General features: G+C 32.6%; 2 protein-coding genes, 1 long non-coding RNA gene and 1 pseudogene across 7 annotated transcripts; 1 reads left to right on the top strand and 3 right to left on the bottom strand.

Moving 5' to 3' along the window:
• The first annotated feature begins 38,152 nt into the window (after nt 1-38,152).
• LOC139899083 (trans-cinnamate 4-monooxygenase-like) lies at nt 38,153-42,255 on the top strand (annotated as a pseudogene).
• Nucleotides 42,256-47,696: 5,441 nt separating this feature from the next.
• On the bottom strand, nt 47,697-91,407 carry LOC139899082 (two-component response regulator ARR17-like). Of its 2 annotated transcripts, none has more exons than XM_071881899.1 (5): nt 91,023-91,407; nt 48,681-48,760; nt 48,274-48,351; nt 48,085-48,155; nt 47,697-47,988 (listed from the first exon to the last, which is right to left on the bottom strand). In XM_071881899.1, exons 1-5 carry the CDS (start codon nt 91,153-91,155, stop codon nt 47,865-47,867), a joined length of 486 nt encoding a protein of 161 aa, XP_071738000.1. In that variant the 5' UTR covers nt 91,156-91,407; the 3' UTR covers nt 47,697-47,864. The 2 variants fall into 2 exon arrangements, with proteins under 2 accessions (XP_071738000.1, XP_071738001.1); XM_071881900.1 differs by having other exon boundaries at nt 91,029-91,407.
• Nucleotides 91,408-94,243: 2,836 nt separating this feature from the next.
• On the bottom strand, nt 94,244-100,156 carry LOC139902973 (uncharacterized). 4 transcript variants are annotated; one of them, XR_011777825.1, is made up of 7 exons: nt 99,914-100,156; nt 97,507-98,884; nt 96,151-96,227; nt 95,832-95,940; nt 95,010-95,098; nt 94,864-94,925; nt 94,250-94,573 (listed from the first exon to the last, which is right to left on the bottom strand). It is a non-coding gene; the product is annotated as an uncharacterized lncRNA (long non-coding RNA). The 4 variants fall into 4 exon arrangements; XR_011777826.1 differs by having other exon boundaries at nt 94,244-94,573; nt 94,764-94,925; nt 97,507-100,156; XR_011777827.1 differs by having other exon boundaries at nt 94,244-94,573; nt 95,026-95,098; nt 97,507-100,156.
• Nucleotides 100,157-102,001: 1,845 nt separating this feature from the next.
• LOC139902394 (uncharacterized) lies at nt 102,002-104,200 on the bottom strand. The gene is made up of 4 exons (XM_071885028.1): nt 104,134-104,200; nt 102,624-102,672; nt 102,319-102,445; nt 102,002-102,076 (listed from the first exon to the last, which is right to left on the bottom strand). The coding sequence occupies exons 1-4, from the start codon at nt 104,198-104,200 to the stop codon at nt 102,002-102,004; spliced, it is 318 nt and encodes a 105-aa protein (XP_071741129.1).
• Between the last annotated feature and the right edge of the window lie 39,979 nt (nt 104,201-144,179).

The raw sequence follows: 144,179 nt of genomic DNA, 5'->3' as shown, positions 1-144,179 counted from the left end.
ATTATTATTAGTGTTACTAATAATAATATTATTATCGAATTATCATTATTGTTATTATTAATAACATTATATTGCTATTATATTTAAGTGGACTTTGGCAGGTGTAGGTAATCTGTAGCGATGGAGTATCCCTTTACCTTTCTCTTGGTTTTTTCATCTTTTTATTATAAGTACTTCTATTATAATTATTAGTGTTAGTATTTCTATTTCTATTTCTATAATCAATAATAAGTGTTATTAATATAAATTTTATTAATTAGAATTATTATTATTACATATGTATATATATATATATATATATATATATATAATTAGTATTAATATTGATTATATTATATACTTTATAAATACAGATATAAATATATAACAGATAAATAGATAAATACGGTTATAAAAAAAAGAAAAAAAAAGAAAATCATACAGATATATATTTATGATATTGATACAATACGTAATACTCACGATCAATCTAAATTAGTTGCTGCTCATGATTGGTACTTCATTCACTGTATATCGAATTCTATATCAAGTAGCAAACAAAGTCTGTTATCAATCTACCTCACCTTTTTTTAATTTTTTCTAATTAACTTGGTCTGCTGAGAATATTGTCAAACGATTAAAAGAATCAATCAATTCAGGTAGATTTTCATGCATTCCAATTTTCCTTTCAGTGTCCATATCAATTACCATAATCAGATTCTATTAAATCAGTTAAAGTTATCAAAAAAAAAAAAATTAACAGACCACGATACCAGTTCTTCAACTTTTTGGTCAAGTCACGATCTTTTATTGAATTTTAAAATCCATTAACTCAGAGTTGTTAAGAATCTGGTGTTCAAACTATATGTAAAATCTCAGGGTCCAATTTGATTTATCGAGTAAGAATTTGAAGTCAAAGTTTGATTTCAAAAAGTCAACTAAAGTGTTCATCGCGAAATTCGATTGAGTTTTGATGTTTCAAGTTCGATTGATAATTCAGTAAGTTTCTATGAGAGTTTTTAAACCTGTTTCAAGTTATAACTTTCGTCTAAAACACTCTAGAATTTAAAAAGTGATTTGATGTTCTTCGTTTTTACTCGAACAGCAGTTACAGAATTTTTATTTATCAAATTCCTTTCTGTAAATGCAAAACATCACAGCAGGTTACAACTAGTTAAATTTCAAGTTTTAAATAAATTAACAAAATCACTTTTATGATTTTAGAAAGATCACTGCTCGAGTTTTATTTATGAAGATGAAGAGGAAAAAAGAAAATAAGATAGATATATATTTGGAGTACGTTTTAAATCAGAAAAACAGTCAAGGCTGGATGGTTTAGGATGGTGTCGGGTTTCAAGAGGTCTCAGGTTCAATCCTTGCTTGGTGCAATTTTTTTTACAAATGGGCTTCTAAGGTAGCTTTGCATATTAAAAATTATTATTATTATTATTATTATTATTATTATTATTATTATTATTATTATTATTATTATTATTATTATTATTATTATTATTATTATTATTATTATTATCATTATTATTATTATTATTATCATTGTTATTATAAATTGTTATTGTTATTGTTATTGTTATTGTTATTGTTATTGTTATTATTATTATTATTATTATTATTATTAGTATTATAATTACTATTATTATTATTATTAGTATTACTATGATCATGATTATGTTATGAGTAATTAAAAATAGTTATTAGTTAATGGTTATATACATATACAGATTATAAATACAAATATGATTATACTTACAATTGAAAAATGATTTAAAATGAAATATTATTATTATTAATATCATTATATTATTATTATTATCATTATTATTATTAGTGTTATTATTGATATTAAAGATTTTGGATGATATAATGAACATGAGTACTATAAGTAAGATATAAATAGAGATAAAATCATTAGTAATGACAATAAATAATATTATGAATACGTAAGAAAACTAAATAAATTTAAGGGTTGTATAGTTAAGTATAACACATCTTTTATATTTGAAACTTTATTATAATTAATACTAAATTTACGATTTTTACTATAATTATGTTAATATTATTACTATTATTAATATTATAATTATTATCATTTTTACCACTATTAATATTATTTTGGTAATATTATAACTACTATAACTAATATACAAATGATATATATATATATATATATATATATATATATATATATATATATATATATATATATATATATATATATATATATATATTTATTTAATACATATAACATAAAAAAATTAATATTTTTATATATAACAAAATGAATATATGAGACATATATATATTATTAATATAAAAATGATATATTTAATAAATTATATATATATATAAATTTGTTCGATTACCATTACATGTATTAATATACATAATTGAATAATAGGTTCGTGAATCCGAGGCCAACCCTGCATTGTTCAATATAGTTATATGTATTTTTACTACAAAATACATTATGTGAGTTTCATTTGCTCCCTTTTTAAATGCTTTTGCAATATATATTTTTGGGACTGAGAATACATGCGCTGCTTTTATAAATGTTTTACAAAATAGACACAAGTAATCGAAACTACATTCTATGGTTGGATTTTCGAATCGAATATCACCCCTTTTAGCTTGGTAGCCTAAGAATTAGGGAACAGACACCCTAATTGACGCGAATCCTAAAGGTAGATCTACGGGCACTAACTCCCCCCATACTGGAAAATGGTATGCTTTAGTACTTCGAGTTTTTATATCATGTCCGATGGATATCCCGGAATGATGAGGATATTCTTATATGCATCTTGTTAATGTCGGTTACCAGATGTTCACCATATGAATGATTATTTTTGTCTCTATGCATGGGACGTATATTTATGAGAACTAGAAATGAAATTCTTGTGGTCTATTAAAATGATGAAAATGAATGATTATGATAAACTAATGAACTCACCAACCTTTTGGTTGACACTTTAAAGCATGTTTATTCTCAGGTATGAAAGAAATCTTCCGCTGTGCATTTGCTCATTAGAGATATTACTTGGAGTCACTCATGACATATTTTAAAAGACGTTGCATTCGAGTCGTGAAGTTCATCAAGATTATTATTAAGTCGTTTATAGTTGGATATATTAGAAAATGGTAAGCATGCCATCGACTTTCAATGTAATGAAAGTTTGTCTTTTAAAAACGAATGCAATGTTTGTAAAATGTATCATATAGAGGTCAAGTACCTCGCGATGTAACCAAATGTAATGTATTCGTCCGGATGGATTAGGACGGGTCTTGACAGTTGGTATCAGAGCGGTGGTCTTAGCGAACCAGGTCTTGCATTAGTGTGTCTAACTGATAGTCGTTAGGATGCATTAGTGAGTCTGGACTTCGACCGTGTCTGCATGTCAAAAGTTTTGCTTATCATTTAGTGTCGAAAATTATTTTCTTATCATCCATAAAGTCTAGACAAGTCTTACTGCCTCTATTGCATAGACAGTGTATAGATAAATTCATATCTTAGCGTATCTATTATTGTTAACTTTGCCTGACAGCTTCCGTAGATTCCTCTGTAACTTATGGGATTTTAGTATTATATATGCATATGTAAATTATGTATTGCGGGGTACTAATCTACATCCTATAATCTATTTCTTATCGAAAATCCTTCATCTGATCGTACGAGATGAATCCCTCAACCAGTTCGAGTCCCTCAGATTTCGATAGCTATTTCGATAGTTATTCCGACAGCTATTCCGACATGAATATTCACCTAAGCTCTGAAGCGGTGTCACCATAATGAATCAACCAATCATCCATCCCTAATTCATCTGATAGGTTCGGATTCGACTTAATCAATGGAGATGCGAAGAAGGTGATCCCTTCCACCAACCGAATTCACCTCTTGGTGAAGAACCTGAAGCATTTACAGGAGAACCTATCCGAAACACCATTTTCAGCCTCATTTCCAGAGTAGCTTGACACGATTATATTCTATCTAAAATTCTAAACCTTATTCATTCGCTCGTTCCAACCGACAATCAACCCGGAATAATAGAAGAAGTCAACAAACTTCGCGCTCGAAAAATAAATTTGGAGAATATGGTGCAAAATTTACCAGCTTCAGCAACATCACCGGCACCAATAGTACCATCAGTAACAGCACCAGTACCATCAACAATCCATGCCTCAACATCTCATTCTGTACCTCGAGTATAATCATCGTTCTACGTATCGTTTTACATCAATTATCTTCGTTCTTCATGGCGATTAAGTAATCTCTAAATGTTTTAGAGATTATGTATTCTAGTTCTAATGGTAAACCAAATGAATTTAATATCATATTAACTCAATGAATCCATGATTACATCTGAAGAAAATATATATGTATATATGTTTTCATAAAGATTGTAATTAAAAAAAATTCTTTCGTAAAAAGTGTTAATTGTGAAAATATTTTAACGGGTAGGTAATACCCGAGGAATATTCAGATTTCACATTAATAAGTTACACTGTACATTCTTCGAAGCTGATTCAACAGTCGTTTACTATCCTACTTACATCCACCGATATACAAATCCGTTCACCACAGAATAACCATATTCATCCAATTTCATATTGGGATTTTGATTTATCAGAATCCAACAAGTGGCATAATGAAGAAAACATTTGACAAAATAAAATTTGTTAGAAACAAACAAATTAACAATGAGAAATTTTGTTGAGAATCCACGCTAACTGTTCCTAGCTAATTTTTCCTAGCTAACTGATTACATTTTATTTATCGCAATTTAATTATCTCAAATTACATTCTCGCAATTTTATTTATCGTCATTTAATTTCTGTTATTTACTTTACGCACTTTATTTATCGTCATTTAATTTCTGTTATTTATTTTTACACACTTTAAATATCGGGATACGTATACAATGTTTTGACATATCATATCGACGCATCTATATATATTATTTGGAATAACCATAGACACTCTATATGCTGTAATGATCGAGTTCGCTATACAGGGTTGAGGTTAATTCTATAATAATATATATACTTTGAGTTGTGATCGAGTCTGAGACATGTACACGGGTCACGATACATATTAATCAATTCGAATATTATATATTAAACTATATATGAATTATTGGACTGTTAACTATGGACTATCGACTGTGGACGAATAATATTGGACAATTAAAATGAATTAAAATACTGATTATAACATATGAAACTAAATAATTCTTCAAGTTTTCCACTTGATTTCATCTTAAACCTCAATTGTATCTTGACGATTACAATCTGCGTTCAAATTTTTCATGATTCTTAAAAACACCTCAATCGAAAGGATCAACCAATCGCACTTCATCTACGGAAGAAAAGATTGATGCATATAGTTATGCACCTAAAACCACTCGAAACCTGAGTAAACGTTTAACACGTAGCTGTGCTAATTCCTTCATTACCCAAAATAACTTGGTAATCCCTTTCAAAATAGCAGATTCTGTCACAGCTTCAGCAAATCACCATCGACTTTTCGTTCGAAACAATCTTATTATAACTTTGATATATATGCGTGTTGTTTATTGTTACCGGGGAACCTTTCATATTCCACTATATTACCATCAGCGTCTAATCATCTAAAAACACAATTCTCCTGAAACCACCTCGGATTAATAACCGATGATTCAGATATCGTAGCATTAAATGTAGAGGAAAGGGAAAAATGGTAGATGGTCTAGATGGCCAAAAGTTTGATGATAAAGAAAGGAGTGTTAGGAATGCTCGATAGAAAATTTGGTACTGAAAAACAGATTGAGCTACCCATGAAGGAGACCAAGGACAAATACAAGGACCAAACCCTATATTCAAAGGATCCAGGTAATTCTGGATCCGATGAAATCTTTAGAGAATATCTTGCTCCGAGGTCATGTTAAAATCTTGCGGAAAATCTTTCTTCATCAACCATCGAACTTAGAAATTCCAAAATATCATCATAAATATCTTCGATATTTCTGAAAATATTTTCATAAATATTCTCGTCCAAAATTATATACCTCTTCGTGCTATCTGTAATATATTATATTGAAAATTTCTGTAAAAGCTAAGTATAAACTATGAATGAATTCTGAAGTAGTGTTGGGAACTGAAGCATGAGTTAGTATAATATAATGACACTTGATCAACGTGATTATATTACAGTAAGTCATGCTGAGTTTCTAATGGGATGTGATGATTAACGTCATCACGTGCCATGTTACATAACTCTTTTATTCTACTTAACTTCTGAACATATCAAGAAAATATATTCTTGATAGTTCTATCCTCAGTAATTCTGGTAATTTGATAAATCAAATCGTGCTACTACCTTTCCTTTCTACCTTGTATATTATGATAATTCGAAACTTCATACTTACGAATTCTGGACCATTACTCGCTTTACTAATGGTCGAGAAGAAAATAAAAAGGCAAAGAGCTCCGAAACATAAGGGAATATATAAAACTCGACAACAACACTGAAATCACAAACCGTGTACACTAATACGAATAGCAATATAGAGACACGGGAGTATGATAAACACAATTACCCCAAGAGCGAAGTATAAGTAAACGGATTTTTCCGGTGAAAGTTGGAAAAGAAGAACGATCATTACGATAGCCAGAATAGAAACAAGGATTTGAACCGGATTAAGCATTACTATAATCTTTTGGGTATATGAACTGAGAAAGAAGGTGTAGGACTGGTGGAAACTAATTGAACGGAAAAGTTTAATTTATAATGGAAATATCAGACAGAGTAATCGAGGCAGATCACCGTATTTAATTATAGAGATCTTAATCTCCTTATTCGCCGAAGAATCAAATCTCTTAGATTTTGAAGATTTTCTTTAAATCCCTTGAATTCCGGAATTCAATCGCCACTACGTCAAAAGTTATGGAAAATCTCCATTTCTTCATCTCGATCTTTTGTGATAGCTTCATTCATACGCTTCGATTAATCGAATAATTTTATTCATATTACTCAATGATGATAAAACTTTACTTATCAACTCATATTCATCACGAAAACATTTTTATTGTTAACCATGACCACCTCACTCAAATTTCGGGACGAAATTTCTTTAACGGGTAGGTACTGTGACGACTCGGGAATTTCCGACCAAATTTAAACTTAATCTTTACTTGATTTCGACACGATAAGCAAGATCTGTAATGTTGAATCTCGAAAGTTTTGAAACTATATTCATGTAAACAATTAACCTTTGACCATCCTCGATGATTCACGAACAGTTGTTGTAAATAAATGTGTGTGTGTGTGTGTGTGTATATATATATATATTAATATAATTATAAAGGTATGTATTAATTTAAATTAATATAATACAAATAAATCTTTTAAATTGAATTGAAATTTAAAGTAATATATAAAATAATTAAGTTACTAATAAAATGAATATATTATATAATTAGAAAATATTATGTAAATACTAACGTATAATATTAGGTATAAGTTAAAAAAATAAAAAAAATAGTTATTATAATATTATTACTTTCTGTATTATTATTGATATTAATATCAGTATTAATAATAGTACGATATAAATATGAAATCAGACATGTATAAATTATTAGATTTTTATATTTATATTATTAATATTAGTATTATTAGTGTTACTAATAATATTATTATTATTGAAATTATCATTATTGTTATTATTAATAACATTATATTGCTATTATATTTAGTTTTATTATAAGTACTTCTATTATTATTATTAGTGTTAGTATTTCTATTTCTATTTCTATAATCAATAATAAGTGTTATTAATATAAATTTTATTAATTAGAATTATTATTATTACATATGTATGTATGTATGTATATATATATATATATATATATATATATATATATATATATATATATATATATATATATATATATATATATATATATATATATATAATTAGTATTAATATTGATTATTTTATATACTTTATAAATACAGATATAAATATATAACAGATAAATAAATAAATAGGGTTATAAAAAAAGAAAAAAAAAGAAAATCATACAGATATATATTTATGATATTGATACAATACGTAATACTCATCTATCACGATCAATCTAATTTAGTTTCTGCTCATGATTGGTACTTCATTCACTATATATCGAATTCTATATCAAGTAGCAAACAAAGTCTGTTATCAATCTAGCTCACCTTTTTTAATTTTTTCTAATTAACTTGGTCTGCTGAGAATATTGTTAAACGATTATAAGAATCAATCAATTCAGGTAGATTTTCATGCATTCGAATTTTCCTTTCAGTGTCCATATCAATTACCACAATCAGATTCTATAAAATCAGTTAAAGTTATCAAAAAAAATTTAACAGACCACGATACCCAGTTCTTCAACTTTTTAGTCAAGTCATGATCTTGTATCGAATTTTAAAATCCATTAACGCAGAGTTGTTAGGAATCTGGTGTTCAAACTATATGTAAAATCTCAGGGTCCAATTTGATTTATCGAGTAAGAATTTTCAAGTCAAAGTTTGATTTCAAAAAATGAACTAAAGTGTTCATCGCAAAATTCGATTGAGTTTTGATGTTTCAAGTTCGATTGATAATTCAGTAAGTTTCTATGAGAGTTTTTAAACCTGTTTCATGTTATAACTTTCGTCTAAAACACTCTAGAATTTAAAAAGTGATTTGATGTTCTTCGTTTTTACTCGAACAGCAGTTACAGCATTTTTATTTATCAAATTCCTTTCTGTAAATGCAAAACTAGGGGTGTTCACAAAACCGTCAAACCGCGAAAATCGGCCGGATTGGACCGATTTATTGGTTCGGTCCAGTTTTAGATATTAGCGGTCCGGTCGCCGGTTTTAAGATCTCCAAACCGCGAAACTCGGTCCGGTTTGCGGTTTCATTAGGCCACCGGCCGGTTAAACCGGACCGGACCGGATTGTATATACGTCACTGATATTAATGTTATGTAACTATATACTTCACTGAATAAACATATTTATACGTACATAGCAGATGCGAACATGTTTAGCTTTGTTCGTGAGTGAAGTAAATAGATGCATTTGTATTTGATATGCAGGATGTATATGTAATATGTAATTATATATAAAGGAGGAATATAATTATATAATATGCATGACACATTCACTTAAAAAGGATGTATACTGATATAATTTGGAGACGTAAAGACTTAATAAAGATGTATCTACAAAGAATGTTACTTAATAATAATAACTTATGAATCAGTTACGAAGGATTCACATTGTTTGTTTTGCCTTTTTTGGTACAAAAGGAGAAAAATGTACACAAACTTAATAATAATAACTTATGGAACTTGAAACCGTTAAACCGGTTAAACCGGACCGGCCAAAACCGGACCAAACCGTCCAGTTTGACGACTTTCTTGGTCTAGTCTGGTTTGATATATGTTTAAACCGTAGATGCCGGTTTGGTTTGAGATTTAATCAAAACCGGACCAAACCGGACCGTGAACACCCCTATGCAAAACATCACAGCAGGTTACAACTAGTTAAATTTCAAGTTTTAAATAAATTAACAAAATCACTTTTATGATTTTACAAAGATCACTGGTCGAGTTTTATTTATGAAGATGAAGAGGAAAACAGAAAATAAGATAGATATATATTTGGAGTACGTTTTAAATCAGAAAAACAGTCAAGGCTGGATGGTTTAGGATGGTGTCGGGTTTCAAGAGGTCTCGGGTTCAATCCTTGCTTGGTGCAATTTTTTTTACAAATGGGCTTCTAAGGTAGCTTTGCATAATAAAAAATTATTATTATTATTATTATTATTATTATTATTATTATTATTATTATTATTATTATTATTATTATTATTATTATTATTATTATTATTATTATTATCATTATTATTATCATTGTTATTATAAATTGTTATTGTTATTATTATTGTTATTGTTATTGTTATTATTATTATTATTATTATTATTATTATTATTATTATTATTATTAGTATTATAATTACTATTATTATTATTAGTATTACTATGATCATGATTATGTTATGAGTAATTAAAAATAGTTATTAGTTAATGGTTATATACATATACAGATTATAAATACAAATATGATTATAACGATGATTATACTTATAATTGAAAATGATTTAAAATGAAATATTATTATTATTAATATCATTATATTATTATTATTATCATTATTATTATTAGTGTTATTATTGATATTAAAGATTTTGGATGGTATAATGAACATGAGTACTATAAGTATGATATAAATAGAGATAAAATCATTAGTAATGACAATAAATAATATTAAGAATACGTAAGAAAACTAAATAAATTTAAGGGTTATATAGTTAAGTATAACACATCTTTTATATTTGAAACTTTATTATAATTAATACTAAATTTACTATTTTTACTATAATTATGTTAATATTATTACTATTATTAATATTATAATTATTATCATTTTTACCACTATTAATATTATTTTGGTAATATTATAACTACTATAACTAATATACAAATGATATATATATATATATATATATATATATATATATATATATATATATATATATCAAAAATATATTTTGTATATCAAAAATATACAAATGATATACAAATGTATATATATTTAATATACAAATGATATATATATATATATATATATATATATATATATATATATATATATATATATATATATATATATATCAAAAATATATTTAATACATATAACATAAAAAAATTTAATATTTTTATATATAACAAAATGAAAATATGAGACATATATATATTATTAATATAAAAATGATATATTTAATAAATTATATATATATATAAATTTGTTCGATTATCATTACATGTATTAATATACATGATTGAATAATAGGTTCGTGAATTCGAGGCCAACCCTGCATTGTTCAATATAGTTATATGCATTTTTACCACAAAATACATTAGGTGAGTTTCATTTGCTCCCTTTTTAAATGCTTTTGCAATATATATTTTTGGGACTGAGAATACATGCGCTGCTTTTATAAATGTTTTGCGAAATAGACACAAGTAATCAAAACTACATTCTATGATTGGATTATTGAATCGAATATCACCCCTTTTAGCTTGGTAGCCTAAGAATTAGGGAACAGACACCCTAATTGACGCGAATCCTAAAGGTAGATCTACGGGCACTAACTCCCCCATACTGGAAAATGGTATGCATTAGTACTTCGAGTTTTTATATCATGTTCAATGGATGTCCCGGAATGATGGGGATATTCTTATATGCATCTTGTTAATGTCGGTTACCAGGTGTTCACCATATGAATAATTATTTTTGTCTCTATACATGGGACGTATATTTATGAGAACTGGAAATGAAATTCTTGTGGTCTATTAAAATGATGAAAATGAATGATTATGATAAACTAATGAACTCACCAACCTTTTGGTTGACACTTTAAAGCATGTTTATTCTCAGGTATGAAAGAAATCTTCCGCTGTGCATTTGCTCATTAGAGATATTACTTGGAGTCACTCATGACATATTTCAAAAGACGTTGCATTCGAGTCATCGAGATCATCAAGATTATTATTAAGTCATTTATAGTTGGATATATTAGAAAATGGTATGCATGCCGTCGACTTTAAATGTAATTAAATTTTGTCTTTTAAAAACGAATGCAATGTTTGTAAAATGTATCATATAGAGGTCAAGTACCTCGCGATGTAACCAAATATAATGTATTCGTCCAGATGGATTAGGACGGGTCTTGACAGCAGTGACCCGAACTTTTCCATGATTATATATTAAATGAAAAATATATTTACATGATTAAATGTTTCCAACATGTTAAGCAATCAAACTTGTTAAGACTTGATTATTAGAAATGAGTTTCATGTAGACAATTGACCACTCAAGTTGACCGGCGATTCACGAACGTTAAAACTTATAAAAACGACATGATAATATATACAGATATATATATATATATTTAACATGATATTATGATGAGTAAGTATCTCACAAAGTATATTAACAAGGAGTTATATACATAAAATGAGACTATTGAATTAAGAAACTCGAAATGATATATATAACGACTATCGTTATATCAACGTCTTACTAAATACATATGACACGTATTAAGATATTGATATACTATGTTTAACATGATAAAATGATAATTAAATATATCATTAAGTGTATCAACAATGAACTACACAAGTAAGATGAGACTACTAACTTAAGGATTTCGAAACAATATATATATGTAACGATTATCGTTGTAATAGTATTTTAACATATATATATATATATATATATATATATATATATATATGATATTAAGATATATTCATACACCATGTTATCATGTTAACATAACAATTTAACATCTCATTTAAGTATAATAACAATGGATTAATTACATTTAATGAGATCGTTAACTTAAAAGTTTCAAAACAACACTTACATGTAACGACTAACGATGACTTAACGACTCAGTTAAAATGTATTTACATGTAGTGTATTAAGATGTATTAATACACTTTTGGAAGACTTCAAGACACATATCAAAACACTCATACTTATCAAAATTGGTCATAATTACATTCTCATTCGTTTCATCAACAATTCTACTCGTATTCATCCGTATTCGTACTCGTACAATACCCAGCTTCTAGATGTATTTACTATTGGTATATACACTTCAATGATCAGCTCTTAGCAGCCTTAATGAGTCACTAAATATGTGGGAACCATCATTTAACATCTAGCATGAAATATCTCACAAAATTACAAACTAATGGAGCCTATATGGAGAACCAAAAATCACGTCCACTTTTATTCACCATAACACTTTCAATTTCAATTTTTATGCATCAAATTACTCTCTCTCAAGTTTCCTCTCATTGTTCTAACTGTTCTTCATCATTTTCTTCATAATCTAGCTCAATCTAGCTCAACCTAGTTAACCTAGATCAACATACAAAATAACTACTCAAGAAAACTTCAAGAACACTTTCAAGTTTGCAAGTCCACTTCCAAGCTTTCTAATTCATTCCAAGTAATCATCTAAGATCAAGAAATCTTTGTTATTTACAGTAGGTTATCTCTCTAATTCAAGGTAATACTCATATTCAAACTTTGATTCAATTTCTATAACTATAACAATCTTAATTCGAGTAGTAATCATACTTGAATTTATTTTCGTGTCATGATTCTACTTCAAGAACTTTCAAGCCATCTAAGAATCCTTTGAAGCTAGATTATTTATTGTCACTTCCAGTAGGTTTACCTACTATACTTGTAGAGACCCGTCCTAATCCATCTGGACGAAGTCCATATCGATTACAAACGATTCACAATAGTTGATTTCATCGCGAGGTACTTGACCTCTATATGATACATTTTACAAACATTGCATTTGTTTTTAAAGACAAACTTGCTTTACATCGAAAATTGACAACATGCATACCATCTCATAATATATTTAACTATAATTTACTTAATAATAATCTTGATGAACTCAACGACTCGAATGCAACGTCTTTTGAAATATGTCATGAATGACTCCAAGTAATATCTTTAAAATGAGCAAATGCACAACGGAAGATTTCTTTCATACCTGAGAATAAACATGCTTTAAAGTATCAACCAAAAGGTTGGTGAGTTCATAAGTTTATCATAAAATAATAAAATTTCATCATTTTGATAGACCACAAGATTTAAATCCTCCATGGTACAAATGGGCCCGAATCCTATACCCACCTGTAATGTACATGCGATATCTTTTAAATACAGTACACCTTTCTCGTGTACGAAATCATCTTTCATAAATCTTAGTAACCGTACACATATCTCGTGCACAAAAATAACATACACATAATCTGTGTATAAAATCATTCTCTCGATACATAATATTCAATGGTGGCAATTATCATGTCCACATAATTCAACGGTGGCAATTATCATGTCCATATAATTCAATGGTGGCAATTATCATGTCCACATAATTCAATGGTGGCAATTATCATGTCCACATAATTCAACAATAATCCGCAGAACTTCTGTCTGCATAATAATTCATTCGAGGAATGTTTTGCTTGTGTCTATCTCGTCAAATATTTATAAAAGCATTTTATATATTCGCAGTTCAAAATATATTTCAAAAGCAGTTGAAAAAACAGCGCATGTATTCTCAGTCCCAAAAATATAAAGAGTAAAAGGGAGCAAATGAAACTCACCTAATGTATTTTGTAGTAAAAATACATGTGACAACATTAGACAAACTGAACAATGCAGGGTTGGCCTCGGATTCACGAACCTATATCATTTGTATATATATTAAAATGTATAATCGTATTCGAACAAGTTTATATATTATAACTTGAATTATATATTATACTTATTTAGTTTGTGTATATATTTTAAATGTTTAATATTTATATATTTCGTTATATTAATATATATATATATATATATATATATATATATATATATATATATATATATATATATATATATATATATATATATATATATATATATATATATATATATATGGTTAGTATTATATGAAAATATTCTTAATTCGTTATATATAATTATTTATATAAATAATGTTATTATAATTGGTAAGTGATATATAAACTATTAATATGATTATAATATATGTTTTAAGTATATTTTAGGTACAAAATATTTATTTGTAACGAAAATGATAGTTTTGATAATAATGATTTACTAATAATAATAACTTTCTTAATATTGATAATACTAATATAAATAACGATGTTGTTAAAATTGATACACATGTTAATAATAATAATAATAATAATAATAGTAAAACTAATAATTACGAAAATGATATTTATACTAATATTAGTGAGAGTAATAATAACTTGTATTGTTTTATAACAATAATAATAATCCTAAACATATTCATAATAATAATAATAATAGTACTAAAAATGGTACAATTACTAATATTTACAAAAATAATAATAAGTTGCATTATTTTATCACTAATTATAATGTTTATAATGAAAGTTTTATTATGTTCCTAATAATGATAATAATAATAATAATCCTAATACTTAATAATAATAATAATACTACTACTAAGTAATTATAATAACTTTAGTAATAATAACAATTATAACAATAATAATTAGTACTAATAATAACAATAACAAAAATAATAATAACAATAACAATAATTATTATAGGAAATATAATCATATTTATGATAATAATAATAGTAAAAATAATTAACATTAATGAGTAATAAGAATAATAATAATAATTAAATAAATATAGACTACCTCAAAATAAAAAGAATTCCAAACAGAAAAACAGCCCTTGCGTGGCTCGAACCCACGACCTCACGAATAACGCAAACACTCATAACCCTCCATCCATTTCAGTTTTTCTGATATGATTCTAAACTGAAAATTTTATAAACCGTAACTCCTCTGCTTTCTTTTCCTCCTTCTTCTTCCAAACCTCACATCGACCAGGAGTAGTCAAAAGAACATAAAAATGAGTTTTAGAACTGATGTGGGTGTGATATATAATCTATTAAGTTAATTGTTGGGAATTAATGGAAAACGAAAACGAAAAAAAAATAGATTACACAGCTCCTGCTGTTGTCGCTGCCTTGTTTTAAAAAAAAATATGATTTCAATTTCTAAAACGTTTTGGACATTTGTTTAAACATGAAATACTTGTTAAATACTTACAATAAACTTCCTAATCCATCAATTATACTTAAAACCCAACAGAAATTTCGAATTTTCTTGAAGAACAATTGTTGACTTTTTGAATCATAAACTTTGACTCAAAAATTTGTGCTCGATATAAAGAATTGAGATATGAGATTTTCCAGATAGTTTGAGTGCAAGATTTCTGATGAAACTGCATTAATAGATTTTCAAATTTCGTTCTCATTCGTGATTTGGTTTAAAAGTAGAAGATACAGAGTTATCAAGTTTTTTTCTTCAGAATTTCAATTTGAGTTTTATGTTTTTAATTCAAATTGCATAAGCAGAGGTTTATGTAAAGATTGTGTGATATCCTTACAGCTAATATCGTACGATTATCATTTGTTTTGTAGTCCAACCAAATTGATAATGGAATAAAGCAGGAACAGAACATAAAATAAAAAAAAATAAAGAATATATCTGATATAGATGGATAACAGATTTTCTTTGGATATATCTGATTGATTTCAACTATTATTATAAAGTTATAGACAGAAAATAAAGAGTGATTGTAATGTGCATAAGATTTGGATTCCCATATCTCATAATACGCATTTATCTTAATATAAATCTATGTAGTTATTTGTATTTATATATACTATATTTTATATATATATATATATATATATATATATATATATATATATATATATATATATATATATATATATATATATATATATATATATATATATATATATACTTATTTATATATCTGAATGTATATATCTGGTTATCGGATTTAATTTGTATCCTGCAATTTAAAGAATCTTAATATTATTAATAATACAAATTTTATTACTTAACATTAATATTAATCTTAATAATGAATCTAATATTAATCAATATAATATAAATAATATTATTCATGATAATGATAATAATAACTTTAAATAATATGGATAGTCTTGTAGTTAAGTTAATAATATATTTAGTAATCATAATAATAACTAAAATAAATGATACTATTAATGATAATAATAATGTTAATAATACTAATAATAATATACAAATTACATGTATCCATGTTCATGTTTATGTATTTTAATTAGTAATACTAATAATACTGATTTTATTGCTAGTATTAATATTTATTTTAACGATAGTAATAAAATTAATATTTTTAACTTAAGATTACTTTTAATATATATATTACAATTTGTTTATTATGTAATGTTTAATAATTATGTACTATGTATAATCGAGTTTTTATACATTTCAATATACATATAATCATGTTCATATATAAAAATTATATACACTTATGTACAGATTTGTTACAGCAATTATTTGTATGCTATTTTATATTTTTAATTCTAATATTTAAGATATATATATATATATACACACACATATTTATTTACAAACAATTGTTCGTGAATCGTCGGGAATAGTCAGAGGTATAAATGATTTCATGAACCCGTTCAAAAATTTTGAGACTCAATATTACAGACTTTGCTTATCGTGTCAGAAATATATAAAGATTAAGTTTAAATTTGATCGGAAATTTCTGGTTCATCACAATACTTGAGGTAGTAATGATGTTCATAATATCATCAATTCATATATATATAACTATCTTATTCGAAGATTTAAACTTGTAATCACTATAACATAGTTTAGTTAATTCTAAACTTGTTCACAAACAAAGTTAATCCTTCTAAATTAACTTTTAAAATCAACTAAACACATGTTCTATATATATATTATATGCTAACTTAGTGATTTAAAACCTGGAAACACGAAGAACACCGTAAAACCGGATATACGTCGTCGTAGTAACAATGGGGGCTGTTTTGGGTTGGATAATTAAAAACTATGATAAACTTTGATTTAAACATTATTCTTCATAGAAAATGATATTTCTTATGAACATAAAACTATATCCAAAAATCATGGTTAAACTCAAAGTGGAAGTATGTTTTTCAAAATGGTCATCTAGACGTCGTTCTTTCGACTGAAATGACTACCTCTTACAAAAATGACTTGTAACTTATATTTCTGACTATAAACCTATACTTTTTCTGTTTAGATTATTAATCTTTAGTTCTATATGAAACCATAGCAATTGAATTCACTCAAAACGGATTTAAAACGAAGAAATTATGGGTAAAACAAAATCGGATAATTTTGCTTGTTTTAGCTACGTGAAACTTTGTAACAAATCTATACTAACCATAAGTTAATTAACTTATATTGTATTATACATGTATTCTAACATATATTATGTAATCTTGATAGACCATAGACACGTATACAATGTTTTGACATATCATATCGACGTCATCTATATATATTATTTGGAACAACCGTAGACACTCTATATGCGGTAATGATTGAGTTAGCTATACAGGGTTGAGATTGGTTCCAAAATAATATATATATACTTTGAGTTGTGAGCGAGTCTGAGACTTGTATACACTGGGTCGTGGATTGATTCGAGAAATTATATTGATTTATTTATGTACTACTAACTGTGGACTACTAATTGTGGACTACTAACGTTGGACTGCTAATTCAACAACTTAAATCATCAACACATAATAAATATGTTATGAATATATTTCGATCATACATTGATATATATGTATATATTTGTTATAGGTTCGTGAATCTACCCGTGTCCAAGTCTTATTTCCAACGAAGTGAAAATCTGTAAAAGTGAGTTATAGTCCCACTTTTAAAATCTAATATTTTTGGGATGAGAATACATGCAGTTTTATAAATATTTTACAAAATAGACACAAGTACGTGAAACTACATTCTATGGTTGAATGATCGAAGTCGAATATGCCCCTTTTAGCTTGGTAGCCTAAGAATTAGTGTGATGACCAGTCCAAATCCATTTGGAAGAATACATCATTCATCGATTTCACAATGAGGTACTGACCTCTACATGATACGTTTTGTAAACATTGCATTCTTTTGAAAAGGCACACCATAATTGAATATCAAATTCCAAGGTTTTTGACGATTGATGATTTCTACATATAGACAATCACCGTAATTAATAGTTTACAATAGTACATCCGTTGATAATGCAGTCAAAATAAGATACATGGTGATAGTTTTGTGAATGCGACGTTTTCTCGAATAAAGCATGTATGACTCCATGCACATAGCTTGTATCACATATAAGCAAACAGCGGAAGACTTCTAGGAACCTGAGAATAAACATGCTTAAAAGTGTCAACACAAAGGTTGGTGAGTTCATAGTTTTAACGTTGTGCATAATCTATATATAAAGGTGGATCACATGATTTCAGTTGTTTCATCCAGAAACGTTTATCAAAATATTCTACAAGATTGAGCACCCTGGTAACTAAGCTTTAACGTTATAATAAGTACCCCTGTTTTAACATACATGCAACCAACATGTACAATACACGCAATCCAATGTGTACTAAACTCAAATAGTATACATCTGTTTTATAGTTCAAGCTAGGGTTTCTATACCTGGAACAGATGGGGATGTCAAGCCCTATGGATCCATATATAACTACTCGCGCCCACCGGTTCTTATAACTGTCAGTTACTAGTTACCAAAGCTAAGGAATTTTCGGTTCAAACTCGGTGAAGAATTTAGTATGTACTTGTATCCATTGCGTTTAAAATAAAGTGTATGTATTCTCAGTCCAAAAATATATAATGCAAAAGCATTTAAAAATGGAGCAAATAAAACTCACCTTAGCAGCACATAAGGTCATTCACCGAAATGTGACCGAAACTCAAAATGCAAAATAACCGTAGATCTCAACCTAGAGAACATATGTTGTTCAATACATGTCTAACAAGCTAGGTCTGGTCATAGTGTATCACAATCCTAATGCTCGAGACCGTCATACAAAAGTTAACAAAAGTCATCTCAAAAAGTCATCCTGACCCAATATGATCATTAAATCTATACATGTTTATTATATTAACATAGTATAAGTCTTGATAATTGAACGAATTATAGTTTATCAAACTTAAAACATTATTTTTTCAGGAGTTATATTATATTTGAATGATCATGGTAATTGAATATATTTTAACATTTCATATAGTTTCCCAATACTTGTAAAATCAGATTATAGTATTTATAAAGCTTTAAAACATGATAAGACAGTCAACTTTGACAATTGATCAATAAAACAAAACGTGCTTTATATAGAAATTCATTTACTCGATTAGTAATATCTAAAAATCTAAATTATCAATTTCATAGACAAGTTGTTTAAATATTAATTTACAGTTTCAAGCACAATTTCAATTAACGTTAACCATAATTCAGTTGACCATATCTTTTAATCCGTTTATCGAAATCACGCGATTTCTAAATGAAAAGTTATTAATTTTTCGATAGCTTTCCAACGACATGCATATCATACACTTTATATCAGTAGCATATGTATCAAATTCTTGATTCATCATACACTATCTATCGACAAAATTAAAGCATACTAGCATGCATACATATATACTCGAGCACTAGACAGGGATACACTATTAATATGTAAAAGATAAGATATGAATGCTTATTTATCAATATTGCAGGAAAGTACGTAGATGCAACGGAGATGATAAACACTAGGTTTGACTTGCGAACAATACCCATGAACATTACCCATAACCTCCATAGCTATAACCCATAGTTTCCTTAGCTCTATCCCGCTCGAAAAGCTCGTTTGAAAATAATTCGCTCATGACCTCGTCATAGTATTTTATGTATAATAATACTAATAATAATACTCCTAACTATAATATTAATAATAATATTAATCTTAATAATAATAATAATATAAATAATAAATATAAAATATAATACGGAGTAATATAGATATTGATATGTGTGTGAGAACCAAACAGAATTCGATCGCGTTTTATAGAAATTTCCTGAATCTGATGCCCATGCGATATCATGGGCTTCCAGTGCAAATGCCATGCGATCGCTTGGCCTGCCTGGACAGCTCATTTTCGTTTGATTTCTTGCTTGTCGACATATTATATATATATATATATATATATATATATATATATATATATATATATATAATTTATATTAATTATATATATATTATATTATATTCATGTGCATAGTTGATTTTAGGTCCGATAACTTGTACGTTGACGTTCAACTTATGTCCCATTTCTGGTTGTTTCGAACGTCCTTTCGTACGTTTAGAAAACTTGTACTTTACGTTTCGTGATTCGTACCTTTGTCAAAATATAGTCTTAAATTATCAATAAACTATATTACTTAAAGTGTATCTTGAACTTTCGAGTGTTTTGGTCATTTGCTTCTTTAAATTATTTTCTCGTTATTTATCAAAGTATATTTAATAATATTGTTTTAAATCAAAACGTTTTATGACCAAGTTAATATTATATTTTATCACTTTGTAAAATATATATTCAAATTACATCAAAAACATTTTAATAATCAATTCCTATTATAAAAACGTTTTCGCACGTTTGAAATTAAATCAATAGAATATTATAAAATTTAGTTCTCCACTAACTTTTGTCTAAATCTCGTTATTTGACACTTTGTTCTCACTCGTAGATTACTTTACCATTTATTCCGTATGCCGTTAAAATGAAACGATTTCTTAAATCAATGTGGACCTCACAACAGAGGCTCGTAATCATATCACAGTGTATCTGATAATTCAATCATTTGATATAATCTTTTAATTCCTTCGATGAATATGTTAAACATATATTGAAACAAATACGTTCATGTAAAGTATTATACATCTAATATTTTGTTAACGTTTTCAATTATTATAACTATATATTGTATATACATATCTAAATGTACATAAATGTTCGTGAATCGTCGAGTATAGTCAAAAGGGTAATTGAATATATGAACATAGTTCCAAAATTTTCGAGACTCAACATTACAGACTTTGCTTATCTTGTCAAAATCATATAAAGATTAAGTTTAAATTTGGTCGAAAATTTTCGGGTCGTCACAGTACCTACCAGTTAAAGAAATTTTGTCCCGAAATTTGATTGGGATCGTCATGGCTGACAATAAGTATGTTTTCATGACTCATATGAGTTGAAAATTAGAGTTTTATTATCATTGAGTAATATGAATAAAACAATTCATTTATGTGAAGAGTACGAGTGAAATGAGTAAATACAGGTTCGTCTTACCGGTGACGTAGTCACGGTGGATTTTCGAATTTCAAGGAATTTAAAGATAATCCTTGAAATCTATAAAAGATTTGATTCTCCGGTAATCAAGGAAATTATGATCCTCTTTGATTAAATGCGGTAATCTGACTCGATTGCTATGTCTGATATTTTGCTATAAATTGACCTCTTCCGTTTCATTTATTTTCACCTCTCCTATAATCTTATTCCTTATTTCATACACCCCAATGGATTGTAAAAATGTTAAATCCAGTCCTGATTCTTGACATTTTCCTGGCTATAGTATCCTTCATTCTTCTTTTTCATCTGCCTCCAAAGGAAGTTATTTTCTTCTACTATTACCTTGGGGTTATAATGTTTTTAATTCTCCCTTGTATTTACGTTGCAATACGTATTGATATACACGGTCTGTAATTTATGTGTTGTTGTCAAGCTTTATATTTTCCCTTATATGTAGGAGCTCCATGCTTTTGTTTCTTCTTCCCGACTTCAAGTTAAGCGAATAATGGTCCAAAATTCGTAGGTATGGAGTTTCGAATGATCATAATATACAAAGTAGAATGGAATGGTAATAGCCCGATTTGATTTGTCAAATTACCAGAATATCCGAAAAAGACCGAATCATCAAGAAAAATATTTTCTTGATAGTTTAGAGGTTAAATAGAATGAAAGAGTTATGTAACATGGTTCATGATGAGGGTATGATATGTGAACCTTTATCATGTTCCATTAGAAACTCAGCATGACTTTCTATAATATAATCACGTTGATCAGGTGTCATTATATTATACTAACTCGTGCTTCAATTCCCAACACTACTTCAAAAACATTCATATTTTCAATTTCGAATTTTTTTCATATATTTAGAAACTAAAACAGTTCCCTTTATGACGTAACACAGATAGCGCGAAGAGATAAATGATTTCAGATAAGAATGGTTATGAAGATATCTTCAAAAATATCGAGAATCTTTATAATGAAAGATACGATGATATCATAGAATTTCTAATGTCGAAAGATGATAAAGAAGATTTTTCCGTAAAGATTTATAGTCAGGAGCAAGGTATTCGTTAATGACTTCAGCAGATACTGAATCATTTGGATTCTTTGAAGGCAGGTTTAGTCTTTGTGATTTGTCCACAGTCTCTTTCATGGTTTGCTCAATCTGTTTTCCAGTTCCAAACCTTCTATTTTTCTGAGCTTTGCCAACACATTATTCTTTACCATCAAACTTTTGACTGTTAAGGTCGTTTACAGTTTTTGCTGCTTCATCAGCATTTTTCCAAAATTCGGAGAACTAGTTCGCAGTTTAGGGTGTTTTTCAGAAACTTCACATTCGAAGTGTGTAAGTCTAGGAGATAGACGTTATATGTACATATATAACTGTTGGCGTAGAATTGCTGGGAAATTCGAGAATAATGATTGAACCTTTTTGGTATGACAATTACCGTTACAAGATGCAGATGAGTACATGATAGGATTTCAATGAATATAATGATTTTTTGGAAAGTTAAAGATCAATGATGTTGCTGGTATGTTTTCTGCTAATGTGGTGGAATATAAACGGTTCCCCGGTAACGATGACGAAAAGATGAAATGTATATATCACAGTTATAATAAGGCTTATTCGAATGAAAAGTCAAAGTTGATTTGCTGAATCGGAATTGAAGAATGAAACATATAAATTGTGAATTTATATATCTCTCGGGTATTACCTACCCGTTAAAAGTTTTACAAGTAATATTTTGTACCAGAGAATTTTATTACAGTCTTTATGAAAATATATGTATGTATATTTTCTTCGGATATAATGCAGATTTAATGAGTTAATATCATATTAAGCTCATTTGATTTTCAGCTAGATTAGAAATGAATAATCTCAAAAACATTAAAGATTTCATAATCTTCGCTGAGTATTTCACTAATGTAATCAATACTTCATTATTCAGTTTTATTGATATTTCCTCAGTAAATCATATTGGTGCTCATGGAACTCTTGCTAACTTCGCAAGGTACGAATGATGTTTTTAGAAAGTTTCGAGTACATCGAAGATGAAAGTGTAAAATCAAACATATAATTGAATAATACACTTGGTTTATTATGAAATGGAATTTATTGAATTGAAACCGATATTGTAGTTAACGATGGTTAAGTTGTTGAAGAAGGATGTACATTATAGCATATTAGTAATATGAATTTAACCGAGTAGTAACTACCCTTCTTCAATTCATACATAATAGCTTAGTACGAAAGATTTATTTTGATCTCAAAATTCATATATATATATATATATATATATATATATATATATATATATATATAATATACATATAATTTCTTTAGGGGGAATGATTTAATACTTCATAACTCGTTGATACCATATACGCGTTGTTGATTTGTGATGATGTTGGTGATTATGGAATTGGCAGAACTTGTAGTGCTACAGGTTTTTCCGGTGTTGGCGATACTGACGGTACTGTTGATACTGCTGGTAAAACAAGTCTAGCTTGTAAATTGTGCACCATTCCGGTCAGGGTTTCTACTCTTCCTTCTATCGTTTCGGTCTACTCATCTAATTTACGGTTATGGCTGGAATAAATAATCTCTAAGACTTTAGAGATTACATAATCGCCGCAGAATATTTCTCCAATGAAGTTGTGAATCAATACTTCATCGGTTATTGTTATTGATACTCCTTAATATCTATGGTGAGTATGACATTGATGCTCGAGGTACAGATTGTGATGTTGAGGTGTGGGATGCGGAGGTTGTTGTTGGTGGTGGTAATAGTACTGTTGGTGTTGATGATGTTGGTACTGTTGATGCCTGTGATGCTGCTGGTGCTTGTAACCTTTGCACCATATTCTCCAAAGCCACTACCCGAGCGCGAAGCTCGTTGACTTCTTCTATTACATCGGGGTGATTGTAGGTTCGGATGAGCGGACGGATAAGATCTAGAATTTGAGATAGTATATAATCATGACGAGATACTCTGGAAATGAGAGAGAAAATGGTATTACGAAGAGGTTCGCCGGTAAGTGCTTCAAGTTCCTCGCCAAGAGGGGAATGTGGTGGATGGAAGGGATTACCTTCTTCTTGTCTCCAATGATTAAGTAGACTACGAACCCATCCCCAATTCATCCAGAATAGATGATGGCTAATTGGTTGATCCATTCCGGTCACACTGCTTTCGGAGCTCGAGTGGAAATCCATATCGGAATAGCTGTCAGAATTTAAGGAATTTGAACTAGATACACGATTCATTTTGTGTAATCAAGGAAAAGATTTTTGGAATGAATTAGATTATAGAACTAATTTGGTATTCCTCAATACATAGTTTACATATGTATTTATAATGCCAGAATCCCATAAGTTACGGAGGATTTTACGGAAGATGTTAGGCAAAGTTTACTGTAATAGATATGCTAAGATATGAATTTTGTCTATACAATATTTATGCAATCAATGCAGTAAGACGCGTTTACACTTAAGATGATAGACAAATAATTTCTGACAAGAAATGATAAGCAAAAATCGGTAAAAACAAATACGATCATAGTCCAGACTCACTAATGCATCCTAATAATTACCAGTTAAATACACTAATGCAAATTCTGGTTCCCTATGACCTCAAGCTCTGATACCAACTGTGATGACCCGTCCAAATCCATTTGGACGAATACATCATTCATTGATTTCACAGTGAGGTACTGACCTCTACATGATACGTTTTGTAAACATTGCATTCTTTTGAAAAGGCACACCATAATTGAATATCAAATTCCAAGGTTTTTGACGATTGATGATTTCTACATATAGAAAATCACCGTAATTAATAGTTTACAATACTACATCTGTTGATAATGCAATCAAAATAAGATACATGGTGATAGTTTTGTGAATGTAACGTTTTCTCGAATAAAGCATGTATGACTCCATGCACATAGCTTGTATCACATATAAGCAAACAGCGGAAGACTTCTAGGAACCTGAGAATAAACATGCTTAAAAGTGTCAACACAAAGGTTGGTGAGTTCATAGTTTTAATGTTGCGCATAATCTGTATATAAAGGTGGATCACAAGATTTCAGTTGTTTCATCCAGAAACGTTTATCAAAATATTCTACAAGATTGAGCACCCTGATAACTAAGCTTTAACGTTATAATAAGTACCCCTGTTTTAACATACATGCAACCAACATGTACAATACACGTAATCCAACGTGTACTAAACTTAAATAGTATACATCTATTTTATAGTTCAGGCTAGGGTTTCTATACTGGGAACAGATGGGGATGTCAAGCCCTATGGATCCATATATAACTACTCGCGCCCACCGGTTCTTATAACCGGCAGTTGCTAGTTACCAAAGCTAAGGGATTTTCGGTTCAAACTCGGTGTAGAATTTAGTATGTACTTGTATCCATTGCGTTTAAAATAAAGTGCATGTATTCTCACCGAAAATATATAATGCAAAAGAATTTAAAAGGGGAGCAAATGAAACTCACCTTAGCAGCACATAAGGTCATTCACCGAAATGTGACCGAAACTCAAAATGCAAAATAACCGTAGATCTCAACCTAGAGAACATATGTTGGTCAATACATATCTAACAAGCTAGGTCTGGTCATAGTGTATCACAATCCTAATGCTTGAGACCGTCATACAAAAGTTAACAAAAGTCATCTCAAAAAGTCAACCTAACCCAATATGATCTTTAAATCTATACATGTTTATTATATTAACATAGTATAAGTCTTGATAGTTGAACGAATTGTAGTTTATCAAACTCAAAACATTATTTTTTCAGGAGTTATATTATATTTAAATGATCATGGCTATTGAATATATTTTAACATTTCATATAGTTTTCCAATACTTGTAAAATCAGATTATATTGTTTATAAAGCTTTAAAACATGATAAGACAGTCAACTTTGACAATTGATCAACAAAACAAAACGTGCTTTATATAGAAATTCGTTTACTCGATTAGTAATATCTAAAAATCCAATTTATCAATTTCATAGACAAGTTGTTTAAATATTAATTTACAGTTTCAAACACAATTTCAATTAACGTTAACCATAATTCAGTTGACCATATCTTTTAATCCGTTTATCGAAATCACGCAATTTCTAAATGAAAAGTTATTAATTTTTCGATAGCTTTCCAAAGACTTACATATCATATACTTTATATCAGTAGCATATGTATCAAATTTGTGATTCATCATACACTATCTATCGACAAAATTAAAGCATACTAGCATGCATAAACATATATACTCGAGCATTAGACAGGAATACCCTATTAATATATAAAAGATAAGATATGAATGCTCACTTATCAATATTGCAGGAAAGTACGTAGACGCAACGGAGATGATAAACACTAGGTTTGACTTGCGAACAATACCCATGAATATTACCCATAACCTCCATAGCTATAACCCATAGTTTCCTTAGCTCTATCCCGCTCGAAAAGCTCGTTTGAAAATAATTCGCACATGACCTCGTCGTAGTATTTTATGTATAATAATACTAATAATAATACTCCTAACTATAAGATTAATAATAATATTAATCTTAATAATAATAATATAAATAATAAATATAAAATATAATACGGAGTAATATAGATATTGATATGTGTGTGAGAACCAAACATAATTCGATCGCGTTTTATATACATTTCCTGAATCTGATGCCCATGTGATCGCATGGGCTTCCAGTGCAAATGCCATGCGATCGCATGGCCTGCCTGGACAGCTCATTTTCGTTTGTTTTCTTGCTTGTCGACATATTATTATATATATATAATATATATAATTTATATTAATTATATATATATTATATTATATTCATGTGCATAGTTGACTTGTAATTTTAGGTCCGATAACTTGTACGTTGACGTTCGACTTATGTCCCGTTTCCGGTTGTTTCGAACGTCCTTTTGTACGTTTAGAAAACTTGTACTTTACGTTTCGTGATTCGTACCTTTGTCAAAATATAGTCTTAAATTATCAATAAACTATATTACTTAAAGTGTATCTTGAACTTTCGAGTGTTTTGATCATTTGCTTCTTTAAATTATTTTCTCGTTATTTATCAAAGTATATTTAATAATATTGTTTTAAATCAAAACGTTTTATGACCAAGTTAATATTATATTTTATCACTTTGTAAAATATATATTCAAATTATGTCAAAAACATTTTAACAATCAATTCCTATTATAAAAACGTTTTCACACGTTTGAAATTAAATCAATAGAATATTATGAAATTTAATTCTCCACTAACTTTTGTCTAAATCTCGTTATTTGACACTTTGTTCTCACTCGTAGATTACTTTACCATTTATTCTGTATGCCGTTAAAATGAAACGATTTCTTAAATCAACGTGGACCTCTCAACAGAGGTTCGTAATCATATCACAATGTATCTGATAATACAATCATTTGATATAATCTTTTAATTCCTTCGATGAATATGTTAAACATATATTGAAACAAATACGTTCATGTAAAGTATTATACATCTAATACTTTGTTAACGTTTTCAACTATTATAACTATATATTGTATATACATATCTATATGTACATAAACGTTTGTGAATCGTCGAGTATAGTCAAAAGGGTAATTGAATATATGAACATAGTTCCAAAATTTTCGAGACTCAACATTACAGACTTTGCTTATCTTGTCGAAATCATATAAAGATTAAGTTTAAATTTGGTCAAAAATTTCCGGGTCGTCACAATTAGGGAACTGGCCCCTAATTGACGTGAATCCTAAAGATAGATCTATTGGGCCCAACAAGCCCCATCCAAAGTACCGAATGCTTTAGTACTTTGAAATTTATCATGTCCGAAAGGAGTCCCGAAATGATGGGGATATTCTATATGCATCTTGTTAATGTCGGTTACCAGGTGTTCACCATATGAATGATTTTTATACAGATTGCTATGTGCATGCATGTTGTTTATGAGAAATGGAAATATGAAATCTTGTGGTTTATTATTACGATTTGATAAATATATAGGTTAAACCTATAACTCACCAACATTTTTTGTTGACGTTTTAAGCATGTTTATTCTCAGGTGATTGTTAAGAGCTTTCGCTATTGCATACTAAATTAAGGACAAAATTTGGAGTCCATATTTGTATAATTTTGTTTAAAACTGCATTCGAGAATTTTCATTGTTGTAACATATTAATTATTGTAAACCATTATGTAATGGTCGTGTGTAAGTGTGATATTTTAGATTATCATTACTTGATAATCTAGGTTATGTCCTTTAAACCTTTGTCGATAAAATAAAGGTTATGGTTTGTTTTAAAAACGAACGCAGTCTTTGAAAAACCTCTCATATAGAGGTCAAAACCTCGCAACGAAACCAATTAATATGAAATGTTTATAATTGATATGAACGGGACATTTCAGATTAAAGCTCCAAGTTGAATTAGGGCTGTTGGTCACGACTTAGTGGATGTTCTTGGGGTGTTCTTGAGTGCACTAATGTGTCGGGTGGGTTGGTTAGGCGGAGATATATATAAGACTCGCCGAAAATCGATACCCGGGACTCAAGTTATGACCCGATGAACTTTTAATTAAAACTTATGGTTATAACATCTAACTTATGATATAAATGATGATTCTCATTATTAATAAATTACTTATGATATAAAAGTGATTAATTTAATTTAAGACTTATGATATACATATTTATTATATCATTTATTAATTACAGTTTGTTTGATGAAACTTTAATTAAACTTATGATTAATAATACTTTTATTATTAATGAAAAATACTTATGGTAAGTATTAAACTTATGTTATGAGATTATTATAATAAGACTTATAATAAAGATTAATTAATTATTTAATTATTATAAGGCTTAGTTATTATTTAATTATAATTCAATTATTAAATACTTATGATTTAATAATTTTAATTAAAACTTATGATATGATTAATAATTCATTATTAATTAATAATACTTATGATATGATTAAAAATTTATTATTAATTAATAATACTTATGTTATGATTAATATTTAATTAATTAATTAAATACTTATGTTATATTAATTATATCATTTAAACTTATGTTAACTTTAATAATTCAATTTAATTTAATTAAACTTATGTTATGACATGATTATACATATATGATTTTAAATAACATTATAACTTATATTATTAGTTATTAATATAATTTATACTTTAAAATTTAATGTTGACTATGTTTGACCAAGGTTGACTTTTGAGTTGACTTTCGATTGACTTTGACTTTCAGTTGACTTTTGTTGACTTTCTAATTAAGGAAACTTTCCTAACTTATGAACTTTCTAAAAATAGCAACTTTCTAAATATGGAAACTTTCCAAAAATAGAAACTTTCCAAAATAGAAACTTTCCTAAAATAGAAACTTTCTAAAAATATAAAGTACGTGTCCTTACGCTGTTCTGATCAAACCGAAGCATACTGAGTGTTGTTCTATGTTTACTTGCAACAAGTACTATAGCTATCATACTAAGACTTGACCTAAGTTAGTTATTTATATCAACCTGCTTTATTTTTATGTCGGCGTTGTGATCATTCTTGATCACTTTATCATTTGATGCTCACATTTCTATGTTATTACTTCATTTGCTTTAAGGTGAGTTATAGTCCCATATTTCTATTTTATATCTTTTGGAATGAGAATACATGCATTTTATTTTTCATATTGGACACAAGTGGAAGTTGGCTTTAGTTATTCATTGAGAGTTGAACGAAAATATTTCCTAGTCTGGTAACTGTAATCACTGGTTTCTACTGGTCAACGCGAATCCTATGGATAGATCTATCGAGTTTGGCAACCCCATTTCGAGCTAGTTGCACTAGCAATTTATAATCAGAATGTATTAGTACTTCATAATTATTTGAAGATACACCTGTTCAGTGTATATTGTGTTTGGTAAGGGTGAAATTGGTTAAGTGGTTACCAGGTGGCTCACGGGTTAATGAAATAATATTTTTATATGTTTTCGAGCATATAATTTTGTGGTCCAAAATGGGTCTTTATGTTTTCAAACATAAATTTTTATGGTTTAATTAAATATTGTTTGCAATAATTAAACCTATAATTCACTCAACATTTTTGTTGACAGTTACTAGCATGTTTTATTCTCAGGTTCATGATTGATTGCTTCCGCTGTGCTTAGAGAGTTTGCATATTTATGATGGCAGCTTTTGTTAAACATTAACTTGCATTCTATTTTGATACATTAAATTGTGGGTGTTTGTTGACTTTTTTTGGTCAACTTTGGTTAAGAAGTTATGTATGGTTTTTCTAAACTTACATATTTTGGTAGTTTTCCTTTATAGGAAATTATTTTTTTAATAAAGAATGCAAGGTTATTTATCAAATTCATATAGAGTTATGATCAAGCTGTGGGACCAAGATAACGATGGTCGTCAAGTGTACTTTGACGGGTCGTTAAACCATCCTTTACATTTCTATTCTACTTTTACACACTATCATTTTGGACCTAACATATAGTATTAGTAGGTGGTGGTGGGATAGAAGGGGTAAGGGCAAGAGATGTGTTATCGAAAACTTGAGGGGTATGAGTGGATGGTGTTGGAGGTGAAGTGGGATCAGAAGGTGGAGGTAGGGTTTGTATTTGAGGGTTACTTTCGGAGAGTATTGGTACATCAAGCGTGCACCAAGAATCCAAGGCAAGTTGTTTGAGTAGAGTGGTGATGTTAAAGAGTTTGGGATAAGGAAACTCATTCTCCACAAATTTAACATGTCTAGAATTGTAGATTCAATGAGTGGTGGGTTCAAGACAGTAGTAAGTTGTTTGAGTTGCTGAGTATCCCACAAAGATACATGGTTGTGACCGTGTATCTAGTTTGTTGGTGGTATAAGGGTGAAGCCATGGATAACACAAGCACCCAAAACTACGTAGCTTAAGATAGTTCGAGGAGGTGCCAAATAGAGATTGATAGGTGAGGTATTTCAAAGAGTAGAGGTGGGTAGTCGGTTGATTAAGTATGATGCAGTGGTGAATGCAAAGGACCAAAACTTAGTTGGCAATTTTGCGTGATACAACAAGGATAGCCCGGTCTCAACTATGTGTTGATGTTGATGTTCAGCAAAACCATTATGCTCTGGTGTGTGTTTGTGTGGCGTGGATGTGAGATGCGTAATGCCATTGTCTGAAAGACAGGATACCATGGCTATATATTTGCCACCATTATCAGAGTATAAGGTTTTAATGGGTTTTGCAAAGTGTTTTTCCACTAGAGCCTTGAACCGAATGAAAACATCTTTGGTGTCCGATTTTCGTTTGAGGGGATAAAGCCATATGTAATGTGTAAAGTGATAGACAAAGATAACATAGTACTTATAGCCATCTAAAGATACAACCGGTGATGTCCATGCATCCGAATAAATAAGTTCAAGAGATGAGTGCATAATCAAAGTATTATTATTGAAAGGAAGTTTGTGAATTTTATTACATTGACACGCATTGCAATTGAAAAATAAACTATTAGGAATACATAGATTCAACAAGTTGAGTAAAGACTTGAAAATAGCAAATGAAGGATGGCCCAAACGATGATGTCATTCTTGTGGTGAAGCACGAACAGTAGAATAAGCAATAATGTTTGAGACAAATGATGATAGTTGGTAGACTCCGTTGTTAGGTGGCTCCATGATAAGTATAGTTCATGTCAGCGAATCCTTGATAACAAAATAGTCAGAAGTAAACGCAATTAGCAAGTGATTTCCAAGGCATAGTTGAAAAACAGATAAAATATTTTGATGAATAGAAGGAACATATAAAACATTAGAAACAGATAATGGTTTAGAGTGTGTAGGTATTTTAGTCGAACTAGTGTGTGATATAGTGAGACCCTTACCATCCCCAATTATAACTTTATCAGTACCACTATAAGGATTGTGAAGTCTAGATTCGCTAGGTCCTGAGTGACATGATGTGAGGCACCAGAATCGAGTAACCATTGAGCCGAAAAAGATGAAGGTTTTAGTTGCGTATTATAAACCTGTGGCATGTTTGGTCTATACGCAAAAGGGTTAATCGAGCGGTGGCTTTCTACGAATACAAGACACTTTTGAAGGGAGTGCCCTTTAGCATGGCACCATTAACACTTGCCTAAAACGGACGGGATCCAGTGTAGGTAGCAGACTGCTTGGAGGGAGTATAGGTGTTGCTGCTAGTGCGTGTATTGTATGATGGAGTACGTGGTTAGGTGCGAGTAAAAGTGGGATTGGCAGTCACTGATAGGTTAGTGATGGAGGGTTGTGATTTGAGAATAAGTTCACGATAAATCAACTTCTCATGAAGTTCAGTGAAGCTGATTGCTTTTTCTCTAGCATTAACAACATATATGACTCCTTGATAATAGTCATCCAATCTTTCCAAAATACGATCTGTAATGTATTCAGGTTGGATCACAGTATCAAGTAGTGTCAAGTGGTCGGTGCAAGCTTTAATGGCTTGCATATATTCGGTTATAATTTAGTCGTGCCTTTAGTTGTTTTATATGACCACGATAGGAGCTTGCATATGTGCTTGCAAGAGTGTCCCAAAGTTATTACTTCATTCGAAAGTAATAGAAAGGATGTTATAGATTATGGTCCGAAACCAACTAAGATCTTTAATTGTTGGTTAAATATGGAAGGTGTAGATGTTATCATTTCTAATGCTTGGAACGTTCCGGTTGAGAGCCTAAGGCCAGATAATATCTTTGGTAAAAAACTAAAGAATGTCAAGGATGCCTTGAATTCATGGAGTAAAACATAATTTGGGAGTTTGGACCAGGAAATTGATGTGGCTAGACGAGAGGCTGATTAGTTGGAAAAGATATCCGAGTCAAGGACAATCGATGAGGATGAAAGGCTAAAATGGATGGAGGCAAGATATAAATGGCTTGAAAAAGATAAGATAAAATATATTATGATTAAGCACAGGACGAGACTGATATGGGTAGTTGAAGGTGAAGAGAATACTAAGTACTTCCATTCGTCCATTAAAAGAAGGCTTAACAAAAAATTTTATTCAGGGGTTACATATTAATGGGCGGTGGGAAGACGATCTAAATTTGGTAAAGGAGGAAGTTTTTAAACATTTCAATAATTTGTTCAAAGAAAGCAATCAACGCCGTCCCATTTTATCAGCTGGTTTGGTTCCGAACAGGATCTCATCAAAGGAAGCCGCAGCGCCGGAAGTTGTGTTCGACGAGCAGGAGGTTTGGAACGCTATTAAAAGTTGCGATAATTTTAAAGCGCCAGGTCCGGATGGTTTTAACTTCAAATTGTTTAAGAAAATTTGGAATGTAATTAAAGGGGATCTATTAAAGGCTATTTCATGGTTTTGGGACAAGGGTGATATATCACATGGGTGTAACGCGTCATTTATGACCTTGATACCAAATACCTGTGATTCGATTAATTTAGGTGATTATCAACCTATAAGTTTGATTGGTAGTTATTACAAGATCATATCAAAACTTCTTGCAAATAGAATTCGCATGGTAATACCTAAATTGATTAGTTGTGAGCAAAGCTCTTTCTTGAAGGATCGTTCAATTCTAGATAGAGTCCTTGTTCTAAATGAAAGTTTGACAGATGTTAAAAATCAAAGGAAGAAGTGTTTCATCTTCAAGGCGGATTTTGCAAAAGCATTTGATAGAGTAAATTGGATTTTTTTTTTTTTTTTTTTTTTATATTATGAGCCGAATGGGGTTTGGATCAAAGTGGAATGGGTGGATTAAATCATGTTTTAAGTCGGCATCCATTTCCGTACTTGTGAATGGTTCTCCAACCAAGGAGTTCAAACTTGAACACAGAATTAGGCAAGGTGATCCCTATCTCCTTTTTTATTCATCTTACCCGGGGAAGGCCTCAATCTTCTTTCACAAAGTGCGATTGATAATGGTCTCTTAAGAGGGATCGGGGTGGGGGAAAATAAAGTGATCTCATCTCATCTTCAATATGCGGACGATACAATCTAGCTTTATCGGTGAGTGGTCTAAAAAGAATGTAAGTAATACAATGAAACTCTTGAATTGTTTTGAGGATTTTCAGGCTTAAAGATCAATATATCTAAAAGTAGGCTTTATGGTGTTAATGTGCCGTTTGAGACTGTTACAAACATGTCACATGTATTCGGATGTAAAGTAGAACTCTTCCATTCACTTATTTGGGATTGCCGGTGGGTTCGAAGATGAATAAATCGGAAGGTTGGAGCCCCATTATTGAAAAATTCAAAAAATGATTCTCAGAATGGAAAGCAAAAACGTTGTCATTTGGGGGACGCCTAACCCTCATTAAATCTATCCTTAGTAGCTTGCCATTGTACTACTTTTCTATCTATCGAGCTTCTTCACATGTCATCAATTTACTCGAAAGTTTGCGACGTAAGTTCTTTTGGGGAGGGGCGGGTGAATGTGACAAAATGACTTGGGTCAAATGGGAAAATATTCTCTTATCATATGGGGACGGGGGGTTGAATATCGGGTCATTGAAAGTAAAAAAAAAAAATTGGGGCTTATTGGGCAAATGGTGGTGGATGTTTCTTACCGAAAGCGAAGCTTACTGGGTCAAAATTATTTCAAATATTTACGGGAGGGGGCGGATTTATGTGTTTCGGGCCAAATCTTAGCCTATAAAAATTCTTCTCCTTGGAGATGCATTGTTAATATAGGTAAAGATTTGGTAAAATATGGTATTAATTATAATCTTTCTTTCGAGAAATCGATTGGTGAAGGCAGGAAAACACTATTTTGGGAAGACCGTTGGATAGGCGACAAGTGCTTTAAAGATAGATTAGCGAGGTGTATCAATTGGAATATGTGAAGGACGTTTTGGTAGGCGATAGACTACACTGGAATGGTTCGGTACTGTGGTCTAGAACTCCTACGGGACGGGTACTTGATGAATTAGAAGAATTGCAGGCCATCATTAATACTTTTGTGTTCAACAATAGTAAGCGTGATCGGTGGAAGTGGAACTTTCATTGTAAAGGAATATACTGCACCAAGGTACTTTCACATTTGATTGATGAAAAACTATTTGGTAGTAATTCTAGTGGTGTAGAGACAGAAGTAAACAAGTTGGTTCCACAATCCCTTAATGTATTCGCGTGGAGAGTCAAACGTAGAAGAATTTCTGTGAGAGTAGAATTGGATAAACGGGGCATTGACCTTGATACGGGTCGTTGCCCAATGTGCGACGATTCAATAGAATCTATTGAGCATGCAATGATTTTATGCAAGTTCGCTTATGATGTATGGGATAGGGTCTATCATTGGTGGGGGTTTGGTAGTCCATCTAATCTTAGCATTGTCGAAATATTTAATGGTGATAGCAACTTCGTTCGGGATGATGGCGGGAAAAAGATTTTGCAAGCCGTGGAATGGATTACCGAGTACTTGATTTGGAAATACCGCAACCAAAAGGTTTTTCAAAACAAGAATACCGATGTCCCTAATATCGTCAACGAAATACAAGTTAAAAGTTTTGAGTGGATTTCAAAAAGGTCAAAGAAGTTATCCGTGAAATGGCAACAATGGCTCATCAATAATGGCTCATCAATCATTCATTCTATGTAATAGGGGAAGATAATCGTGTTGGTGTAGGTTAACGGAAGTTGGACAGCCTCAACTCGTGGACTCTCTAATCGTGATCCTAGTATTAGATGAGATAGTGAGATGTATATACTCATATAGTCATACATAGTGTATACTCCATAATGGTTACATTGAGCTTTAGATGCAGACATAGTTCTGTCAATTGTGATTGTATTGTTTATTCTTGTACAGGTTCTTTTCTAATATAATTTTTGGCTTTTTTAAAAAAAAAAAAAAAATACATTAATTTTGTCACACCTTATCTTTCTATATTTCTTAGTATAATCATTATTACGTATATCCTTAAATTGAAAACTTTAAAATATGTTAAGTTTCAAAAAAAAAAAAATTTGAAAAGTGTAAAAGTATTTTAAAAAAATGGATCACAATAAAGGGTTCGTGTTAGTATTTGACAACCAAAACGAAGAACAAACTTAAACCACTCTTGAACCAATGGGCGCAGTCTCACCTACCACTGATCCAACTCTCTTCCTTCACACCTACTTATTTACGGACTATTTCTTATTGTAGTTGTGTAAACATTGTTTTAATTTTAATTTTAATGTAAATTAATTAACGTAAAGACAAAATTGCCCATTTCGTCCATGTGTTTTTCATTTTTTGTTCGTTTCATCACTGTGTTTTATTTTCTGCATTTTTCATTCTTAAAAGAATTTTAAAGTCTCAATTTCATCCATCACCCTAACAAAGGTTAACTGAATCCGTTAAAACTATTCACAGGGACTATCCACGTAATCTTTAACTAATTAAATTACAAAAATCAATTATTTAGGACTATACATGATATGAATGGATTTTTTTAATTGTATTTTAATATATATGAATTTCATCAAGTATTATATAATACAAATAAAATTATTTAGAGTTAAAATTAAATAAAAAATACTCTGAAAAGTTATACTGAAAAGTTATACTGGAAGGAGTGATTATATAATTCTCATTTTTTCTATAAAAAACTAATAATTTCGTCAACCTTGATTGACACCGTGCAGTGTTGTAAAAAAACCCGATTACTCGCCGATTAATCCCCGATTAATCATTTTTAGGAGTAATCCGTTCCGATTTTCAAAAAACCGTTTAATTAAACGGTCAACGTCAATTGATGGATCAAAATCGAATTTGGTAATCAAATTCAGTCAAATTAAAAAATGTTTAACATTTTAACATGAATTTAAACTAGAATTTTATAGTTTTAAAGCAAAATGAACAATTTTAGACAATTATGTTAAAAATTATCTTTATATTTATGCTTTTTTTCTATAGTTACACATATAATTTTTAAAATTTAATATTTAAATGTATACAGTACAATCCGATTAATCTCCGATTAATCCCCAAATAGCCGATTAATCCTTCCAAAGTCCTGACCGATTAATCCCGAATAGCGAATTTTGTAACCTTGACACCGTGTATCCAATACCATTTTCACCTACCACTTTTTATTCAACCACCTCTATAAAAAATCAATTTCGCTTCATTCATTAATTCATTCACTCACATTCAAATAAACGTACATCCATCACAAACCACAGTAATCCACCATGGATCTCCTAATACTAGAAAAAAACACTCATCGCTTTATTCGCAACGATAATTGGTGCAATTTTAATCTCCAAACTTCGCGGCAAAAAATTCAAACTACCACCAGGCCCAATCCCGGTGCCCATTTTCGGTAACTGGTTACAAATTGGTGACGATTTAAACCACCGTAACTTATCCGATTACGCCAAAAAATTCGGTCAAATATTCCATTTACGAATGGGCCAGCGAAACTTAGTTGTAGTGTCTTCCCCTGATTTAGCAAAGGAAGTTTTACACACACAAGGAGTTGAGTTTGGGTTACGTACACGTAACGTTGTTTTCGACATTTTCACAGGTAAATGTTTGTATTATGTGCAACTATCAGTTTGTCTTGTATAGTATAACTTCGATTTAGTAGTGTCCGTACAAGTAGTATTAGGTGTTTAGAATTGGGATTTGAAGAAATTATTTAGGGACTTTTCTGATTAACGGCCGTCGTTATTTAGACATTTAGAAAGTGTGGATAATTATTATTACTAAAGGGGCGGTTATTCAGATGTGTAATAACACTTCTAAGCATGTGTTAACGACATTTAAAGCGTGTCAACTGACAACTTAGAAAAATCCATTATTTAATTGTTACGTTAGCAAAAACTAAAATATTTAGTAAAACGTGTTTGGGAAAATTTAATTATCGTTATTTTGCTGTTTTGACAAATCAGATACTTTTTCAAGATGTTGTTTTGAAACGCAAAAAAAAAAATTAAAAAAAAAAATAAAAAAAAAAATAAAAAGTTTGAAAATGCAATCTCAAACACTTGCATTTGAGTTTGAGTTTGAGTTGTAAGGGGCTTATATTGAGTTGATTTAACCGATCAAAGTTACTTCACTTTTGAAATGGTACATTTGTTAATTAATAATAAAATAAAAGATTTTCTTAATTATAGTTTTAACATAGTCGTTAAGGTGCATAAATGTCTCGTACATTTCATAAATGTCACTCAAAATTAAATAAATAACTATGTACAAGACTTTTATGCCTCTTAAGATTGTTATCAGAAATATTAATAATTAAATATGAAGTGATTTGTACATAATCGTTTTTTAGCCGTACATCAATCAAACGTGATTTGAATTATTGTACAATACTTTAAAAGCACGTTTGATAATTCATGGCTAAAAACTACTATTATTGTAAGCACCATCAACCTAAAAAAGTTATGATACATGTGACATTTCACTATTGTTCAGGAAAAGGACAAGACATGGTGTTTACGGTGTACGGAGAACATTGGCGAAAAATGAGGAGAATAATGACAGTACCATTTTTTCACCAACATAGTTGTACAACAATACAGAAAAAGGTGGGAAGATGAGATTGCAATGGTTGTTGAGGATGTTAAGAATGACGTGGCAGCTGCAAAAGATGGTGTAGTTATTAGGAAAAAGTTGCAGTTGATGATGTATAACAATATGTTTAGGATAATGTTTGATAGAAGATTTGAAAGTGAAAATGATCCATTGTTTTTGAAGTTGAAAGCATTGAATGGTGAAAGGAGTAGATTGGCCCAAAGTTTTGAGTATAATTATGGGGATTTTATACCTGTTTTGAGACCTTTTTTGAAAGGGTATCTGAAGTTGTGTAAAGAAGTTAAAGAGAAGGTTTCAGTTGTTCAAAGATTACTTTGTTGATGAAAAAAAGTAAAGTCATTTTTTCAATTTTATGGCTTTCTAAATTTGGGAATATCATTTAGGCTCGTTTAATCACGAATTAATTCTGTTTAGTCGTGTTCATTTGAATAAAAATATTCATTCTTTTTGAATGGTCTGAATAGAAAAACCTTATAAGTGGATGAATATTCATATGAGATGATATTTGGTTTGATTTTGAGGGTTAAGATTATAACTTACTCCGTATTATTTTTCAACAACTTTTTTCAAATTGCATAAGTGACTAGAACAAGATCATTACATGTTTTTTATATTAGTCGATTATTGGTGGCACTTGTTTTAGTGTTTTCTAGGTAAGCTTTTTAAATAGGTGGTCTTACATGTTTTATAGAGACTAGGGTTCTTTCATTATCAATATATTGGTGAATTAAAATTGGTATGTTTTGTTTGGGAAAACAGGAAAATTGGGAGCACAAAGAGATTAGATAATAATCAACTAAAATGTGCAATGGACCACATTCTTGAAGCTAAAGAGAAGGGAGAGATTAATGAAGACAATGTTCTATACATTGTTGAAAACATTAATGTTGCTGGTATGTCTCTCATTTACCATCATTTATTTATTATTATTATTATTATTATTATTATTATTATTATTATTATTATTATGATTATTGTTACGATTTTGCTACGCCAATCGGCTAACGTGTTTTTATGTTATCTACTTTGTCTATTATCCTGGCTAAAAGTATATTGTTTATTATTAACAATGAAGGGTTGTTTCAAAAAGGGAGTGTGATTAGAGGGTGCGCATAATGCGCAATTCACCCGGTATCAGGTCTCGCGCTCGGGAGGCTTGATTACCAGAGGTTTTACCTTCTATAGGGAGCCAATGTGCTCGTTTATATGAGGGTTTCCTTGTTTAACAAAACAAAAACAAAAAATGAAGGGTTGTTGATAAAATGGTGAAATTGTGACGTTTTATCAAAATGTAGTGGCCCACCAAAGTTTGTCACATCAAAATGCGGTTGTTTAGATCCACCCGTCTTATGAAACTGGTGGGTGAGTTTATCATATTAAATCCCACACGCCTTTTAAAAGGGAAAAAAAATATGTCAAAGTTTTGATGCGATATAGAAAAGTCAAATAAACAAAGCAACTTGTATTTGACATTTAGCCAAATAAATGTATTTCTGTTCACCTATAAAAGAATGTCGCCTTTAGGCAAAGAAATATGTCCAAAAGTAAGAGATTATTATGTGACATTAAATAATTTTTAGTTGTGACATTCAAATATATATTTGTTTTTCGAAAAAGAAAAAAAATATTGATAATATAATTGTCATTGATAGTGATTTTAAAAAGTATAGTGATCTTGCACCTAACACACCTTCAACTTTAATATGTATCATGCCCGTTAGTTTTGTCGATTCGCCTTGCTTTTTTATTTTAGATGATTTCAAATCTTTTTCATCATAATTTAGATTGGTTACCCTCTTTTATTGTTTTAGCTGGTCATGTTTGTTTGCGTTGTTGTGCCTTTGTGTTTCGATGTAGGTTATAGTTGTGAACTCCCGTTAGTTTGTTGTGGTAGACGTGTTCGAATGTTTGTATTGTTTGTAAGTTGTGAGGAGTTTTCATCTTTTTGATGAAGCTTCTTTTTGGTTATAAAAGTTTATTGTTTTTCGTCAAAAAAAATAAAGTTCTAGACATCTCTACTAACTTATATTTTTATAACTGAGATCCAATCTTGGATTTTGCTTGACAATGTTATTAGTAAAACCTTAAAACTGAAATGTAAGAGATAAATATTTGAATGTGATTCTTATATGTTTATTTTGTTTGTGTAATAGCAATCGAGACAACTATATGGTCGATCGAATGGGGAATCGCCGAGCTCGTGAACCACCCCGAGATTCAAGCCAAGCTAAGGCACGAGCTTGACACAAAGCTCGGCCCGGGTGTCCAAATCACCTAGCCAGATGTCCAAAACCTCCCATACCTTCAAGCTGTAGTTAAAGAAACTCTCCGTCTACGAATGGCAATCCCAATTCTCGTCCCACATATGAACCTACACGACGCTAAACTCGGTGGTTTTGACATTCCAGCTGAAAGCAAGGTCTTGGTCAATGCTTGGTGGTTAGCCAATAACCCGGACCAATGGAAAAAGCCCGAAGAGTTTAGGCCCGAGAGGTTTTTGGAAGAGGAAGCAAAAGTTGAAGCTAACGGGAACGATTTTAGGTATTTACCATTCGGGGTAGGGAGAAGAAGTTGCCCCGGGATTATTCTTGCATCGCCGATCCTTGGTATAACACTTGGACTTTTAGTGCAAAATTTCGATTTGTTGCCACCACCGGGACAAGCTAAGATTGATATGAGCGAAAAAGGTGGACACTTTAGTTTGCATATCTTGAAGCACTCGACCATTGTTGCTAAACCTCGATCGTTTTAAGGAGTTTCTTCATGTTTTTTTATATGGTAGTTAATAATGTAATGGTAACTAAATGTTGTTGTCTCGTTTGAAAGATTTTAAATTTATTTGTATATGGTTTGGTTTAATAATTCATTATTCTTGATACGTCTGTTTGATAGGCACGGTTTAGTAAGGTTGTGTTTGATTAGAAAACGATTAGGTGATGTGTTCAATATCTATTGGACTCAAAAATTTTAATGAATTTTAGTTTTAAATCACATCATACTAAAATAAACTAGCTTAATGCCCGCGAATTCGCGAGGCTTTTTTATGAATCCAATCGAGAATGATTTTGATCAAGTTAGAATATAGTATATAGTATTTGAATGGTTGGTTGGTAGTAAATCAAAAAAATAATAGAATAATGATCTATAGATGTTGAGAAAACCAAAAATAAAAAAAAAATAAAAAATTGTAACACATAATAACACTAAGATTTGTCTTGGACAAGGAAGGAGTATGATAGAAAATGTGAAAGAACTTGGACACCAATTTGCAAAGGATCCGAAAACTGATTTGATTGATAAAACTCAAGTTCTGACAAAAGATTTGCATGCACGTTTGAATGTTTCATTGCAGACGATTCAATATCCAAATGGATTGAAAAAATGAGGGACGAAGAGGTACAACCTCAACTCGTGGAATTCAATCAAGGGTAAACATCAAAATTCAAGTTTGAAATTTGCTTATGGTTATAAATAAAGAGCTAAAACGGGTCAATATGCTCCTTTTTTTTATCGATAGGTCAAATTAGTCAAACATGTCGATAGCTAATAAAAGTCTTTTTTTGTTGCATATGGACATAATTTGGATTATTACATAATGTAATGACAGTGTTTCTGCATATGATATAAAACCTATTAACAAACTCAATTTGATTTTGTTTTATAGGTACCAAAGTTTACAGCTTGATTTTTAAATTTTCTATATGATGCAGAACCCATAAAATGTGGAAGTCAATGATCAAATGCCACCATGCTCACAACTTATGAATCTCATTAGCTTACAATTCAAACATTTCAAAAACTTGAACTCCCAACGACACCAAAAACCAGATCATGACTGTCCTGCAACACGAAATTGAGTGTTTCGGGTCAGAGTTTTTTGGACTTAGTCAAATGCTATAATTCATACATCGAACAATCAACAGTTGGCTTCGGAACCACAATTTTCAACCAAAGGAACGTGTCAAGAACAGAAAAGTCTTTTCTCCTCAACGGGCTGTAGGCCCACCAATTTTCGTTATATGTCGTGATTGGTCAACTGGGATTCAAAATCTGCCTACTCAAAAACTTAGTGATGCAATTAAAGACCTTTTATGTCATAATTCGACGTCTTTATGTAGAGAATAATGACAACAATGACGCTGGTTTGATTGAAACCGGAGAGGAGATGAAGATTAATGATATTTCAGGGTCGAATTTAAACATGATTTGCTCGAGTTTGACCAAGGTTCTTGATCGTTTGACCAAGTTTTATACAACAACAACAACAATACCCAATCCCACAGAAGTAGGGTATGGGGAAGGTAGGGTGTAGACAATCATTCCTCGTACCCTAGATTAGAAGGAAGTCACTACTCCACTCTCGGGTATAGAACCCGCGACTAGATCAGGTCTTCCCTCCCTCTACTCTAGAAGCAAAAGAGATTGCTTCCTAAAGGACCTCCGGCCAGAAATGCTCATACAAACAAAAAAGTGAGGGCAAATGATACGTACCTGTAAGAGTTAAGTGCGCCTAGGAAGATGCAACCATACAAAGTAGCCATAAAAAGAGGACACATATAGCAAGTAAAGCATAACAATAGGACAAATAGCATGGATAATATAGTGCGCAGAGCCATGTAATTTCAAGTAAGCCTACAAACAAGCAGAATAAACACACACCCTCCCGCCCGCACACCCACATACCCAGACACACATATACACATATACACATACACACACATATATATACCCCCACACACATAGGCAGGCATGCATGCAGGCATGCAGGCAGGCAGGCAGGCATGCAGGCAGGCATGCATGCATGCATACATACATACATACATACATACATACATACATACATACAAGTTTTATGAGGTTCCTATATCGTTCCATATCCAACTCAAGGCATATAAATCACAAACATGCTTCAAAGCAGCTCGAGAACTTTCATCTAGACAGCTGAAATGAACATGACCATATGACAATGTCAGATAACCATGAACATTACAGTATGTGGCAATTTTGACTCGCTAAAATACAAAAAGGTCAATTTGGGCTACATTTAACCACTAATGTGTCACTCAAAAATAAAAAATTAAAAAATATATCAAACTGAAACATACAGGGTTCAGTTAAAGTGTATATTTAATGCATACAACATCTTAAATCATAATATTAGGTTACGTGAATAAAACCTAACTATTATCATCAAATATTTTATTATTTGATGCACAAAGTATTTATAATGTAAGAAATAAAAAAACTCAAAAAATAAAAAATAAAAGTGTTCCGGGTTAACCTAACTTAAAAGGTCATGTTTTGAACCAAACTCATTGTGACCCATTAGCCAACGCAGCTGACTTGTCCATTTTGCTACATGTTAATACAACTATCTATTTAGATACATGTTAATGGCTTCAATAAACTTTTCAAGAATGACTATTTCAATGTGAGATTCTGCAAGTGTCAATAGATGATTTAAACATCTATCCCATGCACCAAAGCTCCCAAGAGTCTTCGTATGTTTATGTAGTCTCACAGCAGCACTTTGCAGCAAACGTGATGTTCGATACTGCGCATATTAACACCATCGATTTTTTTATTTATAACTAAATGTTGACTTTACATATAGTATATGTAAAACGTGTAACTATTTGTCAGCTACTTCTTTAGTAAACTAATGTCCTCCAAGAATAACTTTTGACAGAGTTTTCTCCTGATACTACTTCAATAGATCACCCGCCACCTTAAATATACAAACAAAATGACAATACTTATTACTGTAATTTACTAAACCGAACCACAACACATATTCAAGAAGCATAGAGCTAACGTTACATGACAATTTCAACTTACTCAAAAATGGAAGGGTAGGCTTCACTGAAAACAGGTCAAATATACATTTATACGGGCCAACAGTTGCTAAAATTCAGTAAAGAGTGTTTCGGGTCACCTCATATATGTTTGATCTTTGAACTCACAATAACAAATGGCTTGTTCTAACCTAACCCATTTTAACACATCAGTCATTATTATTAAGAACACCATATCAAGGTAAGCATAATGTAACTTCATCTAGTCAAATTATAGTCAACAAATATCAAAAAGACTTCCATATCAAGGTAAGCAACGCTGACATTTCATGTAAACATCCACACATCATAAACTCAAACTACATAGATCATCATTGTACTAAGCCTTACTGTGTATCCATACGTTCAAGTTTAATTCCTCTCTTCATAAGGTCAAATTGTAATTCAAGAGATCTCAAGCTTACGATATACATATATTATACGCCACAAGCACGTAATGTCATGAAACATGCACACGTCATTCAAACACACGAATATCTCGATTATAAAACCCTAGCTTCCGGCAGACATATGAAATCAACAAATTGACATAAGTTAATTAACTGATTAACTAATTAGACTCATATACCTCTAGATCGCCGATAATCGCAAAAGCGCAAAAAAAAAATCACAAACCAGAAGCTAGTGATCAACAGATTTGTCGTTGATTTCACGAAGAATGCATACGGATTCATGTGCCATGAACTCTCGCAAGCTCCGTCGCACATCTAGCAGCGATTTCACGTCTCTGGTGATTAACACCGTTTCCAGAATGCGTAGGACTATTGAAACGAAACTGTGCAATTATATGATGATTATGAGAAATGATTAATCGGAATATGAATCGAGATTTTTGAATTGATTTTGATTGTGCGATGATGAATGAATATGAATCGAGATTTTGCGATTCATATGAATATGAATCGATATTTTTGTCATTTTCGTGGAACCCCTATTATTTGATTTTTATTCCGCCCAAAAGTTCAGGGTGATTATGAGATCATAATCATCATGATTATAAATTTTGAATGGTCTACATTAAGGGTCTTAGGCTAGTATTAGTGGTTCTAATAATAAATGATCTATTTTCAGTTTTTTTATTATAATATAATAAAGAGAAAGAGATGGGATACTCACACACTCCTTTTTGATCCATACACACTAACTTACTATTATACCCTTATTTACAATAATGTAGGCTCAAAACCCTAGATAAACTTAGGGATATAATTGTAAGTTTTATGATAAAAAGTGTGTATGGATCAAAAAACAGTGTGTGAGTATCAACTCCCGAAATAAATAGTCTGTATGATGTAAAATTACTACATTAGCATTTTACCTAAATAAATAAAGAACATAGTTGCTTAATAAGAATATGATAAAGGAAAATTAAGGTGTTGAGGGAAGCTAGTTACGAGAGTATTTTAATTATGAATTGTTCAACACACATTCGGTGTCAACAAATAAGTAATGCCTCTCACTTGGGATAAAGTTCACACTCGGAATAATCCATCATTAGATTTGCAGGGTAGTGTAGGGAGTGCTTCATCTGATCTATATTTTTCCTCAACATTATTTGTTACTCAGAAGTTATAAACAAACATTCTAAATATAGAACGTTTTGTTGGTATTATTTTTTACTAGAAGAAAAACATGGTTGATTGTCCCAGATTGGTGATAAGAAGAAATGAGAAGTGACTTTCTTGGCTATAAAAAGAAAGTTAGTTCCACATTGATTGATGTAAGAAGTGGGGTGAGCTTCTTGATTATAAAAGAAACTTATTTGACTACTTTCAATTTGCACCTAATTAATACATTTTTATTATTTGATCATTTCTCTTCCCAAGCATACAGAATGAAATTCTATTGATCGTATCGGGTTTCAAAAAGTTTGAAGTATGCTATGTGATTGCGACTAAGTAGTCTATTTTGACTCACCTCGTTTGCTCCAATGAGTGTACAGGACTAGTGACAAGTTCAAGTCAAAGATGTGCAATGCTTGTGTTTTAAGGGATGAAGATCAGTGTAAAAAATCCAATTATTCTATTTTTTATGCGTTGAGGCATTTTACATTCTTTTGGATATTCACTTAGTCATGCTCATCTTTGTGCCAGTTATCTGGATTGTGTTATGTTTTGACCAGAGGTGGTAAAATAGGTTGGGTCAAGTGGTCAAAATGAGTAGTTTGTTATATACCTGTCAGCTCGCCTTAGCCCATTAACAGTGTTTTCTCCTTTAGTTTTTTTATATTTAACTAATAATGTCAAGATATTTCCTAGAAACATGTTTCATGTTACCTAAATGCAATGCAACACAAGTTAGCATCAATAGAAAAAAAAAAAAAAAAAAAATCTGCCATTTGTGTCCATAAATACTCATTAGCGTCATGATCAAGAATTATCCAATGAGAAATATCATCATAAACTACAGATAGTTTTCTAATGTCCAAATAACCCTTACCTAATTGTTTCTCATATTGAAGTGGTTGACTTTTGTTCCTGCAATTGTAATAGTAACTACTGATTGTTTATCTTCCTATGCAAATCCTTCCCCTAATTGGTTGCGTGAACTGCAAATGACATCTTAATTTCTTAACGTCAGACGGTTTGAGAGGTTTTAGGATGAACTCTTGTGCTCCTTCTTTTAAACACCTATATGCATCAACATATTTCAAAATACAAACATACATGAAATCTTGAATTATTATAACTGGATTATTAGTCTGCAATAAATTTAATGGTGATTACTTCTCAATTCGAGTTGGGACATTTTCAGACGATACTACAATTACTGGGATCTCTTTCATACCTGATGATTCCTGTTATAAAAGATTAGAGTCAGATAACAAGAGAGCAATTAAATTAAACATGTGATAACCTATGATGTGTTTGAATGTGATTTTTTTCCTACGGAAACATATGTAAGGCAAACATTACCTTAACCTTTTTAAGGAGATCATATCCTGTCATTCCAGGCATACAGTAATCCGTAACAACCAAATTTATCTTTGGGCCCTGTCACCAGATAAAACATACATATTTTTCCGTAAACAATTTGTTATTGGAGGTATGTTATTTAGGACTTAGGGCAGTTGGTTTTTTTAAAGGCAAACTCACACAACCACCTATACACACCACGAAATATCCTAAGCAGGACTCGAACCCTCAACTTTAAGATTGTAAGGGTGACCTCGATACCGCCAAGCCATTGGCTCTTTGGTGGGCAGTTGCTTTTTTAAATAGTTGTAGAGATACAATTGTAATAAGAATTATGTTCACATGTCAATTTGCGAATTTACTGTTTCAACACAACAACAATGTGGAAAGATCAAACAGAAACTTACTTGGTAGTTGATGTTGGTATGTCTGTTTTCTCCATGACCCAAAAGCTCCAAGGCCTTCTGTCCGCTTTCTGCTGTAGTCACTGCCACAAACATAAGAATGGTTATAGTAATAGCTAAGAGGTGACAATCTAAACCCAAACCCGTATTGGTTATGGTATTAAGTTTCTTTATGATAATGATGTTTCCCCATTCTCTGGTACAGGGAAGACTGGTCTTGTTTCTAAGACAGACACTAAGATATACATTAAATTGATTTACATTCTCCATATATACATACGTTGACTAACAATTTTGCAAGACAGTGGTTAATTATATGATATAATTTTCATTATATAAACATCATAGTGTACATATATAGATGTTTAATGATTCCGTTATCTATTACTATTTATTTTTCTTTTAATTAATGAATATAGTGTAGAATCGTTTTATCCTAAATTTATTTTTCTTTTAGTTAATGAATAAAGTGTAGGATCCTTTTATCCCAACAATAGGTCCGACATATAAGCCTCACGGCTTCAACTTTTTCTAATCAGATTGTTCCAAGAAGCTTTCACCAATCAAGAAACCAAGCCACACATGCTCTACCGATTTTTTATACAGCCTGTTAATTTCTTTCGACGAACCACAATATCAAAGTTGAAGCTACTACCGTAGCTATGATACCATTGTCGAATCGCTTTTAGCGATACAACAGGCCGATATAAGTTTTTTGACCATCGTTGACCGGTTCTTTGACCGTCATTGACCGACGCTTATGAGCGAATCTAGACAATTAGATCTGCATGTTTGACCGTCATTGACCGAGTTGGGATTCAAGAAATCGGGAGACTAGTGGAAACGAGATCTCGCCAAGATTTTCCAAAATTAACAACACAAGTTCCCTAGTACTATAAAACTGATTAGTGATAGGGAGAAGTTCCCATAAGAAATAAAAATAGATTTTCCAACATTTTAAATATTTAGTTTATATATTAATATACACTTGCAGACTTGCTAATTAAGAAATACAAATAGATAGGTAAGTGTGAGATTGACAACACAAAAAGAACGTGAAAAACATGAAATAAATAATGCATGGTCCTAATAATAATGCGGCGAACATGAGAGGTACATGTGAACTTGGGGAGCGTTTTAAGCGTAGGGGGGGGCTATACCAAGAACTTGCTGCTGTAATGCCAGCTAGTTTCCTTTCACTTTCAAATCTTACTACAAATCTTCTCATTTTTTAAAATAAATAAACAAAAACCAACATGTGACACCCTTTAGTTTAAAACAGTACTTAAAGTATCCAAGTATATCACGACTGCATATACCAAACTTGCATATCAATGTGAAAGGTATTTAACACTACACTAATTCAGTATCGTGTTTAATAACCTTATCATCTTTCGTAGAGTTCATATTTCTAAATTTTACAATTGGGTATTATCGTAGTGTAGTAAGCTTAGATTTAACTTTTAATATGAGACTGATAAGTTCCAGCCGTAATCTAGATTTTTCTAGATGTTCAAAGCAGCCGGTTGAAGAAGCAAAGTTGGAAACAATTACGGCTAGCTAACTTTGACAACTCATATGAAAATATTCAAATTGGAAACAATGACGGCTAGTAGCCAACTTTGACAACACATGGAAGTAGCAAAGTTGAACACAGTGACGGCTAGCCACCATTTTGCGTTCACACCATCTCACCTCCTCAAACTTTTCTTATAAATAGGGGTGTAAGCCTCATTTGTAATTCATTGACAAAAAGTGTGATCACAGCCTAGTTAGTGTGTGTGAGATGTGTGTAATCCTACCAAGAGTGAATACATCCCTAGAGAGTGGTGAGAATTCCTAGTGTGTTAATTTGAGAGTTTTTTTTTTTTATTTGAGTTTTGTAATACTCTGTAATCTATTCTTGTGAGTAATAGAGTTTTTTCTCTCAAATTTGTGTCGACCAACGTCCAACCGATCTCCTCTCATATTCACAACAAGTGGTATCAGAGCTAGGTTAGAGGCGTTGGTCGAGTTTTCTGAAGTTTTCAACCCCGTTTGTGTTGAAAAATTATTTCTAAGGTGATAATGACCACGGAAGAGTCAGGATCATCTTCCGGAACCATGATTATGCTCACTGCCACCAACTACACGCTGTGAAAACCTCGGATGGAAGATCTCCTCAGCTGTAAGGATTTGTTTGACCCCATTGAATTAAAGGGTACAAATCCTGATTCCGCCAAAGAGAAAGAGTGGAAGAAGTTAAATCGAAAAACTATTGGTCAGATCCGTTAATGGATTGATCATAGTGTCTTCCACCATGTTACACAAGAGACAAACACATATGTCCTCAAAAAAGTTGGAGGACATATACCAGGCCAAGACTGCTCGGAATAAAGCCATGTTGATGAGGCGTTCAGTCAACATGAAGCTTAAAAGTGAAACTTCAGTTGCCGAGCGTACCAGTGAGTTCCAGAGCTTGGTCAACCAGTTATCGTCTGTAGAGATGCCTCTTGGCGATGAAGTTCAGGCGCTATTGTTACTTAGTTCTCTTCCCGATAGTTGGGAAACGCTGGTAGTAACACTCAGCAACTCAGCCCCGATATGACAACCCGGAAATTTCTGACTAAATTTAAACCTAACTTTTATATGATTCCGACGATTCACGAACCATTATTTATAAATAATTAAGTATTAATATTAATTTGTTATATCAATATTATTATCATTATTTATTTACCATTAATAATAATATTATTATTATTAATATTATTATCATTATTATACTTGATATTAATTATTATCATTATCATTATTAAAAATGATAATTTATCATTTTTATTATTATTATTATTATTATAATTATTATTATTATTATTATTATTATTATTATTATTATTATTATTATTTTTGTATTAATATTATTATTATTAATATAATTATTATTAATACTAATTCTATTATTATTAAAAGTATTATTATTATTAATTAATTATTAATATAAATATAAATTAGGTATGTATTATTATTATAATAAATTAGGTATTATTAGGTAATCTATTTTTTTTATTTCATAATCCTCCAGCTTTATTTTTTTTAATTATTTTAATCCCCTACTGGTTTTAATTTTGTTCTTTAACTGATCGTGATATATGCTTTTTCTTTTTTTATCCATCGTGATATACTTTTATTTTATTTTTTTATATTTTTTCTTCCTCCTTGAATTGAATTAGTCGACCCATTTAGGTTATATAAATCGATCCAATCAAAGTTAAACGAATCATTCAACATCATATTATATATATCATCACTGCAATTCATGAAAAATAAATCAAATTTAAAGGAAAACCGTTCGCTACCTCTGTTCTTGAACTCAATAATCAAAAGCCTGATTTCGTAATGTTTTTCAAAATGTGTTAATGCAGAGTTGTTAGTAATTATTCCTTCAAACTATCTGCAAAATCTTAAGTCCCAATTCCTCAAATCGAATCTTAATTTTGGAGTCAAAGTTATTTTACAAAAAGTCAAATTTTCACATTTCGTTTTATAATCTTTGTCTATAACGTCCTCAAAATCAAAATCAAATTTTTTTTTTTTTTTTTTACAAAAATGCTGCGACAGCAGCAGTAACTGCACTCTTTTTTTATTTTTTTATTTTTTTTATTTTTTTGTTTTCTGTTAATCACGATATCACAGAAGATCGATTAATGTTTCAAATCCAAATCGTAAAGTGTTGTTATGATTTGCTTCGCGGTCGTTTGAGTTTAGAAGAAGAAGATGAAAAGGGAAACCATATAATAAGGGATAAATATAAACGGGGTGGGGGTTTTAATCAGAAAAGTAACGGCAGAGCAGATGGTTAAGTATGTTTTCGGGTTAGCGAGAGGTCACGGGTTCGAGTCCCGTTCATGGCATATTTTTTTAGGAAAGCTTTGTTGTTGTTGTTGTTGTTGTTGTTGTTGTTGTTGTTGTTGTTGTTACCGCCGCCGTCGCCGTGGTCGTGGTTGTTGTTGTTGTTAAGTAATAGTATTATTATTGTTACTATCATTATTATTACAAGTATTATCATTTAAAAATTATTAGTATTATCTAATATTATTATTATTAGTAGTATTATTATTGTATTATTACTAATTTTATCATTTTAAATATTATTATCATTATTAACATTATGATTATTATTATTATTATTATTATTATTATTATTATTATTATTATTATTATTATTATTATTATTATTATTATTATTATTATTATTATTATTATGAAAATAACACAATTTATTAATATTAGTATTAGTATCATTTTATAATTAATAATACTATTATTATCATTTTTAACATAAGTATAATTAATATTATTAGTATTGTTATTATTAAAATTATTATCGTTATTATCATTTTTACAAAAATTAACATTTTTGCTATCATCAAAACTATATTATTATTATTATTATTATTATTATTATTATTATTATTATTATTATTATTATTATTATTATTATTATTATTATTATTATTATTATTGTTATTGTTATTATTATTATTATTATTTTTAAAACCTTATTATGATTATTATCATTTTTACTACTAGTATTATTATTGCTATTACAAAATAATACAGCTCTTTATTCATTATCATTATTAAAATCATTTTATCAAACAAATACTTATACATAGAATATATATATAAGCATATATATATAGAAATATATAACAAGTGAAATAATATATATAAAAGTATATGTGTTAATATATATACTTGATATAGGTTCGTGAATTCGAGGACAACTCTGCCCTTGTTCAGTGCCATCATATGCATATTTACTACAAACTATCATATCGTATCGTGAGTTTTCATAGCTCCCTTTTTATATATATTTTTGGGCTGAGAATACATGCGCAACTTTTATAACTGTTTTACGTTTAGACACAAGTACTCGATTATTATTTATGCTGAATACGTGCTTTGTCATGCTAAATCCTCACCGTAATATCGTTAATTGCTTGGTATAACGCAAACTTAATTATGGTGAATAGATATATTGAGAGTAACGTCTCTAACCATTTGACCTCTGGTCTTTGGTTACATAATAATGATTCAAACTGACACTGACTGTTCAAGGTGTCTCGGGGTAAAATTCTGTTTAGTCGCGATATTACAAACTGCAGCAACTCTTTTTAGATTGATATGATGGGTATCAATCAACTTTAAACTAAATCTTTTGGTCTATATCTATTACTGAAATCATTATTTATGACAAACCTATGAACTCACTCAACCTCGTGTTGACTTTTTAAAGCATGTTTATTCTCAGGTACTTAAATATTGCTTCCGCTGTATATCTGCTGCTTTGATGATGATTTCTTGCCATGCTTGGAGCCTTCATGCATTACTTACCAATTCATCTAAAAACATTTAATGTTTTTGTGATGACCCGGAAATTTCTGACCAAATTTAAACTTAATCTTTGTATGATTAACATTTTCGACACGATAAGCAAAGTCTGTAAAACTGAATCTCAAAATTTTTGAACTAATTTTATATATTTAAATACCCTTCGGTTATTTTCGACGATTCGAGAACAATTATATGTAAATAGATACATATATACTATAACATGAAAAGGTAACAATGTATTAATTGTTTGATACCGTACATTAAACTTATTGGTTTAAATATCTATTTGAATGTATATGATAAGTTGAAATATTTATTATTAAAATTTATTTATAAATAACTTCCAATGTGTATTTAAAAACTGATTTATGTATATTAAAAAGATATATACATATATATAATAAACAGTTAACTAAAGCGTTTAAGATGAACCAGTTAAACACTAATTTGTTACAGTGTTTTCAAATTGCCACATTACTCAAAATGCTACAGTGTTTTCGAAAATCACTATTTGCTACAGTGAATTGCTACAGTAAAATTTGACTTTGCTACAGTAAAACGCTATTATAAAAATGTATTTTAACAAATAGCGAGACGATGATTTATAGAAGTAAATGACCAAAACACTCGAAAGTTTAAGATACACTTTGAGTGATATAATTAAGGGATAATTTAAGGCTATTGATAAGGCTAAAAAGGAACATATATTTCATAGCATTATCCCCCAAGAAAGACAGGATTTTAGTTGTAATTGTTCCATATTCAAGTAATATTCGTTTATATTTAATAAGTGCGAAGACAAAAGGCGAAAACGAAGAATTGAAAACGGAAAGGTCCAAAATGCTCAAATGTACAAGATACAATTAAAAAGGTTCAAATTATTGATGAAGAACGTCTAAAAAATGACAAGAGTACAAGTTGCGGAACGCAAAGTACACGATATAAAATAGTACGCAAGGACGTCTGAAAATCCGGAACCGGGACCCGAGTCAAGAAGAAACGCCCGACGCAACGGACCAAAAATATCTAGTCTACTATGCACAAGAATAAAATATAATATATAAATAATTATATTAATTATTTATATATTTATATTTATTTTATATTATGTCGACAAGCTAGGAGCCAAAACAATGTGAGCTGTCCCTGGTCCTCATGCGAGTCGCATGGCCAGAAGGCCATTTCCATGCGAGTCGCATGACTCCAGATTTCAGGCCACATCTATAAATTTCAGTGTTTTCGCTCGATTTAAATCACACACATACACAAATATATATATATACTCCGTAATATTATTTATTATTATTATTATTATTATTATTATTATTATTATTATTATTATTATTATTATTATTATTATTATTATTATTATTATTATTAATAAGATTATTATTAATCTTATTATTTTTTATTATTATTAGTGTTATTATTTTTGCGATACAAAAATAATAATGTACAAAAAATATTACGACGGAGTGCTGTCCAAGTAATTTTCAAAATGAGTTTTCGAGCAAGCTAGAGCTAAGGAAATTATGGGTTATTGCCAAGGAGGTTATGGGTAATGTTCGGGGGTATTTTTTTGTGAATCAAACCTCGTGTTTATCATCTCCGATGCGTCTACGTGCTTTCCTACAATATTGTATATCAATATTTAACTGTGAGTTTCATATGATCCCTTTTACTCAATATATTTTTGGGCTGAGAATACATGCGACTGTTTATAAATACTAAAAATACTAGATTTATATGCGTGAGTTTCATAAGATCCCTTTTACTCTCTACATTTTTGGGCTGAGAATACATGCAAATGTTTTATTAAGCGATATACAATATTTATATGTGTGAGTTTCATATGCTTCCTTTTTAATTGCTTTTGCAATCTATATTTTTGGGCTGAGAATACATGCACTTTATTTTAAACGCAATGGATACAAGTACATACTAAATTCTACACTGAGTTTGAACCGAAAATCCCTTAGCTTTGGTAACTAGTAACTGCCAGTTATAAGAACTGGTGGGCGCGAGTAGTAGTATATGGATCCATAGGGCTTGACATCCCCGTCCGAGCTAGAGCACTAGCCTTTTAACGGACGTATGCTATTTGAGAAGCGTACACGTTGGTTTGCGTGTATTATTAAGATGATTATACAAAGGGTACAAATAATATAAGCATTAAAGTTTAGTTACCAGGGTGCTCAATTTTGTAGAACCGATTGATAAACGTTTCGGATGAAACAACTGAAATCTTATGATCCACCTTTTATGTAAAACCTATTGATAACGTTTTAAATAAAACAACTGAACTTTTGTAATCCACATTGATATACGGATTATGTGTAATATTAAAACTATGAACTCACCAACCTTTGTGTTGACACTTGAAGCATGTTTATTCTCAGGATTCTAGAAGTCTTCCGCTGTTTGCTTATACGTGATACAAGATATGTGCTTGGAGTCATACATGCTATATACAAGAAACTTGCATTCACCAAACCATTACCATGTATCTTATTTTGACTGTATTGTCAACAGATGTATTATTGTAAACCATTAAATGGTGATTGTCTATACGTAGAAATCATCAGATGTTAAAAACCTGGAATTTATATATTCATTTATGAAATACCTTTTCAAACGAATACAATGTTACAAAATGTATCACATAGAGGTCAAATACCTCGCAATGAAATCAATGAATGACGTGTTCGTCCATATGGATTTGGAGCGATCGTCACAGTTTTAAATACAATGTAATCTATTTATCTTCCGCTGCAAAACTCAATAAAACGTCTCATATAGAGTCGTTCTCGTTTATACAACTGTGATTTGATATAATTAGTCACAAATACCCTAGGCCCTATTTTGGGGTGTGACACCCGAATAGCAAACTTACCATGTCAATGATCAAGGATGCCTTATTCAGTGAAGAGGCAAGGAGAAAGAACATGGGCACAGATCAGACTCATGTCTGTCACCGAGAATCAGGAGAGACAACGAATGAGTAGCAAAAACAAATGGAGAGGTAGAAGCAAGAGCAGGGGCAGGTCTGCTAATAGTAGAAAACCAATATATAAATGCTATCATTGTGGATTAGAGGGACATATGAAGAAGAACTGCTACAGATTGAAAGAGGAACAAGATCAGAGCAGTTCACAGCCGAAGAACAAGGGTGGAGAAACATTAGTGACTATCTCTGTGATGTAGCTTATTGTTTAACCCATGATGAGACATGGCTTCACGTCTCACGAGAAGACACGGAATAGGTGGTAGATGCTGCAGCTTCCTACCACGTGACTCCATACAAGGAATATTTCACAACATACAAAGCTGGTGACTTTGGAGCTGTGAAGATGGAAAATTCCAGTTCCGCTAAGATTTTCGGAATTGGTGATGTGAAGATAAAGACAAGTTCCAGGAGCACAATCACTCTGAAGGATGTCCGCCATGTGCCAGATCTTCGGCTGAATCTACTTTCTGGAGTAGCTTTAGACAAACAAGGCTATGATAGTCATTTCTGTAAAGGCACATGGAAATTGTCAAGAGGCGCTATGATAGTCGCTCGATGACACATTTGTGGCACACTATACAAAACTCATGTGAAGATTTGCACAGACAGCCTTAATGTTGCAGAAAATGAGGCTTCACAAAATTTATGGCACTAGAGACTCGGTCACATGAGTGAGAAAGGGTTGTCTACCCTAATAAAGAAGGAGCTTATCAATGTAGACAAGGATGTTGCGCTAGATCCTTGCAATCATTGTCTGTTTGGTAAGCAACATAGAGTCTCGTTTAATTCATCTTCAACGAGAAGATCAGAGTTACACAGTCTGGTGCACTCTGATGTTTGCGGTCCCTTGGAGGTTGAATCAACTGGCGGTAACCGATACTTTCAAACGTTTATTGATGATGCTTCTCGAAAGGTGTGGGTATATTTCTTGCGGACGAAGGACCAGGTTTCGATTACTTCAAACAGTTCGATGTCATGGTAGAACGTGAGACAGGAAAGAAGTTAAAGTGTCGTTCGATCCGACAACGGCGGTGAATACTCTTCCAGGCAGTTCGATGCTTATTGCAGATCATATGGCATCCGACATGAAAAGATAGTTCCACGTATCCCTCAACACAATGGTATAGCAGAAAGAATGAACCGAACAATCATGAAACGTGTTCGGAGAATGCTCAGTATGGCTAAGCTGCCAAAGCCATTCTGGGGAGAAGCAGTCAGAGCCGCATGTTACTTGATCAACCGATCTCCATCAGTACCATTAGATTTTGAAGTTCCGGAGAAACTTTGGCCTGGAAGGACCCATCATACTCTCACTTAAAACTATTTGGATGTTTGGCGTACGCACATGTATCCAAGGAGCTCAGACAGAAGCCGAATGTAAAGACTACTCCATGCATATTCATAGGCTATGGAGATGAAAAATTTGGATACAGATTATGGGATCCAAAGGAGAAAAAGGTGATCAGAAGTAGGGACGTGGTGTTCCATGAAAGCCATACAATAGAAGATATTGAAAAGTCCACAATATCTCAGAAGACAAATGTTGCTGCTCAGGTGCCAGAGGCAACAACGGAATCATTCATGAAAAATAAATTTTCAGTGCACGAAGAAATACCAGAAGTAGAAGATAATGAGGAAAATGACGGTGCTGAGCAGGGGGAGCCACAACCTCGTCTGCCAGACGTTCCAGAACCATCACAAGGCCAAGATGATGGTGGATCTCCTCAGAATATTCCAGAAGTTCGTAGATCTGAACGAAGCCGGATTCCATCGAGTAGATATCCAGAATCCGAATACCTTCTACTTACTGAAGATGGAGAACGGAGAGTTTTAATGAAGCAGTAACTCATAAGGATAAAGAAAAATGGTTGCTCGCAATGCAGGATGAGATGGATTCTCTGCAGAAAAATCAAACTTATGAGATTGTAGAACTTCCACACGGGAAGAAGGCACTGAAAAACAAATGGGTGTTCAAGCTGAAAAATGACGGCAGTGGAAAAGTGGTGAAATACAAAGCACGGCTTGTAGTCAAAGGATTCCAACAGAAGAAATGGATTGATTTTGACGATATATTTTCACCAGTAGTCAAGATGACTTCAATTAGAGTCATACTTGGATTGGTCGCAAGTATGGACTTGGATGAGACGACCCGTCCTAATCCATAAGGACGAATACAATAACATATGATTACATTGCGAGGTATTTGACCTCTAAATGATACATTTTACAAACATTGCATTCATTTTTAAAAGACAAACTTTCATTTCATCGAAAGTTAACAGGCATGCATACTATTTCATATTATATCAACTATCAATGACTTAATAATAATCTTGTTGAACTTAACGACTCGAATGCAACGTCTTTTGAAATATGTCATGAATGACTCCAAATAATATGTTTAAAATGAGCAAATGCACAGCGGAAGATTTCCTTAATACCTGAGAATAAACATGTTTTAAAAGTGTTAACCAAAAGGTTGGTGAGTTCATTAGTTTATCATAATCAATCATTTCCAATAATATAATAGATCACAAGATACTCATATTCTGAAAACAATCTGTGCAGGTCTGCTCACTGCTGTAAAAATCATTCATATGAAGAACACTGGATGGGAATACCGAAAATGCAAAACAATCACACCAGCGGTAGCTAATGCATCGTGCAATGCAAAAATTTCTCACCCATGGTAGCTAATGTAACCAAGATGTAAAACAATCTCACCAACGGTAGCTAATGCATCGTGCAATGCAAAAATTTCTCACCGATGGTAGCTAATGCAATCATTATAGAAATCGAACCATTTATCAAGATGCAAAACAATCTCACCAACGGTAGCTAATGCATCGTGCAATGCAAAAATTTCTCACCGATGGTAGCTAATGCAACCAAGATACAAAACAATCTCACCAACGGTAGCTAATGCATCGTGCAATGCAAAAATTTCTCACCGATGATAGCTAATGCAATCTTTATAGAAATCGAACCACTGAATCCAAATAATTCTATCATAGAATGTAGTTTTTAGTACTTGTGTCTATTTCGTCAATCATTTATAAAAGCAGTTCATGTATTCTCAATTCAAAAATATATCTCAAAAGCATTTAATAAAATAGTTATAAAAGCAGCACATGTATTCTCAGTCCCAAAATGTAAAGAGTAAAAGGGAATCAAATGAACTCACAATACTGTATTTCGTAGTAATTATGCATATGATGGCATTGGACAAGTGCAAGGTTGGCCTCGGATTCACGAACCTATATCAATTGTATATTTATTAACACATATAATGGAAATTACATAATTTCATTTATTACTATATATTATTTATGTTTTTGTAGTTATATAGAATTTATATTAATTTCCATTTAAAAACGTATACTTATATTATATTTTAAATTATATGTTATATATATTTATTTTGTATTTAAAATGATTAATATCTATACATTTAGTTATATTATAAAATATCATTAGTTTGTTCTATGTAAGTATTTATATAAATAATGTTATTATTTTTGATACATAGTTGTATGAAATATTGATATAATTCTAGTATATGTAATATGTATAATTAATGTACAAAATATTTATTTGTTAGAATGATAGTTTGATAATATTGATTTACTAATAATAATAATAACTTTATTAATAATGATAATACTAATAACAAAAATGAAAATGATAACTTTTAATAATAAAGATACTAATAATGTTATTAATGATGATAACAATCATAATAATACCGATAATAATAATAACTATAATAATAGTAATTTTTATTACTAATGATAATGATATAGTTGTAATAATAATAATGATGATAAAAGTAATAATAATGATAATAATAATAATAATAACAATAATATTCATAATACTTAATAATAATAATACTAATAACAATAATAATTTTCATAATACTTAATAACAATAATAATTTTCATAATACTTAATAATAATAATAATACTTAATAACAATAATGGATTTTCCAACGTTTATTTATTAATAATTATTATTATTAATACGTGTGATTAAACGAATGTATGTTATTACATTTACATGTTGCCATGATTGCCCGTACTTGACTTTAATTGCCCGAAACGTCTTCGTGACACGCGAAACTTACACGAATAATATTTTCAAGTATTATTTACATTCATGATTAAGTTTTATTAATCATTTTATTTAACTAAAGTTGTTAGTTAATTACTTGGGCCTTTACTAGTGTTAGTGGACCTTTACTTGAATTATCACTTAATTGGACTTGGGCTCACTTTAATGGACTTGATTAGCCCACCCTACTTCTTATATGGACTTAACTAGCCCACTAAGACATGTAAGTATTACTTGTAAGTGTAACTAGTTAGTTAAGTCACCTTGGAATCTAGTTAACATATAATCCCCATGCACATACCTCCATTAACCAACTTTGTAAGACTTTACCATGCATGGACTAGTGGTTCTTCTCCTCCTCCCTTTCCTCTTCCCAACCGTCGGCTCACTAGTATTGAGGGGATTTTTTGTTTCAAATTTCATTACTACATACACTTGTATTCTCTCATTTTCAAAACACACACTTACTAGCTTTCAACTTTTCTCTCTTTTCTCTCTAAACTTTGTAAGTTACAAGACTTCTTTCTCTTCTTTTTCTCCCTAAAAACCGAACCCACGAACACACATATCATCATCATCTCTTGTTCTTTGATTATTGTTTTGTTGTTTGTTGTTGTTATTACTTACTTACTAGTTGTTATTTATTATTTACTTACTAGTTTCAAGAATCAAACTTACTAGTTTCATTCTTCTTTTATCTTGTTTTTACAAGAACACTCAAGAACATAAACTTACTACTTTATGTTCTACACTTAATGTATCAAAAGATTGTAAGTTCATAGTTGTTAAACTCATACTTGTAATTCATGTTAGTAAACTTTAAAGTTTACTTTCTTAAAGATCAAACTTTGGTTTGAATCTTTAAAGTATGAACAACAATGAACTAGTTACTTGTTTACTTAGTTTATGTCTTCATTTTATGCACTTTAATTTCTTGTTTGTTGGTTGTTATTGGTCAAATGTTACTAGTTAACTTTGATCTCATTTCTCTTGAACTAAAAGTTAACTTTACTAGTTCAAGAACATGTAAATGAAACTGTTTAATTATAACTTTGTACACTTATGTTTGATCTAGACTTTTGGGTCTAAGATCTTCAAGATCTAACTAAGAACTATGTTCTACAACTTAAGATCTTGTTTACATAAGTCTACTTTCAAGTTCATAACTTAATATTACTTTTATAACTCATGTAGGTGTTAAATCTAAGACTTTGATGCAACTTTGGTTCATCAAACTTCATACAACTCTTAAGTGAGTTGTGATATACATCTTAGACTTACACTAGTGTCTTGATAAGTCAAACTTGCTTAATATTACTTTTACATTTCATGTATGTGTTGAATCTAAGATTTTGATGTAACTTTGGTTCATCAAAACACTTGCAACACTTAAGTGAGTTGTGCTTCATGTCTTAGACTTACACTTGGGTTATGATGGTCAAACCTTGGTGAAAATGATGCAAACACATTAACGAGTTGTACACTTGAAGCTATATGCATCAAGGATGAGAACCGTGATAAGCATCGAGCACCAAGACCACCGGAACCCACTATTTTTCTGTTTTCTGTCTTCTGCCTACTGTTTTTCTGGGTTCTGTAACAGACCAGTACACCTGGGCTACTGTAACCTTGATTTTCAGATATATCTTTTCGAGTAGATAACTTTTCATATAGGACTCGTCTTAATCCGAGTTACGGTTTAGGATTTATGGCCCTCCGATCGTCACTATGTCCATTTAACGTTGTGCTGAAAATTCTGACCTACTCGAACTTAGACCGTCACCACGGTCAAACGAAGACGAGTTTGCTTCTGTAATTTTTACCACACTTAAAGGACTCATAGATGGAGCCATGGCCACTGGTCTCACCTTATTTCAGTAAGTGTAGAGGCCGTGGTGACTGACCGAACTCAGCCTTTGTTTTAAACTACTTTCATAAACGAAACCTACTTTACACCTTTTGTTTGATGATGAATGATGATGACCTTTAAGACCTTATTTACATACTTTTAAACCTATTCGGACGATTTACTGACTTAGTACTATTTGACTTAGGTTGAGGACCCGTTTGGACAACCTTCATTACTTGCTTACTTTCCGAGTCATACTTTACAGCTACTTTATCATTGTGAGTTATAGCATTCCCTTTTTACTTTAACTTATTTTGGGAACTGAGAATACATGCGGATTTTATGTTTTACATACTAGGCACGAGTACTTAAACTTATATATGTGTGGGTTATACAACGGCATAAACATTCCCTTTAGCTCGGTAACGTTTAATCATTGGTTTTTGAACCGTGAACGCGAATCTTAGATATGGATCCATAGGGTTTGACATCCCCACTCGGGCTAGTAGCGCTAGCATTTAACGAGTGTTTAATACTTCGTAAACATACGCACTTGCCAAGTGTACTTTCAGGGGTTATAAACGTTAAGTTAGTTACCAAGTGCCCACGGTTAACATATACTTTATCATACTGTTTTGAAACGCTCTTTGTAGCACTGAAATCTCGTGGCCTACCTTACATACTGTTATACTTAAACTATAGCTCACCAACCTTTGTGTTGACGTTTTTAAGCATGTTTTTCTCAGGTGCTTAAGGTTATTTGCTTCCGCTGTCGTGCTAGTCTTGCCGTAGACACCCGCTGCTCTAGTGTTATCACCGCATGAACTGTTTATCTTGCATTCAAACTTTAATACTTTTGAACTATGTTGTGTAACGACCTAAGGGTCACATACATTTATTCATGCTTGCTATTCGTAGAAGCATACTGTTGGTGTAAAACATTTGATGTCGGTTATGACGTCACCTTTTTATCGTGAATGCAACTTCTTTTATTACAGCATATAGTAATTAACCTTGTAATGATCCTGTTGTTGATGATTCGTACACGATGGTTTTGTACGGGGCATCACATTTGGTATCAGAGCATTGGTTGTAGGGAATTAGGTTGCATTAGTGAGTCTAAGACCGACCCGAGTAGGATTCACTAATAGGACTAATCTACAATTTGCTAGTTTACGTGTTTCTGCTGAACTTACTGCATGCTATATGCCATATGCTACTACATGATTTCACTGCTGTATGATATTACTTGCTTTCGATTGCATGCTACTTCTGTACGATACGTTATTATTGTCATGCTACTTATTGTTATACATGATTTAAACTGTTGGCCTAATACGTGCTTGCTTTATGACTTACTGACATGGAAAATTTATTTTTCCTTGTTCAGATGTCGGATGTTCCACCTGCTATCGTTTTGGGCAGTTTAGACTCGTCAGCCACCCTACCTGCTGCTGCTGCTGCCGACACACCGATCCCGATACGCACCAGTGACCCCGGCGCTTCGTCTTCCAGAGCTAGTAGTAGTGCGCCGGCACCAGTGGCTACTATTGACGGACACGTGGACCCTACGGAGATTCCAGCTCCGTCTGCTCCCGGACCCTCGGAGCCACAGGCCCGCATCGGTGGTGTTGTGATTCCCGCGGAGTTCGGGGAAGGGCCATTCCGTAACCATATGCGCATGCCGTGCCGACGCGCTCCTAATGGACGTTTAGTGCCGTGCCGATTCCGCTAGGCAGATACAGACAGATGATGGCCGCCCATGGACGGCCAGTTCAGCCACCCGTACAGCCACCACATGATTCGGATGACTCATCATCCGCCGATTCTTCATCAGATGACTCTTCCTCAGACGACTCCAGTGATGATGAGGACCCTGCTGATGTACCTATTCAGCCACCCTCCACCCCGCCGAAGAAGCGGTATCGCTTTGACGGTACCATCATTCCGGGGATCAACGGAGGACGAGCCTTCACTGACGCGTTTGGTCGACGTCGTAGGGTTACTGCTCGTAAGCGGCTTGTGCCGTACCCTGCCGACCCACAAGTGCATAAGACACCCCGTTACGTACTGACTATTTCTGGAGCCGAAACATCTGCACCCCGTTTCGTGCGGTCTGCACCACCCGCACCACCGGCACCACCTGCACCGCCTGCCCCACCATCTCCCTCTAATGAGGAACTGAGGAGGGAGGTGGGAATCCTCCGAGCTCGGGTTACTGAGCTCGAGGAGCAGTTGGCTCAGGTTTTAGACATCCTACACCCACCTTCACCGTAGGACCTTTTGTATTAGATTTCATGATGTAATCTAGTTGTAGTTTATTGTATTACTCATGTATTGTACGGACTTATTCAGATATATGAAACTTATTATTAATGAATGGAAACTTTGTGATGTTACTTTTTGCACGAGTGTTCTATTTACTTTACTGTATGGTGTTTTGCGGTACTTGTATCAACTTGCGTTACTTAATTAACATGTGTTGTGCTGTTTACATGTTGGTTGTTATATACTATATTATTATATATTGAATGCTGGATTTTGACTTGAGTCAAAACGTTTGTATAGAACACCATGGCTAACGGTCGATCCACACCTACTGCTGCTCAAATTGAAGAGATGATCCAAGAACGTGTAGCCGCAGCCATTGCGGAAATGCAACCCCAAGCTCCACCGCCACCGCCACCACCACCGGTTATTCAACCCGTTCGAAATGGGTGTACTTACAAGGAATTCCAGAGCTGTAAACCACATAACTTCAGCGGCACCGAGGGACCGGTTGGTCTCACCAGATGGTTCGAGAAACTTGAATCAGTATTCCGAGTTAGCAACTGTTCAGAGGACAATAAAACCAAATTTGCTTCTTGCACGCTATCTGACGGCGCGCTCACGTGGTGGAACAAAATGGCACAGGCACAAGGCATTGATGAGGCGTATGCTACGCCATGGGAAGAATTTAAGTGTGCCATGATTGAGGAGTATTGTCCGAGAACCGAAATCCAAAAGATGGAAATGGAATTCATGCAGTTAAAGGCCGTTGGGAACGACCTTGATGGTTACAACAGGAGATTTTTGGAACTAGCCCTGATGTGTCCGACAATGGTCACCCCAGAATTCAAGCGAATGGATAGGTACTTCTGGGGACTCCCTAAATCCATCAAGGGAAACGTCACCTCGTCCAAACCACCAAATGTTCCCGAAGCGATGCGCATGGCGCATACTTTAATGAATCAAATAACCATCGATGAACCGGAGAAAACTAAGTCTGAAGCGAGTACTAGTGAGAAGCGCAAATGGGATAACCACAACCACAGCAGCAGCAGCAGCAGCAACAACAACAACAACAACAACAACAACAACAACAGCGGAAGGAACTATGAACAGAACCCGGCGAAACGACATGAGGGTTTCAGAGGAAACAACAACGGTGGAAACCCCAACCCCAACAACAATACCAACTCCAATCCGAACTACAAGGGAACCTTACCACAATGCAAACGGTGCTACAAACACCACACTGGGTATTGCAATGTTGTTTGTGAGAAGTTCCAACGGACTGGGCATGTTGGAAAAGACTGCAAGGTCACCACTTTGAATGGGAAGCCGAACCCCACAGGGCCGAGGAAGTGCTACGAATGCGGGCAGACAGGCCATTTCAGAAATGCGTGACCAAATAAGAGAAAAGATGGCGGACCACCGCGCGCTAGAGCTTTCAATGTTAATGCAAGGGACGCACGCGAAAACCCCGACTTGGTGACAGGTATATTCAAAATCAACAATCTTTTAGCTTCTGTCTTGTTTGATACTGGTGCGGATAGAAGTTATGTATGTAGACATTTTTGCGATAAGATTAATTGGTCATTAGTCCCGTTAAAAGAGAGTATGCTTGTCGAGGTCGCCAATGGAAAACTTGAGAAAGTTGACCATATTAGTCGAGGAGCTATTATCAACATAGCTGGTGCAGATTTCGAAATTGATTTGATGCCTATCAAATTGGGAAGTTTTGACGTGATCGTCGGTATGGATTGGTTGAGTAAGATAAGGGCCGATATTATCGGTGGAGATAAAGCACTTCGTATACCACGCGAAGATGGCGAGCCACTGGTTATCTATGGAGAGAGATGTACCTCGAAGTTGAACCTCATTAGTTGCGTGAAAGCGCAAAAGATTATGAAGAAGGGACGTCTTGCTGTCCTAGTGCATGTGAAAACAGTAGAAACTGAGGTGAAGAGCGTGAACGGCGTTCGAATTGTGAACGAATTTTCCGATGTCTTCCCTGAAGAATTGCCTGGATTACCGCCGCCGAGAGCAGTAGAGTTTCAAATTGATTTAGTGCCAGGAGCTGCACCTGTAGCTCGCGCACCTTATAGACTCGCACCTTCCGAGATGCAAGAATTACAGAGCCAACTACAAGAACTACTTGACCGTGGATTTATCCAACCAAGTTTCTCGCCTTAGGGCGCACCTGTGTTGTTTGTAAAGAATAAGGATGGATCCTTCCGTATGTGTATCGACTACCGTGAACTCAACAAATTGACAATCAAGAATCGGTATCCTCTTCCACAAATTGATGATCTTTTTGATCAACTACAAGGATCGAGCGTTTACTCAAAGATCGATTTACGATCCGGTTATCACCAGTTGAGGGTGAAGGAAAGTGACGTGATGAAGACTGCATTCAGAACCCGTTATGGTCATTATGAGTTTCTCGTGATGCCATTCGGTTTGACATATGCACCTGCCGTGTTCATGGAACTCATGAATCGTGTCTGCAAGCCATACTTGGATAAGTTTGTTATCGTCTTCATAGATGATATCCTCATCTACTCTAAGAGCGAAGAAGAGCATGAGCAACACCTCCGACTAGTACTTGAACTCCTGAGACAAGAGCAACTTTACGCCAAATTCTCCAAGTGTGAATTTTGGTTGAAGGAAGTACAGTTTCTGGGTCATGTTGTGAGCGACCAGGGTATCAAAGTTGATCCCGCCAAGATTGAAGCTATCAGCAAGTGGGAGACCCCCACTACTCCGACACATATTCGCCAATTCCTAGGTCTCGCCGGTTACTACCGAAGGTTCATTGAAGGATTTTCTCTGATTGCGCGTCCTTTGACCGCACTGACTCACAAGGGCAAGAAGTTCATTTGGGAACCCGCACACGAATCAGCATTTCAAACTTTGAAGAAGAAGTTAACCACCGCACCTATCCTATCACTTCCTGAGGGCAGTGAAGACTTTGTTGTTTATTGCGATGCTTCGAAAAGTGGTTTTGGTTGTGTGCTGATGCAACTTCTTTTATTACAGCATATAGTATTTAACCTTGTAATGATCCTGTTGTTGATGATTCGTACACGATGGTTTTGTACGGGGCATCACATTTGGTATCAGAGCAACTTCTTTTGTACTGATGCAACGATCAAAAGTTATTGCTTACGCCTCCCGCCAATTGAAGATTCACGAGCGGAACTACACTACTCACGATCTTGAACTTGGAGCCGTTGTCTTTGCACTCAAATTGTGGAGACACTATTTGTATGGAACTAAGAGTACTATCTTCACCGATCACAAGAGTCTCCAGCACATCTTCGATCAGAAGCAACTGAATATGAGACAGCGTCGATGGATCGAGACGCTCAACGACTACGATTGTGAACTCCGTTATCATCCTGGCAAGGCCAATGTTGTAGCTGACGCTTTGAGCCGAAAGGAGAGGACGGCACCTCTTCGTGTTAGGGCTCTGAACATCACCATTCATTCGAACCTCAACAGCCAGATCAGAGTAGCCCAAGATGAGGCTCTCAAGGAGGAGAATATATCTCACGAACATTTGAACATTCTTGTCTCTCGATTCGAGGTTAGGGAGTCTGGACTCCGATGTTATGCCGGAAGAATTTGGGTACCTTATTATGGAGATCTACGGAACCTTATACTTGATGAAGCACACAAATCGAGATACTCAATTCATCCTGGAGCGGGCAAGATGTACCACGACCTTAAAGAACAGTATTGGTGGCCGAATCTTAAGAAAGACGTTGCAACTTATGTTGCGAAGTGTTTGATTTGCTCGAAGGTTAAAGCCGAGCATCAGAGACCTTCTGGGTTACTTCAACAGAAATCCCACAATGAAAGTGGGAAAGGATCACAATGGATTTCATCACCAAGCTACCAAAGACGGTGGGCGGATACGATACTATTTGGGTTATTGTTGACCGCCTTACCAAATCTGCACACTTTCTAGCGATGAAGGAAACGGATACAATGGAGAGACTTGCTCAATTATATATCAAGGAGGTTGTATCTCGTCATGGTGTACCTTTATCGATCATCTCGGATCGCGATCCCCGTTTTGCTTCTAGATTTTGGCGTTCTTTGCAAGAAGCCATGGGAACTCGTCTTGACATGAGTACTGCTTATCACCCTCAGACTGATGGGCAAAGTGAACGAACGATTCAGACCTTGGAGGACATGTTGCGTGCATGTGTCATTGATTTTGGAAAGGCCTGGGAAAGACATTTGCCATTAGCCAAATTCTCGTACAACAACAGTTATCACTCAAGCATTAATGCCGCACCTTTTGAAGCATTGTATGGTCGCAAGTGCCGATCTCCTATTTGTTGGGCCGAAGTAGGCGAAAAGCAAATCACCGGACCCGAGGTAGTCCATGAGACAACGGAGAAGATTGCTCAGATTCAAGCTAGACTTAAGACTGCCCGTGATCGCCAAAAGAGCTATGCTGATCTTAAACGTAAAGACTTTGAATTCAACGTTGGTGATCGTGTAATGTTGAAGGTTGCACCTTGGAAAGGTGTGATTCGCTTTGGAAAACGTGGAAAGTTAAACCCACGATACATTGGTCCTTTTGAAATCTTGGAACGTGTTGGACCCGTTGCTTACCGTTTGGATCTACCAGCATAATTGAGCTCAGTTCATCCTACCTTCCACGTGTCAAACTTGAAGAAGTGCCTTGCTGCACCTGAACTTATCATACCACTTGAAGAACTTACGATTGACGACAAACTTCACTTTGTGGAAGAACCTGTTGAAATTATGGATCGTGCGATCAAAACTTTGAAACGCAACAAGATTCCGATCGTCCGAGTACGATGGAATGCCAAACGAGGACCTGAGTTTACCTGGGAGCGAGAGGATCAAATGATGCGGAAGTATCCTCACCTTTTCCCGACTCCTCCATCTACCTCAGCTTAAAATTTCGGGACGAAATTTTCTTTAACAGGTGGGTAATGTAACGACCCTGGATTTTCCAACGTTTATTTATTAATAATTATTATTATTAATATGTGTGATTAAACGAATGTATGTTATTACATTTACATGTTGCCATGATTGCCCGTACTTGACTTTAATTGCCCGAAACGTCTTCGTGACACGCGAAACTTACACGAATAATATTTTCAAGTATTATTTACATTCATGATTAAGTTTTATTAATCATTTTATTTAACTAAAGTTATTAGTTAATTACTTGGGCCTTTACTAGTGTTAGTGGACTTTTACTTGAATTATCACTTAATTGGACTTGGGCTCACTTTAATGGACTTGATTAGCCCACCCTACTTCTTATATGGACTTAACTAGCCTACTAAGACATGTAAGTATTACTTGTAAGTGTAACTAGTTAGTTAAGTCACCTTGGAATCTAGTTAACATATAATCCCCATGCACATACCTCCATTAACCAACTTTGTAAGACTTTACCATGCATGGACTAGTGGTTCTTCTCCTCCTCCCTTTCCTCTTCCCAACCGTCGGCTCACTAGTATTGAGGGGAGTTTTTGTTTCAAATTTCATTACTACATACACTTGTATTCTCTCATTTTCAAAACACACACTTACTAGCTTTCAACTTTTCTCTCTTTTCTCTCTAAACTTTGTAAGTTACAAGACTTCTTTCTCTTTTTTTTCTCCCTAAAAACCGAACCCAAGAACACACATATCATCATCATCTCTTGTTCTTTGATTATTGTTTTGTTGTTTGTTGTTGTTATTACTTACTTACTAGTTGTTATTTATTATTTACTTACTAGTTTCAAGAATCAAACTTACTAGTTTCATTCTTCTTTTATCTTGTTTTTACAAGAACACTCAAGAACATAAACTTACTACTTTATGTTCTACACTTAATGTATCAAAAGATTGTAAGTTCATAGTTGTTAAACTCATACTTGTAATTCATGTTAGTAAACTTTAAAGTTTACTTTCTTAAAGATCAAACTTTGGTTTGAATCTTTAAAGTATGAACAACAATGAACTAGTTACTTGTTTACTTAGTTTATGTCTTCATTTTATGCACTTTAATTTCTTGTTTGTTGGTTGTTATTGGTCAAATGTTACTAGTTAACTTTGATCTCATTTCTCTTGAACTAAAAGTTAACTTTACTAGTTCAAGAACATGTAAATGAAACTGTTTAATTATAACTTTGTACACTTATGTTTGATCTAGACTTTTGGGTCTAAGATCTTCAAGATCTAACTAAGAACTATGTTCTACAACTTAAGATCTTGTTTACATAAGTCTACTTTCAAGTTCATAACTTAATATTACTTTTATAACTCATGTAGGTGTTAAATCTAAGACTTTGATGCAACTTTGGTTCATCAAACTTCATACAACTCTTAAGTGAGTTGTGATATACATCTTAGACTTACATGTAACATCCCGCGTTTTTCCGTTAAATTTAATTTTAACACCGTCTTTTTTTTTTTAAAAAACATAATCTTTCGTATTTAAATTAATAGTTTCCGTGAGTAACGTTCATTATATTCCCGCTATTTAATTTTGACATCACTCGTTTACTCGAGCGTTTTTCAAAATATCCGTTCGGTAAAATCCCGCACCCGCTTCTAAACTCGAGGGACTAAAATTGACACGGGGCAAACTAGTTGACTAGGTCAACTAGTCCACCCCAATCACCACCATTCAATCACCTCCATCTCTCTCTCTCTTTCTCTCTAGCAAGAACACACACACAAACACCCAATTCAATCATTCATCATCTAAATTCGATCTAGGAGGCTTACAACAAAACAAATTACATATTTGGAATCCTCTCTTCATCCTCTACAATTTGATACCAACTTCATCTCGTTTGGGTAACATTTCTAACACTCTAGATTTCTCTAAATTCGTGTTTTTGATTTGAAATGGTGTTAGTTAGTGTCTATGGCTCGTGTCTAGCATGAATATATGATTTACTTGCTCGATTTGTTGTTTTGAGTAACTAGTTTGAACATTTGAAATGGGTTTGCTTAATCTTGCATTTTGGAAGATTAAATGTTGTTTGATTGTTAAAGTTCATGTTTTAATTGTGTTACTAGTATCACTAGCTTCGTTTTGATGCGTAGGTTGATTAAGAAAACTTCAAACACATGATTATTGATTTTTGTGAATTTTGGTTAGGGTTTGATAGACTTTGAAATGAACTTTTGTTGTGTTGAATGCTTGTTAATGTTGTTAGTAAGTGTTTAGACACATTGTATGCTTAATTACCTTCGGAACGGCATATCGTATGTGTAAATTGGATTCCCGAATCATAAAATACGTTTTACGAACTTGAAACTTTGAAAATGGACTTTTATTGATCACTTGATGAGATTTCGGCTATTGTAAATGATGTTTGTGATTGATGAATTGTGTTTAGTTGTATTCCTTGTAAAAATACCTTTCCGATGATATAAGATACATGTTCTAATTGTTTGCGGATCATAAAATGTGATTGTTTGTATTTTGGTTCGTGACTTGGACCATTTTTCTGCAAACTGCATGATTCCCAGGTATTGCGCGCCGCGCATTTACCCGCGCGCCGCGCAGAATCAGAGATCCCAGATGTTTGCCTTCTTGGTTAGTTCTGACCAGAAATTGCACTTGGGTGCGCGCCGCGCAACCCAGTGCGCGCCGCGCATATGCCCAGCTCATTTTTGTTTTTATTTTTCCTTTCACAAAATGTTTCCCGCTTAACCGTAACTCCGATTAACATGAAACTTGGTCATTCTGCTCATAAATGATTTCTCATCATGGGAAAATTGTCGGATACCCGACCCGACCCCGTTGACCTTGACTTTGACCAAGTTTGACTTTTAGTCAAACTTAACCAAACAATTATACGATCGTTCTAACATGCTTAGTTACTTGTATCGTGCACGAAACATGACTAATTGATTCACATGCTATATTAATCGAGTCGTAACGAGCCATAGGACTAATTGAACACATTTCGCCCGACCTTGTGTCGTAACGGTTAATTGATATAACTTAATTGTTTAGGTCAAGGCTAAGCAACTTTCATGCACACGTTTACTTTGTGAAGTACCTTTATACTCGTGCACTCGAGGTGAGATCATAGTCCCACCTTTTCAACAACTTTTTATACTTTTAAATTGTGGGCTGAGAAACATATACTTTGTTACATTTTGTACTACTTACTTTTATACTTTGAACACAAGTACAAGGAAAACAAACATTCCACAGCGAGTTAGAACAAAAATCCTCAATTCGATTATCATTAGTTACACTTGCAGGGTGTAAGCGAGAACTTATATTGTGTGGCCATACGGGTTTGACAAACCCTCATTACGGACGGTTCGCTACCGTCTACGGATGAAATATATTTTCGAGAAACAGTGTATGTTCTAACACTATTGCGATGGGGTTCTATGGGAGGAAACGTTAAGTCTTGATAATTGGGTGCTCGCGAACAATACTTTTGGAATGCAAACGTTTTGATAATCAACTATGGGAATACTAAATCTTGTGGTTCAAAAACAACGTTTACAAATACATCTATGATTTCACCAACGTTTTTCGTTGACAGTTTTCTATATGTTTCTCAGGTTCATACTCGGCTACTTGATACATGCTTCCGCACTCTTTGATTACTTGATTGGAGTCTACCATGCATGCATACGCTAGGGATAGCATTTTTGGATTCAAACTTTTGTCTACTTACTTACGCTATTTATAGCAACTGTGGTTTCAAACTAATTTTGTCGCAAGTTATTTCATTCATACTTTATAACTTTGTAAACTTAAACTTATTGTCGATCCGTTTGTTAAACTAAACTTTGTACCTTTCAAATGAACGCGACATAATTTTGGTCAAACGAGTCTCATATAGGGACTACGACCACGCAACGGGACCTAAGTTAACGACGCCGTCAATAACGGTTTTGGTCGGGTCGTTACAAGTGGTATCAGAGCGTTGGTTGTAGGGAACTAGGACGTGCATTAGTGTGTCTAACAGAGTCGTTAGGACGCATTAGTGAGTCTAGACTACAACCGGATAGTTAGCATTTGCATTCTGACATACATCTGCTATAGATAGCACTTACTTGACTACTTGTGCATTATACTTGAATCATTCTTAGGAAAACTTTTTAATGGTACCCAACCTTCATTATACGAACTCGTATCCTGCCACTTTAGTTCGGGAACTCTGACTCCTTGGTTGTTATTCCCCCCGTCTCATCTTACTATCCATGAATATTGTAAAGTCACTGTCACTACTCTAGATGAGTATCGTCATCACCATTTATCGCTACGGTTGCGTATTACTTGTTATCATGACTCGTTACTCTTTTCATACCTAGATACAATATTGTCTGACTCGAACCACATTGACGTGAACAATCATTTATACACTTCCCACGGGGAACGCTTCTTTATAGTTGCACTAATTCTTTCGATTCGATACGAGTCACGTTAGAGACGTCGTTACATTTTGTTCATTTTAGATTTTCGCGATGACACGAACTTGAAACTATGGAGTGATGTGGGAATGGAGGTATGAGTTAGCGTAATATAACGACACTCGATCAACGTGGTTATATTACGGTAAGACATACCAAAGTTCTAGTGACGCGTGATGGTGGTTAGACTCGATCAACCTAAACACCACCATGTGCCATGTACATGACTTCACCTTTTCAGGTTTGGACATCCGAAAACTCCGAGAATATTTATAACAACCATACCGGGGACACACCTTCAATTATTGTCAAATTATACTTATGCTTCCGAATGAATTACCGATTCCATTCGACTTCAACCGTATGTCGCACGGGTATACTAGCTCGTCCTCGCGCAGTCTTATTGACTAACTACAATTTACTCGTTATGCTCACATCGGGGCGGAAACTTCTCTCGCCTTACACTCGTAATTTCGGTTCAGGAAATCTTTTATTTTAAATTCTCAATGGAGAGAGACTCTTCACGTTATGCTAGTATTCGCCTCGAGGGTGAATAGTCCCGACGAACGTTTTTGGAAACCGATAAATCTTCCGCAACGCAAATTTCTTGAGAAACTTGTTCTAACTAACGTTTTCGAGTCCTAACGGATTTGTTCAAATATACCTTACGGAATGTACTCCGTTTCGGACCGAGATCCTCGTTTCATTTCTAGACTTCGGAGTGCCTCACAAAAAGCCTCGGGACCACGTTTAGACATGAGTACCGCGTACCATCCGCAACCCGACGGACCGAACAAACATACGATTTAAACCTTAGAATCCATAATACGAGTTGTATTACTAACTTCAAATTTACTAGAGAAAAGTATTTTCCTTTAACCGAATCCTCGTACTACAATGATTTTCATTCGAGTTTTAACGTCACTCCTTTTGAAACCACATGTGATCGGAAACGTCATTCTCCTTTGTCGAACCAAGTAAACGATGATCAATTCACCGGGGCCGAGGTTATTTATGAGCAACCGAGAAAATTTATTCATATTCAGGTAAAACCCTACGCGACTCGTAATCACCAAGAGCTACGCCGATGTTAGACGTAAACATTTCAAATTCCACGTGGGAAACCGCGTCACGTTAAGAGTCGCACCTTGGAAGGGTGCAATCCGTTTCGGGAAACGTAGGAAGCTAAATCCGCTATATTTCGATCCTTTAAATTCTTGGGGTGTTTTGGACCCGTTGCTAGCCGTTTAGATTTTCCGACTCATTTTGAGTCTCCGTTTATCCTACATTCGATGAATCAACTTAAAGACGTGTTTTGCGAAACAAGAACTTGTTATCTTCTTTGATGAGCTTACTATCGACGATAAACTTCACTTCCTAGGAGGACCGGTTGAAACCATAAATCGTGAAGCCAAACCTTAAAACAACATATGATCCTGACCGTCAAAATTCGTTGAAATACCCTAGGACGTACTTCTCCCTCACTCGTAGAATTGGCAACACAAGATCTCGAGGAAGATTCAACGACTACTACTTCCAACTAAATTTCGGGACGAAATTTCTTTTGAGGCGTGGATAATGTAACATCCCGCGTTTTTCCGTTAAATTTAATTTTAACACCGTCTTTTTTTTTTTTTAAAACATAATCTTTCGTATTTAAATTAATAGTTTCCGTGAGTAACGTTCATTATATTCCCGCTATTTAATTTTGACATCACTCGTTTACTCGAGCGTTTTTCAAAATATCCGTTCGGTAAAATCCCGCACCCGCTTCTAAACTCGAGGGACTAAAATTGACACGGGGCAAACTAGTTGACTAGGTCAACTAGTCCACCCCAATCACCACCATTCAATCACCTCCATCTCTCTCTCTCTTTCTCTCTAGCAAGAACACACACACAAACACCCAATTCAATCATTCATCATCTAAATTCGATCTAGGAGGCTTACAACAAAACAAATTACATATTTGGAATCCTCTCTTCATCCTCTACAATTTGATACCAACTTCATCTCGTTTGGGTAACATTTCTAACACTCTGGATTTCTCTAAATTCGTGTTTTTGATTTGAAATGGTGTTAGTTAGTGTCTATGGCTCGTGTCTAGCATGAATATATGATTTACTTGCTCGATTTGTTGTTTTGAGTAACTAGTTTGAACATTTGAAATGGGTTTGCTTAATCTTGCATTTTGGAAGATTAAATGTTGTTTGATTGTTAAAGTTCATGTTTTAATTGTGTTACTAGTATCACTAGCTTCGTTTTGATGCGTAGGTTGATTAAGAAAACTTCAAACACATGATTATTGATTTTTGTGAATTTTGGTTAGGGTTTGATAGACTTTGAAATGAACTTTTGTTGCGTTGAATGCTTGTTAATGTTGTTAGTAAGTGTTTAGACACATTGTATGCTTAATTACCTTCGGAACGGCATATCGTATGTGTAAATTGGATTCCCGAATCATAAAATACGTTTTACGAACTTGAAACTTTGAAAATGGACTTTTATTGATCACTTGATGAGATTTCGGCTATTGTAAATGATGTTTGTGATTGATGAATTGTGTTTAGTTGTATTCCTTGTAAAAATACCTTTCCGATGATATAAGATACATGTTCTAATTGTTTGCGGATCATAAAATGTGATTGTTTGTATTTTGGTTCGTGACTTGGACCATTTTTCTGCAAACTGCATGATTCCCAGGTATTGCGCGCCGCGCATTTACCCGCGCGCCGCGCAGAATCAGAGATCCCAGATGTTTGCCTTCTTGGTTGAGTTCTGACCAGAAATTGCACTTGGGTGCGCGCCGCGCAACCCAGTGCGCGCCGCGCATATGCCCAGCTCATTTTTGTTTTTATTTTTCCTTTCACAAAATGTTTCCCGCTTAACCGTAACTCCGATTAACATGAAACTTGGTCATTCTGCTCATAAATGATTTCTCATCATGGGAAAATTGTCGGATACCCGACCCGACCCCGTTGACCTTGACTTTGACCAAGTTTGACTTTTAGTCAAACTTAACCAAACAATTATACGATCGTTCTAACATGCTTAGTTACTTGTATCGTGCACGAAACATGACTAATTGATTCACATGCTATATTAATCGAGTCGTAACGAGCCATAGGACTAATTGAACACATTTCGCCCGACCTTGTGTCGTAACGGTTAATTGATATAACTTAATTGTTTAGGTCAAGGCTAAGCAACTTTCATGCACACGTTTACTTTGTGAAGTACCTTTATACTCGTGCACTCGAGGTGAGATCATAGTCCCACCTTTTCAACAACTTTTTATACTTTTAAATTGTGGGCTGAGAAACATATACTTTGTTACATTTTGTACTACTTACTTTTATACTTTGAACACAAGTACAAGGAAAACAAACATTCCACAGCGAGTTAGAACAAAAATCCTCAATTCGATTATCATTAGTTACACTTGCAGGGTGTAAGCGAGAACTTATATTGTGTGGCCATACGGGTTTGACAAACCCTCATTACGGACGGTTCGCTACCGTCTACGGATGAAATATATTTTCGAGAAACAGTGTATGTTCTAACACTATTGTGATGGGGTTCTATGGAAGGAAACGTTAAGTCTTGATAATTGGGTGCTCGCGAACAATACTTTTGGAATGCAAACGATTTTGATAATCAACTATGGGAATACTAAATCTTGTGGTTCAAAAACAACGTTTACAAATACATCTATGATTTCACCAACGTTTTTCGTTGACAGTTTTCTATATGTTTCTCAGGTTCATACTCGGCTACTTGATACATGCTTCCGCACTCTTTGATTACTTGATTGGAGTCTACCATGCATGCATACGCTAGGGATAGCATTTTTGGATTCAAACTTTTGTCTACTTACTTACGCTATTTATAGCAACTGTGGTTTCAAACTAATTTTGTCGCAAGTTATTTCATTCATACTTTATAACTTTGTAAACTTAAACTTATTGTCGATCCGTTTGTTAAACTAAACTTTGTACCTTTCAAATGAACGCGACATAATTTTGGTCAAACGAGTCTCATATAGGGACTACGACCACGCAACGGGACCTAAGTTAACGACGCCGTCAATAACGGTTTTGGTCGGGTCGTTACATTACACTAGTGTCTTGATAAGTCAAACTTGCTTAATATTACTTTTACATTTCATGTATGTGTTGAATCTAAGATTTTGATGTAACTTTGGTTCATCAAAACACTTACAACACTTAAGTGAGTTGTGCTTCATGTCTTAGACTTACACTTGGGTTATGATGGTCAAACCTTGGTGAAAATGATGCAAACACATTAACGAGTTGTACACTTGAAGCTATATGCATCAAGGATGAGAACCGTGATAAGCATCGAGCACCAAGACCACCGGAACCCACTATTTTTCTGTTTTCTGTCTTCTGCCTACTTTTTTCTGGGTTCTGTAACAGACCAGTACACCTGGGCTACTGTAACCTTGATTTTCAGATAGATCTTTTCGAGTAGATAACTTTTCATATAGGACTCGTCTTAATCCGAGTTACGGTTTAGGATTTATGGCCCTCCGATCGTCACTATGTCCATTTAACGTTGTGCTGAAAATTCTGACCTACTCGTACTTAGACCGTCACCACGGTCAAACGAAGACGAGTTTGCTTCTGTAAATTTTACCACACTTAAAGGACTCATAGACGGAGCCATGGCCACTGGTCTCACCTTATTTCAGTAAGTGTAGAGGCCGTGGTGACTGACCGAACTCAGCCTTTGTTTTAAACTACTTTCATAAACGAAACCTACTTTACACCTTTTGTTTGATGATGAATGATGATGACCTTTAAGACCTTATTTACATACTTTTAAACCTATTCGGACGATTTACTGACTTAGTACTATTTGACTTAGGTTGAGGACCCGTTTGGACAACCTTCATTACTTGCTTACTTTCCGAGTCATACTTTACCGCTACTTTATCATTGTGAGTTATAGCATTCCCTTTTTACTTTAACTTATTTTGGGAACTGAGAATACATGCGGATTTTATGTTTTACATACTAGGCACGAGTACTTAAACTTATATATGTGTGGGTTATACAACGGCATAAACATTCCCTTTAGCTCGGTAACGTTTAATCATTGGTTTTTGAACCGTGAACGCGAATCTTAGATATGGATCTATAGGGTTTGACATCCCCACTCGGGCTAGTAGCGCTAGCATTTAACGAGTGTTTAATACTTCGTAAACATACGCACTTGCCAAGTGTACTTTCAGGGGGTATAAACGTTAAGTTAGTTACCAAGTGCCCACGGTTAACATATACTTTATCATACTGTTTTGAAACGCTCTTTGTAGCACTGAAATCTCGTGGCCTACCTTACATACTGTTACACTTAAACTATAGCTCACCAACCTTTGTGTTGACGTTTTTAAGCATGTTTTTCTCAGGTGCTTAAGGTTATTTGCTTCCGCTGTCGTGCTAGTCTTGCCGTAGACACCCGCTGCTCTAGTGTTATCACCGCATGAACTGTTTATCTTGCATTCAAACTTTAATACTTTTGAACTATGTTGTGTAACGACCTAAGGGTCACATACATTTATTCATGCTTGCTATTCGTAGAAGCATACTGTTGGTGTAAAACATTTGATGTCGGTTATGACGTCACCTTTTTTATCGTGAATGCAACTTCTTTTATTACAGCATATAGTACTTAACCTTGTAATGATCCTGTTGTTGATGATTCGTACACGATGGTTTTGTACGGGGCATCATGATAATGATGATGATGATGGAGATCAACCTTTGAAGATAAGTCTTTTTTTAAAAAATTGCCACGAACGGGGCTCGAACCCGAGACCTCTCATTAACCCAAAAACACCCAACACCACACCTCTGCTTCAGTTTTTCTGTTATAATTCCTATTCTAAATTTATATAACCCGTATACTTGCTGTTTCCTTTTTCATCTTCCACAGATCAAAAGAGTATTCGCCTCAAAAACTTTCTCTCTCTCTCTCTCTCTCACACTAATCCACTGCTCTTTTCTTTTTCATCTTCCTGTTAATCAAAAACCCTAATCTCTCACGCCGCCTACCTCAGATCGAAATTGTTTCTGGGTTTGTAGCCCTCGTTATATTTCTTCCTTTATCCACCGGCATCTAGCCGGTGGCTTGGACCTTTTAATTGATCATGGGCAAGAGCTCGGGAGGTAATAACAATAAGAAAGGCTCGCAATCAGTTGCTAAGGTGTTGCGCAGTCTAACTATTGGAGGCGAAGAAAGGATTGAGGTGACTGATGACGCATCATCTAAGCGCAACTCTGAGGAGAAGAGTGTTGATTGTACGGTGGATGCTTCTGATCTGGTAGCATCGAAGTCTAAATCTAGAGTTTTACAAACTAATCGTTGACTACTGATGCAGCAGGTAATCATTCTTCTCCATCTGCTATGTCTGTTAATGTAACAACGGTGGAGGGTGTGGGACCTAATATTAATATTCATGCTGTTGGTATGGCCGAGGATCAAGTAAGTGCTAAAACAGATTCATACTCTTCTGATGAAGAGGTCGAAGTCAAGATCAAGGCGAAGAATAAGTTTGACAATGATTTCCCAGTGCTAGGGTCTAACCTTAGAGGTAACTCTCCTGTTAATTCTAATTTGTATGGTTCTCATGAAAAGGAATGTGAAAGAGAGTTGGTGATATTGATTCACCAAAAAAGAAAGTTGTGGATCTTGATTCTCTTGAACAAGAAAAACAGCCGGTTTTTACTAGTTCGACAGAGGCTAAGTATGGGGGTGAAAAAATTCCTATGCCTTCTGTTTCGTATTTTCAGGCGGCGGGGGGATCAAGTCCACACAAAAAGACAGTGAACTTCAGGTTCATTGAGCCTTCAGATGATTTGGATGATGGTATAGATGTAGAGTTGCCATTAGCATCTATTCTGGAAGTGAATGAACGGTACAGTAATACTCTTTATGGTTATTTTCTAGGCAAACGAGTGGCATATCCAGTTGTTAAAAATTATGTTACAAACGTATGGAAGAAATTCGGCTTGAAAAAAATAATGATGAACTCTAAGGGTTTCTTCTTCTTTAAGTTTGCTTCGGAAACAGGATTGCAAGGAGTGCTAGAATCGGGCCCGTGGATTATTCGTTCAGCTCCTATAATTCTTAACACATGGTCTCCTGATGTTCCATTAACAAAGGAGGATTTAACCCGTGTCCCGATTTGGGTGAAGATACATGATGTCCCGGTTGCAGGATTTACTGAGATAGGGTTGAGTGTCATAGCTTCAAATATTGGTTATCCTTTGATGTTGGATTCATACACGAGTACAATGTGCCTAGAGTCGTGGGGGAGGCCTAATTTTGCTAGAGCATTGATTGATGTTTCGTCAGATAGGGAGCTAAAAGAGAACATCAAAATGGCGATTCCTAGTATCAATGGTAAGAGTAAATCTGTATGTACTTTAAAGGTAGAATATGAATGGAAGCCCCCTCGATGTGCGTGTTGTGCTATCTTTGGACACACTGATTCTCAGTGTCCAAAAGTTGTAAATATGACTGTAGAAAATCAGTCTAAGGAGGAAAATTGTTTTGAAACAGTTGGCAAAAAAGTTTCTAATGGGGCGAGCAAGGTTAAAAACAAAGAAAAGATTGGTTTTGGTGTGGGAAAGCCAAAGCAAAAATTGGTTTATAGGTGCAAGAAGAGTGTTGCCCAAAGTAATACTAATAATGGATTGCCGAAGGTTGCTCCAGTGGATAAAAAAGATTCGGGAGTTGGGACAAGTAAGAGCTCTCAAGTAAAGATTCAAAACTCGTTTGGAGCCCTAAATAATGATATATATAACCTAATTGATGAACCAAGCGATGTTGAATCTGATAAAGATGAAACTTCCGAATTTATGATAGGGAAAAATGTAGCCAATACTGCGACTACGTTTGGCATGAAAACGGGCTGGTTGTAGTTGTTTGTTTGGGTAGGTATGTGTACTTGGTTTGCTAGTCCTTTTGTTTGTAGGTCTAGCTTGTTTTTGTGGTTGTCTGTGAGGCCGTAAGGTGTGCTTTCGATCGTTGTTCTTAATGGTATTTTTTATTATTTTTATAAATAATATTTACCGGGTAGAACTCTTTACCCAAAAAAAAAAAAAAAAAAAAAAAAAAAAAAAAAAATCTTCCAAAAATCGATCAAAGCAAATCAACCATAACAATACCTATTCTAGGACTTTCAAATGAAACAGAATCAATCTATATTGGATGTTTGAATTAATTAAAACGGAATAAAATATGAAGCAGATGCAGTTTCAAAAAAATACGCAAGAACACTCAAACCTTGATTATGAATCTAAAACTGTTTCACATTATAATTACAACATGAAACTTGTTTTAAATCATAAATAGAAGCTTTGTGAATCTTCCATTTTAACAGAAACAACAGCAAGAACTCGAATTTTATGAAGAACAGTGAGTTGACTTTTTAATTTTAAAACTTTGACTTGCAAATTCGATCTCATTTTGAAAAATTGAAGGCTGAAACTCTATGGATAGTTTGAGTAAAAGATTCCTAACAACTCTGTATTATTACATTTTGAAATTGTATTCGAATTCGAAGCTTGAGTAAAAAGTTATCAAGAGCAGAGTACCGTTTGTTTTTTTTTTTTCTGTTTAATAGAAGACATAAACCGATACCAGTTGTTGTAATTGATAGTGATGATAGATAATTGAATGACTTTTTTTCCACTAACATGAGATATTCAGTTGTTTTATAGTAGAAGAGGTCGATAGAAGGAATCGCGTAGGAGAAAAAAAATATAAAAGAAATACGAATAGATTGGGACGTGCAACTGATTCATATAATTGAATCTGATTATTATAATTTATATATAATTAATAGTAGTAATTTAATAATAATAATACTTTTAATATTATTATTTATTATTAATAATAAAAATACTAATAATATTAATAGAAATAGTAATATTAATGATAAAATAATAATATTAATAAAAATAATACTAATAATAAGAGTGATATCAATATTAATGATATTTAATAATAACAAGAATGAAAATGATAATTTTGTAATTTATGACTAATAATTCATTTAAATCATAACTTTAGTAAAATCTTAATTTTTCATAATATTAATAATAATTAATGATAATAATAATAATAATAATAATAATAATAATAATAATAATAATAATAATAATAATTAAAATTATAGTTTTAATTATTCTTATATTTATATTTAACATCTTTATTTTGATAATCATAACCTTTTAATTATAATTATAACAATAATAATTATAATATTAATACTACTAATATTGATATTAATATTAATAGTAATAATGAAAGTAGTAACAATATTACTATAACAACTATATTTTCAACTTGTATTTAATATAATAATATTACAATTATCATATTTACTAATTATATAATATATATTATGAAATAACATATATTGAATATTTAAAAATTATATATATATATATATATATATATATATATATATATATATATATATATATATATATATATATATATATATATATATATATATATATATATATATATATATATAGTATTACTTATGTATAGATTTCATATATATATTCATTTTAATAGCAACTTAATTATTCTGTATATTATTTTACATTTTTAATTCCAATTGATTAAAGTGTATTTTTATTAATTCAAAATATTATATATACACTTATATATATATATATATATATATATATATACATATATATTTATATTTACATATTTATTTACACACAATTGTTCGTGAATCGTCGGGAGTAGTCAAAGGTTAACTGAATCCATGTAAACAGTTCAAAAATCTTGAGACTCGGTTTAATAGACTTTGCTTATCGTGTCGAAACTATATAAAGATTAAGTTTAAATTTGGTCGGAAATTTCCGGGTCGTCACATTGGAGCTTGAACAGATGGATGTAAAGACAGCTTTTCTTCATGGAGATTTACAAGAAGAAATTTACATGGAGCAGCCTGAAAGTTTTGAGGTTTTGGGAGATAACCTCGTATGCAAGCTGAAGAAAAGTTTGTACGGTTTAAAGCAGGCACCTAGGCAGTGGTACAAGAAGTTTGACTCGTGCATGGTGAGTCTAGGGTACAATAAAACTGCAGCAGATGAGTGTGTCTACATCCAGAAATTTTCTGATGGAAATTTCGTTGCTCTTCTCTAAGTCTTTGAAATGAAAGACTTAGGACAGGCGCAACAAATTTTGGGAAAGCATATAACTCGAGACAAGAAGAATAGAAGGTTATGGCTATCTCAAGAGAAGTATATTGAACGAGTACTTGCACGGTTCAATATGGACAATGCCAAACCTGTTAGCATTCCATTAGCCAACCATTTTAAGTTAAGAAAGAGTTATTGTCCCTCATCCGTAGAAGAGATTGAGGAGATGTCGTCAGTACCATATTCTTCAGCAGTTGGAAGTTTGATGTATGCGATGGTGTGTACAAGGCTCGATATTGCTCATGCAGTGGGAATAGTGAGTCGTTTTCTCTCTAACCCTGGGAAAGAGCATTGGAATGCGGTAAAATGTATTCTCAAATATCTTAAAGGTACAACGAAGATATGTCTTTGTTACGGGGGAGTTGATCCAATCTTGGAAGGCTATACGGATGCTGATATGGTTGGGGATCCTGATAGTAGGAAATCTACTTCAGGATTCATTTACACTTTTGCAGGAGGAGCTATTTCATGGCAGTCAAGACTATAGAAGTGTGTTGCATTATCCACAACCGAAGCAGAATATATTGCTGCCACAGAAGCTGGAAAAGAAATGTTGTGGTTAAAGCGTTATCTCCAAGAATTTGGAATTAAGCAAAAGGAGTACAAGGTACATTGTGACAGTCAGAGTGCTCTAGATTTGAGCAAAAACTCCATGTACCATTCCCGTACAAAACATATTGATATTCGTTATCATTGGATATGCGATGTAATTGATCGACAACTGTTGAGACTAGTGAAGATCCATACAAAGGAGAATCCTGCAGATATGTTAACAAAGGTGGTGACTCAAGAGAAGCTAGAGTTATGTAGAGACATAACCGGGATGTGTTTTCTTGTATACGACTGGAAGGGGAGAATTGATAAGTTCCAGCCGTAATCTAGATTTTTCTAGATGTTCAAAGAAGCCGGTTGAAGAAGCAAAGTTGGAAACAATTACGGCTAGCTAACTTTGACAACTCATATGGAAGTATTCAAATTGGAAACAATGACAGCTAGTAGCCAACTTTGACAACACATGGAAGTAGCAAAGTTGAACACAATGACGGCTAGCCACCATTTTGCGTTCACACCATCTAGCATTCACACCACTCCACCTCCTCAAACTTTTCTTATAAATAGGGGTGTAAGCCTAATTTATAATTCATTCACAAAAAGTGTAATCCAACCTAGTTAGTGTGTGTGAGATGTGTGTAATCCTAACCAAGAGTGAATACATCCCTAGAGATTGGTGAGAATTTCTAGTGTGTTAGTTTGAGAGTTTTATTTATTTATTTGAGTTTTGTAATATACACTGTAATCTATTCTTGTGAGTAATAGAGTTATTTTCTCTCAAATTTGTGTCGACCGACGTCCAACCGATCTCCTCTCATATTCACAACAGAGACTTTAGTATTTATTCATCGAGTATCTCCAACAATAAAGTTGTAAGATTTTTTGTTGTTCAAGTTATCCGGAAGGACGAGTAATCCAACCTAATACTCAGATATACGCATCACAGCAAGAGTACTAAATAGCTGTTTTCAACCCTTCCCTGACCACTACAAGATTCGAACCTAAGACATCATGCAAAATCATTCTACTCGGTTTATTCATTCTACTCGTTACCAATCACCACACTAGTAACATATAACGTGGTTCTCTTGGACACGTTCATTAAGATCTCGCCTTTTCCCGAACATGACCTCTTCCTCGGCTACGTCTAAAGTCATCCCGATTTGAACCACTATAACCACAATGATTATACTAATATGTGATTATAAACCACCTGGAATGCTTTCCCACTTTCTTAATTCCTTAACGTGGCTTCCCTCTTGAATAATCAGTTCCAAGATTCTTTTACACCGTCCAAGAAAACAAGCCAAAAAGGTGTGTGAGCGCGCGCTTGCCCGCCCACCTGCCCCCACGAACGCACGCACGCACATGATAGGATTAAGTAATGTTGTTGTGATACATAATCATTCCAAGATAGGTCAGTCGTTAAGGCCTTGAAGAGATCTTAAGTTCAAACATTATTAAAACTCTCGGTGTTCGTCATCCATTTTGCCGTCGGGTTAAACTGGCACCGGGACTCGGGATCGATGGTTGATTCGACACCGTGCCGGTGTCGACTTCGCTGTCGGTGGATCACAGTCGATGGGGGCGATGGTTGTTTTTTTATCTTTTTTTTTTTTTAATTTTAGCATAACGTCTAGTTATATATATATATATATATATATATATATATATATATATATATATATATATATATATACACACACACACACACACATATATATAGGGAGAGGATTCAGTGAGAACTTTTTTAGTGTGAGAATTCTAGGAACTTCAAATTACACTGAAATTCGAGCAAAAAAGTGGCGGGCGAGCAAAAAACAAGGAATTCGAGCAAAAAAAGTTGAAATTCGAGCAAAAAAAAAACACGGGCGAGCAAAAAAATTTTTTTTGTTCAAATTACCAAAATGTAGAACACAAATGTGTTCGAATTTCACTTTTTTTGTTCGAATTCCTTGTGTTCTACATTTTTTTGTTCGAATTTAAAAAATGTAGAACACAAAATTGTTTGAATTTCACCATTTTTGTTCGAATTTCACATTTTTGTTGGCCCGCCTTTTTTTGTTCGAATTTCAACTTTTTTGTTCGAATACCTTGTTTTATGCTCGAATTCCTTGTTTTTTGCTCGCCCGCCACTTTTTTGCTCGAATTTCAGTGTATTTTTGGAGTTCTCAGGGTTCTCACACAAAAAAAGTTCTCATTTGATCCCTTTACTATATATATATATACAACTCTTTCAGTCATTTTCTTACCACTTCCATTCAATATTCTACCATTTTATTCACTACTCCATTCAAAATTCAAACTATCATTTTATTTATTTTTATAATTCAATAAACAATGTCGTCTTCTTTGAGTTTTTTCCATGAAGAATTAACAAACTATACTCTCGACCTATTAGATGATGTTGATTCTTTTAACACTGATAATGTAAATTCACGTCATTGCATACATCGTGATCGGTATGGTGCACATGATCGTTTGATAGACGATTATTATGACAAGTGTTGCAAATATCATGATGAAAATTTCAAACGAAGGTTTCGGATGCGGCTGTGTGTTATTCTAAAAATTATGAAGGATATTCTAAGCTTCTCTACAGATCCATTACCGGAATATTTTAGATGGTTTCATCAAAGACAAGATTCACGTGGCATATTCTACAACAACCCACGAGGACTTACTTGGTGAATCAAATGAGGCATTTTATATATACGTGTATCATATTACACAACATCATTGTTGGAGACAATTGTTACAGCCTTACTGAGAACGATTGAGTTTATGAGTATGTTTAAAATATACAGCGTACTTGGATTGAAAGGTATGACGCTCGTAATAGAAAAACATGGGAGCTACGTGATAGAGAAATGCACGAAGACTTACGATCCGATGAAGATGGCAATGGGCGAGGAAAACCCCGTGAACTGCGGGTACCCGACCCGTGATGGGCGGGTAAAATCATTAAATCCTACCCGCGGGCACGGGTACGGGTAAAAAATTATACCCACCAACGGGTCGCGGGCAGGTCGCGGGTACATACTACCCGTCGCGGGTAAAACCCGATCCGCTAATTCATGAGACTTTTTTTAATTTACCTGCGTGTTTATACATACAATTATCAAATTTAAAAATGATTTTACTTATAATGCAGTAAAATTAAAAAAATAATATTACATAAAAGTAAAAAATTTGATTTTTACGTCATTTTACACATGTATCTTGTACATATAGTTCATAATTAATAAAATTATCCAACTTTTCAAAAAGAAATTTAACGAAGTTGTATATTATTATTACCCGCGGGTCATGGTATCCACGGGTCACGGGCATGGGCGAAGATTTTTTACCCGCGGGCGGGTAACGGGTTTCAACGAGCAAAAAAACAACCCGACGGGCAGGTCGCGGGTATATAAAACTCGTGCCCGTTAGCCGCGGGCGCCATATTTCGATCGGATGAATATTTATGGTCTATTCGAGAATAGATGTAATTTTATGAATTTTATTACGTAATTTAGTTTATATTTAGAATAAATGTAATTTTTTTTTAATTTTGTGAATTTTATTAAAGTATTTTTTTACTTATTTTATGAAGTTTAATTTAATAGAAAACTATTATTAATAATAAAATATATTAAAATATAAAAAAATGACACTTAAATTGACACTGTAGACACCTCCAGCCATGTTACTGAAAATCAATTTCAAACCATTTTGAACTTTGAAATAGACTATAAAAAATGATCACGGAATATGCAATAGACTGTGTAAGACCTCATTTATAAAATACTCTCGTTCAGTGTTGTAAATAATCCGATTACTCAATTTTAAGAGCAATCCGTTCCAATTTTTCAAATTCGATTAATTAATCGGTCAATGTTGATTGATGGGTCAAAATCGAGTTTGGTAATCAAAGTCGGTCAAAGTCAAAATTTGTCAACATTTTAATATGAAGTTAAACTGGAACTTTAGAGTTTTTGAACAAAATGAACAATATTAGACAATTACGTTAAATTTTATGTTTATATTTATGATTTTCTTATATATTTACACATATAATTTTTTAAATTTAATATTTAAATGTATAAAGTAAAATTCGATTATTCCCAGATTAATTTCTGAATTTTCGATTACTCCTTTTAAAGTTCCGACCGATTAATTCTCAAATAGCGAATTTTGGAACTTTGCTCTCATTTATGTGTTTGTTTTGTATTTGTGTGTAGATAGATACTAGTAACATTGGAATATGCAGTAGACTGTACATACACAGTCGACTAGTTTAAGAAATATCCTTGTTTTCTTGTGAGAAATATTATTATTATTATTATACGGAGTATTATATTATCCTAAAATATAAAGTTGAGAGATTTTAATGGCCCCCCTTTTTAACTCCTGATTGGGTAAGACCTGTTTATTTTTTCCTAACCCTTTCCAGCCTGGTTTTGTACCCATACTAACTTTTTTTGTTCCTCCTTTTTCTTATTTAATACCTTTGCTATTACTTCCCTATTTCCAAATCTATTATCATCTATTATTATTTCTTTTTACTTATTTAACATTAAATATTTATTTTTATAAATAAATAACATTAATAATTAAATTTATACATGTAAAAAAACAAGGAATAAATAAAAAGTTAACATATAAAATATATATGACAGTCAAATATGATTTTTGTCTAGTAGTATTAATTGATTTTGAAAGGAAGGAGTACTATATAGCCTGCCTATATATAGTGTCACTACAAGAAAAAATCTCCGCAGAAACTAGGATAAATTATAAAAATATAAATTAAAAAAATACACTACTATACCTTTTACGACATTAGAAACCCAAACTTAGCTAAAACTAGAATAAAAATAAAAATATCAACTTCAATATATTTTTTATAGATATTTTGAAAAATTACTATTTATTGCAGTATATATCAATATTGATAATTCATTTAATAAGGACAACTAGAATTATTGTTGGCATTATAGTCAATCTTATATAATGGATGCTCTTAAGTTTTGGAAACATATATATATTTTAAATAAAACAATTGAGACGTTAATGTTACTACTATGTGAAAACGAAGAGAACAAATTAAACACGTCATTTTATAAAATACATATGTAAGATGCAGAAAGAAACGTTACAGTAATGAAAAAAGATTAATTTTCGTATAGGTAGGATCTGATCCATATCTTAAGGTATGGAGTTTGGTCTAAGATTAAATATTACGGAGTAGTAAATATTGAACATTAATAAAATTTTAGAATATAATACCAATACCAATAACTAACTATAACTAATAATAATAATAATAATAATAATAATAATAATAATAATAATAATAATAATAATAATAATAATAATAATAATAATAATAATAATAATAATAATAATAATAATAATAATAATAATAATAATAATAATTATAAATGATAAAAATAAATTAAAAAAGGAATGAGAGTAAGTAGAAGTAGATAAAAGAAAAGAGTACCGTTACATGCAGAGTTGATAAAAAGCTTCTCCATGATTTTACGATCAACCAGACTATCATCAACAACCAACACGTGAGGCTTTATTTCTTCCTTCATTTCGTTCATTCTTCCTGATGATGATGATGAATCCATCAAAACCAAAAACACACTGCCTTTTCTTTCTTTTTCTTATTTATTAAAAAAAAGGTTGTTAGTAAATTAAAAAGATGAAATACAAAAAGAATAAAGAAAAGAAAGGAGATATGGATGGATTTTATTTTATACCAAAAGAGGGAAGATGGGACTGTGTGTATGTGTGTGTTATGGTGTGATGAAAATAAAATAAAAGTAAGGTTAAAAAGAAAGAGGGAGGGGGGTAAATCGGGGAACAGATACTTCGTGATCTTTTTGGGATACGATTTGCAGGAGAACCTGCACACGCTCAACCCAAACCCTCACCATTTATATTTACATTTTCATTTTCATTTTCATTTTAAATTTTAATTTTAAATTTTAACTTCTAATTCTTAAAACATTTTCCTAAAATATGTTTTATTCATTAAATAGCACCCTACAATAACACTTGACTAACTATTGACTAAGGATGCGTTTGTTTACCTCTTAATTGAATAGTTCAACGTTGAATGTTAAACCATTCAGCATTTAACGCGTTTGTTTCTGACCTCTGAATAACATATGATGTTGAATAATTCAACACTCAATGGGTTGAAACATTCTCCTAACCATTAAACGCCTACATTTCTGTAATATCATCCTCAACGCATATCCATATCCAGAACACTATATTGAATATTTAATAGCATGTTAATAAAGTAATTTTACCTAATTTATATCGTTATTCAAAATAATTATCAAACAGTTTATTTTCATTCAGGACAAAATCTATTCAGAAACTTAAATCATTCAGATTATATGAACCATTAAGCGCCAAATTATTAAGTTTTATCAAACGCATCCTAAATCTCAATTTGATTGTTACCGGACAAGAATCACACAATTTAATATAAAAAAATGACTGATATTTTGCTTTTTGTTAAGTTTTCAGTTTCACCCTTTACTTTTACATAATTAATAGCCTTTAAGAACTCGTGCGTTGAACGGTGACTCTTAATCAAACAAACTGAAAACGTATATGTTATATCAATTACCATTATGATAACGAGAGTAGAAAATGACGATTACATGACATCTACAAAATGTAGCCTTTAAGAGCCCGGATGGTACGGTCCTGGTAATGAAAAATAGTACTCGAAAACCTTAGTATTAATAATGATTATGTCAATGATACAATTAAAGAAACCCTTAGTATTGATAATGATTATGTAAATGATTATGGTATGCATAAAAGTTCTACAACCAGAAACCAAATCATCAAATGTTCCAAACATATGAAATCAAAGATACCTAAACTTTAATGAAAGTGCATGAATATCTGCAAAAATAATACACATTTCTGTAGTAAATTAATGGTTAGAAATATTATACATTTGGAATGAAAGCATGCAAAATTGGATTGATTGCTAATGTATCCATTTTCTTCATTAAATTCATCACACTCTCCATTTCACCGGTTCCGCAATAGGCGCATAACATCGTGTTCATTATAACGATGTCACACTTTTCATATATAGCCTCAAATTCGGATGCTAATTGCTTTGCCTCTTCAAGGAGCCCATATCGACAGGAAGCCGAAATCATAATGCTGTAGGAATAGCCATCTGAGTATAATTTTAGTACAATAGTTGATTTTAAAAACTTTCCAAATCGAGTTAACTGAAAATTACGATATCGAAAAACAAAAGAAATATTAAAAAAATAAAAAAAATAAAAAAAAAATACGTGATTGTCAAGGATACCTGCCTGTTTTCACATTCTTATTTTAGTAATCATCAAATGTTTTCACATTCTTTTTCATAATAATCATAACTTCACAAAAGAGAAGAAAAATGTTAGAAGTTTTTTTTTATATAAAGAACTAACCTTTCAGAAGACGCGATATTCAACATTCAGCTTATGGGCAAACAAAATCTTTCAACTTCAAGAAAGAGGCCGTTGAAGTCACAAATTAGGTATGTATTCAAAATTTAAACTTTTTTTCTTGGAATCACATTGAAGAATCTTCGTGATGCAATGAACCACTAAACCTTTTTATACAAACTAATATATTAATAGAATTAAAAAATTGCTCCTGGATCATAAAGAAAAACTGCTATCAAATATTACATAACTAGACTTTGAGAGCCCGTGCGTTGCACGGATGGTTCTAATTACACTAATTTTAAAAAAATAAGTTAATGATGACAATATCAAATGAACATTGAAAATAAAACATAATAGTAGATAATTAAACAAACAATTTAATTATCACTGATATATATTTAACAATTTAATTATCACGTATATTTACCATTGTGTCTTTTTTAGTGTTATTTAGGTGATGCTCTTATGATAGCCCGCTTCTATAATGTTTTAGCATTGCCCCATTCAGTACCCAAATTAAAAGATGGTACATACAATGATGGGCCCAGCCTATTGTTTACGTAATTACGTTCCCGTATTTTAGGAATAGATTTTAAGAGCCCGTGCCTTGTACGTCAGCTCTTAAAAATAGTTTTCGAAAACGTTAGTATTGATAATGATTAGCTGTATGATACAATTTCAATGACAAAACGGTTCATTTAATATTTATATTGAAAGCAAATGTGTTGAAAATATTAGTATTGTAAACGCTATTAATGAACACAATTATATCACAACTACATTAGTTCATGAAGGTGTAGCTCAAGTAGAATAGTATAAGCAAATTTACCCATGAAAGCAAGGTTCTTGAGTTTGGAAAAATAGACAAATCTACTTTACTGATCTACAACATGCTTAGATAACTTAACATAAACGTTTTCAGTTTATAACATAAACGTTTTCAGTTTATCGAGCCCGTGCATTGCACGGGGACTCATCCGCAAACATTATCGAATCTTCTATCAGGTAGCTCATTTAAATGATATTAACGTTGCTTCTTAGGTTCCCATGTCTTTTCTGCAACAATTTCATTTTAAGCTAAAATTAGTAGCAATGGAAAAATTATATTGCAACAACATATTCATGATATAAAGAAAGATCTTAATTATTACAATTACATTGCGTTAATGGTGATTTTAAAATAAACGCATGTCTTAAGTTCATTACTTGGCCAACATTCTCACCATATGGTTGATGGCTGATGATTACTAAAGAATGATAAGAATAAAAAAGAAATCAATTGATAATCACAAATCCGACATGCCACAAATGTTACATACTCTTGCTATTTGAACAGTTATGTATATTGTGAGACCTACCAATGCAAATGGATACAACATCAAGTTTTAAAACATGATTAACAATACTAATAAAACATGATTAACAATAAATTATACAAACATTTCTTAAAACCAGGGCAAACATCTTCGCCTTTAAAGACAACAGGCACATCAACCTTCAGTTATGTTCCTTCATCAGCCCAAACAAACACCAAATTTAAAAGCCTTCCATTCTCGGGATCCCTATGTGCCTACACTCAATTATAATCATAATCAATATAAATTCAACTAAAATACATTTATGAGTACTTCATTATCATATCTCATAACATGAAGCATAAAGTAGCTACATTCTATGTTTAAGGTAGTTATGTCATTTCATCGAACACTTAAAATGCATAAAAAAAATCAAATTCCAAATAAACTATACAACTCGATAACCTATCTCAAAAGCAGACAATATTAGACTTGTCTTTATTGGAAGAACATTTTCTGATTCAAGTAGCAGATACCATAGCGAGCTACATAAATTCAAAGATACCTAATCACTCAAAGATACATAAATTCATAAGCTTTTTAAGTGCTCGAACCCGTGAAATCCTCCTAGCAAAAAGAAAAAAAAAACTTATAATTGATTTTGTTACTATACAATAATACAATTTACCTAAAATAACATAATTTCCATACCTTTGCAATAATTTACCTTTGCAATAACTGTTGCATCTTTTTCCTTGCAACATACTCACAAAAACTCCATGAGCCCATCATCGTCAAATCTAAAACGAAATACAAATAATATAAACAATTGTAGAATAGAGATTAGACAAAATCGAGAAGAAGCTAAAAATTATATATAACAAAACCGCAAATCAAGTTTACCACCAATTTAACACTAACAAATGGCCCGAAAATGTAACCTAAGTTACCTAATTTGACAATCAAGGTGATCTCCAGTTTGCCTAAGCCTTAACATAATACGTTAAGGCGAAACCCAAAACAGAAGCAAGAAACGTACAATGGTATATCAATTAACAAAATGATAAAGACAGTATCACAAGTATTGTGTTGAGTGAACTTCTTAATTATTTTGTTTAGTGTTAAACAAAACACATAGACTAAGTCTACTAAATCTAACAGTACCAGAAGCATGAAATATTTTGTTCACTGATGAAAAAGTTTATTCAATAGTAGATATAGAGAAAAAGGCCTTCAAAAGATCGATACAAAACGGATAAAGAAACTATGCGTTAAACATGTGACAAAAATAATAACTTCATAACTAATCAAGAACAGTTAAAAAAGGCTTTTGAAACTTGTAACTTATTTTCCCAATATTTAGCGTGAAATATATAACTTCTGTAACTGATTTTATGGTTATACTAACATCTAACCCATATATTAACAAAGCATAATTTACCTTGGTTAAACATGAAACATCATTAACATATTCGGTTACCAAGAAAGATTCGGTTCATGAGACTATATATAAATATAAGACGATGAACTCACTTGAGATTTCATTCAACTTCCGTAGATAATCTACAACCACTTTTGAGTAGTGTTATCAAAGGTTACAAAATTACTTGCTAAGATTTCACCTAAGTTGCTATAATTATATCTGCAATATGCAAATAAACCAGGTAAACGAATTAGTTCGATCACTACCAATCAATTACCGATTTTGACTTAATAACTCCAACTTTCCAAACCCACCCATTTTGCCACCACTATTAAATGGACATACAAATGAATAACATGTAGAAGATAGAGTGTAGTAGAGCCACAAACTGAAACACAACCTGATTACAGAACTAATGATAGCACTAACCTTCAACAACACTTACGAAGTCAAAATATGAATTGCAGATTTAAACTTCACTAAACACAAATGCTACCCATATCAACCTGTAGCATGAAAAAATTAAAAACAGGTTAACACAAAACAAACTTATATCACAAACATAAATAAAAGAGTCCAGCCTAAATCGACAAAGAAAAAAAAATGAGTACCTAAGAATGATCATTTTAAACCATATCCTTTATATACACTTCAAATCCCAAATTTCCTTAAAAACGGAGATTATTAAAACTGGCATCGAAACCCAAACAAACAACTGAACGATTAAAATATTAACATCAAGAATACCACGCATTTGACGTCCATCCTGTAACCGTTAATTTCAAATTTTCATTCACCAAGCACAAAAACCAAAAAAAACGATAAGGTAAATCCCGCCCTCCAAAACTTTAAGAAAAACAACCGCCGCGACAGTGGCGGTTGCAGCATCGACGTTGATGAAGGAAGATACAATACCAGCGGCGACGACGACAGCTGCAACATCGAGAACGTCCGATGTAGCAGTGCTGGTGGAGGTGGGATTCCGCATAACATCTCATTAATAGATTTTCACAGTTGGTTTTTGATGGATATACTTTTGTACACATTCAGTTCATCATAATATAGTTTTTACACATACAGCTCATTACATCCATATCCAAAATCACTAATTAAGCTATAACTTGACCTACAAAGATATTACAAACATTAACCAAAATAGTTTGCAAAGCAGTTTAACAGTAAGTTTTTATTGATAAATGTTTTAAAACACAAATTCTTAAAGCTCATATATAACAAAGAATAAAAAAAGAATTTTGAAACCTTTAGAGCACCTGTAACTTGGAGGTGGTAATTACGACCCATTTACTTACAAATTGGTCGATTCGAGTTATGTTTACCTCTAACAGGCCTTAGTTGCCACAAGGTTGTATTTCGATAAATAAAGTTAACGCACTTGTAAAATATAAGAGAGTTGAACAACTAAAAAACATAGAACTTGAAATTACTTATCATTATTAGATGCAATTAAATAAGAACATAAGAACAACGAAGTAATATGCCGACTAACATATGATATCATATTCAACAACCGGTTAATAATTTGTTGCCCAAAGTGATCATAACAAATACGATATTTAAGGCAATGGGAAAACGAACAAAATATGATATTTTTGAAGATGTTGAAAACCAAGTTCTCGAGGGCTAACTAATTATCAATTTTTTATACAGATTCATGAGAATAATCATATTTTAACCAATATAGTTGAACAAAAGGAAGGCGATCTATTTTGCGAGTTCCATAACATTCATATAAATTGGCAGATCATATTACGATAAAAAAAAAACCTATAAGTTCCTTGCGCCATGGTAAGCGGTGATTGCTAGCTTTAGATTGCTCCAGATATCACGATTTGAAGATTACGATAATGATGGTGATTTTGAATCTGGATCTGACCAAATCTTCAGTCGATTGAAAGAATAGATGAAAGAATACTAATCAATTACCTTTATAATCAAGGATCGATCATTATTTGGACCATAATTTAGAACCCTAATTGAGGATTTCAAGGATGAACTGACCGGAGAAGCGTCCGGCGGATATATTGTATAAAATTTATACCGTTATGTTGATAAAATCCTAACGGATTAAATACGGGTACCGGCGATCTGAAGGATGGTGTTTTTTCAGATTTTAGAAGACAGAGAAAGAAAGCTGTGAGTGGTGACAGTTTTGAAGAGGGAGACGACGGATAGAGGGGTGAAGCGTAATAGGGTTGTGCAGTTTTTTTTTTTTTTTTTATTATTAATTGAAAACTGATCTATTAATCAGTACACGTGGCGCAATTTTAGGCCTGTTTAGGTGGATTAAGGCCACTAATCAGTGCTTACCATTTGGATTAACATAATTAACAGGTAATTAGTTGCTTGACACATGGCATAAGCCTTGTGCTTTATATGAGTTATAGACACTTGACAAAGTATATTAGGTAATTAATAGCACCTTTTGCATTTGGTGTTGTTAGAATCACTCACAATTAACATCTACATTTTTTGTTAATTCGCTAGCTACTGTACTCACAATTAAGACCTAAATATTGAATCAAAAAGTATATTACATGTGGACATACAATTGCATATATAACTTTGCTCGATACACTTATTAAGTGATATTTTAGACATTTCGGCTAGTACTAAAGAAATGCATGCCTTGACTTTTGACCGATGACAGCAGCCTGCCCGTTTTACCACATATAACAAAAAAAAAAAAAAAAGTAGCAGTCATGTGGTATGTTAGACCTTTTCGACTGGTACTTAGGAAATGCATGCCTTGACTTTTGACCGATGACTTAGCCCGCCCATTTTACCACATAACAAAAAGTATATCAGTAAAAAAAAAAAAAAGCAAAGAGTCTTACAACAGAAGTGTCAGTAGCCACAACAGTAACCAAAAACATGAGTTTGAAACTACTATAAACTATAAAGCATAAACTTTTCAAAAAACATACCTCTGAACCCAAAATAGTTACACAAGCAGAACTTCAAAGTAGATGAAGAAACGCAAAATAGCAAATCGGTGTCATTCCCATCATCCAAATACGATTTTCTTTTATACGTTCATGATTTAGTCGTTATGTCGCCAACTCTCAAGCCATAGACATAATAGAACTTCGATAATGTCCGTCTATAATATCTCATATATGAGTTTTGATTCACATGATGGAGCCTGAAATAAACACCACTACTGTTAATCAAATAAATAAAAAAGTCACATAATTATTTAGTTATGTAACACTTTGTACTTACAAAGGAAATTTACCATACCTCGAAGGAGAAAATCTCAAGTAGTATAATGAGTCTTATGATTCAAATAGGCAAAAAACGTAACCTATACGGATTATTATACTATGATACGTCATGGATGTGTTGATGAGGGATTAATGGGGTTTCACTCTTTATTTTGTTTAGGCGTGAATCAGTGATTAGATAGCCAAATGAACCAAATATGGTGGCATCTATGTATTTAATCATAAAAGTTTATTATAAAACCGAGTGTGCAAGGTCTATTAATATATATTGCAGGAGTATAAGGTTGAATATTTACCACAAAAAAACTACTGTAATAGACATTACTTAAAGCACCTTAGAATTGATCATCAAGTTCAAAAAGAAATCATACAAGCATCTCTTTTCAACATATACTCATCACTTTTACCTGTTGCTTCACTTACATGCTTATAATTCGATTCAGGCTCTTTCAGTGAGAATATCTATATTGTCTTCTTTGAATTCCAATCAAATCAGCCTCATAAGATTAATACAAGGCAGATCACAATATTCTTAAATATTGGGAGCAGTTGAGCATTAAAAGTGTTGAAAATGTATAAAGCACAACAAACAAAGTAACTATATAATAACACAATCGAATATAAAACCCTCTTATGAACACATCGGCAATCACACACCAAAATTAGTGATCATGATAAAGCATATACAGAACCACCCAAACTATTGTGCTTTATATTTGACATATATTCAAAATCAGTATCAGAAGTAACACCTAAATAATGCTATATTCAAATAGTGTCAGAAATAATGCTTATTATATAAGAGGTATCCATGATGAAGTCATCTAGTAAGCGCCTCCTATTTTCTGAAATAATCACCATATGTATAACAAAATTCCAGAATCGCAGAATCATGACATAGTAATCAATTGGCACTAATGAATATTTGTTAAATCCAATTGGCGTACCTTATCCTGAGTTGAATTGAAGCAATCAGGTGGTAGATAGGTATCGAAATTGAATCGATTTCTGTCAGTAGTATTCTTTACCCAGCAAAATCAACAATTCAAAATCTTTGCTTGACAATTTTTGTTTTAACAAAACAACGATTCAATTGACCTTATTTAACCTACAAACTTAATTTTAGTACCATTTTGCATAAATTGAATCGATGACAAGTAACCTGATTGATCGACGTTTGTACCAATTGGAATGATGTTATTGATCCCGATCCAACTTATAATTCTACCCGATTCTTCTACGGCATTAAAATTAGATTAAAAATCCATTGATTTAAACCGCAACGTACCCCCAAAACCTCCACGACAGCGATGCATATGAATTTGAAGATCTAAGAAACATACAAATTGATGATTGATGATGAATAGTAATCCCAGAGGGTTTTTGAAACCGATTTTATGATCGGAGATGTTTCCAGCGAGGCAGCGACATCATGAAATTTGGGGATATTAGACAAAATTTATACCGGTATATGCAGAAAATCGATAGGAATAATTTGGTGGTAGCGGCGTCTCCTAACACCGCCGTTAGGTGTGTGTAATCGGCCGAAAGGCAGATGGGTTTTAGACTTTAGAAGAGAGAGAGGGTGAAGAGAGAGGGGTGAACGGTTGTTTGATTTTCTGTTTTTATGTTTTTATCCGAATTAAATTGGAACACGTGTCAGACTGTGAGAATTTTTGGAGTTTAATAATTCGCCAATCGCCAATAGGAATATTACACATGGATAAAAGAAAGTGAGAGCGAGTCACAGCGTGATTCATGGCAGTGTCCTTGTGCTTTATCTGATGTCCTAGTCTTTAAAAGACCGTGCGTTACACGGCAGGCTCTAATAAGACTAAGTATAAAATGTTAACGAACTTATCAAAAACAACGAAACAACATCGATATAAAACATCACACTTGATATTAAAACAAACAATGTTTTTCATTGAACCAATGCATTCTGCATAAAGCTGTGTTGGAGTCAAAATGTTGTGCATTCTGCATAAAAGAAACCAATATAGTAACTCTAAAAACATAGAAACCATCAACATTGCTCATTTAGTTCGTGTAAGAAAAACATCCTATTTGAGAAAAAAAAAAAAAAATTCAAATGCAAGTAGCTCATCTATGAGATAGATAAGCTTTACATTTCAGATTCAAATTAGCATATTTCAATCTTCAAAATCATCTGGACAACATAATGTATCACAACTGTATAATACCATAAAAAATAGTAGTACCCTTTTACGCTTCCCAGTGACCTTGATCTCACTTCGGTTTGACTTTCCAACATTAAAGTCAACTGCTGTTACTCCTCCTTGATCCTTAAAGGCTGCATGACCAGCAGCGAAGCCAATAAAATGTTAATGAACCTATCAAAAACAACAAAACAACATCGATATAAAACATCACACTTGATATTAAAACAAACAATGTTTTTCATTGAACCAATGCATTCAAATTGTTCTTTAATTTATGCACACCATATTGTAATCTTTATTTTACGTTAACCCTAAGCTACAAAATAACATCAAATTTTATTAAAACCATGTGAAATTCCTTGTGTCACTTTAATTATTTATCGATTTGTGGGTGCATTTGAGTTCAATTATTTGTGTTATTTGAGTCGAAACCTCCTAACAGAAATATAGGGTATACCCTGTTTGTTGCAAGTAAAAGTCAATGGTTTGAGTTTGGTAGTCAAAGAGAATAATGGACATATGAGGTTCTCATTTGTCAGAACAAAGACCCGTTCGTGCGAACGGTGCAGGCGTATATATATACGCCAATTCATTCTGCGTTTAAGGTTATGAGTGTTTGGTTAACCGATTTTGGTGAATCCAATGTTTCTCTGTTTAAATGAATTGTAAGTTCATTGTTTATTAATAATATTGTTCGTTTACTTTGATTCATAGTGTTTATTTCATCCGTCTTTAACTCGCTCGTGTGTGTATACGATCCTTATATATTTCTACAAAAACCGTTTATGGATGTAATAACACGGATGAATCCAAAACATACAACCTTACAAAACAAAGTTGAACAGAGAATATTTACCTCACAATATAGAAAGTATTGCTAGTGCATACTTTGCATAAAGCTGTGTTGGAGTAAAAATGTTGTGCATTCTGCATAAAAGAAACCAATATAGTAACTCTAAAAACATAGAAACCATCAAACATTGCTCATTTAGTTCGTGTAAGAAAAACATCCTATTTGAAAAGAAAAAAAAAATCAAAAGCAAGTAGCTCATCTATGAGATAGATATAAGCTTTACATTTCAGATTCAAATTAGCATATTTCAATCTTCAAAATCATCTGGACAACATAATATGTCACAACTATATAATACCATAAAAAATAGAAGTACCCTTTTACGCTTCCCAGTTACCTTGATCTCACTTCGGTTTGACTTTCCAACATTAAAGTCAACTGCTGTTACTCCTCCTTCATCCTTAAAGGCTGCATGACCAGCAGCCAAGCCAATAACGCATAATCTAAATGCACAAAAAGGCTCAGAATGGTCAAAATTTGTTTTTATGTTCTATATAAATCAGACTAATTGCTACAGATAATCATTTTCAGCATTCGGTATATTCAATTAGAAAAATAAAAGTTCAAACTTCAGTTTATGAAACAGAGGAGCTAGAACGAAGATCGTTTTAAGATGCATACCCATTTAGATGGCGATAAATATACTGATCGTGCTCTGGCTTCATAAAATCTAAAAAAAACTCAAACAAAAAACATATCAATAGCACACTTATTACAATATTACTTGTAAAAGTATAACTTCATACTTCTCAACATAATACATTCAGTTATTTTTAAAAAAATAATAGCACAACTTATTCAAACCATTAATAGACTAAAGATATAAATAATAGAACAAAACATTGGAGGTAATCTTAGTTTATAGAGTTCATGAATTAGCAGAACCTATATAACGTCCAATTAAAATATATACACAGATAAGATCACAGTTGAATCAAACTGTTTTGTAACTTGGAATGTGACCATCAAGCTGTAAAGTCACCTCAAGGCGTTAGTAATGAATGCTTGCAAAATACCTTATAGATTTAAGATTTAATGAACCTGTGATAATGATCGTATAAAACAATACATTCACAACACAACTCACAACATTTTTTATAACAAACATTTTAAGCAGCAACAGCAAGCAAATTAGACCACAGTTTTCGTGGAATAAGTAATTTATATCTAAAATTTACCAACCCTAAAATCTCTTGAATTCATAGAGATAACAGAAAGCCCTAAAAGATAACAATTTTAATTAAAAAGGGAATCAATTTCTGATTATAAACAAACTCCTCCAAATCGTTCGTATGATTCATGATACGAATTAAGAATATAGAAACGAATTAATAAATCTCTAGATCCCATCCCATTGAAAAAAAATAAACCCTAAAAATCTTTGAAATTATTTATAAGATCGGAATATATAAACGATCATTAAAATCGGTAAATTAAATATTACATCTCATATATACCATGGCTGTAATGATTGAAAGGGTGGCGATGAATGGGTAATGCCTCAAATTAGGGATTCAATCTTCAATTCTGATTTGAGTTTTAGGGTTTGCATTAATTCTGTATGCGATGGGTTGGATTAATTTCAGATTGAATGAATTGAGTTTTAGGGTTTGCATCAATTGAGTCGCCGTAGGAGAAGAGAGGCGACATAAATTTTGGCGACGGTTTGTTTTTTTTTCGGACACGTGTCATTTGGTTGGTGTGGGACAGGTGTTACTACAAAGACTAATAAGAAGATGACAAATGGCTTGTTGGAGAGTGAGTGATTGGATGTGCGACAAGTGGCAATAAGCTACACGGTTTGTAAAGGGTAGAGAAGATACTAGCCTTTAAAAGCTCGTGCGTTGCACGACAACTCTTAATCAAACAAACTGAAAACGTATATGTTATATCAATTAACGGTATGATAAAGACAGTATCACAAGTATTCTTGTTGATGAAATAAACATAATATGATTAAGTTTTTTTACTTTACACAAAACACATGACCAACAGTAGGAAATTATATGTAAGTTCATCGCCAAAAGTTGCATAACTGAAACATTATTTTACACAAAACACAATTGGTGACCATTGTTTGCAAGGTGGCTCTAACACCCTCTTGTAACTTTCTGAACAATTTTAATCTAACAACAATCATGCTCATATGCTGCAAATTTCAAATATAATCGTGATCCACTATTATAAAATTCGGCCATTTATAAAAAATTGGGCAAACAAAATGAAAAAATTTAAGATGTGTGAGAATCTACTTCAGAATTTCATCTGTTAGCTAAAATAATGCAAATGATATCGAATAAGATATAGATGATAACTATAATTTAATGTATTACATAGAAATAAATCAACACATATATGCGTAATAGAAAATGAGTTAGAAGATTAAACCAACAGTGACATGCGCGTGTACTAACACATGCCTTATACAACCGACTAACATGGTTCATAATATGTTAACTTTTGTATAATTAATTTTATTAATCATAATTATTAAAATGACTATTTTACCCTTCCATACATTTTAAGTCAAAATGAAGTTTTATGAAATTTTGTGGTCCACATTTGCTTATCCGGTTTGTACTCGTTTTAAGCTTAGCCACGGATCGTGCCCCTATATATATATATATATATATATATATATATATATATATATATATATATATATATATATATATATATATATATATATATATATATTAACCATGTGTCAATTATAAAGGCTATACTTATCTGAAGAACATTTTAGGATTATTTTGACATCTAAGTTGAATAATTATAAATATATGGAGCAACAAATATTTGGAGGGAGTAGTAGATTTGCTGAGTCTCTTATATGTTGTTATTTTGTTGCCCATATGTGATATGAGTTAGATCGTTATTTTTTGTTAGTATTAGTATTTTATACTTTATTTTAGTGGGTATTTAGTAAATTTAGTAAATTTACTACTAATTCTTATTAATGAATGAGTTCATATAACGAAGTTATTAATGGGTAAGTCATACAAACTAACTTAGCTTTCGAGTATTTAACTTGGTGGCACTTAACTATGTAATTAAAAACTTATTTGTTTGTAAGAATCCAAAAATTATCTAAAACCGTGATTTCACGGGTCATTTCACTAGTATATATATATTTATATAAATATCTATATACACATATGTGATGATCCGTCCAAATCCCTTTGGACGAATACATCATTCATCGATTTTACAGTGAGGTACTGACCTCTACATGATACGTTTTGTAAACATTGCATTCTTTTGAAAAGGCACACCATAATTGAATATCAAATTCCAAGGTTTTCTACATCTGATGATTTCTACATATAGACAATCACCGTAAATAATAGTTTACCATAATACATCCGTTGTCAATGCAGTCAAAATAAGATACATGGTGATGATTTTGTGAATGCAAAGTTTTCTTGAATAAAGCATGTATGACTCCATGCACATAGCTTGTATAACGTATAAGCAAACAGCGGAAGACTTCTAGGAACCTGAGAATAAACATGCTTAAAAGTGTCAATACAAAGGTTGGTGAGTTCATAGTTTTAATGTTGCGCATAATCTGTATATAAATGTGGATCACAAGATTTCAGTTGTTTCATCCAGAAACGTTTATCAAAATATTCTACAAGATTGAGCACCCTGGTAACTAAACTTTAACGTCTATATAATAAGTAGTAAGTACCCCTGTTTTAACATACATGCAACCAACATGTACAATACACGCAAACCAACGTGTACTAAACTCAAATAGCATACGTCTGTTTTATAGTTCAGGCTAGGGTTTCTATACCTGGAACAGACGGGGATGTCAAGCCCTATGGATCCATATACAACTATTCGCGCCCACCAGTTCTTATAACCGACAGTTACTAGTTACCAAAGCTAAGGGATTTTTGGTTCAAACTCGGTGTAGAATTTAGTATGTACTTGTATCCATTGCGTTTAAAATAAAGTGCATGTATTCTCAGCCCAAAAATATAGATTGCAAAAGCAATTAAAAAGGGATCTATAAACTCACCTTAGCAGCACATAAGGTCATTCACCGAAATGTGACCGAAACCCGGAATGCAAAATAACCGTAGATCTCAACCTAGAGAACATATGTTGGTCAATACATGTCTAACAAGCTAGGTCTGGTCATAGTGTCTCACAATCCTAATGCTCGAGACCGACATGCTAAAGTTAACAAAAGTCATCTCAAAAGTCAACCTGACCCAATATGATCTTTAAATCTATACATGTTTATTATCATAGTATAAGTCTTGATAATTGAACGAATTTATAGTTTATTAAATTCAAAATATTATTTATTTTAGGAGCTATATTTGAATTATCATGGCAATCGAAAATATTTTATTATTTCACATAGTTTTTCAATACTTGTAAAATCAGATTATAGTGTTTATAAAGTTTTAAAACATGATAAGACAGTCAATTTTGATAATTGTTTACCAAAACGAGACATGCCTTATATAGAAATTCATTTACTCGATTAGTAATATCTAAAAATCCAATTTATCAATCTCATAGACAAGTTGTTTAAATATTAATTTATAATTTCAAACCCAATTTCAATTAACATCAAACATAATTCAGTTGACCATATCTTTTAATCCGTTCATTGAAATCACGCGATTTCTAAATGAAAAGTTAATAATTTTTTGCCAGCTTTCCAAAAACATGCATATCATATACTTTATATCAGTAGCATATGTATCAAATTCGTGATTTATCATAAACTATCTAACTACAAAATTAAAGCATACAAGCATGCATAAACATATATACTCGAGCACTAGACATGGATACACTATTAATATATAAAAGATAAGATATGAATGCTCACGTATCAATATTGTGATTCAATATTGTAGGAAAATACGTAGAGGCAACGGAGATGATAAACACTAAATTGACCTCACGAGCATACCCATGAACCATACCCATCACCTCCATAGCTATAACCCATAATTTCCTTAACCATATCCTACTCATAAATTCCATTTTTTAAATAACCCGCTCATGACCTTGTCGTAGTATTTTATGTATAATACTACTAATAATAATCCTAACCATAAGATTAATAATATTAATCTTAATCTTAATAATAATAATAATAATATATATATATATATATATATATATATATATATATATATATATATATATATATATATATATATATATATATATATATATATATATATATATATATATATATATATATATATATATATGAAGAGCAGAGAGATATCGAGAGGTAGATGAATGCAGAAGCAGAAAATGTTAAATATTTAAAGGAGTTTGCTAGTACCTAACCCCCATGCGATTGCATGGGGTTTCAAGGTTTAGACCATGCAATCGCATGGTTTGATGGAGAAGTTCACAAAACACGTTTTCTATTCTTACCGACACATTATAACTTATTATTATATATAAATTAATATTTAATCTATATAATTAATTATATATTATATTATATTCTCGTGCATAGTTAATTTGTAATTTTCGTTCCGATGACTCGTACATTGTCTCTCGACTTATGTTCCGGTTTTGGTTTCTCGAACGCCTTTTCGTACGCTTAGAAACCTAGCATTTTATGTTTCGTGATGTGTACCTTTAACAAAAATATAGACTTAAACATCAATAAATCATATTATAAGAAGTGTAACTCATATAATTGAGCGTTGTGGTCATTTGCTTCTATAAATCATCGTCCTAATATATATATAATAATATTATTTTAAATCTAAACGTTTTATGACTAAGTTATTATTATATTTTTATCACATTATAAAATACATATATTTATATATATTTTTATTCATGTCTAGTTACAAATATTTGTTCGTGAATCATCAGTCAATATCATATATATTTTAAATTTAAATTTGGTCGGAAATTTCGGGGTCGTCGTAGTAACTACCCGTTAAATAAATTTCGTCCCGAAATTTGAGTGAGGTCGTCATGGCTAACCATAAAAATGTTTTTATGACAAATATGAGTCGATATGTGGGGTTTTATCATGATTGAGAAGTATGAATAAAATAATTCAATTACTCAAAGTGTATGAGTGAAGCTTATCGTAAAAGAGTGAAATGAGAAAATAGTGATTCGTCTTATCTTTTGACGTAGTCACGGTTGATTTCCGGATTTCAATGGATTTAGAGGAAATCTTCGTGATTTGATTCTTCAGTAATCAAGAAAATTAGGATCCTCTTTGATTTAATACGGTAATCTGTTTTGATTGCTATGTCTGATATTTCGCTATAAATTGACCTCTTCCGTTCCATTATTTTCATCACTCCTACATCTTCTTCCTCATTTCATACTTCCCAATAGGTTGCGAAAATGTTAAATCCAGTCCTGATTCTTGATATTTTCCTGGCTATCGTATCCTTCATTCTTCTTTTTCATTTGCCACCCGAGGAAGTTATTTTCTTCTACTATTACCTTGGGGTTATAATATTTTTAATTCTCCCGTGTCTTTATGTTGCAATACGTATTGATATACACGGTTTGTAATTTAGGTGTTGTTGTCGAGTTTTATATTTTCCTTTATATTTCGGAGTTCCATGCTTTTGTTTCTTCTTCCCGACTTCAAGTCAAGCGAATAATGGTCCAGAATTCGTAGGTATGGAGTTTCGAATGATCATAATATACAAAGCAGAAAGGAAAGGTAATAGCATGATTTGATTTGTCAAATTACCAGAATATCCGGAAAAGACCGAATCATCAAGAAAAATATTTTCTTGATATGTTTAGAGGTTAAATAGAATGAAAGAGTTATGTAACATGGTTCATGATGATGGTATGATCTGTGAACCTTTATCACGTTCCATTAGAAACTCAGCATGACTTACTGTAATATAATCACGTTGATCAAGTGTCATTATATTATACTAACTCATGCTTCAATTCCCAACACTTCTTCAAAAACATTCATAATTTAAACTCGGAGGTTTACAGAATATAGAAACTAAACAGTTTCCTTTATGTTGTAATACATATAACGCGATGAGATAAATGATTTCAGATAAGAATAGTTATGAAAATATCTTCAGAAATATCGAGGATATTTATAATGAAAGATATGATGATATCTTAGAATTTCTAATATCAAATGATAATAAAGAAGATTTATCCGTAAATATTTAGAGTCAGGAGCAAGGTATTCGTTAATGACTTCAGCAAATACTGAATCATTTGGATTCTTTGGAGGCAGGTTTAGTCTTTGTGATTTGTCAACAGTCTCCTTCATAGTTTGCTCAATCCGTTTTTTAGTTCCAAATCTGAGCTTTTTCAACACACCACTCTTTATTATCAAACTTTTGGCTGTTAAGGTCGTTTACAGTTTTTGCTGCTTCATCAGCATTTTTCCAAAATTCGGAGAACTAGTTTGCAGTTTGGGCGTTTTTCAGAAACTTCACATTCGAAGTATGTAAGTCTTTGAGGTAGACGTTATATGTATATATATAACTGTTGGCGTAGAATTGCTGCGAAATTCGAGAATAATGATTCAAGCTTTTTGGTATGGTAACTACCATTACAAGATGCAGATGAGTACATGATAGAGTTTCAATGAACAAGTATAGTGATTTTTCGGAGAGGCTTAAAGATCAATGAAACTGTTGATAAGTTTACTGCTACTGTGGCGAGATATAAAGGGTTCCCCGGTAACAATGATGAAGGGAAAATCGTTATAATAAGGTTTATTCGAATGAACAATTGAAGTTGATTTGCTGGAGCTGTGACAAAACTGTCTACTTTGAAAAGGGATTGAAAAGTTATTTTTGTTAATAAATGCCAAAGGGTCTGACACGGATACGTGTTAAACTATGACTTTGATTTCGAGAGTTTTTCAGGTGCATGACCGTGGGTAACATGTGGTTGGATCATCATCTTGATTGTTCATTATTTGAAGTGTCTTCGGGAATTTCGAAGGGTTTGAACACAGATTGTAATCATTAATATACATATGATGTTCTAGAATTTTGAATGATATGAATATTTCTCTGGGTAGAAGTGATGTTCTAGCAATTTTTTTTTTTTAAAAGTCAAAGTATAGCTTTGAATGATGTAAGGATTTAAGAGTGATGTCTCCTGTTGAGTCTTGACATGGATTCAGATCTGTCAAAACCAGAATATGTAATCAAATTTGGATGCGAATGGTTATTTTGATTTCTAGGAAAGAATGTATATCGTTGTGAAAGCAGTGAGTATAGTTGATGATTTGCTGAATCAGAATCGAAGAATGTAACATATTAATTGTGAATTTATATATCTCTCGGGTATTACCTACCCATTAAAATATTCACACCATTAATATTTTGTACAAAAGATTTTTTTTTTTAATTATAATCTTTATGAAAATATACCTGCATATATATTTTCTTTAGATGTAATCATGGATTTAATGAGTTAACATAATATTAATCTCATCTGGTTTTTGATTAAAACTTTAGATATTACATAATCGTCGTAGAATATTTCTCCAATGAAGTTATGAATCAATACTTCATCGGTTATTATTGTTGGTATTCCTTGGTACCTACAGTGCGTATGATGTTGATGCTTAAGGTACAAATTATGATGTTGAGGTATGTGATGCGGACGTTGTTGTTGGTGGTGGTAATGGTACTATTGGTGTAGATGATGGTGGTACTGTTGATGCTGGTGATGCTGCTGGTGCTTGTAACCTTTGAACCATATTTTCCAAAGCCACTACCGGAGCGCGAAGCTCGTTGACTTCTTCTATTACACCGGGGTGATTGTCGGTTCGGACGAGCGGATGAATAAGATCTAGAATTTGAGATAGTATATAATCGTGACGAGACACTCTGGAAATGAGAGAGAAAATGGTATTACGAGCAGGTTCGCCGGTAAGTGCTTCAGGTTCTTCGCCAAGAGGGGAATGTGGTGGATGGAAGGGATCACCTTCTTCTTGTCTCCAATGATTAAATAAGCTACGAACCCATCCCCAATTTATCCAGAATAGATGATGGCTAATTGGTTGCTCCATTCCGGTCACACTGCTTTCGGAGCTCGAGGAGTTCGAGGAATCAAGTGAGAAATCCATATTATATGATCGGATAAAGGGTTTTTGATATGAGATGGGTGTTGAATACTGAATGATATCTTCGTCTCCTTGAATACGTATATGTAGCAAAAAGATTCCGTAATTTACGGAGGAAATTTAGGAAAAGTGTCAGACAAAGTCTGCTGAGATAAATATGATAAGATATGATTTGTCTATACTTCTATTTATGCAATAATTGCAGTAAGACGTGTCTAGACTAAAGAATGATAAGCAAGTAATTTCTAACAAGAAATGATAAGCAAAACTCGGTAAAAACATATACGGTCATAGTCCAGACTCACTAATGCATCCTAACAATTACCAGTTATACACACTAATGCAAATTCTGGTTCCCTATGACCTCAAGCTCTGATGCCAACTGTGATGATCCGTTCAAATCCCTTTGGACGAATACATCATTCATCGATTTCACAGTGAGGTATTCACCTCTACATGATATGTTTTGTAAACATTGCATTCTTTTGAAAATGCACACCATAATTGAATATCAAATTCCAAGGTTTTCTACATCTGATTATTTCTACATATAGACAATCACCGTAAATAATAGTTTACCATAATACATCCGTTGTCAATGCAGTCAAAATAAGATACATGGTGATGATTTTGTGAATGCAAAGTTTTCTTGAATAAAACATGTATGACTCCATGCACATAGCTTGTATAACGTATAAGCAAACAGCAGAAGACTTCTAGGAACCTGAGAATAAACATGCTTAAAAGTGTCAACACAAAGGTTGGTGAGTTCATAGTTTTAATGTTGCGCATAATTTGTATATGACGGTGGATCACAAGATTTCAGTTGTTTCATCCAGAAACGTTTATCAAAATATTCTACAAGATTGAGCACCCTGGTAACTAAACTTTAACGTCTATATAATAAGTAGTAAGTACCCATGTTTTAACATACATGCAACCAACATGTACAATACACACAAACTAACGTGTACTAAACTCAAATAGCATACGTCTGTTTTATAGTTCAGGCTAGGGTTTCTATACCTGGAACAGACGGGGATGTCAAGCCCTATGGATCCATATACAACTATTTGCGCCCACCAGTTCTTATAACCGGCAGTTACTAGTTACCAAAGCTAAGGGATTTTCGGTTCAAACTCGGTGTAGAATTTAGTATGTACTTGTATCCATTGCGTTTAAAATAAAGTGCATGTATTCTCAGCCCAAAAATATAGATTGCAAAAGCAATTATAAAGGGATCTATAAACTCACCTTAGCAGCACATAAGGTCATTCACCGAAATGTGACCGAAACCCGGAATGCAAAATAACCGTAGATCTCAACCTAGAGAACATATGTTGGTCAATACATGTCTAACAAGCTAGGTCTGGTCATAGTGTATCACAATCCTAATGCTCGAGACCGACATGCAAAAGTTAACAAAAGTCATCTCAAAAGCCAACCTGACCCAATATGATCTTTAAATCTATACATGTTTATTATCATAGTATAAGTCTTGATAATTGAACGAATTTATAGTTTATCAAACTCAAAATATTATTTATTTCAGGAGCTATATTTGAATTATCATGGCAATCGAAAATATTTTATTATTTCACATAGTTTTTCAATACTTGTAAAATCAGATTATAGTGTTTATAAAGTTTTAAAACATGATAAGACAGTCAATTTTGACAGTTGTTTACCAAAACGAGACATGCCTTATATAGAAATTCATTTACTCGATTAGTAATATCTAAAAATCCAATTTATCAATCTCATAGACAAGTTGTTTAAATATTAATTTATAATTTCAAACCCAATTTCAATTAACATCAAACATAATTTATTTGACCATATCTTTTAATCCGTTCATCGAAATCACGCGATTTCTAAATGAAAAGTTAATAATTTTTCGCCAGCTTTCCAAAAACATGCATATCATATACTTTATATCAGTAGCATATGTATCAAATTCGTGATTTATCATAAACTATCTAATTACAAAATTAAAGCATACAAGCATGCATAAACATATATACTCGAGCACTAGACATGGATACACTATTAATATATAAAAGATAAGATATGAATGCTCACGTATCAATATTGTGATTCAATATTGTAGGAAAGTACGTAGACGCAACGGAGATGAAAAACACTAAATTGACCTCACGAGCATACCCATGAACCATACCCATCACCTCCATAGCTATAACCCATAATTTCCTTAGCCATATCCTACTCATAAATTCTATTTTTGAAATAACCCGCTCATGACCTTGTTGTAGTATTTTATGTATAATACTACTAATAATACTCATAACCATAAGATTAATAATATTAATAATAATAATAATAATAATAATAATAAGAATAATAATAATATATATATATATATATATATATATATATATATATATATATATATATATATATATATATATATATATATATATATATATATATATATGAAGAGCAGAGAGATATCGAGAGGTAGATGAATGCAGAAGCAGAAAACGTTTGATATTTAAAGGAGTTTGCTAGTACCTAACCCCCATGCGATTGCATGGGGTTTCAAGGTTTAGACCATGCAATAGCATGGTTTGATGGAGAAGTTCACAAAACACGTTTTCTATTCTTACCGACACATTATAACTTATTATTATATATAAATTAATATTTAATCTATATAATTAATTATATATTATATTATATTCACGTGCATAGTTAATTTGTAATTTTCGTTCCGATGACTCGTACGTTGTCTCTCGACTTATGTTCCGATTTTGGTTTCTCGAACGCCTTTTCGTACGCTTAGAAAACTAGCGTTTTACGTTTCGTGATGTGTACCTTTAACAAAAATATAGACTTAAACATCAATAATCAATAAATCATATTATAAGAAGTGTAACTCATATAATTGAGCGTTGTGGTCATTTGCTTCTATAAATCATCGTCCTAATATATATATATATATATATATATATATATATATATATATATATATATATATATATATATATATATATATATATAATATTATTTTAAATCTAAACGTTTTATGACTAAGTTATTATTATATTTTTATCACATTATAAAATATATATATTTATATATATTTTTATTCATGTCTAGTTACAAATATTTGTTCGTGAATCGTCAGTCAATATCATATAAATTTTAAATTTAAATTTGGTCGGAAATTTCCGAGTCGTCATAACATAAATGTTTGTGAATCGTCGAGCACAGTCAAAGGGTAATTAATTACATGAATATAGTTCCAAAATTTTTGAGACTCCACATTACAGACTTTGCTTATTGTGTCGAAATCATATTAAGATTAAGTTTAAATTTGGTCGGAAATTTCCGGATCGTCACACATCTCCTCGTCCTTTCATATTTTCACCATCAACTACGTCTCTATTTATATAAACTACTTTTCCATTACCCCATAGGTCAACCAGTTACTCGAATTTACTTTAAATGAGATTTAATAAATTCTCACGGTAAGACAAACGTGATTGACGTTATTCGCAGCTTATGCTTATCTAAAGAAATTAGTGTCATTTAATCATCTATGAAATGAGAATCTTAACCATTAACTAATTTTATTTAAGTTTATCATACAACTAACTATGAAGTAGTTTTAGTTAAGTTTTCATTATTTAGGTACTATGTTAATGTTAATAATTATTTCCAATATTTATATTTCTTATTTCACTGATCGGTGTTAAATTCAAATTCAAATACGTACCTAACATCAAAATTAATCTCTTGGAAATAAATATTACTCCGTACTAGTTAAAGACCCGCGAATTCGTAAGATTTTTTTAAGAAGTTTTTCTTATATTAAGTAGAATATAGACGGAGAAAGTAAATTAATAATGATATTCAAATATTAGAATGTCTGTTATAACAATAAATAAACGCTATATAGGTATAGCTTCCCATTGATGATTAAAAGACTTCAATCTATTTAGGTAGTTGTGCACGGTTAGTAATGGCATCGATGTTTGTTGTATTGTGAGTATGTATTTGATTTTTTTAAAAGTAAATATATGTAATCAATTGACCGATAAAAAAGATAAAGTTAAATAAAAGGAAAAAAGAGACTATTGAACATATTGATTAAAATGTGTTGAAACAAAGTCCAAATTCTGTTATTTACTTTAGAGTATGTGGTAAATATAATTGTGTCAAATTAATTGAGTTTATCAAACAATTATTGTTTTAAATTACAATACAACTTTAAATGATTATCTACACAACATTATATATTGCTTAAAATGATATCTATCATTTTTTAATTGTTGTTGGAAATAAATCTCAATCGCGAAGTTAAATAAAGTATTAAAGATTAGTTAGTGTTTATCGAGACATCCTTCAACCAATAGTTCTAGCTTCACAAACAAACATACTTATTAAGTATTGAGTAAAAAATTTAACAAAAAACACGCAAAACTATTTTGATCTATGTAATGCACTTTTGGTAAATATTAAATCATATATACAAATTTGCCATGTCGTTGAAAGACATCTCAATAAATCTTGAAATTAAATAACTCGCATCATTATGTTGTCTGGCCATTGCCTTCTCTTGTATATCAACTACATCAGAAAACAAAAACATACAATTAGCAAAATGTTAACTTGCAATAACAACTATTTAATCCTTTATATACCCAAGCTGCAAGTATCCCACTATCAGCATGCAAATTCGAGATTGTGACAACACCTTAGATTATTAAAATGTTTGTCAAGAGAAGGCTTAAACAACCATGGAGAACTTCCACCATAACTCATTTGACCAGTATAAAAGTAACATAAGATTATACATGGCAAACGGGTCACAGCATGTTGGGTAACAGGTCGAAACGTTTTGGGTTGAAATGGATCATGGGTTAAACGGGTCCAAATTGGTCCAAGTTACGTTAAGTAACATGTCACATATTACGTCATAAAATTTGAAATCAACTGATTCCACAAAATCAGCAAATTTGTAGCAATAATCAGCCAAATTTTGATTTGTGATAAGTTATCAACCTCACCATTGACAAAATTTTAATTGACGCGACTAAAGAATACTCTACTTTTTAAACAAAAAACTCAAAATCGGAATTATTAAAAATACCTTCTTTGATATTTTGCAAGTCTTTAAAAAGTGGCGTTTAATGTGCTTTCTTCAATGTCTGCACACAAAAACATAAGAGAAGGTTTAGCACATACAGCAATCATGGAGAAGTTTAAAGGCATAGCGGCGCAAAATTAAGGTATACTTAATCATATAAGTATATGTACGTCACAGATAATCAGTTTTATTGAAATAAGTACAAACTGGTTAATACTCACTTTGAACCGTCATGATTATCATTAGGAAATGCATTTTACCCAATCACCGAATAACATCACATTAGTCAGATAATAGCTTCGAGTACAAAATATCAAGCATTTACTGTAAAAACAAAATAAACAAATCCCTTCGATTATAGTGAAATGTAAATAGTCAGTAACCTGCAAAATTATTTCCCGTTTGTGTTCCCCTCATTCAACTGCTGTAATAGTGGCACTACCATGTTCGGATGTTGTTTTTATTTTTACATACAGAATTGGTAAATTGATGACAAAATATTAGAAGTAGCACTGCTCTGTGACATGATTTTACACTGACCCATTTCGGTACCTGACCACTGTAATCGTTGGAATGCGATTAACCCATGAACATTAAACCTAAATATGATAACAATAAGACCAATGATACCTTTGGAAGTGAGTAGCAACAAATATTTGTCCTTTATGCTCTTGAGCCCACAAACTCGATATCATCTTCATCATCTGATACACATCTGTGAACAGGAGTCAGAGTGTGAAAATACAAATTTAAGATAGATATTCATAAACGTTTATGAAAATTTAACATTTATATTTATCAGGGCGGACTTTTATCATCTTCTTAGGTAATTATATAAATTAGACCATGTTAAGCTAATATAGGCTGCTCCTAATGCAAGGTTCTGATCCATCAAATTTCTTTGATCCGTAACAACAAAATTTAGTCCAGGCTTGATTAAAAGGCCAATAGTTAAAATGGGGATAATAACCAAAAAAGCGTAACCTTAATTAATTATTAGTAATTAGTAAGCTTATTATATGAAACTCAATAGGAAAAAGATGTGATCTCTACCTTGGTCATATTAACCCAAATTTCTCCAAATTGATTAGAGACGTGCAAAATCTGTCCCAAAGGTCAGACAACATAATTTAACTTCAACCAAAATAATGAAAGCTGATAAAATTAGATAAGTTTACCGGAAAACATACTTCACTCAATTTAAGGGTTGTCTCTTCAAAATACAAATCTAAGACTCCATTTCCAGTTTCTACAGCAAATTAAATTCTTGGAAGAAATCAAGAATTTAATCAAAGCTTACAATTATACAATTACAAATTGGTAAATAAAAAAAAAAAATTGATGGAATGTAATCAACAATCTAACAAATCGTTAGCCGTTTTACTCGTCTGGTATATGACGATGATAAACTTTCTGAATCTGACAACGTATAAATCTATAAAATTAACTGGTACATGACAATCACACGATTAAGTTCTGATGAAATTACCTAACATAGTTTTGCGATGAGTTCTTCAACAATAGATTTAAGTCTATAAACTTTATATTTCTTCCACGATTAACTGTTACAGCTTTCAAAATTGGATATCTGTCGTCGTTAATTTAGAAGAAGACACCATCGTGGAAATTTATAATCGGTTTTCGGTTGTGTTTTTTGATCATTTGAAGCGATGATGACGGAATTTTGTTGAAGATAGTAAGCTTGGCGATGACCTTATGTGATTTGACGAAATCTTAAATTGGGCGAAATTGACGCATAAAACATATATCTTCAATCTTCAATATAAATATAAATAAATAAATAGATTTAATCGATTGGTTTTAATTGTTGGTATATAATTTGAATTTAATTTTAATTTTAATTAATAGCTAATAAATAAATTATTATTATTATTTCTATTTCTATATATACTAATAGACAAAACACTATTTTACTATCTACCAATAGTAACCAAGTTTATTTTCGTTATTTCACCTTTTTCCCTCTTTTTTTTTGGTCCCAACCATAAAATAAGCAACTTTCGTAAAAGAACCAACCCTTCAATTTTATCAAAAGATGTCGAAATTTTTTTTTTAAAAAAAATTCAACAATTTTTTTTCTTTTTTTCTTTTATTCCTCAACGATGAAAGAGGCAACTTTCATAAAATGAACAACCCTTCAATGCTACTAAAAGATATCGAAAAACATTCTTTTTTACAAAGTAGATCAACTAACTTAAAAGGAAAAAAACGAACGGTAAAAGAAGCAACTTTCACAAAAGGAACAACCCTTCAATGTTAGATGTCGGAAAAAATTCTTTTTTACAAAATAGATCAAGACTTTTTTTTAACTCGCATTTAAAACGAATCCCCCGGCGCGAAGCGAGGGCTGTACAACTAGTTATTACAATCGAGTGAATTGGCGTCAATGTAAGGATTTTAATAATCCAAAAATTCAACAGGGGCAGTTTAGTTTTTTAGTACTCTCTCAGTATATAAAACTGATTTTAATTGATTTTTCCTGAAACTTCTCCTTCCCTCTTCCGATTTTCCTTCTGTGCACAGCCTACACCCATCGACATCCCTCCTCTGATCTTCTAACATCAACAGGTTTATACCCCACTTACCACCATCTGCCGTTTCGATTCAGCTTCTTACTGTTGGAGTATGATACAAATTCAAAGCGAGCGGAAGCATTTTTAGAACTTTACAAAATCATACTCTTCCACGGATCATTGTACAAAACTTTAGCAAACAAAACAAAATTAACGAAATTAAACAAGAGAAGATTAGAATACAACCTTTGTAGCCTTTTGAAGATCGAATCTGAAAAACCCAAAGAAGAGTTCCTCTAAACGGTAGACACCCAAAGTTCCAACCTTGTTTCAATCTATACCTTCTACTTAACGGATCTTTTCTTTTTCCTTATTTCCACCAAAACCGAACCCAATTATAGATCTCAAGTATTTTGGTTACTTGAAAAAGAGAAAGAGAAATATCATTTTGTATGTGTGTTTTTGTATCTCAAGTTTTTCTATATCTTTTCAATACCAAGATTTGGTATTATATAGAATTAAAATTGATACAATAATACATATAATACAAATATAAAGATTTTGAAAGATTTGCAAAATCAAATCTTTATATAAAATAAGATTTACAACTCAAATCAAATCTTATTTATATCAAATCAAATCTTATATATTATATATAATATGATTATAGTACAAATCTTTATATAAAATAAGATTTATAAATCAAATCAAATCTTATTTATATCAAATCAAATCTTATATATTATATAAAATATGATTTGCAAAATCTAATCAAATCTCTACATATTTAGATTTGTAAGTATATGTACACACATAAAAAAAAACTTAATTTATTAAACCATTAACTAATGATTAATAAATTAATTTTCGATTAGAAGGTATATCAAACAATTTACGATTGGCCTTTGTGTGTGACCGAATAGGATAAATGGACTTTTATTATTTGATGTCATGGGCATATCTTCGGAATATATGTACCACGGTCAAACCACGGTCGAACCATAGCCAACCCGAGAACATATTTCCAACAGACTCCCACTTGCACTGACATTAATAATATTGGCTAGTCTTAAAGACACACCATGTGTAACAACTAGTCTGCTACGTTACACTCCTATATTTTTATTTATATCAATCATCCTTTTGTTCTAGATATCTTTATGAACGTGTGACATGGTTAAGTGTCAATCATCATCGTTCAAGATTATATTTCCCGATAGAGATTTGTGGTGATCAAATAGACTGCTATTGCATCAATTCAGTCGTAGCATGGAAATGCATTTAATGCAGCACAAATCAACGAGGGGCCCAGAGAGATCGCTTCAACTTGCTATGAGAAGAAGGAACAAATTGCTTCAACTGTATAGACATCCACCACATCTCATATTGTACCTGATCTGCACCCTTATGACTGGCATTTACGCACAGCGTTAAATACAGGTCAAAGTAGAATATAGTTTGTGTCAGGATTCCTCATACATATCCACTCTAGGATAAATGATATTGCCATCTTAGAGCTTACTTGTGACTTAAAACCATGAAGTAGCATCTAAGTGTGGTCATTCCAGAACCTTGAATCAACTATCAAGTTCCTCATGAATGTAGTTTCATATAAGCCTATATTACTACACTTCATAGCAGCCTTAATTCAATTCTCCCTTCCTTAGAGAATGACCGACTGTGGAAGTTTATGAAATAGTATTCATTGGAAGTTAAAACATGCAAAATGAAACATGGCAATATACAATGAAATGATCGCATCGTGCGTATAATATAATCTCAATATATTAATCATCAGATCAATTGCAACATATATTATTGCCCAATGTTTAAAGTTTCAAACTTAACATAATAAATACAATCAAACTTTATCATCAATGACACGAATGCCAATAGACATGCTATGAGCATCATGCTTAGTCTGTGGCAAAGGCTTGGTGAAAGGATCAGCCAAGTTCTTAGTCGTGTCTACTCTACTTAATAATATGTCATTTTCTGCTACAAGTTGACGGATGTAATGGTACTTTCTGAGTATATGCTGTGTGCGCTTTTGTGACCTCGGTTCTTGAGCCAAGACAACCGCACTCACATTGTCGCAGAAAATCTCAACAGGATCATGGATTGTAGGAACCACTCCTAGATCCCCGATGAATTTCTTTATCCACATGGCCTCTTTAGCAGCTTCATTTACCGCTATATACTCGGCTTCTGTCGTAGAATCAGCAATAGTACTTTGCTTGCCACTTCTCCATGTGACGGCTCCACCGTTCAACATAAATACAAATCCTGATTGTGAAGAGCAATCATCTCTATCTGATTGGAAACTAGCGTCTGAGTATCCTTTGACGCTCAGCTCGTCATTCCCACCATAGACCAAGAACATCTCTTTGGTCCTCCTAAGATACTTTAGAATGTTCTTGACTGCTATCCAATGAGCTTCACCAGGATTGGCCTGATAACGACTAGTCATGCTTAGTGCATACGACACGTCAGGCCTAGTGCATATCATCGCATACATGATCGATCCTATAGCTGAAGCATATGGAGTACGACTCATGGTAGCTGACTCCAAGTCAGAATTAGGACATTGAGACTTGCTCAATATCATTCCAGGGTTCATAGGAACGCACCCTTTCTTAGAGTTATGCATACCGAATTTCTTCAGTATCTTATCTATATATGCACTTTGGTTTAGCCCAATTAATCTCCTTGACCTATCTCGATAGATCTTTATTCCCAAAATATATGATGCATCTCCTATGTCTTTCATGGAGAAACATTTTCCTAGCCAAGCTTTGACATCTTTCAGTGTCGGGATATCATTTCCCATGAGTAATATGTCATCGACATATAGTACAAGGAAGACTATAACACTCCCACTAGACCTAACATAGACACATGGCTCATCTTCGCCTCTAATAAAACCAAATTCTTTGATCTTCTTATTAAAGCAAAGATTCCAGGTACGAGAAGCTTGTTTAAGTCCATAAATGGACCTTTGAAGCTTGCACACACTATTAGGATACTTAGGATGTACATAACCCTCAGGTTGTGTGATGTGCAGCGGGGTGTATATAAAATAGCTTTTAATTTTAGCAAAAAATACTATTAAATACGATACAATTTTACACAAAATATTTATTTATTTATAGAATGGATATACTTAAACCTTGCTACAACACTTATAGGCAGTGTACCTAATCGTACAGTAGTGTAGTTTTTAGTAAGTCCGGTTCGTTCCACAGGGAAATCTTTAAACAAAGCTCAACGCTATATTAGTTTACTTTTATAAAAATACAAATATATATATAAGTAATATTATTATTATAAAGGGGGGTTTTTACCGTTTAATGACCGGTTTGTCGATTTTAAGATTTTAGTCGCAGTTAAAACCTAATGTAAAATATAAATAAATACAAGACTTAAATTAAAGCGTAAAGTAAATAACGATAATGAAATTGCGAATAATAAAAATGCGATAAAATAAAATTGCGATAATTAAAAAGTACGATAATTAAAAGTGCGATTAAATAACAATAAATAAAAGTGCGATAATTAGAAGTGCAATTAAATATAAAATAAAGGAAATTAAATATGAAATAAAAGAATTATGCTTATTTAAACTTCCGTAATCATGATGTTTGACGTGTTGATTCTAGTTTTATGCCCATGGGTTAATTGTCCTTTGTCCTGGATTATTTAATATGTCCGTCTGGTTTTTGTCCATAACAGTCCATCAGTCATAAATATAAAGTGCGAGTGTCCTCGTCAAATTATTATTATACCCGAAGTTAAATATTCCAACTAATTGGGGATTCGAATTGTAACAAGGTTTTAATACTTTGTTTAATGAATACACCAGGTTATCGACTGCGTGTAAACCAAGGTTTTACTACTTTGTTAACAATTACACCAATTACCCTTGAATGTAATTTCACCCCTGTTTTAATTATTCTAGTGGCTATTAATCCATTCCCGTGTCCGGTTAAATGAACGATTATTCGTACATATAAATACCCCGCCCATCGTGTCCGATCGAGTGTATATGGTAATTTATAGGGACGCCCAATTGTAAATCTTTATATTAACATTAACAAACTTTCATTTAGTTAAACAAATATAAAGCCCATTAATAGCCCATAGTCTAATTTCCACAAGTGTCGTTCTTTTGTCCAAACCCCAATTATGGTACAAAGCCCAATTACCCAATTTTAGTAATTAGCCCAACATCATGATTACTTCGTTTTAAATAAGCATAATAATAACTTAGCTACGAGACATTAATGTAAAAAGGTTGAACATAACTTACAATGATTAAAAATAGCGTAGCGTTACACGGACAGAATTTCGACTTACACCCTTACAACATTCGCTAACATACCCTTATTATTAGAATTAAAATTAAAATTAAAATTAAAATATAAATTATATATATATATTTTACGTATATATGAGAGAAGAGAGAAATAGAATATGAAATTTTGATCAGAATTCGGTTTGCTTTATAGGGATTTTTGATTTTTGGGGCTCCGCGACTCGCGGTGAATTTTGCCTTCAAACTCCGCGAGTCGCGGAGTTTGAAATTCCAGCTCACATCTTGGAGTCTTTCTCTGCCGACGGTTTTTATTATATATATAATATATATATAATTAATATAATTAATTATATATTATATTATATTTATATACATAGTTAACTTGTAATTTTTAGTCCGTTGCGTCGAGCGTTAAGAGTTGACTCTGGTCCCGGTTCCGGATTTTCGAACGTCCTTGCGTACAATTTTATATTTTGTACTTTGCATTTTGAATCTTGTACTCTTGTAATTTCGAGACGTTTCTTATCAATAATTGGAACCTTTTTGATTGTCTTTTGTACTTTTGAGCTTTTTGGTCGTTTGCGTCTTCAATTCGTCGAATCTGTCTTTTGTCTTCACTTTTTATTATTTAAACGAATATCACTTGTAAATAGAACAATTGCAACTAAAAGCTTGTCTTTCTTGAGGAATAATGCTATGAAATATATGTTCGTTTTTAGCATTATCAAATATTCCCACACTTGAGCGTTGCTTGTCCTCAAGCAATATTGTCTTGAAATACTAGAATCACTTCTTTATTCTTCACTCTTTGTACATCAGTGATTTCTATACGGCGGTATAAACAATGGTAGTAACGATATGGTTTACAGTCCCACATGACTATAAAAATTTAGATCCATTAAGGAAATTGGATCTTTATGAAAACATTTGATCTTTTGAAAATTAAATCTAGTTTTTACCCTAGATAAGTTTTCCGGGATAACCCTTTACCGGTGTTTGCAAAATATTTTTGTGGGTTTGGTGGGGTTCAGAATTGAAAATTTTAGCTCAAAACTTGCTGTTTTGTGTCACCCACTTGCTAACCTTGTATTTGGAAAGCAACACGTCCAGTTTACTTGTTCCGTATATTACCTTTCGGCAAACTACCGTCCGGTTGTAAAGGAAAGCGTTGAACAAGCAACTGTTAAGGCAATGTTCCGTGACATGCTTTTGATTATGGTCTATAACGTGTCGGACGCAATTACTATCCTTGGTAGGAGCAATAGTAAAGCTCACCCTTATAATTTTTCGGTATGGCACAAGGTCCTGTCTTTGACCACTATGCAACCACCGTTCTTACGGTTGACACCCGATTTAGTTCAGGTGACCTAATGAATTCCAGGTGAATTCCTAGGATTTTACGTTCAATGGTAATGAACGCATTGAAAATAGGGTTTTCAGAAAACAAATCGGTTTGTAATTTTGATCAAAATATTTTCTCGTTTAAGCTCGAGTTTAGATATCATCGAATTCCATGAGTTTGTAATTCTCAATCTTTAAGGTCAATCTCTAGGATTGAGTAATATCAGTCTTAAAAGCTGATTTTTAATCTTTAAGGAGATTATCCTTTCTGGGGATCTGATTCATTAGTCTTATCCAGCTAATTTGCATGGTGCCCCCCCATTGTACGAGATAAATCCTTCTCATGGTTAGGATAAATCTGACCACTTGGCGACCCTGTTTAATGCTGAGGTCCGTGGATTTTCTGCTGATTTTAGTGATGACTTTTCTAGATTTTTCGTCAACCTACAGCTGGTCTGAACGACAACTTCATGACCTAAATCAAGAAGCGCGTGTCTTTTTCGGAAGACTTTACTTCCTTTTAATGATGGAATTGATTCATCGTGTAGATCCATCTCTTCTTTTCTTTCATCGGGTAAAACAGTTTAGTTTAGTCCAAAGCAAAAGTATTTTCAGTTATTTGTTACAGATATATGTGACATATGTTAAGATAACTTGGTAAATTTTCCCACACTTGGCTTTTATTTTCCTTTTTATCGTCCTCTATTCCATTTTAAATGAATTTTAACATTTTAGTTTGTTTCTTAATTTATGTCCTTTCCGAGGTAACAATAATTTCGGTGTTAAAACCTAGTTTTATCGTTCATAAATATGTATAAACATGATTTTGAATTCATTTAATTGAAAATTTTGAAAAATTTTACTAGAATTGGGTAGTCAGTATATAAGACTAGGGCTGTTCTTTTTTATCAGAGAACACTAGATTCTAATACAACTACTGCTTTACTAGTATTTTTAATGGTAACCAAGTGTTTAAAGTAAAAAATTTTAAAATCCGAAAGAATTTAACCCCTTCCCACACTTAAGATCTTGCAATGCCCTCATTTGCAAGAAATCAGTAACAATTTAAATTATTGAGGGAGATTTGTGTGAAAATGATTAAATTTTTACCAAAGTTTCCAAATATATTGGCGTTTGTTTGCTGAATGATAAATGGTGCACATCATTTGTTCATTCCGTCTTGTTGTTATTTCACATATATTTTGCATCTTGTCGTCAAAATTGTTGCTTTTGCTGAACTTAATGCCAGTCTTTGAAAATGCGTTGTTTTACCCTGTTGTGTACATAAGATAAACTTGCAAACATATATACATATTTTTGAAGTTTGGTACATTACCCCACATTCAAAAATTATTAAAATCTAAGAATAAAAGTTAGATAATTATAAAAATGATTACAATATTAACAAAAGTATTAAACGTACCAATAATTACAAATTACAAAATAAAAAAAAATAAGTAAACTAAGGATGATATTGGTACCAATAGGGGTTCCAGGCATAACCATAAGTGCTATAGAATGCTTCGGCAGGGTCATACGTAGGATATGGTGGCTGCATCTCTATAGACCAAGGAGGGAAGATGGGTTTCGGTGTAGGAATATAGTTTCTACCTATATGTTGGCAATGAGCTATGATCTCGTTCTGATGAACTTGCCAATCTTCAAATGCTCTCTGTCTAGCATTTTCGTATTCCTGAGAAGCTATAAACCTATGCATTTCTTGCATCTCATTCCCCCCTCCTACATTACCTTGCTGCTGGTTTCTCTCCACCTGTGGATGTCTACCATGGTATCGTACTGCGGCGTTATTTCGCCTCTTCAAAACTTTCGCACCATGGTATACATTTAAACCTATAGTATCGCGGGGTTCCGGCTCTTCTAGTAATAATCCCCCCCGACTTATATCCACACCGAGATATTCACCAATCAAAGTAATAAAAATACCACCTCCTATTATGCTATGTGGTCGCATTCCCCGAACCATAGCTGATAAATAATAACCCACACAATATGGTATACTTACAGCGCTTTGTGGGTCTCGAATACACATATGGTAAAACAAATCTTGTTCATTTACCTTTTCTTTGTTTTTACCCCTTTGTGTAATCGAATTAGCTAAAAACCTATGTATCACTCTTAATTCGGCTCTATCTATATCCAAATAAGAGTAATTTCCCCCTTTGAAACGGTGATGGCTTGTCATTTGACTCCACACACCGTGTGTATCAAAATTTTCATCTATCTTTCTACCGTTTAGTATCAATCCTCTACAATCGGCAGACGCTAACTCCTCAGGCGTATATATACGTAAAGCCTGAGCCATGTCCAGTAAAGACATGTGGCGCATCGAACCGCCTAACAAAAATCTAATAAAAGAACGATCGGTTAAACTAGCTACCCGATCATTCAACTCTATACTACATAACAATTCTTCACACCATACTTTATATACAGGTCTACGTATGGTGAATAAACATACCCAGTCATTAAAAGAAGAATTACCATACCTCTGTACAAGTAATTCCCTAATTGGCCCGGCCAATTCTACAGCTTCTAAGGGTCCCCATTCTATGACCCTCGGTACCTCAACAACCTTGGAATGAAGAGTATGCAAACCCCGTTGATATTTTGGATAATCTATCCAAAGTCTGTCAAATCTCAGGTTCGGGTGCAACTCTTCCAAGTGCATATCGGAAAAGGTCATGACTGGATGAGGTATATCCTGCTTGTAGTAGTTATCCACCTCCTGTTGTTCCAAATTCTCAGCAGGAGCATTGCGGGCTTGGGATGAAGATTCACCCCTTTCATTCTGCAAAACACATCAAACACAATTTTTGTGCATCCAAATATGCATTAGTGTCAGCAAAATCATCAATCAAAATAATTACAATGACATTATCAATTTATATCAAACTTAAGCTCATTTTCACATTTTTATCAAATCTACACTTTTTCAAATAAGCATATACGAAAATGTTCGCCAAGTTCATAAGCATTCAACTCAAATAACATGTCAAAATAATCATTACCAGCAATTAAACAAGTCTCAAATGGCATTATCTTTCAAAAATCAAGTTCATGAATTTTAGACTTTGAAAAAGTCCACTTTAATTCTCAAAATCATGTTTAGGCTCAAAGTTTGGATCATTTAACTACCTAGACATGTTACACTACTCAATTTAGCAACAATTCATGACAAAAATCGGCCATAACCTGTTTATATCAAAAAGCCCCAAATTTGCTCAAGAACACAAACCCTAAATTATTCAAAATTTGAAGTTTAAGGCTTCTAATCATGTTAAACAGCATCAATCTAGGTTATACAAGCATAATACATAAACAATTTAAGCCTAATTACACTAAAAAGCATCAAAATCAAATTGGGGAAAAAATAGCTCAAGAACACCAAATTTCGGATTAAATGGTTTTTAGGTGTAAAAATTTACCGTTTTTCTTGAGTAATTCTTAGATAGCATCCTTCTCAACATGATTTTAGCAAAAGATTTGGTGATTAACGGTTAAAAATTGGGATTTTTGGGGTTTTTTCTCGGGTTTTTCGGGTGCAGTTTTCGCAGGTTGTTTGAGTTGAGGAGTATGAAACTGAGCTGTTGCAGCTCTTTATTTTTTTTCTGTAATCCGACCTCTCCGCGACTCGCGGAGGTTTTGCACTTCAAACTCCGCGACTCGCGAAGTTTTTTTTTTGTTTTTTTTTTATTTTTATAATCATTAACTTATTAAAACAATTAAGTACTTAATTTTAAAATTTTGTTTCCCTTGTTATTTAGGACGAGGTCGTTTCGGATCGATGTCCTAGTCCGTCTCTTGACAAAATTTTAAAATTTGTCTTTTTGTAGCGATTGTTTTAAAAGCTAAGATTTTTTGGTTTTTTCAATGTTTTTGGCATACTTTAATTCAATAAGATTAAAAATAATGATAATAAAAATTCTCGTCCCTCCCTCGGGTAAAGCAATTTCGGTTCAAAGACCTAGTCTTCAACTTACGACGAATTTTAAAAATCATATTCTTAACTTAATGAGATAAAGTAAATTTTTGTTTTTAAATTCACACAACTTAAATATAAAATTCAAAATTAAAAATTAAAAATTAAAAATTCACACCAAACTTAATTTTTGAAGTGCATAAAATTAAAAATTCATATTTTAAAAACTCATATTATAAATTCATACCAAACTTATATTAATTTTTCAAATATTTACAATTTTAAATATATTGTTTTTATAAAGTTTACAATATTAATTTAAGATTTAAATATTTATTTTAAAAACATGGTAAAAAATAAATTTAAAAATCTTTTTGTCTTTTTATCCCACTTTAATCAATCAAATATTATCAAAAATATGCGCCCCTCTTTTCGGTAAAGTAATTTCGGTTCCAAGACCTAATTTAACTCATGACGAATTTTTGAAATATTTTGGGTTGATTGTTTAAAGATATTTATACCTTAAGAATAAACGTTAAATTTCGCAGTGATGTAATAAATTTTTGAATGATATCAATAATTTCGGTCGCCAAACCTAATTTTATTTAATACCAATTTAATACTTTTTAGCGAACAAATTAGCGTTTATTATCAAAAGGTTAAAAATAAAAAAATAAAAATAAAAACTGTACAGACATACCTGTGAGATAGATTTCTTAGTTATATGATCTATCCCATTCATAAGATAGTCGGTTTAATTGGTTTTCCATGGCTACATAGGCGTAACCTCGAGCATTCAGTGTCTTTTCTTCTAAACATATGAACGGTCCGTCTCTGCATAAAGTAACAAATTCGGTGTTTGAATAGGTTTGATTATTTGAACATTTACCTCCATGTGACCATTTTCCGCATTTGTGACATCGTTCTAAGTGTCGTGCTCTTCTTTTCGCTGCGGATTTTGATTTTCCTTTACCAAATTGTAACTTATTATCTTCGCATCTGGATTCTTTTCTAACTCCGTCCATTCTTTCTCTGATTACTGATACTATTTCACTCGGTAGTATGTCATTATTTCTTTTAGTGATCAAAGCGTGTAGCATTAGACCATGGTTTAGTTCACAGGCAGTCTTCATTTTGTAAAAACCTAAAAAAAAATAAAAATTCAGAATGGGGGGAGAAGACTAGTTCTTTAGGGTCTGCTAGGGAAAGACCATTCGGGTTCCATTTTTGAGAACTACACGAAAACAGACAATCTAACTCTAACAGAAATACATATTATCCTTTAAAGACTTGATTCTCCCCACACTTAGTTAGCTGTGGTGTCGAAATTGTGATTAACTTCGTTGTCAACTTCCATCGGACCATGTATGTAATGTTTAACTCTGTGACCATTAACTTTAAATTCAATCCCATTTGAATTTATTAATTCTATCGTTCCGTATGGGAAAACTCTTTTGACTATGAATGGTCCAGACCATCTTGATTTCAATTTTCCAGGAAATAGCTTGAATCGTGAATTGAAAAGAAGAACTCTGTCTCCTTCTTTAAATTCTTTTGAACTTCTGATTCTTTTATCATGCCATTTCTTCGTTCTTTCTTTATAGATTAACGAATTTTCGTATGCTTTATGTCTTAATTCTTCTAATTCATTTAGTTGACTTAATCGTAGACGTCCGGCTTCATGTAAATCAAGATTACATGTCTTCAAAGCCCAAAATGCTTTGTGTTCAATTTCTACTGGAAGATGACATGCTTTTCCATAAACAAGTCTAAAAGGTGTGGTTCCAATTGGAGTTTTGTAGGCTGTTCTAAAAGCCCAGAGTGCATCCTCCAATTTAATGGACCATTCCTTCGGATTTGATCCTACGGTTTTCTCTAGAATACGTTTTAAAGCTCGGTTGGTATTTTCAACTTGTCCACTTGTTTGTGGATGATATGCGGTGGAGATTTTATGAGTTACTCCATATCTTTTAAGAACTTTCTCAAGTTGATTATTACAGAAATGAGTACCCCGATCACTTATTAAAGCTTTCGGTGTTCCAAACCTTGCAAAAAGACGTTTTAAAAAGTTGACTACAACTCGTGCATCGTTAGTTGGGAGAGCTTGTGCTTCCGCCCATTTAGATACATAATCAATGGCTACGAGTATATATAGATTATTATGAGATTTTGGAAATGGACCCATAAAGTCAATACCCCAAATGTCAAATACTTCACATACTTGGATGACATTTTGTGGCATTTCATCACGTTGACTTATTTTTCCGGTCCTTTGACATGCATCACAGGATTTGAAAAGAAGGTGTGCGTCTTTGTAAATTGTAGGCCAATAGAATCCAGCTTCATAAACTTTTCTTGCTGTTAGTTGAGGCCCATAATGCCCTCCTGTTGGTCCTGTGTGACAATGGTTTAAAATTTTACTAGCTTCATCTCCAAATACACATCGGCGTATTATTCCATCGGGACAACTTTTAAACAGATGTGGATCTTCCCAGAAATAGTGTTTTATATCACTGAAGAATTTCTTTCGTCTTTGGTACGATAATCCTTTTTCAAGGAATCCACAAACTAAGTAGTTTGCATAGTCTGCAAACCATGGGATTTCATTATAATCTATCTTCAATAGATATTCATCAGAAAAGTTGTCTTGTAAGGCTGATTCATTTAGAACTTCTAATTCGGGATTTTCAAGACGAGAAAGATGATCAGCGGCGAGATTTTTTGCTCCTCTTTTATCTCGGATTTCAATATCAAACTCTTGTAAGAGTAAGATCCAACGGATTAATCTTGGTTTAGCATCTTGTTTTGAAAATAGGTATCTAAGAGCAGAATGGTCGGTATAGACCACCGTTTTTGCTAGAACGAGATATGATCGAAATTTGTCAAAAGCAAAGACAATAGCAAGGAGTTCTTTTTCAGTAGTTGTATAGTTTGTTTGTGCTCCTTGTAATGTCTTACTAGCATAATATATAGGTTGAAATCGTTTTTCAATCCTTTGTCCTAAAACGGCTCCCATTGCAAAATCACTTGCATCGCACATTAGTTCAAATGGTAGATTCCAATTTGGTGTTATCATGATCGGCGCATTAGTGAGTTTTTCTTTAAGAATATTAAAAGATTTGATACACTCATCCGAAAAGATGAATGGAGCATCCTTTTCTAGGAGTTTATTCATAGGAGTGGCAATTTTAGAAAAATCTTTTATGAAACATCGGTAAAAACCGGCATGCCCTAGAAAACTCCTAACTCCTCTAACATTGGTGGGATGTGGAAGTTTAGCAATTACATCTACTTTAGCTCTATCCACTTCAATTCCTTCTTTTGAAATTTTATGTCCAAGAACGATGCCTTCTTTAACCATGAAATGGCATTTCTCCCAATTAAGTACTAGATTTGATTTTTCGCATCTAATTAGCATTCGTTCCAGATTAACTAGACATGATTTAAATGTATCACCGAAGACTGAAAAGTCATCCATGAAAACTTCCATGCATTCTTCTATCATGTCGTGAAAAATCGCCATCATACACCTTTGAAAGGTTGCAGGGGCGTTGCAAAGTCCAAATGGCATGCGTTTGTAAGCAAAAGTACCATAAGGGCACGTGAATGTGGTTTTCTCTTGGTCTTCGGGTGCTATTGGAATTTGAAAATATCCAGAAAATCCATCTAGAAAACAATAGTAACTATTTCCGGCTAATCTTTCCAACATTTGATCTATGAAAGGTAAGGGAAAGTGATCTTTTCTGGTGGCGTCATTTAATTTTCTATAATCAATACATACACGCCATCCTGTTACAGTCCTAGTAGGAATAAGCTCATTTTTCTCATTTGTAATGACAGTCATGCCACCCTTCTTAGGTACACATTGAACTGGGCTTACCCATGGACTATCAGAAATTGGATATATCAAACCTGCATCTAGCAGTTTAATAATCTCTTTCTTAACTACATCTTGCATATTAGGATTTAGTCTTCGTTGGCGTTGCACATACGTTTTATGACCTTCTTCCATAAGGATTTTATGTGTGCAATACGAAGGACTTATTCCTTTAATATCATGAATCTTCCATGCAATGGCTGGTTTATGAGTTTTCAACACAGAAATGAGTTGTGATTTCTCATTTTCAGTAAGAGAAGACGATATTATTACAGGTAATTCAGATTCACCATGTAAATAAGCGTATTCCAAATGGTTTGGAAGTGGCTTTAACTCTAATTTCGGAGGTTCTTCTATCGATGATTTATATCGATATCTGTCTTCTTCTTTTAGCATTTGAATTTCTTCTGTTGTTGGTTCATATCCATTAGCTATAAGTGTAGCTAACATTTCAGCTTCATCAATTGGTTCATTACCTTCTCCTAAAGAACATTCTCCTGTTCCTTGTAATTCTGGAAATTCTTTTAATAATTCTGCATGTGCATCTATAGTTTGAATATAATAACATGTATCATCTGCAGATTGTGGTTGTTGCATTGCTCTATCAACTGAAAAGGTAACACTCTCATCCTCTATACTTAGGGTCAGTTTTGTTACCGAACACGTCTATCATTGCTTTAGCCGTGTTTAAGAATGGTCTTCCTAATATGAGAGGAACTTGAGAATCTTCTTTCATGTCCAAAACAACAAAATCTACTGGAAATACTAAAGTACCAACTTTAACTAGCATGTTCTCCATTATCCCTCTAGGATATTTTATTGATCTATCGGCTACTTGTATGCTTATTCTTGTTGGTTTCAATTCTCCAAGGTCTAGTTTAGTGTATAGTGAATACGGCATTAGATTTATACTAGCACCTAAGTCTGCCAATGCTTCTATTGAACTAAGACTACCCAGAAAACATGGAATTGTGAAACTTCCTGGATCAGATAATTTTTCTGGTATCTTATTCAACAGCACTGCTGAACAATTAGCATTCATAGTAACAGCCGAGAGTTCTTCCATTTTCTTTCTATTTGAGATTAGATCTTTCAAGAATTTAGCATATTTTGGCATTCCTGAAATCACATCAATGAAAGGAAGATTTACATTTATCTGTTTAAACATATCCAAAAATTTGGATTGCTCGGCTTCAAGTTTCTCTTTCTTCATTTTACTCGGATAAGGAAGTGGTGGTTGGTATGGTTTAACATAAGGTTTATCCTTAACTGTGTTATCTTCATTAATATTTTCAACTACCGGTTCTTTTTCCTTATCTTGATCAGGTTGTGGTTCTTGTGGAGTAGGAATGGTTTCATCAGAAGTTACAGGTATTTCAGGTGGTTTAAGTGTTGTACCACTTCTTGTGGTAATGGCTTTAGCTGTTTCATTTCGGGGGTTAGCATTTGTATCACTAGGTAGACTTCCCGGTTTTCTTTCACCTATTAACCTTGCTAGGTTACTCACTTCTTGTTCCAGATTTTGAATAGAAGCTTGTTGATTTCTAAATGCTTGAGCATTTTGTTCATTAGTTTGTTTTTGAGATGTGAAAAACTGTGTTTGAGTTTCAACTAGCTTCGTCATCATATCTTCTAAATTCGGCTTTTTATCATCGGTTTGTTGTGGTGGTTTGTTTTGAAAATTCGGTCTTTGCTGGTTGTAAGTATTATTGGATACTTGTTGATTGCTAGGACCTTGTTGGTTGTTGTATGGAATATTTCTGTTATAATTTTGGTTTTGATTGTAAATCGGTCTTGGCGGTTGATAATTATTCTGATAATTATTTCCAGGCCTTTGGTTTATGTATGAAATATTCTCTCTTTGTTCCATTGTTAATTCAATACTGAGACAATCTTTTGTCAAATGTGGTCCTCCACACTGCTCACAACTAATTCGTATTGAGTGAATATCCTTAGTCATCTTTTCCATTCGTCTCTCCACAGCATCTATCTTTGCGGAAATGGAATCTAAGTCATGGCTAGAATCGGCTCTAGCTGCTTTAGATGATCTAACGATATCTTTTTCTTGGTGCCACTCATGTGAGTGGGAAGCAGTATTATCAATAATTTTGTAAGCATCAGTTTCGGTTTTCTTCATAATAGAACCACCAGCTGCTATATCTATGTCTTTTCTTGTAGTGATGTCGCATCCTTGGTAGAATATTTGTACTATTTGACAGGTGTCTAAACCATGTTGCGGACATCCTCTTAACAACTTTCCATATCTAGTCCACGCCTCATATAGAGTTTCATTTGGTTTCTGTGTGAACGTAACAATTTCTGCTTGAAGTCTTACGGCTTTAGATGCAGGAAAGAATTGTTTAAGAAATTTGTCAACTAAAACGTCCCATGTATCAATCGCCCCTTCAGGTAACGATTCCAACCAATCTTTGGCTTCTCCCTTTAAAGTCCAGGGAAATAACATGAGATATATCTGTTCATCCTCCACTTCTCGGATTTTAAATAGTGTGCAGATCCTATTAAAGGTACGTAGATGTTCATTTGGATCTTCCTTCGGCGCACCACTAAATTGGCATTGATTAGTCACCATGTGTAGAATTTGTCCTTTGATTTCATAATCTGGCGCATTAATGTCTGGATGAGTAATTGCGTGACCTTGGCCAGTGCGTTTAGCTCTCATTCGGTCTTCCATACTTAGAGGTTCCAGATTCTCCATAATTGAATTTGTTGAATCGGTATCACTAGATGATTCTGTTTTAATGGTTCGTTCCTCAACAATCTCTGTTTGAATGATTGGTGGCTCCGGAGGAAAGTTTAATGGTTCAGGATCTACGAACCGTTCCTGAATATTCTCCGGATTCTCAATTGTGATGTCGGGTTCAAAAAATGGATTATCGGAAATTTGAACTGAAGTACTTGGTCGACTGGATGACGATTCTAAAGAAAAATCAACGGCGGTTATATTTGCTAAATGTCTTGATCTAGTTACAGGTGGTGAACGTACAAAAGGTGGTGAACGTCTTGCTCGGTGCATTCACTGAATATCCTATTAGTTTTTAAAAGGAAAGAAAAATTATAATAAGTTATCCAATCAATAGACTTTTCTGATTTTGCCCACGTTTCGAATAGCCAAAAGATGCAGCAGAGGGGCAGGATTCGTTTGGTCTCAATATAATTGAGGACTGTTTGGCTCCAATAACCCGGTCCACGTACAAATCCAACTATTACTACGAACCAGAAAATTTTGATGTCTATTAATTTAACCACTTAAAATAAATTTTCGTAATTTTAAGAAATTTAGATAAGAAGTAGAAAAAATTCTAAGTCCTAAAAACTAGAATGGCGAGAAATAAGAGAGAAAAAGAGTTCGTCGCAAAAGGTCGAAAAAGAAAAAATGGTTGAAAAATAAAAGGTGACGGAAAAATAAAAGAAACTTATAAAAACTTAAAAATACTTGACTAACCTAACCTTATTACTACAACTAACTTAAAATTATAATCGCAAATTGAAATTACTAATTGGAATGATAATTGATACATAGTAAAAGGTCTAAAAATATTAAAGCTTACAGGAAAAACTAAATCCTAAATGGAAATAACTTAAAAAGAAACTAAAACTTAAAAAGGCGTCGCAAAATTCTAAAGTACCTAAATCTTAGTCTAAAGAAAAAGCACTTAAGGAATTCTACGGCAAAGCCTAAAAATCTAGGAGTAAAAATAACTATAGCAAAAACTAAGTTTAAAATTAAATATGAGCTAAAAATACAAATATTACGCTACAATGATTAAAAAAGGACAAAATATAAAAATATATAAAAAGTTGTAAAAAGTACAATTTTTATAAAAATATTATTTTTATATTATTTATTTAATAAAACTACTAATTTTACAATTTAATAAAACTAATTAAAACAAAATAAAACAAATTAAATAAAAAGTAAATCTTAAAATAAAACTAATAATAATAATAATAATAATTAGGGTAAAATAATAATAATAATTAATTAATACCCGTAATTAATGCTGAATTAGGGCTTCCTGTTCGCGTGTCAGAGAAGCTCCGCGAGTCGCGGTAATTAATGCAGAAAACCCCGCGAGTCGCGGGGTTCCAGTTTTCAACTCTGGATCAGTTTGAAATTTTACGCGTTTTTTTTTATTTATTTATTTATTTATTTATTTTATTTTCTGTTTTTAATATTTTCTGTTTATAAAAAAAATAATATGTGTATAAATAAAACTTATATTTAAAACTTAAATAAAAATAGAATCACTTTATAATTTTATAAATAAAAATCTTAAAACTTGATTTAAATAAAACTTATGTTTTTATAAAAACAAAGAAACTTTATAAAACTTAAATATTTATCAAACTCCTAAAAATATTTATATTTTTGTTTTTCTTTTTATATTTTTGAATAATTAAAACGTATTTTTACAAAAACGAATTTTAATAAAAGTTAACTAAAAATCTTTTTTTTTTATATTAGCGTTGCGCTTCCGGCGTTTAAGAGAGTTTCCCCGGCAGCGGCGCCAAAAATACTTGATGTGCAGCGGGGTGTATATAAAATAGCTTTTAATTTTAGCAGAAAATACTATTAAATACGATACAATTTTACACAAAATATTTATTTATTTATAGAATGGATATACTTAAACCTTGCTACAACACTTATAGGCAGTGTACCTAATCGTACAGTAGTGTAGTTTTTAGTAAGTCCGGTTCGTTCCACAGGGAAATCTTTAAACAAAGCTCAACGCTATATTAGTTTACTTTTATAAAAATACAAATATATATATAAGTAATATTATTATTATAAAGGGGGGTTTTTACCGTTTAATGACCGGTTTGTCGATTTTAAGATTTTAGTCGCAGTTAAAACCTAATGTAAAATATAAAATAAATACAAGACTTAAATTAAAGCGTAAAGTAAATAACGATAATGAAATTGCGAATAATAAAAATGCGATAAAATAAAATTGCGATAATTAAAAAGTACGATAATTAAAAGTGCGATTAAATAACAATAAATAAAAGTGCGATAATTAGAAGTGCAATTAAATATAAAATAAAGGAAATTAAATATGAAATAAAAGAATTATGCTTATTTAAACTTCCGTAATCATGATGTTTGACGTGTTGATTCTAGTTTTATGCCCATGGGTTAATTGTCCTTTGTCCTGGATTATTTAATATGTCCGTATGGTTTTTGTCCATAACAGTCCATCAGTCATAAATATAAAGTGCGAGTGTCCTCGTCAAATTATTATTATACCCGAAGTTAAATATTCCAACTAATTGGGGATTCGAATTGTAACAAGGTTTTAATACTTTGTTTAATGAATACACCAGGTTATCGACTGCGTGTAAACCAAGGTTTTACTACTTTGTTAACAATTACACCAATTACCCTTGAATGTAATTTCACCCCTGTTTTAATTATTCTAGTGGCTATTAATCCATTCCCGTGTCCGGTTAAATGAACGATTATTCGTACATATAAACAAGGTTGGAGAATTCGGATCTCGGGGAGATCTCGTTTGGACTTTTTTAGGGAGATCTCGGCATCTCGGAATAATCTCGGGGAGATCTCGGACGTTGACTTACGTTGACTTTATAGTTTTTTTAATAAAAATATACATAAAAACATAAATATATGTATATTTATATACGTTTTTACGAGATTTTACAAAAATATCTGAGAAATGAGCGAGAAAATCTTAGAAATTACGAATTTTACAAGAAAATCTTACAAATTAGCAAGAAAATCCGAGAAATCGTGGCTTTGACTAAGTTTGACCCCGTTGACCGAGAATTCTCGGGAGATGAACATCTCGTCTCGGTTGCCTTCTAAAAACGAGATCTCGGGGGAGATCTCGGGGAGATCTCGGGAGATTTACAACACTGCATATAAATACCCCGCCCATCGTGTCCGATCGAGTGTATATGGTAATTTATAGGGACGCCCAATTGTAACTCTTTATATTAACATTAACAAACTTTCATTTAGTTAAACAAATATAAAGCCCATTAATAGCCCATAGTCTAATTTCCACAAGTGTCGTTCTTTTGTCCAAACCCCAATTATGGTACAAAGCCCAATTACCCAATTTTAGTAATTAGCCCAACATCATGATTACTTCGTTTTAAATAAGCATAATAATAACTTAGCTACGAGACATTAATGTAAAAAGGTTGAACATAACTTACAATGATTAAAAATAGCGTAGCGTTACACGGACAGAATTTCGACTTACACCCTTACAACATTCGCTAACATACCCTTATTATTAGAATTAAAATTAAAATTAAAATTAAAATATAAATTATATATATATATATTTTACGTATATATGAGAGAAGAGAGAAATAGAATATGAAATTTTGATCAGAATTCGGTTTGCTTTATAGGGATTTTTGATTTTTGGGGCTCCGCGACTCGCGGTGAATTTTGCCTTCAAACTCCGCGAGTCGCGGAGTTTGAAATTCCAGCTCACATCTTGGAGTCTTTCTCTGCCGACGGTTTTTATTATATATATAATATATATATAATTAATATAATTAATTATATATTATATTATATTTATATACATAGTTAACTTGTAATTTTTAGTCCGTTGCGTCGAGCGTTAAGAGTTGACTCTGGTCCCGGTTCCGGATTTTCGAACGTCCTTGCGTACAATTTTATATTTTGTACTTTGCGTTTTGAATCTTGTACTCTTGTAATTTCGAGACGTTTCTTATCAATAATTGGAACCTTTTTTATTGTCTTTTGTACTTTTGAGCTTTTTGGTCGTTTGCGTCTTCAATTCGTCGAATCTGTCTTTTGTCTTCACTTTTTATTATTTAAACGAATATCACTTGTAAATAGAACAATTGCAACTAAAAGCTTGTCTTTCTTGAGGAATAATGCTATGAAATATATGTTCGTTTTTAGCATTATCATTGTGTCATAAACACATCATCTGTTAGTTTACCATTAAGGAAAGCTGTTTTTACATCCATTTGCCATATCTCATAGTCATAAAATGCAGCTATGGCAAGAAGTATTCTAATGGATTTCAACATAGCTACTGGTGAAAAAGTTTCATCATAGTCTACACCATATTGTTGCGTGTAACCCTTAGCCACCAGTCTGGCTTTGAATGTGTGTACATTTCCATCCATATCGGTCTTCTTCTTGAAGACCCACTTACACCCAATAGTTTTAATACCTGGTATATGATCAATCAAGATCCAGACTTGATTATTATGCATGGATTGGATCTCGTTGTCCATAGCCTCCTTCCATTTGGCAGACTCGGGGCCTGTCATCGCTTCCTGATAGGTAATAGGTTCATCAGAATCTATATTTTCGTCATCACCCTCAAATATGTGTAAACTATATTTCTTTGGTGTTCGACGCACTCTATCAGATCTACGTATGGGTGGTGGCTGTAGGTCAGTTTCTCTTTCAATTGCAGGCTCGTCGACCTCTTGAGGAGAATCGGTTCCAATATCGGTTTCCATGTCGGTTGATTCTTGAATTTCTTCAAGGTCAATTTTGCTCCCACTGGTTCCTTTCGATATGAGATCCTTTTCAAGGAAGACTCCCCTTCGAGACACAAAGACTTTGTTCTCAGTAGGGTTGTAAAACAAATATCCAAAAGAATCAGTCGGGTAACCAACAAATAAACACTTTTCAGGTCTGGGTTCAAGTTTATCTTGAGCTTCACTACGAACGTAAGCCTCACAACCCCAGATTCTTAGATATGAGAGAGACACAGTTTTACCATGCCATATCTCATAAGGTGTTTTGGAAACTTTCTTGGTTGGGATGAGGTTAAGGATCCTTGCGGCAGTTTGTAGGGCGTAACCCCAAAAACTGATTGGAAGCATTGTGCGGCTCATCATGGATCGAACCATATCAAGTAATGTTCGATTCATCCTTTCAGCCACACCATTATGTTGTGGTGTTCTAGGAGGAGCTAATTGTGAGATTATCCCACAACCCCGTAGATGATCACGAAATTCATCATTAAGATATTCACCACCTCTATCAGATCGGAGAATCTTAATTCTTTTGTTCAGTTGATTTTCTACTTCGTTTTGGTATGCCTTGAACACTCCAAAAGTTTCAGACTTTTGTTTAATTAAATAAACATAGCCATATCTACTGAAGTCATCAGTAAATGTAACGAAGTATCGTTCCTCGTGTCTAGTAGGCGATCTAAACGAACCGCACACATCAGTGTGTACCAACCCCAACAGATCCTTTGCCCGTTCACAGCTTCCTGTGAAAGGTGCCTTTGTCATTTTTCCTGATAAGCAAGATTCGCATTCATCATACGATATTATATCAAATGATTCTAGAATTTCATCTGACTGGAGTTTGGCTATGCGTTTCTTGTTTATGTGGCCTAAACGACAATGCCATAGATACGTTTTATCCAAAACATCTTTGGATGAATCAACATTGTAGATTGAACTATCATTTAGCTTTGCTGTGGTTTCTAATATGCCTTTACAAGGACTAGCCTTGAAATAAAACATCCCATTTTTGTGAACAAGTATTGATCCATTATCAAAACTAAAATTAAAACCATCATTAAATAAAGCATCAAAAGATATAATGTTTCTTGCCATTTCGGCACTGTAGCAAACATTAGATAAAACAATACATAAACCAGAATCAAAAGAAAGCTTGTATTCTCCAATCATGTCAACAGAGGCAACATTCTTATTCCCCATGATTAGATTAAGCTCCCCGGTCTTCAGCTTCCTACTTCTTGTGAGTCCCTGCACATTTGTACAAATGTGAGTACCACATCCCGTGTCCAATACTCAGGAATTAGAAATAGTAGTATTGTTTAGTTCAATCATGAACAAACCTGAAGGTACGGCGACTCCCTTAGCCCGTAGTTCATTAAGTTCCTTCAAGTACTTAGTACATTTGCGCCTCCAATGTCCTTTATCCCCACAATGAAAGCATATTGCTTCTTCAGGAGACTTGGTTTGCGGGATCTTTGAAGTAGAAGAGTTAGCAATGCCCTTAGGTTTAGGTTTGAAGTTGGACGTGCCAACCTTACCCTTGCCCTTGTTCTTGCCCTTTGCTTTGTTTTTCTTCTTCTTAATCCCACCTTCACGAATGGCTAGAACGGTAGTTGCGGATTTAGCTTTGGCCATGTTAGCCTCAGCGGTTTTTAACATGCCATGGAGCTCCATGATTGTTTTCTCCATATTGTTCATATTACAGTTCATAATGAATCCTTCATATGCACTAGTCAGCGAGTTCAGGATAAAATCCGTTGCAAGCTCCTGACTTATGGAAAAACCAAGGCGCTCCAACCGGTCTATGTACCCTTTCATTTGTAGTACATGGACACTAACACTACTTCCCGTTGCCATTTCGCAAGATACGAGAGCTTTCACGGTGTCAAACCTTTCTTGCTTTGCTTGTTGTTGGAACATGTCCTTGAGTTGGTTAAGCATGTCATATGACCCTAAGCTCTCCATGCCCTTTTGGAGCTCTGGAGACATGGTCGCCAACATCAAGCATGCTACCTCATTAGACTCGGAACGCCGTTTTTAAAACTCGTCCCTAGCCGCTTGAGTAGCTCTCGATCCGGGTTCTGCCGGTAAGGGTTCCTCAATAGCCCTGATCTTTCCTTCCATCCTAAGAGCAATTCTTAGATTGCGAAGCCAGTCCATGTAGTTCAAACCCGTAAGCTTGTCCTTTTCGAGGAGCCCTTTAAGGCAGAAATTAGTGATTGATGACGGAGTAGGATTTGTGTTTGTTGCAGACATCTGTCATATTTTTATTTTTAAAGTAAGTTGTATTAGTTAGTTTGATATGTTTAAACCTTGTTAAGATAATTACCCAAGTGTGTTTAATATTCAAACAATTATAATTAACAAGGCTAAGATCCATATTTCACTTATGTTAACGACGGGTTCGCCGCGGATCGCCAACCATAAGCTATTTAGGGAGGTAACTATATTACCAATTTCATCCATTATGAAATTCTTAGGTTCTGCGGGATTTAGTGATAATCAATTATTTCACTTGGCATGTTTAATCCCTTCTACGCTAATCCTTCCTCGTGGCGGGTTTGCCGCAAACCATGATTTCAGATTGTAAACCGTCCGTGATAGATACACGTGAAATCCGGCCCAAGACTCTCGGGTATCGCAAAATTCACCTCACCCTTCCCAACACCCAATTAAAGTCCGGCCCAAGACTCTCGGGTATCGCGAACTCTAACAGGTAGAAGGTTCGGATGTGTGTACTACTCATGGATAGCGTAAAGTTTACATTTAAAACGGGTTTTTGTTTTCTTTTAGCAAAAGTAGTTTACACCATTTTAAAACATTTGCTAATTATGTATTGCGTGTTGCGTTTGTTAAACTAATTTTAACCAAACCGTTTTATATGATTATTGTCCCTTTTGTTTTTTTTTTAAAACATTTTCTAGCTAGCATGGTATAGACAAATAATAAAACAATAATAATCATGACACTCAATTATCGGTAGTATGCCTCGAGTCCTATGCGTTTTTCCGGTGAGCCAACACACGGAAAAACATGGTCAACTAGGGACATAACCTTGTGTGAGAATTGGCTCCCACTAAAACCGCCATCTCCATTATATGCTCGGATGGGCCGCATTGTGAACATCGTCTTCTTGATTTCAATCTTGGTTGCATTATCTTACAAAATAACTATTCTATTTTCTATACTATTACAAATACAATATAAATAGAAAGACGACATGCAAGTCGTTTAATAAATTATTACATTCATCCCGAATAAATAATAAATTAAATCATACAACCAAACATCCACACAAGGGTCTTATTGAGGCAAATACTACCGATTTCATACAACAATCACATACATAACAAATGGAGTGCCAACCGTCCATTTTCATATAACATGTTTCGATAAGGATTGATTTAAACAACACTTAATGGCACTTATAATATTCAATCCTTGTTTACATAACATATGTATGTAAACCCACTTCATATTTTGTAAGTATGGTTTTCATGCCAAAACCATCCAAATAAACATATTAAGTGAATCAAAACATGTTGGAGATTTATTCACCTTACCAAAGCATAAATCTAAAATTAATAATTTTAATTTTCTCATTTCATGTAAAACATGAAAAGAATTCATGTACTTTATTTTCCTAAACATTGAATCTTTAATAGTCAACATGCAAGTTACCATTAAAATTTTCGGATTTTGGCACATTCATACATGTAACTTTAAATGGTCATATCTTACTCATTTCTAATCCGTTTTCGATGATTTTTTTTTTTAAATTTAAGTTCTTTCAGTTAGCTTTCAAATGCAATTGGTCTCATACAATAATATTGAGTTTAAAGCCCCGAAACAGTCCATCAAATACGGACTGTCCAGGCTGAAAAAATTTCTTAAATGAAAAAAATGAATTTAACCCATTTTACATTTTGCCAAAATCCAAGATTCAAATTAGTATTTAGGAAACATAAAACATAAATTTTGATACTTGTTTTGCATGTTTGTTATGCATGATCATCTCCAAGAATCATGCACAACGCATCCATCAAAACTAAATATCATAAGAAAAGTTTGTTAAAACTTGTACAAGATGGCTCGGATACCACTGTTGGAGTATGATACAAATTCAAAGCGAGCGGAAGCATTTTTAAAACTTTACAAAATCATACTCTTCCACGGATCATTGTACAAAACTTTAGCAAACAAAACAAAATTAACGAAATTAAACAAGAGAAGATTAGAATACAACCTTTGTAGCCTTTTGAAGATCGAATCTGAAAAACCCAAAGAAGAGTTCCTCTAAACGGTAGACACCCAAAGTTCCAACCTTGTTTCAATCTACACCTTCTACTTAACGGATCTTTTCTTTTTTCTTATTTCCACCAAAACCGAACCCAATTATAGATCTCAAGTATTTTGGTTACTTGAAAAAGAGAAAGAGAAAT

Source organism: Rutidosis leptorrhynchoides, chromosome 3 (genome assembly GCF_046630445.1).
Source record: "Rutidosis leptorrhynchoides isolate AG116_Rl617_1_P2 chromosome 3, CSIRO_AGI_Rlap_v1, whole genome shotgun sequence".
Classification (NCBI taxonomy): Eukaryota; Viridiplantae; Streptophyta; class Magnoliopsida; order Asterales; family Asteraceae; genus Rutidosis; species Rutidosis leptorrhynchoides.
Note: the sequence above shows the minus strand (reverse complement) of the source record. Positions and strands in the feature narration are given on the sequence as shown.

Excerpts from the sequence above, each read along its gene's own strand:
- LOC139899082 (XM_071881899.1), bottom strand. The coding sequence starts at position 91,155 with ATGGATTCATCATCATCATCAGGAAGAATGAACGAAATGAAGGAAGAA. Across the intron at positions 48,761-91,022 it reads TATCAACTCTGCATGTAACG|TGACTACAGCAGAAAGCGGA; the intron begins GTACTCTTTTCT and ends TGTTTGTGGCAG. Across the intron at positions 48,156-48,273 it reads ATCTCCTTAAAAAGGTTAAG|GAATCATCAGGTATGAAAGA; the intron begins GTAATGTTTGCC and ends CTTTTATAACAG.
- LOC139902394 (XM_071885028.1), bottom strand. The coding sequence starts at position 104,200 with ATGGCCGAATTTTATAATAGTGGATCACGATTATATTTGAAATTTGCA. Across the intron at positions 102,673-104,133 it reads AGCATATGAGCATGATTGTT|ATTTTATGAAGCCAGAGCAC; the intron begins GTTAGATTAAAA and ends AGTTTTTTTTAG. Across the intron at positions 102,446-102,623 it reads ATTTATCGCCATCTAAATGG|ATTATGCGTTATTGGCTTGG; the intron begins GTATGCATCTTA and ends TTGTGCATTTAG.